We start from the raw sequence: 130,358 nt of genomic DNA on the forward strand, positions 1-130,358 counted from the left end.
CACAACACACCTTGCATCAAATTGTCTAATTTTTGTCATCAATCAAACACCATTCATTTATATATATATATATATATATATATATATATATATATATATATATATATATTTAAACGGGCTCCGGATCCGGGCGAGTTTTTGCAAAAACCAGGACCCGACCTAGACTTGCTTCGGATTTTTTTTTTAAACCCATTCCCGATCCTATAATTTATCGGGCCAGGTAAAACCTTAATCCCATTTCACACAACACAATCATTCAACTGCTTCTACTCACTTTCTCCTCTCCCATTCTCACTCGGTCTCTCCTTCTCACTCATCGCCAACCTCCGATCTGTCACCGCCAGCCTGATTAGCCTGAAACCCTTCACCGCCGACTATCACTTGCACCTCCAATTAGGTTTGTTTTCTCTCTCTCTCTCTCTCTCTCTCTCTCTCTCTCTCATTTCAATCTCTTGACTATGTTTTTTTTTTTAAAAATTAAATAGCTAAACCTAGTCTAAGGTGATGGTAGACCAGAATGCATATTCATGTTCAAAATTTGTTAAAATGTCTGGAAACAGAGTAGAGCGGATTTGAATATCATAATGCACTTGCTAATGCAGCCACAATGAGAAAATGTGGTTATAATTTAGTTACAATTTTTTTTTTTAAAGTTTCTATGCTAATGTTTTTAAGAATCTAATGACATTGAAATGATCAATATGTAGATAGGGTCAAAATGAAATCTTATAAAGTGTTATAAAATTATTATTATCAAGTAGTTTTGAATGGGTCGATATTGAGATGCCTAAGAAATCACCAGTAAGCTGCAAGTACTCCACCGATTGAAGCAACACCTGCGAAGAAAAAGTAGGTGATCGACAGAGGGCACCGGTGTGGTGCCGGCCAAAGACCCTCCGACGATTAAGTTAGAATCTTTAAACAACCCTAGAGTGCCAGAGTTGAGGTAATTGTGTGTACCTTTTGTCATGAGGGTTTTTGGGGTTTATATAGTGGTGTAGAGCCGAAATAAACGCCTTGGCGAGGAAGTACTTTCCTTTTAGAAGAGCAATTCGCGGATCTTTGCATATCGTATAGAGCTCTTTTCCTTATAGGGATCCTTTTGACTAAGACCAAACGTGTAGCGAAAGAACTTTCCTTATATTCACGTATGTAGAAGTCAAGATAGATTAAGAATGGAGGTTGGATTACCCCTTCAGCTTTTTTCTGCCTAGGTCGTCAACCAATGTGCACCTCCTATACCGCCGTCAGCTTAGGTACATCTCCAAAGATACCGTCAGCTAAGGACCTTCTCACCTTGGCCGTAAATCTTGATTTCGCTATCTTGATCCCTTTAGCTTAACGTCGTCACGTAAGGGGTGTGGCCTTGAATGTCAAAGAGGTGTCAATGACAGTAGTTGACGGATAGCGTATTTCCGTCAGCTTCTTAACGTGCATTCAGTATGTAATAAGTGAACTTCCGTCAGCTTCTTAATGTGCCGTCACCTTGTAATAACGTCACTATCAGCTGCCCCCCACTCCATTATCCCGTCAGCTATGGGTGACGGGTCATGGAGTTGGTGTTACCGAGGAAATGGTGTTTGCATGGTGATTTGTGCCATGTTCATTAAATGGTGGGACACATGTTATAAGCAGATTGGCTCCGTGTCTGGACGAGTGTGTCACTTCGTCTTTCGCGCCTCCTCTCTTCTATATATATCTCACTATTTACCTTTTTCCCACTTTTTTCGCCTTGTTTATCTTGAGAGAAAAAATTCGTCACTGCCAATTTTACCACACCGTCGATCGTGCAACTGTCACCTTCTTGAGACCGTCCTCCTACACGTAAGTTTTCTTTACTTTACCTTTTTACTTTTTCTAGTGACGCCCTTTAGTGAAGTCGTCTGCCTAGGATCTTAGAAAAACCCATCATTTGTAGGTAGTCAGATGTCTAGGGAGACGCCGAGTGATCAATCGTCAATCCGCGACGGAGCGGGTTACGACGAAGTTTTCCCATCAGGTCGTGAGCCCGCGGAGGGCCTATCCTGGTCGTCAGAAAGAGACTCGTCAACTCCTTCTGACGGTGAAGTAGAGAGTTCTAGAGGAAGTGAGGTGAGTGGTGATGAAGAAGGGGTAGACGATGAAGACCAGGGGTTTCGTGGAAAGCCAAGTATCAGTGACGGGGGTGAGAGTGACGGCGACGAGGAAGCCTTAGAGAGCACCTCGGGATCCGCTGGTGATGACCGTCCCTTCATCTTACCCTCAGAGTGGTCCGTCAACAATTTTCTCCCGACGATGTCGGAGAATGTCTTCAAAAGTTTGCGGTCCCGTTACCAAATACCAGACGACATTCCCATCCGTCTTCTTGAGGAGGGTGAGAAGTGTTACTCGGGACGAACCGCGGACGTCGGCATGTATGATGCCATGTTCGCGACGGGGCATACGCGCCGACGGCATTACATCGTCACCGGCTAACTTCCTCGGGATATCCGTCGGCCGGTGCCCCCAATGCTTGGCGAACCTTCATTGGTGCCGAGATCTTGTGGGGTCGTCTGAGTGGTGGGAACCGTCAACTGACCTTGGACGAGTTCTTTTGGTGTTATCGTCCTCAGCACATTTCCTCGTCAAAAGGAGTGTACCATTTTGCAGTGAGGGATAAGGAGTTGAAGTTAGTGTCAGATATGCCTGACTCCAATAGGAGGTGGAAGGGCAGATACTTCTTTGTAGAAGGAACAAATTGGGTATGTCGTCAAGAGGAGTGGAAGTCAATGCCCAATGGTTTTGATAACACATGGGCTTATGTTAGAGATTCAGGTTAATCTCGTCGACCCTTCCCACCTCGTCTACTTTTTTGCTATCCTAACCCGTCACTTTTCATTGCAGCTAACAATCGTCCACGTATTACCGAGGAGCAAGAGGAGTTCATTCGTCGAGTGACGGCCATTCCTTTGGACGAGAGGAAGTGTCGGGATCTAATCACGTTAGATACTCTTCACTTATATTGGAAGTCCCGAACCGACGGAGGAAGCTTGCAAATTGAACGCTTATTCCCGTCGTACGTGTCTTTCAGCTTCTTGTCTTTATCCTGACGACGTCTCTTTCTAACCCTAATTCTTCGCGAAATGGAGTCGGCTAAACAACGGGCCCGAGCCGCCGTCGCGGCCAAGAAGAAACAGAGAGAATGCCGGGGGCGAGTCAACCCCACCGTCGCCCCCTCAAGCCCGTCGGGAAGGTCGCGGCCAAGAGGAAACCCGACGGCAGGAAGACCGTCCGGGAAGAAGGTTGCCCCCACTCCCGGGGACAAGTCTTCTCGGAGGCCGTCACCTCCTAGGTTCGCTCACACGGGCAGTGCAAAGGTCCGATGACCTCGTCAGGGCCCATTGTCCAAGGATCCGTACGCCGTCTGCTGACCCACAAGGATTATGCTGTAGAGGTGACGGAATCCATTTTAAAGGATGAGGAGATGGATCCTTGTGCGGAGCAAACTACCGACGAGATAGGGGCGTCAACCCTTTTTGATCTCACTAGGGTATGTGTCTCTTTTTACTTTACTTTGGTGTTCGATCAGTCTTAATCACCCTGACGTTGTTCTATCTTTTTTAATGTAGGCTATGGTTCGCGTGAAGGCCTTGTCGAATAGGTGCTCTGCCAAGGAGGGGGTGATCACCCGTCTGAACGAGCGCGTCAAGTACCTAGCTGACGGTCGGCGCGATTTCAAGGAGGCGAACAAAATCTTGGGCACGAGTCGAAGGACTATAAGGAAAAGCTGACGGAGGAAACCCGTCGACGGGAGCTGGAGACGGAGGCCAAAGTGGTGGCAGAAAATGAGTTAAGGTCCATCCTAGTCCAAGTGGAAACGGCTAGGAATGACGCTGTGAAGGAGTTTAAAGATTCGTCAGCCTTCATAGACGCTTGTGCCGCCTACTATGGTGACGGGCTCGAGGACCTGCTCCTCGAAGCAAGTAAAATCTGTCTATCCTGACTTGGATTTGTCAAGGATTTCAATGGATGAGTCCATCCCGTCAACCCCTGCAGGCGACGCCGTTCCTGAAGAAGCTGACGACAACAGCCAGAGAGACAACAACGTCGTCCTAGCTCAGCCAGCTGCGGACCACTCCGTCACCCTGACTCCGGCAAATCCTCATAATGGCGACCCAAATGCCGCCAGCCCTTCTCTCTCTCGTGCCCAGCCTTTTGATGTCGAAGACGATGGAGGACACTGACGCTCCCCTATGAACTTAAAGTTTTCTCTTTTTTTTTTTCTTTTTCTTTTTTTTTTGAGAAGTGTAGACGGAATGGTAATACTTGACGCCCATTTTTCTGGGCCTTTGTACAGACATTGCCTACTTTAATTTTAATGTCATTTTATGCTTCAAGTATGTGTGTTTTTTATTGTAATTCAGAATTATGTTCGTGGTGAGCTTCGTCAGCTTAGGGGTGACGGGGTTTTTCTCTTTCAATTCAATTTTTGAACTGATGATGGCGTCAGCTTCTTTTTCATGAAAACTCAGGGTCGTTTTTTATCATTCCGTCGGGCCATGGGCGACGGCGTTGGACAACTTAAATTTATTCCCGTTAGTTTCCTAACACGACTTTTTCTTTCAAATAATCTAGCTTGATGTATCCATTTGGCAATACGCCCATTTTTCTACGAACAATGCCGTCAGCTAACTTTGAACATAACACCGTTATTAGGCCGTCACTTTGAACATAACGCCGTCACTTTGAACATGACACCGTCACCTTGTTGCATCATGGCAAGGTGACGAGCTCAAGAGGGAACATATCAGCATTTTATTGCCCTTGTACATCTTATGCGCTTGGTGGTAAGGCCTTCTAGTAATGAGGTCGTCCACCTTGTTGTCCTTAGATTGGGATCGTCCACTTTGTGGATTTTAGGTGTAAGATTGTCCACTTTGTGGACTTATTTATGACGCCGTCCACTTTGTGGACTTAGATGTAGATCGTCCACTTTGTGGACTTAGAGGCAGGCCGTCCACTTTGTGGACTTATAAGCAGGTCGTCCACTTTGTGGACTTGGATGTAGGCCGTCCACTTTGTGGACTTAGATGTAGGCCGTCCACTTTGTGGACTTATAAGCAGGTCGTCCACTTTGTGGACTTGGATGTAGGCCGTCCACTTTGTGGACTTAGATGTAGGCCGTCCACTTTGTGGACTTGGATGTAGGCCGTCCACTTTGTGGACTTAGATGTAGGCCGTCCACTTTGTGGACTTAGATGTAGGCCGTCCACTTTGTGGACTTAGATGTAGGCCGTCCACTTTGTGGACTTATAAGCAGGTCGTCCACTTTGTGGACTTGGATGTAGGCCGTCCACTTTGTGGACTTAGATGTAGGTCGTCCACTTTGTGGACTTATAAACAGGTCGTCCACTTTTTGGACTTGGATGTAGGCCGTCCACTTTGTGGACTTATAAGCAGGTCGTCCACTTTGTGGACTTAGATGTAGAGGACCTGTTGTTTTCTTCAAGACATAAAAAATTCACTAGTCGTTTCTGAATGAACCTCCTCTTATTATGATGAATGCATAAGTAAAATTTTGTTCAAAAATAGGAAAGATAAGTTTTCAGCCCTTTGGACTTAAAATATACTGTAGACAAGAATAAGCTAAGACAAATAATTAAGGATCATAAACTGGTAATGAGGAGTAACGTTCGCTTGCTATCTTCTACCGGTAGTACTTCTCGAGGTGCTCTGGGCGTTCCATGGGTGTCGCAGCCGCCCGTCAAGAGTCTCTAGGTGATAGGTGCCCTTTCTTCGCCATGATACGATCTTGTAGGGTCCTTCCCGCCGGGGCCGAGCTTTCCTTGTGTGGGATCTGCGGCCGCGCCCATTACTTTCCTTAAAACAAGATCTCCGACTTTGAAGTCTCTGCTTGACTCGGGAGTTGTAGTGCTTGCTTACGAGGTCCCGGTATCGCGCGAGTCTCTCGCTCGCCCACCGCCCTTACTTCGTCAATTAGATCCAATTGTAAACGAAACTCTTGATCATTTCTTCCCTCGTCGTGATTGGCCACCCTATAACTCGTGAGTCCTATCTCGCCGGAATGACCGCTTCACTTCCGTATGTCACCGGAAAGCGGGGTTTTCTCCCGTAGGGGGTTCACACCGTCATTCCGTATGCCCATAACACGCCGGGTAGCATCTCGGGCCATACGCCCTTTGCCCCTCGAGCCGAGTCTTGATGATTCGAAGCAAGGATCGGTTGGTGACTTCTACTTGTCCGTTTGCCCGAGGATGGGCCGGGGAGGAATAATGGTTCTTGATTCCTAACTCGAACGTGGCTCGGAAGGAGTCGTTGTCAAATTGTTTACCGTTGTCCGAGATTAAGACTCTTGGAATTCCATACCTGCAAACAATGTTTCTCCATACAAAACCCCTTATGTTCTTTTCGCAATTGTGGCTAGGGCTTCAAACTCTTCAACCCATTTGGTGAAGTAATCGATGCCGACGACGAGGAACGACCGCTTTGTCGCCATCGTGAATGGTCCCATGATGTCCAACCCCCATCGGGCGAATGGCCATGGCAGCGATGGGGTCAATTCTTCCGCCGGTTGCCGAATGATGTTGCCGAACCTTTGACACTTGTCGCAAGCTCTCACATAAACCCGGGGCGTCATTTTGCATTGTTGGCCAATAGTATCCGGCCCGAATCAACTTTTGTACCAATGACCGTGACCCCGAATGGTTGCCGCATATTCCCTCGTGTACTTCTCTCATAATATAGCTTGCTTCTTCTGGGTCCACGCATCTTAGGTATGGTCGAGAAAAGCCCCTTTTGTAGAGAACGTCCTTTATCAAGACAAACCGTGCGTACCGGACCTTCAAACCTTCCCGGGCAACTCCTTTTCATCGGGCAACGTGCCATCTTTTAGGTAGGAGATCAAGTGGCGTGGTCCAATTGTTTTCGGAACCAATTTCGTATGCGTACAACGTCAATTAGCGGTGAGGACCGAATGAAAGAAAGTACCTTGTCGACGGGGGTCATAGTTTCCGCATGCGGCTTTGGAAAGCCTGGCCGGCATGTTCGTTTTCTCCTCTTGGAATTTGGACTATTTTGGCTTCGCAGCCCGTCCATCCTCTTTTTTGCTTGCTCCCGCATTCCTTCATTCTTTCACCCTTGCACTCGTACTCGCCGTTTACTCCGTTCGTGACGACTTGGGAGTCGCAATGAACAACCACGTTCGTGGCCCCTACAACTTGAGCAAGGTCTAAACTGGCGATCGTGGCTTCATACTCGGCTTCATTGTTAGTTGTAGGAAAGTCGAGGCGAATCATGCATTTGAGCTCGTCGCCTTCCGAGAGTTAAGCACGACCCCTACCCCCGCCGGCCTTCTTGTTGGATGACCCGTCGTTGAAAATGCCCCGTTCGGGGATTCTTCTACTCTTCGCCTTCCGCGCCGGTGAACTCGCCGATGAAGTCGGCTACCGCTTGTCCCTTGATGGCGACGCGGGGGCGATATTGTATATCAAATTCACTTAGTTCTACTCGGACCATAAAGCCATTCGTCCGGCACCGAAGTGGCCGCCCATTGCGCGCCGCAAAGGTTTGTCGCTTAGAACGACTATTGTATGGGCTTGAAAATATGGCTTCGAGCTTACGGCCACCGTAACCAAAGCGAAGGCAAGTTTCTCCATGGGGGGATATCTCTCTTACGCACCGTGCAATGCCTTGCTCGCGTAGTACACGGGTCGTTGGACCTTATCGTCTTCTCTAATTAAGGCCGCGCCGACGGCCGCCGGGGAAACGGCCGATAGAGGAACGCTCTTCTCCCGGTTGCGAGGGCTTAGCAATGGCGGGGAAGAGAGGTAGGCCTTTAAATCTTCGAACGCTTGTTGACACCTCGGCAGTCCATTCAAAGGATTTTTTCAATGTTCGAAAAAGGTAGACATCTATCTGTCGACACAAATCTAAGTGCGGCGACCCTACCATCGAGGCTTTGTACTTCCTTGATATTTTTTAAGAGGCCATCCCTATAATGGCCTGAATCTTGTCCGGTTGGCTCGATCCCTCTTTGGGATACCATGTACCCCAAGAACTTTCCCGCCGTCACTCCAAAGGCACACTTGTTTGGGCTCGAGCTTCATGTCAGAGAGCGAAGAGTATCAAAAGTTTCCTTAAGATCATCTAGATGAGATTCTTACTCTTGGCTTTTGACTAGCATGTCGTTGACATACACTGACGTTCCTTCCAACTGGCCGTGCAAACATCTTGTTCATGAGCCTCGATAGGTTGCGCCGCTGCCGTTTTTCGAGCCGAAAGGCATGACCTTGTAGCAAAAAAGGCCTTGGCTTGTTACGAACGAAGTCTTCTCTTGATCAGCCTCATCCATTCGGATCTGGTTATACCCGGAGAATGCATCCATGAAGTTTAGCAACTGATGTTTGGCTGTAGAATCCACCAGGACGTCGACCTGCGGGAGGGGGTAGCTATCTTTGGGGCATGCTTTGTTTAAGTCCGTGAAGTCGACGCACATCCTCCATTTCCCGTTGTTCTTTTTTACCATTACGACGTTCGCCAACCAATCGGGGTAGTACACTTCCCTGATAAATCCCGCTTCTTGCAGTTTGCGGACTTCTTCTGCTATTGCTTGGTCTCTTTCTTGGGCAAAGGTTCTTTTCTTCTGTCGGACGGGCGGAAAAGATGGCGACACGTTCAACCTGTGCACCATGACCGACGGGTCGATTCCCGGCATGTCTTTGTGGCTCCATGCGAATACATCTTTGTTTTCTTTCAAGAAAGTTGCGAGTTTCGACGTACCGGGTCGGCCGGCCAGGGTTCCGACTCTTGTCGTTCGCTCCGGTGGGCTTCGTCGAGATGTACGTCTTCGAGCCTCTCGACGGCTCGTCGCCACCCGACGTTCTTCTATGTTCATGGCTTGAATGTGACTCGTCCATCTCCATCATGGCTACGTAACATTCTCGTGCGATACCGATTTCCTCTCAATTCTCCAATTCCATGATCGCAGGGAATTTTATCATCAAATGGTATGTCGAGGTTACAACTCTCCATGAGCCGAGGGTCAGACGTCCTATGATGGCATTGTAAGCCGACGAGCAATCGACTACTAGGAATGTTACGTTCCGGTGACCCGTTGTGGGTAGTCTCCAACGGTTACCGCTAAAGTGACAAAGTGCAAGTGGATGTACCCCTCGCCCCTCCAAAGCCAATGAGTGGGGCATTAACCGAGTTAGTCGCTCCCTTTCAATTCGCATCCGTTGGAAAGCGGATAGTAAAGGATGTCCGCCGAACTACCGTTGTCTACGAGAACTCGGTGTATGTTGTAGTCTCCCGCTCGTATGGTGACGACCAAAGCGTCGTCGCGGGGGTGGTGAAGGCGCTGGGCGTCTACTTCCGAGAATTCAATGGGGGGATTTCCAATCCGTGACCTTCCAAGCGCAGGACTTGCCGATTGGACGTTCTGGACCGTTCTGATGTATGTCTTTCGGGCTTTCTTGGAAGATCTGGCCCTTGTGGTGCCTCCTACAATCATCCTTATGTCTCCTACGGTTGCCCGGGGCGATCATTATCTCGCCGAGGGGCTTGATTTTGTGGCTGTCCGCCTCTCTTTGTTGACAAACCTCTCGTAACCTCCCTCGCCTAATGAGAGCTTCTATTTGCCGTTTTCAGTCGTAGCAATCGGCGGTGTCATGGCCGTGGTCTTGATGAAATCGGCAAGATTTCATCCCTTGGTCTCCCGTTGGGATCTCCCTTCACTTTCCAAGAAAGGCCAAAGTTTCCTCGTTTTTAATCCGCATCAACACCCGGTCGATGAGCGCATTCGGTGGGAGTTGAAGTTCGTGTACCTTCCTCAGTAGGCGGCTTGGGTCGTCGATCATCTCGTCCCTCTCGGTTCTCCCCTCTTTTTCGTCCATTATCGGGTTTCGTATCTTCCCGTCTCCTCCCTTTTTCCGGGTTTATGGTCGTCTCGGCCGCCAAGGCATCCTCCGCGTTCATATACTTCGTCGCCCTGTAGTATACGTCGGACATAGTCTTCGGGTCATTCTTGCATAGAGAGAACAAGAACTTACCCTCTTGTAGCCCGTTCGTGAATGCTACCACAAGAATCTTGTCGTCCGCGTCGTCTATCGAGAGGGATTCCTTGTTAAAGCGGGCTATATAGGACCTTAACGTCTCGTCTTCTCGCTGCTTAATGCCCAGTATACACGCAATAGACCTCTTGTGTCGATGACTTCCAATAAAGTGTGACATGAACTGTGCGCCCAGTTCCTTAAAGGTGCCGATAGAATTAGGCGTCAGCTTGGTGTACCAATCCCTCGCAGGCCCCTTCAAGGTGGTAAGAAAATCACTGCACATGATTTCATTCGGTACACCCTGAAGATGCATCAGGGTTCTAAAAGACTCCAGGTGGTCCAACGGCCTTTGGATCCGTCGTAATTTTCCACATGGGGCATGCGAAACTTGGAGGAACGGGGCATGAATTCACCAACGCCGTGAAAGGCGAATCCGTTCTATGAACTAGGTCGTCCGTATTGCCGGATACCCGTCCTCCGAGGGCGTTCATCATCACATCCATGCGTTCCCTCATCTCCTCGCATCTCGCCGTGATACGAGGTGGTAGGAGTCCGAGGCGATGGCGGGTTTGTCTCCGACGTTGCCCGGCCTTGTTGGTGCAAAGGAGCCTTCAGCTCGGCGCATTCCTCCCTTCCGGCTTGCTACTTCCCCGGTCCTCCCTCGGTGCACTTTGGTGTGCGGTCATCCGCCGTAGTTGCTCTTCTAAGTCGTGATTCGTTTAGTAAGGCGCTTGACGGCAGCGAGCGCCGTCCGGACTTGCCTTTCTAGCGCCGTAGCATGCGGTTCGTCGCCTTGGTTGTTGATTGTTGCCATCGATCGAGTGAGTACCATACAACTTTTTGTCTCAGAATAGAGCAAAGGCTGAATGTCTTCTTTCCCACAGACGGCGCCAATCGATGATGCCTAAGAAATCACCGGCAAGCCGCGAGTACTCCACCGATCAAGCAACACCTCGCGAAGAAAAAGTAGGTGATCGACGCAGGGCACCGGTGGTGCCGGCCAAAGACCCTCCAACGATCAAGTTAGAATCGTTAAACAACCCTAGAGTGCCGAGCCGAGGTAATTGTGCGTACCTTTTGTCAGCGAGGGTTTTTGGGGTTTATATAGTGGTGTAGGCGAAATAAACGCCTTGGCGAGGAAGTACTTTCCTTTTAGAAGAGCAATTCGCGGATCTTTGCATATCGTATAGAGCTCTTTTCCTTATAGGGATCCTTTTGACTAAGACCAAACGTGTAGCGAAAGAACTTTCCTTATATTCACGTATGTAGAAGTCAAGATAGATTAAGAATGGAGGTTGGATTACCCCTTCAGCTTTTTTCTGCCTAGGTCGTCAACCAATGTGCACCTCCTATACCGCCGTCAGCTTAGGTACATCTCCAAAGATACCGTCAGCTAAGGACCTTCTCACCTTGGCCGTAAATCTTGATTTCGCTATCTTGATCCCTTTAGCTTAACGTCGTCACGTAAGGGGTGTGGCCTTGAATGTCAAAGAGGTGTCAATGACAGTAGTTGACGGATAGCGTATTTCCGTCAGCTTCTTAACGTGCATTCAGTATGTAATAAGTGAACTTCCGTCAGCTTCTTAATGTGCCGTCACCTTGTAATAACGTCACTATCAGATACATTCTATAATTTGGTTTTGATAACATAGCTTTTAGTTTAGTTTGCTAAAGCAGCAACAAAGAAAATGTGGTTGGATTTAGTTTCATTTCTGGTTTTTGGTTTCTGCGTCTGTTGATGAATTTTTTGAGAATCTAATGAGTAATGACATTGAAATGCTCACTTGGATTTATTTGCATAAATGAAATGCTCGCTATAGAGGCAATGATGTGTGCTTAGAATTGGTTATGGAGTGAAATCAACGGTTAGTAATTGACTAATTTTTATTTATAAAATGAATTAAAATTGAATTTTTATATTTGCTAGTTATAATTTGATGGAGTTTGATTGTTGTAGGTTCTTCAACTATGTCAAGAGATTGTATATTTCAGTCAATTCTTGAAGATGGGGAGCCTAAAGAAGAGGATGGGAGTTGTGTCATAGCTGTGAAGAATTAGACTTTTTGTATTGATTTAGTAGCCTTTTCAGTTTCTTAAACTTGTTGGATTAATTTGTTGGTTTGTAATTATTCTAAACTTGTGAGATTTATTTTGTAACTTTTTAATTTCTTGGACTGGTTGGATTTATTTTATTTTTATATTTAGCAGGTGATTTTAGCTATGATTTATTGGATTATGATTAAATGGTTATCTTAGCTAGGTGATTTATTGATTTATAATCTTAGTTATAATTTATTGATTTATAATTAACAGACTATTTATTGATTTATGATATTAACTATGATTTATTGATTTATAAATTTGGGCTTGAATCTAGGCAAAAATAAATTTGGGCTTCAAATTTTTTTTTTTTCAGTTGGGCCACAATTTGGGCCCTTGACTGGGCCCAAATTTGGTTGGCCTAAACGAGGCCCGCGGGGCCGTGAGGCGGGTCTAGGTCCCGAAAAAATTCCAAGTATGAAAAGACCTGGTCCCGTTGCCATTCCTAGCCATCCCTATGCAAGCTATGATATAGGATGCCAATTCTGTAAAGGAATGGAGAATGTGAGGACCTAGTGCTGTTGTCGGGGGAGTTGAAGGGATAATAAAGATGAGAATAGAGGCATCACAGCGGTTGAAATGAGCGCAGAGGATAGATGCGATGGTCTGGTGTTAGCCATGGTGTGCAAAGAGTGGGAAGACTTGGCTCGGCGGCAAATCTTGAGTTTCAGCAACCAATATCCAAAAAATGTTAAGTTTACTTGACATCTTTTGTGTTGTAATGGGTCTTTCAAAATATCTTTACAAAATTGCAAGAATTTAAACTAAGTTTATTAGAGGTGATGATACTAACGTATGTATGAAATCAATGGTGCAATTTACAAATTGTATCTTGTCCTTGCTACATGCCAAACAGATCTGGTATAATTTACCACTGTTATCACAACTGAATCAAGGTTCCACATTCAACTTGACTAATAGTTTTACGGTCACCTGCATCATAGGCCCAGGATTCAACCAATTGTGCAATGTGTATAAAATGTTTGATAAAATGCTAATAAGAGCATGTGCTATGAAATTGGATATTGTGTGTTTGCCGTTTGACCAAATGTCAAAGTCACCCATTACTGGTCAAAAGCTTAACAATAAAGTACAATGTAGTCAAAGGCAAGCTGGGTGCTTGCACCTTAAAGGTTCTAAGGCGAGGCGCTAAGGCGCCTTTAATCCCTAAGTGAGCAAGGCGACTGCCTTAAGCTTGAAAAAGGTTCTAAGGAGTAAGGAGAGAGACTCAAGTTTTTTTTTTTTAAATTTTTTTTTTATTATAAAATTTTGTTGTGAAACTCATTTTTAGATTATTTATTTCAAAAGGCATGTTATAGAACTCATTGTTAGTTAAAATTAATTTACAATTTTTTTTGTAGCTAGTAATAATAATAATAATAATAATAATAATAATAATAATAATAATAATTTTTTTATAAATTACTATAATAAATATATATTGATAAGCACTAATATATATGTGGGTGGGAGGGGGGGGGGGGCTTTGCAAATTGCAGTGCCTTCACTTGTAGTGGGTCTAAGTGTGCGTATGAGGAGGGGTAAAAAATAAAAATTATTTCACTATTTAGGTCATTTTTGTTATTATTTATGGGTTTACTATACTTTTTTAGTACTATTCATAAACATTACTGTATTTTTTTACTTTTATTTATAATATTTTTTAACAATAATTTTTAAGTTTTTAGTAAAATAAGCTGTATCCTTAAGACAATTTGTGATGGGATAAACTCTGCCCTCTTTAAATATTGGTGAGGCAGCCCCGTAATAGAAAAAAAATCCATTGGATAAATTGGAGCAAGCTTTGTGAACCGAAGTGGAAAGGGGGAATGGGATTCAGGGATATACATGCATTCAATCTAGCAATGCTGGCCAAACAAGCATGGCGACTGCTCACAGAGACCCACTCACTGTTTTACCGAGTTTACAAGGCTCGCTACTTCCCGTCATGCACTTTTATGGTGGCCGAACTGGGAACAAACCCCTCCTTTGTATAGTGAAGCTTGCTTTAGGCCCACGAGGTGATCAGAGAGGATTCGATTTGGGAGGTGGGCAATGGGAGATCAATTGGGGTCAGTTCTCACAAGTGGCTACCCCGACCCCCACAGTTCTTGGTTGGAGTAAATACATGCTTGAAGGTACGAGACTTGGTTAGTGAAGAAACCAACCAGTGGAACCACAGCTTGTTGGCGGCCACGTTTACCCAGTCCACAGTGAAGGACATTTTGCGGTGTAAGAAGGGAGACTTGAACTCGAGGGATAGTTTGAAGTGGAAGGAAAGCAAAAATCGAGTCTTCTCAGTTCAAACAGCATATCAGGTGGCGCTCAGACTAAACAAACCTCCAACTGGGGAACACTCCTTAGACGCACACGACCAGCGCATGTGGAAGAAGTTATGGTCACTCAATATTCCCCCAAAGGTCCGCACCTTTATGTGGCGGACATGCTTGGACGTCCTCCCCACCAAAGCTAACCTTGCTCGACAAAAGGTGCGAATAGATGACAGATGCTCTATATGTTGCCAGCAGAGTGAAACTACGTGTCACATATTATGGGAATGCCCGTTAGCTCGTAACGTGTGAGCCTTAGTACGGGGAAAGCTTCAAAAGAGCAACTCAACGACTGTCAACTTCCTTATGCTGGCACGTCAAATGATGGAAAGGTTTGACAGAAAGGAGCTTGAAGGGTGGTCTATTACGGCGTGGTCTATATGGAATGAAAGGAACCATGTCCAGTCCAAGCAAGTGCAGACCCACCCCACTGATAAGCAAGCGTCTGAGTTATTAGAAGAGTACCAACGGTTAGCCAAGCCTCTCTCAGGTACAGCCTGAATTTTCGACGAGGTGCAATATCCTTCTTGCATGATCATCAGGGGTTGGTGTGGCTCAGAGAAGGGCGATATTGGCCTTAGTGGGGCTGTGCAAGCTTTGCATGGTTGGACGTGGACAATCTTTGCATGGTTTTACCAGGCGGGGGTTTAGTGGGAAACTAACGGGCAATTTTTGCTTTAGAAGGGATTGGTGATGTAATGTTTCCCTGCTTTTTCTTTGTGCTGAGTGTCAAGTTAGGCTGTGTAGACCTGAAATGTCTCAGGACTCTACTTACTCTTGTACCTTGTCATTGTTTTAATATAAATTCTAACTTTTCGGTCAAAAAAAAAAGAAAGGGAATTCCGGGATGAGCAAGAACTCCACATGCCTCTTTTATCAGACCATCCACGTGGTTAAAGGCCATTCACTTCTCTAGTTCCTTATCTGATGCACTTCGATGAAGTCAACATAAATCCTATCCGAATAAAAATGTGTGTGCGTGTGTGGGCTGCCTTTGCAAATTGCAGTGCCTTCACTTGCAGTGCGTCTAAAAGATAAGCAAGAATTTCAAGAATTTCACTTCAACACGCCTCTTTTATCAGACCATCCACGTGGTTGAAGACCATTCACTTCTTTAGTTCCTTATCTCTTAATCTGACCCTTCCTTTTCCTTTACACCTTATTAACTTACTTCTGAAACTAACCATGGCATACACTTTACTGATCATGGGATGTAAGACTTTTGAAAGTCTAGAGTAGCGTCTTTCCTAAAAGACTACCAATTACCAAAGTTGCAATGTCTTAGATGAACATGGCCTCCCTGTTCTGCATCCTCACACTTCCACACAAGTTGGTCTGAAAAGTAGTCATGGGATTTCTTAGCAAGAGAAGCTTGTTGTCTGTCTTTTGTTGCTTTTGTTTAAACTTAGGCGTTGCATTAGACACCATTACATCTTCTCAATTCATCAAAGATTCCGATTTCATAATCTCCCGTGGGAGTTCTTTCAGAATGGGATTCTTCAGCCCTGTAAATTCTACCAACCGCTACCTCGGCATATGGTACAATAAGATTTCGGTAGCCACTTATTTCAGTGTTGTTTGGGTAGCTAACAGGGACAAACCCCTTAAGGATTCTTCTGGAGTTCTTACTATATATGAGAATGGAAATCTTGTGGTACTAAATGGACAGGCAGAGATTCTGTGGTCATCAAATGTTTCAAACTCTGTACCAAATTCAAGTGCCACTTTGTTGGATTCCGGAAACCTTGTTTTGCAAGTTGACACAACAGAAGCAATAGTATGGGAGAGTTTTCAGCATCCTTGTGATACACTCTTGCCAAGGATGAAACTTACTACTAATTTAAGGACAAATCAGAAAGTACAACTTACATCATGGAAGAGCCCTTCTGATCCATCCACTGGAAGATTCTCGGCAGGCGTTAATCTACAAAACATTCCCCAAGGTTTCGTTTGGAAAGACGGTCATCCATATTGGCGGCCTGGTCCATGGAATGGTCAGTTCTTTACTGGAGCACAGAGCTGGGTTTTAGATTATCATAGTGGAGTTACTATAGTATATGATAAAGAAGAGACCGTTTATGCAACCTTCGCTAATGTGAACGTGCTAGATTTGTCAAAACATTTCTTGGATTCACAAGGAAATATAACGCAGATAGATTGGGATGATGAGAAGGAGGATTGGGAGGTTGTTGGGTTCGCTCCGGCAAATGAATGCGATGTTTATGGCACCTGTGGTGCATTTGGAAGCTGTTATGCGCCGAGTTCACCAATCTGCAGTTGTTTGAAAGGGTTTGAGCCAAAGATTGTTGAGGAATGGAATAGAGGTAATTGGATGAGTGGATGTGTGAGGAGGACACCATTGCAGCGTGAAAGGGTGAACAATAGAAGTGAAGGAGGAGGAAAAGCAGATGGGTTTTTGAAACTGGAGATGGTCAAAGTGCCAGACTTTGTAGAGGGGTCATATCGAACTAAAGATGATTGTCGAAAGCAGTGCTTGGAGAACTTTTCTTGTGTAGCTTATGCATATGATACTGGCATTGGTTGTATGTCATGGAGTGGAAACCTAATTGACTTGCAAAAATTCTCCACTGGTGGGTTGGATATATATTTTCGTTTGTCTTATTTGGAATTTGGTAAGTTCATTTTTTTTCTCTCCCAGTTTTGTTTACTCTTATGCTTATGATCATCCATTAGACTAGAGAGAAACTTTATTTTTTATTTCTTATGGTGATAAGTGTTGATCTTCACTGTTCCAACTCTTCTTTGACTTAACCACCCCCCTCCCCTCCGCCCCCGCCCCCGCCCCCGCCCCCTTTATTTATAAATATCCTTTTCTGAGTAACACGTTGGTCGGATGTTTAGGTATTATAAATTGAAAAAACATAAAATCCAACAAGTTTCACAGCATTTTTTTGTTAAATAGCATAATTTATGAAAATATTTAGGAGAAACATATTCAGTCAAACTTATTTAGTTTTGTAGTACTTTTTTAAAACTTGAATTTGGAACTTGTAAGTTTGAATTTATTCAATTATTTGTTGGCTTTATTCAGTATAAAATTTGCATGTAATTCAGCAATTAAATACCTTGTATTTAGGTGGGAATTATGTAAGAGTTGTGTGTGGGAGAGTGTGAAGAGTTCAAGTGTGTGTGCATTCAAAAGCATTCTCGCGATTGGATCTTGCGACTGGCTTGCGACTGGTGACTCACTAGAAATATCATACGTGTGAAGCATACAGGAAGCTGAAGGATCATGACAACTGGAGCACTACAGGACAAAAAATTACAGTTTGACCATTTCACAACTGAAACTCGCGACTAGTCCCAGTCGCAAGTCAATCGCCAAAACCCTTTGTTATGCAGAAAAATGCATTTTCACATTCCTTCTGTTGGAAAATTTAGACCCCGATTGATATAATTAACAAGTTTTAAATCCAAATTGTTAATTTAGATTTATTATGAATAAACCTAATTAAAACACACTAACATCAATATCATGTTAATATAATGCACAGCGGAAAAGTAAATAAGACAAGATATGATGACTTAGGAAAACCAATAAAAAAACTAGTTTTACAGTAAAAAATCTGGAGGGAAACCTTCCTGAAAAGTAATCTACTATAGTAAAGAGAAGTTTTAGATCTAGTACAAAACCTTTGTCTCTAGACTTTACAATCTCTGTAGATGAACTTACAGCAGAAACCTTCTACCGCTTCAGAACCTCTGAACTCTTCAATATATGAACACTATCCTTTTGCACGAATCCTAGAACGTGACTAACCAATGATGCACAGATCCCAGTACGTGACTAACTTCACCAATTTGAAGAAGATGTTGGCTGTAAAGTTATTCACTTAGTCAATAATGAAGATTAAGAAATACCTGATTACAAAACCCTAAGGCTCACTTTTTCATATGTTCTCTATATATTCTCTTATGTGACGACCTCTAAAATAAGCCTTATATATGTCTAGGATTATGAGAAAAGAAACCCTACACAAATATTTCAGCATAGGCCGAAAATCAGAACTGGAAATTCTAATTTTGTAAGTCTCAATAGATTCTTGATCTATCGAGATTCTGTTGACCTTCGTTCATTAAATCTCAATAGATATGTTTCTGTCGAAAATCTATTAAGAATCTGTCCAGCTTCTATCCATCTTTGATGAACAGCTTTTCTTTACTTGTTTCTTGGTCCAATCTCCATATTTTTTGAAATACTAAATCCATCATAGATCTACCCAATTACAAGTAAAGTGTATTCTGTTAAAGGATTAGCCAATATACATAACATATGTCTCTAACAAGTTTCACACATGTCCTAACAATCTCTCCCTTTGGCAATTCGTAACAAAACCACAACAAACAAATGAAGTATGAAAGAAGTCATAAATCGCTACACTCATAATCACTTGTTGAATACAATAATATCTCATCCTAACACAAAATCTTGAAAAATTTTGCAAGAAAAGAGTTCATGGCATGATAGATTTTGACAACCTGTATTTTTGAAGCACTTTAAACATAACTCATCTAGACATCTTAATGTGAAATAGAAATAAAATATTACATACATAAAGAAAAATGTGTATAAAGAGAGAAAATAAACAACACATGGAGAAATAGGTTAAGAAGACATATATCACCATACATATATATCAAATATAAGCACAAAATATGTAAAAATGGTCATAAGACTGGTGTACAAGAAGCTAAAAAAAACTCCTAAAATAACAATGAGGTAAACACTCCCCCTAACAAGATGAAACACAATTCCCCCTTACAGAGGCATGTATTTCCCCCCCCCCCCCTAACATGTAAAATCTTAAAAATAAACCACATATTCTCCCAATTTTTATCATGATTGACAAAGGGTACAAGAAACTATGAAGCTTCACCCGAGAAACATAAAGATGATTTAAGATGATCAAGGGGGCACAAGGAATCCATATAAATACATGAATGTAATGAAACAAGATACTATGGATGATAAAATAATAAAAAGATTCAAAACATGTGAAAACCAATATGCAAGAGGATCTTAACATATCGAGAAGCTATCGAGCTGCTTTTGAGCAGAAGCCAACTTCGGTCGATCGAGAAGCTGTCGAGGATGTATCAACCAGACAGAAAGTTTCTCGATGGATCGAAAAGCTATCAAGCAGCTATCGAGACAAAGTCTAGAAATCTCGATGGATCGAGATTGCATTAACTTTTGTCAAGACAAGGAGAAAGAGGGTCTTGATAGAAAGCAATTTGTCAAGAAGCTGGCGAGCTTGATAAAAATAGTTTTTCAAAGAGAGAAAGAAAACACAGATATGAATGCAATCAAGCAAGCAACTCAAACATAGATTCAATTAACATATTAAGCTCTCAAAACATCTCTCAACATAATTGCAAAGCATTCAAGATCCAAAGCGCGCGCGCACACACACACACTAAACAAGTCTAACCAATTTTGTACTCCTTGTGATGACCAAATCTCATTGTACCTGCACATGTATCAAAAGTTGCAAAGGATTTTGTGTGTTGTGTGTGAAAACATCGCAAGATTACATAAGTGTCTCATGTTATGACAATTTGAGATATGAGAAAATTAATTTAACTCACACACAATCATAACTGCTTGATGGGGACTATCACCTTCGAGGTACATCTTATAACTCTCACATCTCCTAGAAACACGCTTGCAACCATGTTTAAAAGCATTTTGATTCTTTTTCCTTTTGATTTTTCTTTGCATATTTTTTTTTCTTTTAAGTATATCATGCATGGGCATATAAGAGAGAGAGAAGAAATACCCAATTATGTTAAGTTTTAAACATCACAATTTTGCTATGCCGAAGCATACAAATGTTATTACATGATTGGCGGGTTTTAGTAGTGAGATGGTTATTTATGCATTTCTCTTAGGATTTTTTAGTCCTTCTCGTTAAAAAGAGTGATATGAGTGTTAAGTACAAGAGATTACTTAATTTTACTCATCATAAATACGAGCTACAAAGCTTACTTGCTTAATTGTGCATAGAGATGCTCATCTAAGTTACAAAAGATATAAAATTTAGAAAACTTTGTTTTAATGGCCATTCAAGGTACACAAGTGCCATTGTACACATTACACACACTGTTTTGTATTTTTCTGATTTTTTTTTTCTTTTTTTTTTTGAAAAACAAAACAAAATAAAAACTAAACAACCATAAAAAGAACAGATAAACAATATGAAATCATGAAAGAAAGATGCAAATGCATGATTTCAAAAACAAATAAGAAATCAAGTAAGAAAATCCTACTTTAGATAGAAAGAATCAAAGTAGAGGACCACAGAAAAGACAATTAAGTCTTAGGCTCCTTTCTCACCCACACAGCATGAATCTTTGGCTGTGAAGATGAAAAGGCACGTGTCCCAGTATATCTATTAAAGGATATAGAAGAATTAGATTTCTCCTGAAATTGAGTTAAAATGCTCAAAAATTTTAATAACTCTCCAAATAAAGGAGTAGTTTTGAGAGAAAACTTATGACCGTTTGGATACTTGCTTTTGATGATACAATTTAAAACAATTAGGACGAACGTGTACAAAAAAACACCACAATGGTGACAAACATGAGCAGTTTTAGGATTACAAGACTTCCTAGAGTGAGGTCTATCAAAGGATTTAGAATTAGACAAATCATTTATGGATTTCATATCTTTATCACCTTTCTTAGATTGGAACACAAAGACAGTTTTTGATCCATGAGCCGGGGAAGAGGAGGGGCCAAAGGAAACATCATATCCTAAGCCAGTCTTATCAGAACTATACTTTTTAGCACTCAACACCTCATCAAACTTTGCTCTAGACATCCTCTCCATTTGTGTTCTAGCTAAGCTCAACCTCGAGATTCTTGACCTTCTCTTCTAATGAGGTGTTCTCCACTATAAGAGTCTCAAATAACCTTGTAGTCTCATCTAGTTTGACTAACAGTTTAACTCTTTTAGTTTTTATCACATTAAGCTCTTTCTTACAAAGATGAGAAGCCTTTTCAAATTTTATAAATTCAGTGCATAACTTATCATAGGCTTCCTAAAGGGTCAACTTCTTGGGTACTTCATCATCAGAAGAATTTTTACTAGCACTCTCCACAATCACCTTATCAATTATGGCTGCAAAAGCCATAAAATGATCACATTCATCCACATACTCATCAAAAGAGTCATTCTTTGTATCACTCTAGGTAGCAACCAATCCTTTATCTTTTAACTTCTTGGTCTTTTCCTTCATAAGATAGTTTGGATACTCTATCCTTATTTGACCAAAACTTTTGCACTCATGGCATTGGATGAGGGGTTTCTCATTCTTACCCTTCCTAAAGGATTTAGATTTCCTAGGAGGTTTATCCTTATCCTTTTTCCTATATCGAAGAAGCTTGATAATCTCATTAGTTATGAAGGTTAGATCCTCATCGTCATCTTCATCTTCAGAGTCATCAGTCTCTTCTCTATACCCTTAAAAGCCAAGTTTTTACTCTTTCCACCTTTTCCCATTAAACCTAATCTCATTTCATAAGTTTGAAGGTTCCCTACAAGCTCAGTCAAAGGAATTTGATCAATGTCATTCACTTCTTCAACGGCAGTGATCTTGGCATGGAATCTTTCAAGTAAGGACCTAAGGATTTTACTAACAATTTTGGATTCTACTATAACGTCTCCAAGGTTAAAGGCAGAATTCACAATGTTCTTGAGTTTAGCATATACTCATCAAAGGTCTCATCTTCCTTCATCCTTATTTCTTCAAAACTACTAGTGAGTCTTTGAAACTTCACAGTCTTTACTGCCTTGGTACCTTCATAGGTGGTCTTAGGTATGGTTCATGTTTCCTTGACAATTTTTGCGGATGATATTTTCTTGAATTTCTCATTGATCACCTCACAAAACAAAGCATTCAAGGCCCTACTGTTGAAATTTGCCGCTTTGATTGTTACTTCATCCCAATCCACTGGCACTTCCTTTGGCTTAATCCAGCCAACTTCAACAGCTTGCCATACTTGTTCACCTAAAGCCTGCAAAAAAAAAATTTCATACGAACTTTTCAGTACGCATAATTAGTGTCATCAAATAAAGAAGGAATCAAAAGAGATTATTCACAATCCATGACAGTGGGGGGCAAGGATCACATTTAGGAAATTAATCCAATCAGAGTGTACCTACTCTAATACCACTTGTTGGGAAATTTAGACCCCGGTTGATATAATTAACAAGTTTTAAACCCAAGTTGTTAATTAGATTTATAATGAATAAACCTTGTTAAAACACACTAACATCTGGGAGGAAACCTTTCCAAAAAGCAATCCACTTTAGTAAAGAGAAGTTTTAGGTCTAGTACAAAATCTTTGTCCTTAGACCCTACAATCCTCATAAATGATTTATAGCAGAAACCTTCTACCACTTCAGAACCTTTAAACTCTTCAATATATGAACGTCACCTTTTTGCACGAATCCTAGTACGTGTCTATCCAATGAAGTACGGATCCTAGTATGTGAAGATCAAGAAGTACTTGGTTACAAAACCCTAAGGCGCAAAAGACGCAGTAACTTCTTACAGAAAGAATAAGGCACTCTGTCACTTTTTCATATGTTCTCTATATATTCTCTTATGTGACGGCCTCTAAAATAAGTCTTATATATGTTTAGAGTTGTGAGAAAAGAAAACCTACACAAATATTTTAGAATGGGCTGAAAATTAGATTTGGAATTTCTGATTTCATAAGTCTCGATAGATTCTCAATTTGTCGAGATTTTGTTGAGCTTCATTCATTAAATCTCAATAGATATGTTACTGTTGAGAATCTGTCTAGTTTCTATCCGACTTTAATGAACAGCTTTTCTTCATTTGTTTTTTGGTCTAATCTTCACGGCTTTAATACTTAGCTTGAACAACATGTTTTCTAAAGTACTAAACCAATCCTAGATCTACCCAATTACAAGTAAAGTGTTTTTTGTCAAATGATTAGCCAATATACATAACATATGTCTTTAACAAGTTTCCCATATGTCCTAACACATTCTCATACCCTACTATAAATACCCTTATACCCACGAAATGTTGAGAGTTTTCAGAGAGAATTTTGAGAGAGAAACCCTAGAGAGAAACAAGATTGACTTATCCACAATCTTACACCTTTGATTCTCAAATTCCTCTACTCTCATCCTCTCCATTGACATATCCTTGAAAGGTTTATTAGCCAAATCCTTATCTCACCATACCTATATTTGTGAGGAGGTTATTTGGTGTTTGGGAACCAGTTCAGAGATGACCAATTTATTTGGTTGATGCAATGAGCTTCTTACGGGATCCGGAAAGCTAAAGATGACACAGCTAGGCTTAACATTGTTAGAGCAAGAAACTTGGAGGGCTTAGGTACATTAGGTAGATTAGGTCTATTACTATTTATGTATCCCAACTTTATTCTTTAGTGGATCATTTCACCACTTGGAGGGCAGTGAATAGGTTTTTCGCCAAGTTCTTCGATTTCCTCTTCAATAACACGTGCCAGTGTTATCTTTGTGTTTGCATCTCTCTAACCCTTACTCTTGCCTTTTAATTGCTGCTGTGTTGTGATTAATTATGGTTTAGAGTTGTTTATTTATTTGGGTATTGCTTGTACTTATCATTCTGCACATCTATTGTTTGAGTATAAGCTTGTGTTGGTTTTTTTCAAATTGGGGGCCTAAACATTCCCTAGTGTTTTTCATACTAAGTGAACTTTAAATTGGTATCAGAACGGGTAACTTTGTTGGATTTCTATATCCTAAGTGTGATCCTAGACCCTTTGTAACTATAGATGAAGCTATGGAAAAGGCTATGTTGAATTGCGGTTCAAATGTTTGTGATAATGACTCTATGAGTTTCTTTCAAGATTGTTCTAACAATGAACTCCTAGAGTTATTAAAAACAAAGAAACATGCTAGAATGTTTTTTCATATGCTAAAGTATCTTGATCACAAAAACCATGTCTTACACAATAGTCTATGTGAGTCAAATTCATTGATTGAGAAGTATAAAAGAAGAAATAGAATATTTTGTGACATGGTTGATCATCTTAAAAAGAGAATTCAATCTAATAAAAGAATAGAGAGTGAAGATGATTTTCTTTTTAAAGGTCAAGAGTGCTTATCCCATGCTTACTTCGTTTGTGCACACCTCTTTGAAAGTGTTCAACTCTTGTTTATGGTATCTTGATAGTGGATGTTCTCGCCATATGACACGAGATAAATCACTGCTTAAGTCTCTCAAAGAGAAGGTTGGTGACTTTGTGACATTTGGGGATGGAAGTCATGCTCAAGTTCTTGGCAAATGGACTATGGAGATACCGGGGCTTCCTATTTTGAAAGATGTTCTATATGTCAAAGGGCTTAAGGTGAATCTCTCGAATATGTGATGAGGACTTTCTTTTTCAATTCTCAAAGAAAGGGTGTGTGATCATCAATGAAGTAGGGATTCAAGTTTTGGAGGGATATAGGACTACTGACAATTGCTATGGAGTAGTTCCTACACCAAATATCTCTTGTAGGAGTGCCCGAGTCGACGTGTTGGAACTTTGGCATCAAAGATTTGGCCATGCAAACTTCAAACGAGTGGCGAAAGTGTCCAAACTTGAAGCTGTTGTGTGGCTCCCAAAATTTGGAAAGGTGGAGAAGACCATTTGTGGTGCTTGTCAAATAGGGAAACAAACAAAGTCGAATCATCAAAAGGTGAATGTGATCTCGACACCACGTTGTCTAGAGCTTCTCCATGTCGATTTAATGGGGCCCATAAGAACTGAAAGTCTAGGAGGAAAACAGTATATTATGGTCATTGTCAATGATTTCTCAAGATACACTTGGGTGGAATTTCTTAGAGAAAAATCAGAAGCATGTGAGAAGATGGAGAATCTTTGCAAGAGGCTTCAAAACGAGAAGGGATGTACCAATTGTCAAGATAAGAAGTGATCGTGGCAAAGAGTTTGAGAATGCTAAATTTTGAGTATTTTTGCAAAAAGAATGGGATCAAGAAATAATTTTTAGCTTCTAAAACTCCTCAACAAAATGGGGTGGTGGAAAAAAGTACCAGGTGATTCAAGAAATGGCAAGAGTTATGTTGCTCAACAAAAAAATCCCTCAAAAATTTTGGGGAGAAGCCATGAAGACCTCGTGTCACATTGGCAATAGAATATTTTTCCAAGCGAGAACAAAAAAGACCGCATATGAAATTTGGAATGGGAAAAAGCCAAAGGTGAAATACTTCCTTGTTTTTGGGAGTAAATGTTACATTCTAAATGATCGGGAGAATCTTGAAAAATTTGATGCAATAAGTGATGAAGATGTCTTTCTTGGATACTCAACTAGTAGCCGAGCATATAGAGTCTTCAACAAGAGAACAAAGATGGTGATGGAGTCCATCAATGTGGTGATTGATGATGCCATAACAAAAGTAGCTATTGATGATAGTGGAGAAGGACCAAGCTCCAAAGAAACCACCATTGAAGTTGAACCCTAAGATGTTGAAATGGAAGAACGTTCACCGGAAAAAGATTCTAATCCCATGAATTCTAGAATGGCGATAAGATCAATGTCTAGATCATCAAGTCCTCTCACTCCTCCGGAAGTTCATCTTCCTATCTCCCGAAATGATGAAGTGTCCACCTCAAAGAAGCCATCTTCAAGAGTGGTTAAAAATCATCCGAAAAGTAACATTATTGTGTCTCTTGATGAATGTCTTCGTCTTAGGAAGGGAAGCACACTTTTTACAAACCATGTAACTTATAATTGCTACCTTGCTCAATTTGAGCCAAAAAGGGTAGAGGAAGCCCTTCAAGATGAGAATTAGGTGGATTCAATGCATGAAGAGTTGAATCAATTCGTGAGGAATGATGTATAGGAACTTGTTCCAAGACCCAATGACGCACATGTTATCGGCACCAAATGGATCTTCAAAAATAAGACCGATGAGGACAGTTAGATAATAAGAAATAAGTCTTAGCTGGTGGCTCAAGGTTACACTCAAGTAGAAGGAGTAGTGAGTAGACTTTGATGAATCCTTTGCTCCCATAGCCAGACTTGAGTCTATTTGTATTCTTTTGTCGATCGCATGTACAATGGATTTCAAACTCTACCAAATGGATGTGAAATGTGCCTTTCTCAATGGGTACCTTAATCAAGAAGTCTTTGTTGAACAATCCAAAGGCTTCCAAGATCCTCACTTCCCGGATCATGTTTTGAGATTGAAAAAGGCATTCTATGGCTGAAACAAGCACCTAGAGCATGGTACGATCAGCTCATGAATTACCTTTTGGATAGAGATTTAAGAAAGGATAAGCCGACCGAACCTTATTTGTAAAGAAGGATGAGAACAACCTTTTTGTAGCTCAAGTGTATGTTGATGACATAGGGTTTGGAGCCACCATAGACACCATTGCTATAGAGTATTCTGAAGAAATGAAGAAAGAATTTGAAATGAGTATGGTGGGGGAACTTACATATTTCTTGGGTCTTTAAGGGAAACAAAGGAAGGATGATATATTCATCTCTCAAGAAAAATATGCTCGAAATCTTGTCAAAAAATTTGGACTAGACTTCAAAAAGCATGCCTCCACTCCCATGAGCTCATCCACTAAGCTTAGTATTGATTCTTCCGAGGTAGAAGTGAATCCAACTTTATATAGGAGCATCATTGGAAGTCTTCTATATCTCACAGCAAGCAGGCCAGACATTGCATTTAGTGTGGGAGTTTGTGCTCGTTATCAAGCAACCCTGAAGGAATCTCACTTGACAGTTGTGAAGAGAATCATACATTATATTAATGGCACTCTTGAGTATGGTCTATGGTACTCAAAAGACTCCAATGATTGTCTAGCCGGTTATTCGGATGCGGATTGGGCGGGAAGTGTTGATGACCGAAAGAGCACTTCAGGCGGATGTTTCTATCATGGAAACAATCTTATATCATGGATAAGCAAGAAATAGAACTCGGTGTTTCTATCTACAGCTGAAGCCGAGTATATAGCTGCTGGAAGTTGTTGTACTCAACTTCTTTGGATGAAGAAACTTCTTTGTGACTATAAAATCGTTTGTCTTGAACTCATCCACACGGACAACCAAAAGGCTGACATCTTCACCAAACCTCTTGATGGTCTAAGGTTCGAATCGCTCCGTAAGAACATTAGTGGCAGTATCATTCCTTGAATCTCATGTGTGTTGTGTGTTTTACATATCTATCTTGATTTGGTCTCATTTGAGTAAAGCACACGCTACTTTGATGGTAACACTACTTTGATGGTAATATGTTCTCATGTTTTTACTATTTTCGCTAATTTTAAAGTTTTGAATGTTTGTTTCTTTTTGATCAATCTTTACTTACTTTGTGTCAAAAATTCAAAAACACATAAAGACTAGAAAATCCAAAAAAGTTTAATCGGCATTATTGTGTTTAGTCACACGCATGTTTAGCCTTATAGCTCTATACAAATGGCTTTGTGCATTTACGAACTTAGCTTGTTCTTTATGCACTCATATCATTATGGGAAAAATCTTGACATCTATGTGATTGTTGTAAATAGATCGTCAACCTTGTCATAAATGATAAGCCAATAGTTTTGTTGATCTTGAAACATGCATAGACTTGTATCTATATATCTTTCCACTCATTTATGTTTTTGCTCTATAGCTCAACAAATGTCAAATCTCGAAAAGAGATAATGAGTCGCAAAAACCATCGCACATACTAGTATTTGACTAGAAAAAAAGGAAAGCGACTTATATTAAAATGTAAGGTGCTCAAAAAGCCAAAGACTTGTTCATCATTTTGAAATATCAAAAATTTTAGACATCGATCTCAAAATGAGATGTATTGAACTGTAAGAAGCCAAATGAAAAGCTTCATAGTAATCTAATCAAGTTTATGTGGGAGGTCATATATGTTAATTTCTATAATTGAGATCGATTGCTTTACTTAGTGCTAATTGTGTATGTCTTGGTTGAATTGATCATTGAAGCTTCATGTTAGATTAAGGACTATCTCACATTTGGCACCAACCCACATCACACATGCCTATGATCAATGAATATTTTATTCATTTGTGTGATTGTACTTGATTAATATGTTGTACTTATTCAATCATATGTTGATCAAACACAAAAATATTTTTGAGTATTTTAGTTGTTTTTGGAAAGTATTTTTGTTTTGAAGATTTTCAAAAAATCCAAAAAATTTTACAACTCTATTTTGGCGACTCACTCGCGGATCATGCCAGTCGCGAGGCCCCAGTCACGAGCTTACTCAGAAACTTTTGCAACTCTCTAGCGAGTGAGTCCCCCAATCGTGAAAAACACTCAGAAAATTTTTCAAAATTTGTGGATTTTGGTCTATTTCGCGACTCATTTACGCGACTATGTCGTGAGTGTAAGCTCTAGTCACGAAAAGGACTTAGACAAAATTTTCAAAATTTTGTTCAAGGAATTTTGGCGACTCGTTTTCGTGACTTGCTCGCGGGTCATTTGAGTCACAAAAATCGCGTATTTTGCACAAATATGGTTAAATTTCAGACAATTTTCAAAAACTTTTCAGCTTCCCTCACATCACATGCATAGCCCTTTGTCTTCTCCGCCTCTCCCTTTCCCAAAACTGCCATTTTTTCTCACAAAATCTCAATTTTCCTCTTCAATCCTTCATCAATCTTCAAGAAAATGTATGAGTTTTTTCTTATTTTCACTGTATTTCAAGTTTTTAGCCCTAGTTTTCTTAGATTTTGTGTATATGTTAAGATGGTGAGATATGGTTGTTGAATATGGTTTTTGTTGATGTTTTGTTGAGTATGATATATGGGTTTTGTTCCTTTTGTTAGTATAATGTTTTTTATACATGTTTTCATGTGTGTTCTTCATTTTTATGCATTGTAATATGGTTTGTGTTGTGTTGTGCATACCATGTTCATGATAAAATGTCTTTTAGATTTTTTTTGTGTATTTTTGGTCTCCATTGAGTACAAAAATTGTGGGGATAATCATGTTTCTTTGATTTTGAAACATCGAATGATTATGTGTTTTCACACTTTGCCCTAATTTGCACACTTTTGCATATGATACGCGCACGCACACACACTTTGACATGTTGAGTGGATAATGCCAATGAATCTATCATTATGTGATGTTCAGCATCTTCACATATCCTCTTTTTTTTTTAATTACTCTTTAAATTCCAATTTTTAGGGTTTTAATTCAAAGTTTATGTTTTGGTACTAACTTGTTGCTAATCAAATGTGTAGCCATTTGTTTTTTTCATCTTGCTCTTTGTATTACATGATCTTTGCTTGAAGATGTCTCCCTTCAAGAAATTAGCTATTAAGGGAGGTAACAGTAAGGGAAAAGAACCGGTCATTGATCTCAGTAGCTTCTCCCCTAAGTCGAAGAAGTCTCGATCTTCGACTGGAGTCTATGACGTCACTCGTTTAAGATCATATGCCGCTTATCAAGCATATCTGAATCACTTCAAGGATGCCCCCATGCTACTTGAAAGGGTTGTTGAGAAAAGATCTCTTCTTGATACGAACATTTCAAGATGGTTCGTGATAGGCCAAGAATGTATTGACCCTTTGTGATAAATTAACCAATTAATTAGCCAAGTGAATTAATTAGGTTAATTGACATGCAATATGCGTAGTAGCACAAACAAATCACCAACTAAAATAAAAAATGAAAAATAAAGTTGACACGATGATTTGTTTACGAATGGGGAAAACCTCCAAGGCAAAAGCCCCACGGGGTGATTTTAAGGTCACCACTCCCAAAAATCCATTATTATCACAACAAACAGTTACAAGTAAAGGAATCCTAGTACCTTATACCAACCTACAGTTGAACTCTTACCCCAATACACAATTGGATTTGTTCTGTAGTGACAATCTCTCCTTTTAATGCACGGCTCCCAGCACGTGACTAATCAATTGATGCGCGGATCCCAGTACGCGGCTTACTCACCAACTTGAGAAAGATGTTGGCTACAAAGTTCTTTAGTTTTTCAACACGATAAAGATCACAAAGCGTCTTGGTCACAAAACTCAACAACGTACAAACGCAACAGTTTTTTCAAGAGAAATATGAACTAAAGCAAATTCTGTCACTGGTCACAACTTGCATGAACAAAACTTTGCCTCACATTTGCGCAACCTTTGATGGCCCTTAAAATAATCCTTATATATGTTTAGGGTTGTGAGAAAAGAAAGTCCAAACATGTATACACGGATTGGCATGAAATCAGATCTGAAAAAGTGATTTTCTTAAATCTCGATAGATAGGGTATCTATCAAGTATCGGGCAAAAGCTGCCTTTTAAGCCTCGATAGATACTATCTGTCGAACTAGCTGTCGAGTTTTAAAATTCAGCACTTCTTCACTTGTTTCTTAGACAGATTTGTATGGCTTTAACACTTGAAATTGAAACCTTATTCCTTGAAGTAGTAAACACATCTTAGATCTACCCAGTTATAAGTAAAGTGCGTTTTGTCAAAGGATTAGTCAATTCTATATTGACATATGTTCCTAACATGATTTACATATGTCCTAACAGTTCACCTCTAAAGATAGGAACTACCTTTTGTCCAATCTTAATGATGCTTATGAAGAGCTGGTGAAGGAATTTAATGCAAATGCCATCTTCGATGGGGATGAGCTGAGATGTTGGGTAAGGGGAAAGGACTTCATGGCCACACCTTCCTATCTTGCTATCATTCTGAACATCAACCAACCCGTGTTTGTCACACCACCGGTGTATGATGATTAGGATCCGGAACTTGACATGCTTTGAGATGCTCTTAGAGAAAACTTGGAGATCTCTCCCAACGAGAAATGAACTAGTGTGTCATCACTATCTCCTGAATTGAGGTTGCTCACTACTATAATGTTTCATAATCTCTATCCCCTCTCAAGCACCGGGTGCATGAATCTTGGACGAACTTTATTTCCTCGTGACTTGATCACTGATGAAGAAATTGATATATGTTCACATATCTTCCACATTTTGTGCAAGACTGCTGAGAGGACGGCCTCAAGGAACTGCCTTCCTTTTTGTTACCTCATTTCAAAGATTTCGAAACTCAAAGGAGTATACACATTGGACAATGAATACCCTCATCCTATGCAAAGTCCAATCAACATTCACACTCTCAATGCTATCATTAGCCACAACCGAAAGAATGTCAAGCAAGAAAGTCTTGCTCCTCAAGGTGGTACAAGCTCTAGCTCACACTCCAATGATGAGAAGTTGGACCATATATTGGCATCTATGCAAGAACTCAACACCAAAGTGTTTGGTCTCACATCTATCACGCACTCTTAGGACACCCGGTTTAATACAAAGTTCACCTCTCTCCAAACTCAATTGGATCAAATCCAAAGGAAGCTAGATGAAGAAGATAACTAGCTATTCCATGACAAAAAGGAGGAGATGGTTCACGTAAGGGGGAGAGAACATTGATAGGGGGAGAAAGAGCTAGATCAAAGGGGGAGAAATAAAATGAAGAGAGCAATAGAAGCAACCTACATTAAGCCTTTACATTTTCTAGTCTATTTACTTTTTAATGCTATTTCTAGTTTATGTTCATATTTCATAGATTATGTTGTGTTCTTGACAATGCTTTATTTTGTACCTTTGCCTATGTAGCTTAGTACTTTTAGTTAATGTTATGCATTTTCTTTAGTACTCCACTCTTATGCCCTTGTTGGATTTTGTATCCTTGATGCAACTACTTTAATAGTATTGCATCGGTTGAGTGTTGGACATGCAAATGATACTTTGTATTGAGTTTATTAGCTTGAATGTTCAGATGTTCATTCATTGTGTGAATATTCATTGTGGTCACTATTTATAGTGATTGTTCTTGTATGATCAAGCTATGCTTTATTGTTACATTCATACTTGCTTGATCGCATTGTGCTTGCTCCATATGTATTCCAAGATTTCTGCTTACAATGAACTTTTGTGATATTGTTTTTAGGAAAACTTGTCTGTATGGTTCAAAAGATTCTTAGAATCTAGAGTTAGGTGTGAGTGAGTTTTGGCAACTGTTTCCAACTCACATTTTAAGTCTAAAGTCTGTTTTAGGGTTTTGTCACGGAATAGTCAAAGGGGGAGATATTAAGATTGAATTTATTCAACCATTTGTTGGCTTTATTTCGTGCCAAATTTGCTTGTAATTCAGCAATTAGATACCTTGCATTTAAGTGGATATCATGTAAGGGTTGTGTATGAGATAGTGTGAAGAATTCAAGTGTATGTGCATTCAGAAGCATTCTCGCAAGTGGCTCGTGACTAGTGACTCACTAGAAATACCACACATATGAAATATGCAAGAAGCTGAAAGGTCATGACAGTTGGAGCACTACAGGACAAAAAGTATAGTTTGGCCAGACAGTTATTTCGTGACTAGTCCCAGTCGCGAGTCAGTCGCTAGAACCCCCTGTTATGCAGAAAAATGACTTTTTACATTCTTTCTCATATCCTACTATAAATACTTTTATACCCACAAAATGTTGAGAGTTTCTAGAGAGAATTTTGAGAGAAAAACCCTAGAGAAAAACAATATTGACTCATCCACAATCTTACACCTTTGATTCTTAAATTCCTCTACTTTCACCCTCTCTGTTGACATATCTTTGAGAGGTTCATTAGCCAAATCCTTATCTAACCATACCCATATCTATGAGGAGGTTATTTGGTGTTTGGGAAGCAGTTCAGAGATGACCAATTTATTTGGTTGATGCAATGGGCTTATTGCAAGATCCGGAAAGTTAAAGAAGACACAGTTAGACTTAACCTTGTTGAAGCAAGAAGCTTGGAAGGCTTAGGTGCATTGAGTAGATTAGGCTTGGAGGATCTATTACTATTCGTGTATCCCAACTTTATTCTTTAGTGGATCATTTCACCGCTTGGAAGGCAGTGGAGAGGTTTTTCGCCGAGTTCTTCGATTTCTCCTTCGATAACACATGTCAATGTTATCTTTGTGTTTGCATCTCTCTAACCCTTACTCTTGTCTTTTAATTGCTACTGTGTTGTGATTAATTATGATTTAGAGTTGTTTATTTATTTGGGTATTGCTTATACTTTTCATTCCGCACATCTATTGTTTGAGTATAAACTTGTGTTAGCTTTTTTGAAATTGAGGGTCTAAACATTCACTAGTGCTTTGCACACTAAGTGAGCTTTCAGAACTCAAGTTTGACAAACTTGAGTTCCAAGCAAAGATGAACCTAGGTAGAGGCCTAAGGGGGGCCATGGCCCTTCTGGGTCTAATTTTTTTTAAAATTTTATAGTTATTATATATTTTATTTTTGTAGTTGGACCCCCTTTCTAAAACCTTAGGCCCTCTTTCTCCGCAATAAGTCTAACAAGCCTCACCCAAATAGCAATTATTCAACCCAAAAATTTAAAAATAAAAATAAAAATAACAATAAAAACATTCTCAATGGTGATTGTATTTTAGCCAAAAAAAAAACTATTTTACCATTAAAGAACCAAAAAATCATTTGTTATTGAAGAAGTTAAATCTAAATTTTTTGCAACTATAGTAAATTGGTATAAATACTAGTTGACTGTAGCAAGTTATTAAAAATAAAATACAATATTTTATTAAATTATATCTCTTCCTTCAATTAAAAAAAAAATCTCAAATTCTCTCACTTACTTTATTATTTCAAGGAGTTGTTTATATTATTTTAAATGAAGTGATAAAAAAACAAAATATTTGATATTGGGTGTATTATAAAGTGAGATGGTAAAATAGAAAAAGTAGCTTTTTGAGGTGCTATAAGTTAAAAATTTTAGCATCACCACTGTGAATGCTCTAACTTCAAAAAAAAAATTCCTAGCCAGCCTAGTATTAAAAAAAAGACATTATTATTATTATTATTATTATTATTATTATTATTATTATATGTTTTTTTCTTTGTTGGTAAATGATTGCATCTTAATATATTTAGAAATAATGATTTTTTTGATACTTATTTGGAGTTTTTTTTTTTCTTTTCTTTATACTCTGGCCTCCGCTAGCTTAAAATCTTGGGTCTGTCCCCGGTTCCAAGTTGTTGGAGGCCTAGTATCAGAGCTAGGTCACGAGTTTCACTCCCTGCAGCATATGTGTAGGTGTTAGGGGTGGGACTGTTGGCAGAGGCCTAGTGGGCCAATTCCAACATCCTACTAGAAGCAGAGGCCAAGTTGGGCCAAATCTCAGTCAACCTGTTAGCGCTAGGCTGCCACCCTTTAAAGTAATAAATTTGCTCCCTTCCCGTCGGCTATGGCTTTTAGTGTAGTGGGTAAGCACTTCGTTCTAACACAAGTGAAACTGGAGTTTACCAAACTTGAATTCCAAGCATTATATGTTACTTAAGCTTGAAACTTGAGTTTGGTAAAATTAAATTTCACTTGGAACTTGAGTTTGACAAAATTGAGTTCCAAAAAAGTGTTACATAAATAAACAAATTTGGCTGGATGTGTTTCTACTATATTTTTCTAAAATTATGCTATTTGGAAAAATTAGCCCAAGTTTCACACATTAGATTAAACTAGTTGCAACTTCACGCATCAATTGCTTCAAGTATTGTGTTTTTTTTTTTAAAGACTTTTACAAGTTTTTTTTTTTATCTTTTTATCTTTATAAATATATCATTATATTATTTTTTGGTGTGTTTGATTAATATTTTCTTAAGGTGTTTCACATTCTTCTAACTTCTATTATAGTGCGTTATATTAGCCTAATATACAACTAAAATTTGTACTTTTTAAATTTATTATTCAAATTTGTCATCTCTTAAAGAATATGAAGATTATCACGATGATTAAAACCCATCACAAAATTGCAATGTTATCTTAACCAATATTAAAATGAAACCAAAGGAATAAAAAATAGACTTTATCATAATTTTTTACCCAAACAATTGGTAGACACATTCAAATTCATAGCTATGTAGATTGTATTTTGATATAAATTCAAATTCCTATTTCCAAAAAAAAAAAAAACTAAGTATTAACTCCAATCAAAATCCAACCAAAGCTATAAGAGGGAGAAAGAAGACTCATGGATGGAAAAATAAAATAAAATAAAATAAAAATAAAACCCATCAACCTAAATTAGAGCAACAAGAAAGAACAAAAATCCACCGAGAGAGAGAGTACTCACATTTTTTGTGTGAGAAAAATATAAATTCAATGGGAAAAATGATATCAAATTTATACAAAATAAGATGGAGCGAAGAAAATTCAAAATATAAGAAAAAAGAAATGATGAAAGAAGTGTAATGGTAAAGTAAAGAGTAGTAAGGAGATAAAGAAGCAAAATGGGAGAGGAAAAGTTGGAAGAAGCGTAATAATAGTTGTGGACTAACAAGGAGAAGAAAAGTTTTAGCTTTTGTTTTGTTTTTTAAATAATAGGGAGAAGAAAAGTTTAAAAAGAGAAAGAAGATGTTGAAAATAAGTGGATGATATGGCACAATGATAGTGTAGCAAAATTTATTGCATACATTAACATTTTTATATTTTTTTATATGATGTGACTTAACAGAAGCTTAGCATTAGCTTTAACTCTTAGATATTATATAGATTTATTTTCAAAAATTTGATAGAATTAGTTGAAACTTGTTTTGATACACAGAAAACGAGAGAAATTTGAAAGTAATCATCATGATTACAGTGATTATTGGAGCAATGGCCATTCCCAGCACCGCATACTTCTTATGGAGATGGACAACCAAAAAAAGAGGTAATATGCCCTATCATTAGCAACGGGAACTAGAAATTGCTAGATGCATAACTTACTATTAAAATTTGCCACAGCAAGGAAAAATAAAAGCAGGGAGAGTTTACCATCCAAAAACCTGAACAATGTTAAACTCCACGAGCTACCAACTTTTAGTTTGGAAGAATTGGCAACTGCAACAAACAACTTTCATGTAGCTAAAATGCTTGGCCGAGGTGGCTTTGGTACAGTCTATAAGGTAATGGTTGCTCTAGTAGCCTTCATTAGTTTTTCTTTAAATCCAATAGATAAGTACTTATATTCGTTGTTTCTTTTGCCAGGGAAAGTTGCATGATGGACAGGAAATAGCAGTGAAAAGACTGTCAAGATCCTCTAGACAAGGGCTTGAAGAATTTATGAATGAGGTGTTTGTGATCTCTAAGCTGCAACATCGAAATCTTGTAAGACTTCTTGGCTGCTGCATTGAGGGAGAAGAGAATATGTTGATCTATGAGTACATGTCAAACAAAAGTTTGGATGCAATTCTTTTTGGTTAGTACATTTAAATTCCCTTCCTTTTAGGCTCATCAATAGAATAACTCTAAAATCTAGAAATCTGGTTTCTATATACTCAATGTGTTGAACCCATGACCTCTATATACAAATTTACTCTTATCTCTTTGTTATTTCTTTTGGTCACTATTCATTTAGATCCACTCAACCAAAAACACCTTGATTGGAAAAAACGCTTCAACATTATTGAAGGAATTAGTAGAGGCCTGCTCTACCTTCATAGGGATTCTAGACTGAAGATTATTCATAGGGATCTAAAGGCGAGTAATATCTTGTTAGATGAAGAGCTAAATCCAAAAATATCAGACTTTGGAATTGCCAGAATTTTTAGAGGCAGTGAAAATCAAGCCAATACTAAAAGGGTCATCGGGACATAGTAAGAGCTTTGTTGAAATTAAATTTTTAAATAATAACACCACTATTTGTTCTCAAATGATGATGATGTGTTTCATTTTTCAAATGCAGCGGATATATGTCTCCTGAATATGCAATGCAAGGCATTTTCTCAGAGAAATTAGACGTTTTTAGTTTTGGTGTGTTATTACTTGAGATTGTTAGTGGGAGAAAAACCACTTGCTTTTATGATGATCAACAGTACTACTTGAGCCTTGTAGGATTTGTAAGTCTATCTGGCTCATTATCCTTTTTCTTTAAAGCTTAGCTAATCAATATGTTAAATTTTTGTCTTTCACACTTGTCATCTTTCAGGCATGGAAATTGTGGAACGATGACAACATAATGGCTTTGGTAGACCCAACAATATGGGATCCTTGCTTTCAAATGGAGATGTTGAGATGCATACATGTGGGACTGCTATGTGTGCAAGAATTAGCAAGAGACAGGCCAACAGTGTCGACTATAATTTCAATGCTTAATAGTGAGATTCTGGATCTGCCCACTCCAAAGCAACTTGCATTCACCGAAAGGCAGATTGCTTCAAATGATGAGCCTGCTCAACTGGGCCAGATAAAGTCCTCTAGTTGTAATATCACTATTACAACGGTTTATGCTAGATAGGAAGAAAGTGCTTGAGATAGCATTCCCTTTGTTTAGCATCTTTAAGCATGCAAACAGTACTCTCCTTTCAAAGTTCAGATATAACAAAGTTTGAATTCTACATATAACAATTCTATAGAATTTCAGAATTTCTTATAAGTGTTCAAATATTCTGCACAAAATTGAATATGATTTTAAAAATGGACAACAAAGACACAACAATGAAAGAGCACCGTTAAAAGGTCATAATTGAAGAGTTAAAACTTTCAAAAAATGTCATAATTGAAGAGTCGCAACTTTCAATACACTGTTAAAATTGTTACTAGCTTTAGAATCTTCACTTAAGGCACTTTTTTCTGCATAATTTAGCAAACTTTTGAAGCCTCAAACTGAGACACTTGACAAGAAAGAAATCCAATGTCAATACCAAAGAGGATGACTTACCTGGGCCCTGGTGTGACAGAAAGGACAGAGATGGATGCATTCGGACTTTTGGAGACTGAGACAGAAGCTGATCGTGGATTACTTGCATGTCTGGTTTACAAACTAAACGTGGTGTTGAAGAGAAAGCCTTGATGGTATTGCTGATTGAAGCACCCGAAGATGAAAGTGGCACACTTACTAAAGTTAGGTTAGTTTTTTTTTTATTAATTAACGTTTTTTTTTATAATTTAATTAGTAAATAATATATTAAATATTAAATTAAGGGCAAAATGATGTCAATTTTGGGGGATATCAAATGATAATGAAACTGTGGAGATAAAAGAATGCAAATTTTTAGATAATTAAAATGAAATATAGTGAAACTTAAAGGATGAATTTTGAAATTTGAGCTTTTTTTTGTTGTTAAAATATTATTTTGGCTTCTAAACTTTACCCAAAAAAAATTCATCTTTAAATTATTATTTTTTATCTCATACTTCGTAAAGAGTTTTTTCATAAATAATTTAGAGATAAAAAAGAAATTTTCTTTAATGGTTTAGAAATGAAAAACAAAATTTTGGTAAAATTTAAGAATGAAAAGTAAAATATTTTTAATAATTTATGGAAAAAAAAAATTTCAATTGTTTAGAAACCAACCACTAACTTTTTAAAGTTTAGAGATAAAAAAACAAATTTTTGCTAAAGTTAAGAAAACAAAATAATAATAATTTTTTTTTTTTTCAGTCACGATAGGGTAATAGGCAATGGCTAGGGTTTATGCTTAAACCCTAAACTAAAACCCCATATCCCTTCCTCTACAATTCTCAAAACCCCATTCCAATCCCACAAAATAAGAGAAAACCCAGATGCTTCTCAATCGCTCAGCTTCACTGCTTTACCTCCACAAGCTCTCACCTCCTCCTACTAAATTCTTTTCTCATTTCAAACACTCATACTCTCTTCTTCTCTCTAACCCTTCACCTTTGCCACCACCACCACCATTACTTCCTTCATGCCCTTCATTTTCTTTGCCCAGGGCCAGCTTCTTTTGCCTGAACCCACCTCGCCAAAGACAAGGTAGACCTTTTGCTACCGCCACTGCTGCTGCTGCTGCGGAAAGGCTTGTTAACATTTCCTTTTTTGTGTTTCATTTAAAAAGAGGAAAAAAAGCTGTCAAAAAAATTGTCAAAAGAGATAAAAAAAAATTTTGCCAAAAACTGAAAAAATGTCAAAAGTTGAAAAAGTTACACAAAAAATTACTCAAAATGTGTTGTTAACAGGCACCTTACAGTGTCTGTTAACACAACCCTAAAACAAAAGTCTGGAGGAGAGTGAGAAAAAATAATGAGAGCAGTAAACGGTACATTTGTGTTGCAGCCACCCTTACAGTAAATGGAAAGAAAACTGCTGGGGCAGTCTTGAAACAGATGTTTACAGATGCCAATTGGGTCAGTGGAAACTACCTCCATTGTCACAACCCCAGGCGCCCCATCTATTTCTGGTTGCCTCTATTTTCTCTAGTGATATTCTTTTCCCCTTGCTAGTAACACATAGTGAAATATTAGGTTTACTGCTGGCTCAATGGAAAATTTTCGGTATCACAATGTGCTGTGTGTGTGTGTGTGTGTGTGTGTGTGTATAAAAATTATAGTATGTATATTAACTATAGTGTGTACTATTTAGGTCTCTTCCTCTAAAGAGTAAGTGCATGGTGATGTAATGACTTATCTTAACAACAATTGCTAAATGCCAGTTCAGTCACTTACATTTAGCCCACTATAAGGCTGTTTACAACCATGCAAAAGAATTATATTATGGTGCCATAGCACATGAAATGATGAAATCATACACATGGTTGGAGATGTTTACTCCATGCACTATGTTCATATATGTATGCATATACGTCTTTTTCTATATTTCCATGGTGATCCTTTTGATTCACATTGTCAATGCCTAAATGCTATCGGTGGGCATGAGTTCAGTTATAAATTTTGGACCACTTCAGGCTCAGGGCCAGTGACAATTTAATCCCTTGCTTGGTACATTGAAGTAGTCTGTAGATGAGCATTATTAATTTTTCTGTGTAATAACTAATAACGAAATATTGGATAATAGAATTGAGAGGGATGGTCAGGTCATATATATGAAATTTGTGATACATACCCATCGCTCCTGAACTGTGTGGGTCAAAATTATGATATCTTCCACTTTAGCAGATCCTTAGCCAACTCATTGGCAATTTGGCAAATGATTTAACAATAGCTTGATTGCATTGCCAATCATTAGTGTAGAATTCAGGTGAGGCCTTGCATGTTTGTTGGGTGGAGCCCATAGGTGTGCAGCCATTATCATGTGCTTAGCTCATGGAAATTAGTGTCGATTAGGAACGGGAGGAGTCAGAAGGAGGGAATTTAACCTCAACTAATACTTCAGGTGGGAAAAAAAAATGCAACTCGAGTGATTTATGTTGCGATATATCTCCTTATGTTCCAGTTCTAGCCAAATTGCGTGACCTTTTTATCTAGTAATGACTTAGGGAACTCACGGTTTTCTTTTTATCTGGAGTTGACTCAACACACCCTGCATCAAATTGTCTCATTTTTATCATAATCAAACACTATTCATTTATAATATATACCACCACCAATGTTGGCACTTAAATTGGAGTGTGAGGTTGTAAAATAGCTAACCACCACCAATGGTGATGCTCTAAAGAAAAAGTAAACTAATTTAATAATTAGAGTAAAGAAGCATATAAATTTTGAGATATTAAAAATTAAATTAGTAGCAAGTAGCAATGTATCACAAAGATCAACCTACTCAAAATATATAACGAGTCAATGACAAAGTTTTCTTTATCACATCAATGAGTTAAAAATTAAAAATAGAGAGACAAACCACGTAGAAAGGGCAATAAAGTGACAACAAATATTAATTTTTCTCCAATATTCCACCATAAGCATGTTTTAAGGTTTTTTTTTTCGCTTTTGTTTATAATACTAAGACAGTGGGTATGCTAAAAGTCATGAAGAAAAAAGAAATGTATGGTGTAAGTTTAGGCAATTGTTGAGAGATTAATGAGATAACAGTAAAAATAAATAAATGTGATATTCTAGGTAACAGTAAAAAAACTTAACAAAAAGAGGTAAAAAAAACAAAACCTAAATTCAAAATTAAAGCGCTATATGGCAGAACATCATGCATTCTCGCATTATATATATATATATTGATATTGATCGGATACTTCCTAACTTTTGCCCCCAAAAAAAGGCACGAAGGAGGAGGAATGCGTCAAATTGTAGATTTATGGAGTTCAAAAAAATGATGAAGTGCAAGAGCATTTTCCACAGAGTTCAAAAAAATGAGCAGCATTCACATAAGTTAGCATTTAGGTAAGGAATTATCCATTCATTAAGAAAAGAAGGAAAAAGCTTTTGAGAAATGGACCTATTGACAATTTGACATAATGCAAAAATGTAAAAAGCACATTGAATACCTTCATGGTGAACCCTATAATCTATCAGACCATGGCAAAGCCACAGTAAGAGAGGATGTACCAGTGGACCACTGCTAGATCTTAGAAACAGAAAAACTACACCTTCACTTCCAATGTTAATCTTCTTCCCCTCACCATCCCCATCCCCATCCCCCCATCAATTGTGGAAGTCCCATTTTGTCCCTCTCCCTTTCACAATTCTCATACTACCACCCACTCTATTGGGACATAGAGCAACTTGCAGCTCGGAATCAGCAACCACATATTGATATGATCCCAATGAGTAACATCTTGCATCCAAACTACTACTGCTGGTCTCTCCCACTCCTCTCTCTACTACAGCTCCTACTCCATCATTTGAGATTCTAAATTTGCCAAGTCCCACAGAAAATACACTCTTTTCACTAATAATGGCATTTTCTACAGGCTTTTGACCAGAAAGAAACCCACTTGCCCCATTGCTTGAAAACCCATTTTCTTCCCTTGGGTCCTCAAAACAAAAAACTGAGTTTTCAATGGAAAGCCCAACAACCACAGGTGTGTAAAGGTTCCCTCTACAAAGAGGGCAAGTTGAATTAGATAGTAACCATGTGCCTATACAACCAATATGAAAAGCATGGCTAAACATTGGAAGCAACCTCAACTTGTCTTGTTCTGAAAACTCCCAAAGACAAACTGCACAATCAAATGGCTCTTTCAGACCCATTATCTCTTTATAGAGGAAAACTAGGAGAGCATCTGTGAAAGCTTGATCTAGGTCAGAATCAAGAAAGTTGAAAGGGTTGTTGCATTTGTCTCTTAAAAGCATCAGACTCAGAAATCTCTGGGTGTCTGTTTGATTCACTGATTGATGATGAAGATCTATGTTTTGTGAGAAATCTAATAGGCAAGTGAAGTAGATCAGATATAAAAAAGATGACAGCTAGAATAACTATGATAAAAAGAATTGCTGGGCTTATGTTACTTCCAGATAATGATGATGGGCTCGGTTGTTTCTGGTAATCAGGATTATACGGCAATGAAGGAGAAGAAGAAGGTGAAAGTAGATGAGCGAGAGCAGGGCTGGTGAGAAAACCATTTCTCAGTCTGACTTGAGATGGAACCAAAGACATTTTAGGATATTGACATACTAAATTCACCACCATTTTTTATCAACTGAATTGCAACAAACACTCAGTTATCAATGTGTTAAGTGTAACCCTCAAGACACAATTTTTCCTTGCTACCTTTGACAACAAAGAATCAAACCCCGACTCATGTAATGTGGCAAACAAGCAAATAGTCAATTGTATTTCTTGCACTCACAAGAAACCCAAATACAGTTTAATCAAATAATATGCAGAAAGAATCTAATTTTATTTTGACTCAGATTTGTAAACCAAACTGGTTAAAAGGAAAATATTTTATTGCTACCAGAAACTCCAGTTCTTATCTTTTGCATTGACAAGAATGAACATTGAAAAAGGAACAGCTTTTCATAGACAGTAACCATGTTTTGTAAAGGTTTCCTCTATAAAGGGGGCAAGTTAAATTAGACAGTAATCATGTGTCTATTGACTGTTTTATACAAAGAACTATAAAGGAAAACATTTTGACAATCAGTTGTTTCAAAACAGAGTCCAAACTAGCTTGTCTGAATTCCACACACAAAACAAGAAGGAAGTAATTCATGTACAGAGGTTAATTCAGAACCTCAATCACTTTTCCTTACTTTTTCTCTGCAACTCCCCAAAAATATGAGTTGTCAAAGCCTCTGCCTATCCCACTATGGGACTCTTCAATTTCTTCTTTTTGGTCCCCCTTCTTGTCCATATCTTCTACCATCTTCGCAACAAGTGAACAAAATTTTTCTAGGCGAGGCACATCCTCAACAATGGAACCACGTAGCTACAAATACAAAAAGAAAAACAAAGGGGAAATTTAAAAACAGTAATTTTTTACAGTTAAAAACTTATTTACTAATTAAAAAAATTAAAAGCTACTTACAACAGGAATTAGGCTATATTCTCCAAAATCTATCCTTTTCATCTTCAAGACCCTTTCCGGGCCTAAGACATTAAATTTTCTGTGAGTGGGAAGTTCATCAAACAAATACTTCTTGCGCTGCATTAAAAAAATTTAAAAAAACAAAACAAAACAAAACAGTTTCACAAGGTAAACAAATTAATTGGGAAAAGGAGAAAAGACACAAAATAACAACATAGAGGAAAACAACAAAATAACCTACCTCAGCAGATAAATAAGTCACATCATACTTTGTTAGTAAGACAAGCTTGCCCTAAATTAAAAATAAATAATAATAATAACAACAAAATCATAATAAAAACACATAATTTTAAAATTAAGAACAAAAAAAACCCACATCCACGTAGTCGATGGTGCGTTCGGATGCTTGGCAAAGAGCTTTCATACTACTACTACCAACTTGTAAACAAACTACTAATGCAACTCAAATAAGAGGAAATTAGGCGTAAATGCACTTTTGGTCCCTACATTTTGGGGTCATTTCTATTTTGGTCCCTACATTTTCATTTCACCACTTTTAGTCCCTAAATCAATTAACGCGTTCTATTTTGGTCATTACCGTTACTCACTTAACAGAAATTGCTGATGTGACAAACGGCGTCCACTGTTGGCACATTAAATGCTGACGTGGCCAATAAAATAATATTAAAAATGCCACGTCAACTTATAAATTAAAAAAAAAATATTTATTAATTTTAACTAATAAAAATTTAAAAACAGATGGTTTAAAAAAGAAATTAAATTAATTAAATTAAAAAAAAAATTCTTTATATTATGTTCTTCCCAAACATCAAACCCACAAAACTCAAATCATCCTTTTTCAGATCTAGGGGTAGAGGAAATCAAACCCTCCTCCATATAAACATCAAACCCACAGAACTCAAATCATCCTTTTTCAGATCTAGGGGTAGAGGAAAGGAATCGAGCTCGCGATCAGAGCCTTCTTCGGAGACGAAATCATCACAGGGCGGCGGAGGCCGTGGCGAATCGAAGTGCGAAATCCTATTGTGGAGCTGTTCTTGTTGCGAGTAAGGACTATGAGTTTGTCTAGGGCTTATCATAGCGGTTTGTGGAGGCTCGCGGGGCTTGGAGTCGACGATATCTACGTCTCCGGCTCCGGCTCCAGAACCGGCAGTTGTGGCAACGGCGGCAGCAAAGGAAGTGTAGTTGGGAGTAGTAATGACGGAGCATAAGCGGTGGTGCGGAAGAACGTAAACAGCGCCGTAGGAAGAGTGAGGTCCATCCTTCATTGTGAGGGTTTTATGGTTTTGAAGTGGAAGAGAATTGTGAAGGTGAAGAAGAAGAAAAGGTGAAGGAGAGGAAGAGAGCATGCTAGGTTGAGAACTGAGGAGAACAGCGTCGTTTGAAGTAGTAGTTTTTTGGTTGGTGATTCGGCTAGGTGATTGCGTTTGGTGATTCAGTTAGGCTTTTTCAAAACTGGGTTTGATGTTTGTATTTGGTGATTCAGTTCTTATTTATGTTCTTTGTGTTTTTTGAATCTTTGAACTTCTTTGTATTTTGTAAATCTGTGACCTTTGATTTTACTTTTTCCATGTTCACATGTTCTTGATTTTTTTAATTTTCTCGGTAACCAAACATATTATTTGAGGAAGAACATGAACATGTTCTTCATGACTGGGAAGAACATAATGTAAATTTGCTTTTTTAATTTAATTTCTATTTTAAACCATCTTTTTTTAATTTTTTTTATCAGTTAAAATTAATAAATATATTTTTTAATTTATAAGCTGACGTGGTATTTTTAATATTATTTTATTGGCCACGTCAGCATTTAATGTGCCAACAGTGTACACCGTTTGCCACATTAGCAATTTATGTTAAGTGAGTAACGGTAAGGACCAAAATGGAATGTGTTAATTGATTTAGGGACTAAAAGTGGTGAAATGAAACTGTAGGGACCAAAATAGAAATGACCCCAAAATGTAGGGACTAAAAGTGCATTTACGCCAAGAAATTAATTATATACATACTTTTATCACATCCTTCACCCATTTGGACTGACTTCTTAAATCAACCTAGATGACATGCAAAAAAAAAATTTAATATTACGGTTATGAACATTATGCAAATACCACAAGTTCTTAACATTACACAAGTAGAAACAAAAAGACCGCAGTATTATGAGGAAGAAAACTTACCATAGAATAGAACCCTGGAAACATCGGGAACGGCTCAATAGGCTTAATCAGACGAACGTCTATTTAGGAATAACCCACCTAATATGAACATCAGAATTGAGAGTGATGCTGAAACTGTTGTTAAATTTTTAACTAGTAAAGCTGGTTGCAATGATGTTAAGCTAATAGCGTTCAAGAGAAAATTTGTTGTTCCTTACAATTTAAAGGTTATATGGATAAATGGTAAACTCAACCGAATTGCACGTAGCCTTGCACAGTATGCATGTGAGCGTCAAAGGCTGGAGAGTCTTAATCATAGCACAGGGGCTGCATTTGTTGTAACAACAAAGAGGGAAAAAGCGTGGGATTATGAAAACAGTTTTCCAGCAGGTTTGATTGCCACTATATTAGAGGACTATGGGAGGAGAATGGTTAAGGTCAAATTTGAAAGTAACAACATTGTTGACCCTGTAAGTTGGCCAATGTTACTTGATGGTCCCTGCTCCAATGCAAAAACCGTTAACCGTTACGGTTCATCCAACTGTTAACGATTCTTGCATTGGAACAGGGGCATCAAGTAACATTAGTCAACTTACATAGTCAACAATGTTGTTACTTCCAAATTTGACCTTAATCATTCTCCTCCCATATTACTCTAATATAGTGGCAATCAAACCCGCTAGAAAACCGTTTTCATAATCCCACACTTCTTCCCTCTTTGTTGTTACAACAAATGCAGTCCACATGCTATGATTAAGACTCTCTAGCCTTTGACGCTCACATGCATATTGTGCAAGGCTATGTACAATTCCGTTGAGTTCTCCATTTATCCATATAACATTTAAATTGTAAAGAACAACAAATTTTCTCTTAAACTCTATTAGCTTAACATCATTGAAACCAGCTTCACCAGTTAAAAATTTAACAACAGTTTCAGCATCACTCTCAATTCTGAGGTGGTTAATATTAGGTGGGTTATTCCTAAAAAGATGTTTGGCCCAGGCAACAATGGCCTCACCTTCCAACAAAGAAGTTTTCTAAGCAAAATTTATTGCATTTTCTTGGCAAAACCCAGCACTAATAGGAAACTGGTTCTGGTCCCTAAGGATGAAACCCATTATAAGAAAAGTCGTAGGTGTGCGCCTTCTCATTGCCGCATCAACAGACAAGTTAAAATCTATTGTAAAGTCAGGTTCCCTAACCACCTCCTCCAAATAAATTGGATTACCCACACAATGAGTTTTCCCAAAGTTAATTTTCTAAAAGTGAGTCTACATACAAAACCCCATTTGTCAAAAGCTTCAAAATAATCAAACGCAAAAATATACAAAGCAATCAGAACACAATTCTCACAAAGCAATGGAAACAAGGACAAACCAAAGTTTTACATAATAAAGAATTTTACATTATATTTTTAAGTAGGATTTTGCTAATGTGTGCCCTAAGAGCACACAATAATTAATCATTTTTGGAAATATTTTCTCGAAAATTGACAACTTTTTCAATACCCGAGAAAATGTTTACAAAAATGGATAGCTTAATGTGTGCCCTAAGGGCACACATTAACCGGACCCTTTTTAAGTAATTCGCTAAACCACTTTTTCAGTTTTCTATAACTATTGAACGTTCTGTAAACCAAGCTACCATATCAGCATTTCAGAGGAGTGAATTCTGGAAATAGTGACAGTTCTGCTAATAGTACAAGAAAACAAGAACCTAGATCAACAAACATTAAAAGCAGCTTTATGGTATTAACAAAACCAGAAGGAAATATCACAACATGCAAATTCTTCATAACACTATTATAATAATCACAGCCCTCCTCAAAAGCATAGACTACCAATAGAGCCTAGTTTCCTATCTTTGTGAGATGTGATAGCCTTACAAATAACATGGAACCCTTTTCCTATTATACTCTCTCCAAGTATAAAAATGTAGCAGAAAAATTTTAACTAAAGCAGCACACTTGCATCTAGATCCCAAGTATATATACATGTGTGTGCGCATGTGCGAGAGTAAGTCGGCTAGAAACAAATAACATAAATTAGATTAAATCATCACTGGGCTAATTACGCTCAACAAGGAAAAAACAGACTCACAAATAAACACCATTGTGAAGAATAAACACTCCACTTCATATTAGATAGACGATATGTCATCATGAGTTTCATCTAAAATATAGGGAATACAGTCAGGCAGTCAGCTTGACATTGATGACACGTCAATTTTAAAGAAATTGCTAGACACCAAAAAATTGCCGATTATTTCACACTCAGTGCCTTTGTGGTGTTGCCCAGGAGATGGGAATACTTGTGAGATACTCGGTGCATTTTTTAATCAGTCCTCACTACCAGACAGATTTTTAAATCAACAAAAATAATAATTAAATTTCTATAAACTAAATACCCAATTAAATTTTCATATCTCATCACTCAAATCTCACCACTCAATATCTCAACTCCTATTCTTCAGTTATCGGAGTTGTTCTTCACTTCAAACTAGGGGTGTGCTCGGTTCGGTCGGTTTTTATGGGTAAGGCCAACCGAAACCGAATATTTCGGTTTGTGAAATTCTCAGCCGAAACCGACCGAAATGACTGGAAATCAATTGGTTTCGGTGGTATTTCGGTTTCAGTCGGTTTTGGTTTTCCAAAGAGAGGATTATTGAGATTTTCAAAACCCTAACTTTAATCACATATAACAAACAAAGTAATAGAGCAACAGAGAGAGATGTTGAACAAATTAGAACGATAGAGAAAGAACAGCTTCCTACAATAATTGTTAAACAATTTACACACAAATTCTAACATAAAATTGAAAATATTTTGAATAAGCAATAGAATCTAACAGACAAATTTACCGTTGCTACATCATAGCAGGAGCCACAGTATGTCTCATAATGCTTGAACCTGCCACCATGTCTCTACAATGATTTCTCAATCTGAGATTCTGAATTGAAGAAAGAACAGAGATATGCCTCTAGTCAGAGAGAAGAGAGAGGTATGGCCATGGTCCATGGGGCTTAGAGAAAGAAAAGAAAGAAGTATTGAGGCGGCTAAAGTGAAGTGAGAAAGGTAGAGACTTAAGAAAAGAAGAGAATGGGGGAAGGAAGCGGCTGAACTGAGAACTGAGATATTTATATCAGGTTTTAAAAAATTAAATATTAAATAACAAAAAAACCCACGCGAAGGCTCGAACCTGGTATCAATTAGGCAACACACAAGGCGAGTACAATATGTCTAATATATATATATATATATATATATATATATCGATTTGGTTCGGTTGGTTTTCCGGTTTAAACGCACACCCCTAAGGATGCAAGAATGAATAGATAGACATCCCTTCAATAATTTGGAAGAGATGAAGCTCCAAACTAAAAGAAATCAGTTAAGGAAAGTGATAGAGCTTATTTTGCTGAAAACTGAAAACACTGTAACAAATAATTAAAAAACGCAGATTGTAATTTTTTACTGTAGCTTAGCTTTTTGTATTTAAGGGTTGCGTTTTTTACTGTTCTCTTTTTTTTGTGCCTTCTCTCCTCACCCACCGTAGCTCAGCAAGCAAGACCCTGGTAGAGAATGCCTTTGGTGAGGGATAAGAATGATGGTGACGGGTCAGATTCCCAAGAAGGACGACGATACAAATCGATTAGGGAGGTGAGGAGTGGATCGGAGCTGCGCAAATGGTTCAGGGGAAGATCGATTTCGCCATCGACGATACAAGCAAAGATCTGCAACTCTCTCTCTCTCTCTCTCTCTCTATCTAAGAGCGCGACTGCAAAGCGCGTGGCGGCTCTCTCACGCATCGCCTTCAGCTGAAAATAAAAAAGCTGCAGAACTAGTAGAGCTTCTAGAAACCACTTTCTGTTCATCGGCTCCAAATTTCAGGTACACTTTCTTTCTTTTTCTTTTCTCCTCAACTTTCTAGGGTTCCAAACACGTCTTACCTGAGTCTACTCCTTTTGTTTGACTCCAATCGAGCTTGGATTTCTCAAATCCGTTCTTACATTAGGTTGAATTTCGATTCAATTTAACCTCTGTTTGGTTGCCGAGAAAATGCAGGGAAAACAATATTTCGGTTTCTCAATTTTAATTTTTTTCCTCTTCAATTTATTAACTGTGTCTAAGCGAGTTAGAAGTGAAAAAGAAAAAAAAAAGTCCATGTTTTTATGTTGATTTCTTAATTTCCCAAGCAATCAAACTGAGGATTATTGAAATCCTTGCACTTTCTGAATATTATTGTTATTATCCGAATTATTACCAAGAAATTATTATTATTGTTGTTGTGGTTGTTGTTATAATATAAATTTGGTTTGAATTGGTGTAGGAAGTGGAAATGGCTAATCGAAAGGAGGATGAGAAAAATGAACGAATTATACGCGGTCTACTCAAACTTACTGAGAATCGTTGATGTATCAATTGCAATAGTATGGTATGCTATCCAATTCCCTTCTCCCCCATTATATTAACTAATAACTGAGATAGTTTTAATTGCCAAAACATTACATTTCAGAGTTGCTTTGCTGTATTGCATTGTGAATTAATGGAATTGGACTGCACGCGATCATTGATTGTTTTTTTATTAGTTTCTATTTGGCTTTGTTTAAAATGATGTGAAGTAAGCCAGTAAATAACTTGCCATGAACTAGTGAGAAATTGATTAGTAGTGGATGTCATTAACTGCGGCGATCAATTCATTGAAATCTATACTTGGTTTTGTCTGTTTCTTGTTAATATCATTGCTTAGGATATGTAAGCTTGACACGTGTACAATAACCGTTTATAGGGAAATCAACCACTGAAAGCTTTTATCAAAAACCGCATCTTTCAAGCATTATACTCAGACTGAGATAAACCTTTAGGATACCTCTAGAGATGCAATCAGTAATTAGAAAGACCTTACTGAAATCAGGGTATATTATCTGGATATCTGAAGAAGGATAAAATTTGCTACAAGCTTTTAATGTTTTAAGGATTTACTTTTCTTTTCTTTTGTTGGGGTAACGGGAACTGTTTCGCTATATTTTTCATTGAAATGTGATGCGTCATCAAATGTGATGCGTTTTAATCCTCACTTGCTATGGTGAAAGGACAAAACACAATTGATTCCTTTACTTAAGTGGTTTCTGCTTCTCTTTCTTCCTGTTCCAGATCCTTCTATGGTACCTCCAAATGTTGGCACTTTCATTATGTAATGGGTTATAAAGACAAAATCTTAAATTTATAACCATGTTACCATGTTATGTTAATTATTTTGTATTCTTTTCATTTAATAGGAATCCTGTCTCAAGGAAACTATGCATTTAAGATTCTTCCAGTTTTAGAGAAAAAACTCTTCAAAATTTCTTGAACATTCTCTTGGTCTATTGTTTACTTCTGATTTTTGGTTAGAATTTTAATGTCTGTGTGGCTTGTAACATAAATTGTTTTGAATCGATATATCAATCATGGCTTTCACTTATCAAGAAAGAATTGATATGTTGATCATGACTTTGATTAATCTCTAGATCAAAAAGTTCTTGGAATTCAGGTTATTTTGAGCAGACACAAGATGAAGTTGTTGTTTTAGTGTTTTCTTTTAGGATTTACTTTACCTGGAATAAAATTGCATCCAACAGTCCAACCTCAAAATCATCCCACTGTGGTAGACTCTCTAAGATTGTTACTTGTTTATAGCAATTTTTAAGTTGGTGCTCACTTACATAAAAAGTATTGGCATTGTTACTAAGAAGTTCAAAGAGTGTTTACACTCAAATTTTTCCTAAATGGAAAAGTAGATATGGTTTGTTTTACAAGTTCTACTTTATCTTCTGCTAAGCAGGGACCTCAATATGTTTGCACAAATTTTTGGACGTTTGTTTGCACCACCTGCAGTGGAATACAGTATAAGTGTTGATGTTTCTTAAAATTTCCTTTTCTTTGTGTGTGTTTGTGTGTGTGTGTGTGAGAGAGAGAGAGAGAGGGCAAATAGTATTTCCTTTGATGTCATACCTACAATCTGTTGATTAGTGTAATTATTTTTCAGTCGGGAGTTTACACATCGAGTAAAATCAGTATCAATGGCCAAACTCACTTCACAAGAAGTTACTGCCCTTCAAGAAGGGGGGAATAAGGTAGACATGCATGGATTTTTTTTGGAGATCTGCCAAGTTTTCTTTCTCTTTGTCTTTTTATCTTCTCAATTTTTCATGTTGCTTATCCATTAAATTGTGAAGTCAAATCCTTTAACCTTTCCGTTTGTTTTTGCAACAATTTTCTTGTATTTAATTCATTTTCTTTTTTACTGGTTTCTTACAGTGGAAGCATCAATTAGCTGCAAGAGTAGCTGCATCCTTCGGAACTTGCATTGAAGTTAAGGTGTATGATGAGAAGTTAGCTCTATTGCAATCAAAACTTTGAAATCTTTCATTAAAAGTTGTACCACGTGATAGAAATATTGTGAGGAACATTTCTTAAATATGAATGTTAGCATCCATAGGCATTGCAAATTAGAATATATTTTTCCTTTTGTTGTATATGTGTATCTAAAACACTTTGCCAGCAATTTCATACTTCTGATTCTTATTCTTTTGTAAGACTATTTTTAATCTGCAAGTTCAACGTCGTTTACCGTTGTAATCTTAAAATTCATTGAGTTAAAGGTAGATACTGTTGTAATCAAGGTATATACAAATGCATAAATTAAGTTTGTGAGCCATTAGCTCTGATTACCAAAATCACCATAATTTGAAAATAGTATATATATTCACGAGGTAGTGAACCATCAGTTATGGTCTCCACAAAAAATTACCATAATGTGATATTTTCACGAACATATCGATGCTGTGATATTGTTACGAACCTCTCTCATCTCAGCTTCATCCAACATTGAGATCACATCTGCCATGGCATCGTAATGACCTCCCTCACTACGTCCATATGTGCCCCCTGTAGAGTTGGAATGTTCACCGTCGTTGTTTTCATGTGCTCTAACGAAATTGTGAAGAACCATTGTAGCAACAATGATGCGAGCTTGAGTGCGTAAGTGAAAGGGTGGCATACTTCTCAAAATTTTCCATTTATTCTTCCAAACTCCAAAAGTTCGTTCTATGACCGAACGAAGTGATGAATGGAGATAATTAAATTTCTCCTTTGGACGATGCAGTTGTTCACCTCGGTTAAATTCGGGGATGTGGTACCTCTCCCCTTTATATGGTGCAAGGAAGCCTTGCTTCATAGGGTACCCTGAATCAACAAGATAGTACTTCCCTGCAAAATTACACGTTAAGTGCATTAACATTTGAGATTACATATACATACTTTAATACGGTCAATTATTCTGCATATTTACAAACCTGGTGGAGGTTTTGGGAAGTTGACACTCTCATTATTGAGACAGCTTAAAAATATCCTTGTGTCATGCGCTGACCCTTCCCATCCAACACAAGCAAATGTGAATTTCATGTCAAAGTCACATGCGCACATGCAGTTTGTTGTGACGATCCCTTTCCTGCCTCTATACGGGTGTTGCTCATCAACAGGTACGACCACTTCGACGTGGACCCCATCAATCGCACCAATGCAACCCTAACCATTGCCACAAAAAAACAATGTGAAAAGGTATACGCGGTATGACAATAAAAATATAATTTGAATAAAATCAAGTTAAGATACGAAATTCACAAAGTACCTTGAAATGTGGCCAATATCGATCTGAATGCTGAATATGTTCTGGCACATTACGAAATGTACGATCAGCAGGCTTGATAATGTCTGGTGCCATAACGGTGGCTAACAATGTAACTACCGTGGCCACGTGTCGATGCACTGTCTCACCCGAATGCTGAAATCTATCCTGCACTACTCTGTTACCCAAGGCATGACCAAGTACCACCAATGTCATTGCCACAGACTCTTCCACGCAAACTCTTTTGGTACCGTTATATCCATACTGAGTGCGCAATGTATTACACAATTGTCGAAACACATGGCTTGACATTCTAAAAATATTGCGACATTTCTGCTCATTTCCATTTAATATATATTGTACCCATTCATACCCCGTTTGTATATTTGTATGCATTGGTACTTTGGTCATATAGGTCTCCACGTAAGCTACACATGCACACCCAACTATATATGCCGCGAGTACAATGTCGTCAGTCAGGTCGAAGTCTGAATCATTTACCAAATCCATCCTTCTTGAAGATTTAGGAATGCGTTATCTGACCAATACATACATATTCACCAATCAATTGGATATAAAGCAATGCCACAGTACAACGTGAATTAATACAATGATTTTTATGTTATTGGAAAAAAAAAAATCTTAAATCAATTGCATAAACTACACATAAAATTCATCACTAGTGAAAAGCTAAAAAATGGATTATTGTTGCCATAGTGGAGTTTCTTATTAGAAATTGCTACACGTAAACATGACATATGATTTGGATTTTTTTTTTTTTATAGCTTTTACCAAACTTTTACCAATATAAGCTTTTTTTTTTTTTTTTTAATTGATTTTTTTTTTATAGCTTTTAGAACCGTTGGCCACTTTTTATTTTATTTTATTTTTGTTATAGTTTTTACCAATATAAGCTTTTACCAAACTTTTACCAATATAGGTCTTTTATTTTTTTTTTATAGCTTTTCAAGTGGAGAGAACCGTTGGTTTTTTTTTAAAGCTTTTAAAGGGGAGAAAACCGTTGGCCACTCTTTTTTTTTTTTTTTGGTTATGGTAATTACCATAAGCTTTTACCAAAGTTGTACCGTTGTGACTTTTTTTATAGCTTTTTTTTTTTTCTTTTTTTTTTTTAGCATTTAAAGGGGAGAAAACCGTTGGCCACTTTTTTTTTTTTTTTTTAATAGTTTTTTTTATAGAAGCTCTTACCAAACTTTTACCAATATAAGCCTTTTTTATAGTTTTTTTTTTGTTAATGTTTTTGTTTATAGCTTTAACCAATATAAGCTTTTACCAAACTTTTTTTTTTAAAGAATCATATCAACAATGGCACATGAAAAATGTTATTCATTTTAAGGCCAATTTAATGATCACAACCTATCATGGAATACTCAAGGAGTTCATATATTACTTCCTAGCAGAATGTAAAAGATGAGTACATATCCAAATCAAGATGAAGACACTGACCAAGAGAGGCCAAAGTTTTTTAACAGTAATAAATTTTGAAGACATATTTGTGAACAAATAAAAAATAAAAATAAACAAAAAAGAGTGCAATAGGTAAATTTTTGAAAATCCGATTACTACACAACACCACATTGAAGCAACCCTATCGAGACAATCCCCTTTCGTTCAGAGAAAATGAAATTGAGGATTCCTTTGGAACTGCATCTCTAGCCACTTCAGCTGGATGTCCTTGTCATGAACAAGTGCTGTAAACATGCTCCTATTCACTGCTGTTTCCATGAAGAAGAGGGTGCTAAACATAAAAAGACGATCGCCCGATTGCACCCCAGGAAGACTCAACACCATGTCCAGAATTTCTTTAAACTCAGTAGTTGCTGTGTTTGTAACTGGTGGACGAGTACTTACAGTTCTACTTTCAACAATAACATTTGAGATACTCTTCAAAGAGTCGGACATCTCTTGCACAATCGAACGCTTTTTTTTTTTTTTGTTTCTTGCAAATTCCCCTAGCAATGTGGACACTACTGAGCTTGCCTTTCCCCTTATCTATTGCCGGTCCTGCCCTCGACAATGATGGGTCTTCAAGCTCCATTGGGTCAACATTCACAGGGGATTGACATTGGGGGTTAACAAACTCTTTGCTATCAACGGAGTCCCCGAACCCTTCGGTGCTTTCCTTTGGCATTGGACCACTAGTGCAAAATGCATGTTTTCCCGTTGCAACTGTGCCTCCATACATGATGTCCATGGAGTCAAGATTCGGCATTCCTTTTTTTCTAAAGGTTCCTGCTATGGGACATGCCTACATGTAGACAACCAGTAATTAGAACACAATATAGTTGTAGGCAATGGAAGTGAACTCAAGGACATGTGAAGTGAACTCACCGCAATCTTTCGGGTCCACCAGTCATCAGCAGCATCAAGCCGCCCAGTTCCAGCGTCAATACCCAACCCACTCTCATGCTCAAAACAGTCCTTATACTTCCTCCAAATTCTCCTCAGATGATCCCATTTATTTTTGAACTGCTGGTGAGTTACCACTTTTCCCATTTCTGCCAATTGCTTAAGAACTTCGTCAACCCCTTCCTTTCTCAAATATCCTCCCTTCCTCTTGCCCTCTAGGACTTGGACAGCACAGAAATCACAAAATGCTTTTACTTCATTCGGTTCTTTCCAATCTTGCCTCACATCATCACCACCATCATTTGATTTCCCCTTACCCATTTTTGCTACAAGCTTGGTCTATACTCATTGAGGCATTTCAACAAACAAGCCGTGTGCATGATATGCAATTGGTTACACATGCCCACATGAGAAATAAAAATTAAACTCACATAGCCACATACTATTGTCATGACAAACACAAAAAAATTGAACACATTCAACCACAGCAACCACGCACACACACGTTGCACACAAAAAAACCCACAAATTCAAGCCTCAAGCCTCATGGAAAATAACCACAGTATGAGAAGAGAGAGAGCAACTTACCCGTGAATGCAGATGGCCACAATGGTGGCAATGGTGTCCCAAGCAGCGAGAAGGTGTGCTGGAGCGAAGGAAGAACAGAGCTCCGGATCGGGTGGATTTCTTCCGTGTATTTACGTGATTCAGAGTAATGGGTTTCCTTTGGTTTAATGGATTATTGGTGGGTGGGTGGGTGGAGTTCATTGAAGAGGAAGAGGACAGATTATTGATGAAGAGCAATGAAGATCTGCCACGGTAGCTGGGAGAGAGAGGGGCTGTGCGAAATTAGCCGTTGGGAGAGAGGGGGCTGTGTGTTTGGTAAGATCAGTAATAAATTCGAAGAAGAGAAGAAAGAAATATCCCTGCTACTGACTCAAAACGTACAACAGTGAAGAAAAAAAAGCACAGAACAATGAAGAAAAAACAAAACAAGAAAAGGAAAAGGCCAACGCGTTAGAAACAATGACCAATGTGTTTTCTCTGCTTTTGGTGTCCATCTACAGTACACACAAGTACTGTGCACTTGCGTTAAAAAATATTTCAACTGAAGCTCTTGCATTTTCTGTCTTGTGCACTGTAGCCGTGGGACCCATGCTGTGCTGGACGCAAACGCCAAACGTAGGCCACCAGACGCTATCCAAACACTACCTAAGGAAAAGTGAAAGAACAAGAAGTCTAGTGTATGCACAGTGAGCCGTTGTAGTGCACGTGGAACTCTGACTTCGATGTTGACAATACATGTGGGACCCAAGTAAGTCAGCAAAATTGCGAAATTGCCCTCATAACTCAGTTTTGAGAATTTGAAAACACAATAATGAATAGCTTTGGCTTTTTTTGACTTTATCGTTTTGTCTTTTGTTAGGGTTGGTTTGGGATATGGATTTAAAAACTGAAAATTGTTGTTTAAAAATATTTATGGAAATACATGTGGGTAAAAAAATGTGTAAAAAAATGTGTAATGTTATTTAAAAAATAAAAATGGTTATTTGAAAACACAAACCAAACACCCTTAATGTTTTATATTTCACAGTGAACCGTTATAGTGCATGTGGAACTCTAACTTTGACGTAAACACAAACCAAACACCCTTAATGTTTTATATTTCACAGTGAACCGTTGTAGTGCATGTGGAACTCTAACTTTGATGTTCACAACACATACATGTAAGACCCAAGTATATCAGCAAAATTGCGAAATTGCCCTCATAACTCGGTTTTGAGAATCTGAAAACACAAAAATGAATAATTTTGGCTTTATTTGACTTTAGTGGTTTGTCCTTTTGTGTATTGTTAATATTTTATATTTCTTAACTTCACCCACCCACTGTCCATTTAGTGTGCGTTTAGGAGGGCTGAAACGTCCAGCATCTGTGTTTTAGTTCCTTCCCTTTTTTTTTTTCTTTCACTGGGACGCGCATTGTGTACTATTCGTTGGCCATAAATAGTAATTTTAGGCTAATAAACAGTAATTTTAAGCGTGAACAGAGTTTACATTAAAAAAATATTTTGCTACAGTGTTTTTCAGTTTTCAGTTTCAGCTACATCCAAACAGACCCTTACTAGCCTAACCTGTGACTGTGAGTGTATATAATTGTGTTTTTATTTTTTATTCTTTTTTTAGGAGTGTATGTAATTGTGTTGATCGGCTATACCAATGGGCGTGAACTATACCAATGGGTGTTAAAAGAAAGTGAACAAGACATTATAAAAGAAAAAAAAAAGTTATGTAACGATTTTAAAATATGAAAATTTATGAAAAAAATTATAAAATTTTATATATTTGTATTTTTTTATTATTGTTGTCTATATATGAATTTCTTTTTTTATTAAATTATGTAATTTATACTCATTAAAAACCACCTGAAAAAATTTATTGCCACTGCTGACAGAGACAATTTTTACTTATATGCAGTATGCACACTAATCGGAATTTATTTGTTGCTGCATCAAAGACTTTCAATCATTCGGGGTTTTTATGCTTTCCTTTCAATCATCAAAGATTCTTGATCTCTTATGAGTTCTCATCTGTAATAATAGTCAATATTAAATTTTTTTTCTTAGACGACACCTATGCAACAATAGACCACATCCTAATAAATGAAGCACAAAAAAAAAAATACAATGACAAAACACACACAACTTGTCAGCAACAATTCGAACTTTGATGCACTATTATGTGTGTAAGAGCATTCTCATTGGCAATTGCAAATGAAAAATGTAGAGGAAAAATACAATCAAGACACAAAAAGATGTTGGCAGTCGAACTTGTAAAACATCATAATAAATGAAGCCCATAGAACCCTTGTGTATAACTCCTAAAATATAAGTAGTATATCAATTATCTTAAATAACTTGGGTGCCAACCTTTCAGTAGCAATAGAATTCTTCCTTTTGCATTATTTTAAGCAATACCAAACCTAAGGATATATCTAACCCTTAGGGTTAGATGATTTTGTTGAACAATGCAAAATGAGACAGCCATGTTGAAATCAAAAGAAGAAAAGAAAAACATATGTTGTGTGATGGACGGTGGTGGAATAGATGAAGAATATAGAGTTGAGGGTTATACTTAGATAGATGGGTGGCTACTCACAAACGCCTAAGAGTTTGTGGGTTTGTACTTTGCACTTTTTTCTTTTTTTGATTGAACTTTTTCTATTTTTTATAAACTGTTGAACTGAATTTAGGGAGGTAAAATTTTGTAAATTTTCTATTATTGGTATTATACAAAAAAAAAAAAAAAAAACAATGACAACACACACAACTTGTCAACAACTCGAATATTTATGCACTATTATTTGTGTAAGATCATTCCCATTGGCAATTGCAAATGGGAAATGTAGGGGAAAAATACAATCAAGGCGCAAAAAGGTATTAGCAATCGGACTTGTAAAACATCCTAATAAATGAAGCTCATAGAACCCTTATGTATAACTCCTAAAATATAAGTAGTATATCAATTATCTTAAATAACCTGGGTGCCAAACTTTTAGTAGCAATAGAATTCTTCATTTTGCATCATTTTGAGCAATACCAAACTTAAGGATGTATCTAACCTTTTGGATTAGATGATTTTGTTGAACAATGAAAAAGGAGACAGCCATGTTGAAATCAAAAGAAGAAATGAAAAAGATATGCTGTGTGATGGACGATGGAGGAATAGATGAAGAATATAGACTTGAGGGTGATACTTAGATAGATGGGCGGCTACTCACAAACACCTAAGGGTTTGTGGGTTTGTACTTTGCACTTTTTTTTCTTTTTATTGAAATTTTTATATTTTTTGATAAACTGTTGCATTGAATTTAAGGAGGTAAAATTTTGTAAATTTTCTATTACTGGTATTATACACAAAAAACAAAAAAAAAACAAAAAAAAAAACAATGACAACACACACAACTTGTAAACAACAACTCAAATATTTATGCACTATTATGTGTGTAAGATCATTCCTATTGGCAATTGCAAATGGGAAATGGAGGGGAAAAATACAACCAAGGCACAAAAAGGTGTTGGCAATCAAACTTGTAAAACATCCTAATTAATGAAGTTCATAGAACCCTTGTGTATAACTCCTAAAATATAAGTAGTATATCAATTATCTTAAATAACCTGGGTTCTAACCTTTTAGTAGCAATAGAATTCTTCATTTTGCATCATTTTGAGCAATACCAAACCTAAGGATATATCTAACCTTTAAGATTAGATGATTTTGTTGAACAATGAAAAAAGAGACAGCCATGTTAAAATCAAAAGAAGAAAGAACAAAATATGTTGTATGATGGACATTGGTGAAATAGATGAAGAATACAGAGTTGAGGGTTATACTTAGATAGATGGGCGACTACTCACAAACGCCTAAGGGTTTGCGGGTTTGTACTTTGCACTTTTTTCTTTTTTTATGACACTTTTTATATTTTTTGATAAATTGTTGCACTAAATTTAGGGAGGGAAATTCTATAAATTTTCTATTACTGGTATTATACACAACAAAAAAATGACAACACACATAACTTGTCAACAACAACTCGAACTTTGATGCACTGGTGGCGAAAGCGTATACACAAAAAGAAGGTGTTGACTATGATGAAACTTTTTCGCCAGTAGCCATGCTTAAATCTATCAGAATTCTCTTATCCATTACTGCTCATTATGATTATGAGATTTGGCAAATGGATGTCAAGACTGATTTCTTAATGGCAATCTTAAGAAGAAATCTACATGATGCAACCGGAAGGTTTCATAGCAAAGAACCAAGAGCATATGGTGTGCAAGTTGAAAAGGTCCATTTATGGACTTGAGCAAGCATCTAGGTCATGAAACATTAGATTTGATCAAGCAATCAAGTCATTTGATTTTGAACAAAATCTTGATGAACCATGTGTGTACAAAAGACATCGAGATAAAGTAGTAATGTTCCTAGTGCTTTATGTTAATAATATTCTACTCATAGGAAATGATGTAGGGGGAATGTTATCGGTTAAAATTTGGTTGTCAAGCCAATTTGATATGAAGGACTTGAGCAAAGCTAACTATATTCTAGGGATCAAGTTTTGGCAAGATCGAAAGAATAGGATGTTAGGTTTGTCACAAGCTGGATATATAGATAAGGTTCTAGAACGGTTTAACATGCAAAACTCCAAGAAAATATTACTTATTTTTAGACATTGAGTTCCTCTATCTGATGACCAAAGGCCTAAGACTTTTGAGAAAGAAAACATGATGAGACAAGTTCCCTATGCTTTTGCAATGGGAAGTCGCATGTATGCTATGCTTTGTACTAGACTGGATATTTGTTATTCAGTTAGCATGATCAGTCGATATCAATCAAATTCAAGTCTTAAACATTGGCAAGCTGTAAAGCATATTCTCAAGTATCTAAGGAGAACGAGAGATTATATGCTTATTTACCGTTGTGAGGATTTGATTCCCATTGGCTATACGGATTCAAATTTTCAGCTAGATCTTGATTTTAGAAAGTTCACTTCAGGTTGTGTGTTCACCTTGGGAGGTGGAGCCATAAGTTGGAGGAGTGATAAACAATCTTATATTGTCGACTCCACCATGGAAACGGTAAAGGAAGTTGTTGCTGCTTGTGAAACGGCAAAGGAAACTGTTTGGTTCAAGAAATTTATTTCTGATCTTGGTGTTGTGAGAACTGACCAAGTTTTTATTACATTGTTCTGCGACAATACTGGAAAAAAGAAGGGGAGAGGACAGATTAAAGAAAGAGAAAGAAAGTTAAGGACAAAATTGTCTTTTGAGTCAAGGAGTAATAGACAATGGTCAAAATTGAAAATTAACACTGTTTTTCAAACAATATAATTAGTAGACACTGTTTTCAAACTATATTTTTTACTAATATCTTGAGTTTAAAAGAGTTAATTTTGGGCCTATAAATTGAGTATTTGAGACTCAATTTCCATGGTCTGATAATGTCTAATGTGACATTTTTTTCACGTGGTGACCACCTGAAAATTGAGTCTCTAAGACTCGATTTACAAGCCACCCAATTTAATTCCCAATTTTGGCTGAAAATGAAGATACAAAAAGACTTGTGGGCATGACCCCTCCATCCAAGCCAACTAGCCATAATAGACTAAGCCTAGAATTATTGAGTCCTGATCCTACCTACTCCAATAAATATGCCTGACAAAAGCAAACCTCAAACGTAGAAAAAGAGAGAAGTTTTAAGCATCTTAACCCTGTGACTCTGCAAACTAAGAAAAAATAAATTATGTACTTTGAAATTTTTTTCCTACCTACTCCTTTAAGAGCATACCTATCAACAATTCTAAAAAATTTAGCATTTACCATTTCAAAACCCAATTTTATAACATATAACACACCATTTTACAATAAAACTTATATCAAAACTTCTATTTTTTTACCATTTCATTTAAATTTTAAATTTTATTTTTTATTCATTTTTAATTCGGTCTCTCTCTCTCTCTCTCTCTCCCTCTCCCTCTGTCAAAACTCAAAAGTTGTCTCTCTCTCCCTCTGTAGAAGACTAGAACCTCTCCCTCTCTCTGATCTGCTCTCAAACGGGTGCTCCATGTCTCTGATCTGCTCTCAAGCCCATGCTCCATGGCTGACCACCAAGCTTTGTTGGCCTAAAACATTTCTCACCCTCTTCATCAGCCTAAAACACTTCTCACCCCTTTTGGGTATTTTGGAAATTGATTTTCTGTTATTTTGGAAGCTGTTTTTCTGTGTTCATTTTTTTTTTCTGGGTTTTTTGGAAGCTTACTTTCTAGGTATTTTGGAAATTGATTTTCTGGGAATTTTGGAAGCTGATTTTCTAGGTTTTGGAAGCTAGTTTCTGTGTTCGTTTTGTTTTACTGGGTATTTTAGAAGCTGATTTTTTGGGTATTTTGGAAATTGATTTTCTGGGTTTTGGAAGCTATTTTTCTTTGTTTGCTTGTTTTTTCTGGGTATTTTGGAAGTTGATTTTCTGGGTATTTGCTGTGAGGTTTTGGGTATTTTTTGTGCCGATTTTCTGGTTTTTGAGGTTGGGTTTTTGTTCAGTGTTAGAGATTTTTTTTCCCTATTCACGATTTCTTTCACTGTAATGTACAAAAGGAAGAGACACAAGTGTTAGAAGAGTTTACATTAAACTTGACCTCACCTCCCACTAACACCGTGGCCCAAGAAAACTCCTTAACACAAAACAATCAGAAAATTACCATTAAAGTGTTTTGTTTTGTTTGCGAGCACATACAAATCGATGCTTAAAGGGTCGGCTTATAAATCAAGTGTTAGAGACTTGATTTTCAGGTGAACACCATATGGAAAAAATGCCACATCAGACGTGATCACTGATCAGACATGAAAATTGAGTTTTTGAGAGTCGATTTATAAGCTCAAAATCAATTTTTTTAAACTTTAAATGTTATTAAAAACTATAATTCCGTAACAGTGTTTACTAATTATATTATTTGAAAATTCACGTTAATTTCCAACTTTGGCCAATAGACCATGGAGTAATAGAGAATGGCAAGGTTTTATGCTTAAACCCTAGACTAAACCCCATATCCCTTCCTCTACAATTATCAAAACCCCATTCCAATCCCACAAAATAAGAGAAAGCCCAGATGCTTCTCAATCGCTCAGCTTCACTGCTTTACCTCCACAAACTCTCACCTCCTCCTACTAAATTCTTTTCTCATTTCAAACGCTCATACTCTCTTCTTCTCTCTAACCCTTCGCCTTCACCTTCACCACCCCCACCATTACTTCCTTCATGCCCTTCATTTTCATTGCCCAGGGTCAGCTTCTTTTGCCTGAACCCACCTCGCCAAAGACAAGCTAGACCTTTTGCTACTGCCACCGCTGCTGCGGAAAGGAAGGGAACTGACACATTTTTCGCCGATGAAGACGTGTCGTGGGCTTCCCTCGGGGTGTCCGATAAGCTTTCTCGGGCTCTCTATAGTGCCGGCATCGATAGGCCCTCTCTGGTTCAGGTACCCACACACACTCACCCTGGCCTTGTTCACTCATTTGTTGAATTATAGCAGGAATGTCAATGTTTTGTTTTTGATTGTTTTCGGAGAAATGAAAGGTAAAGAGGGAAAAGCAACATATTTAGAATTGTGGGTTTTGTTTTTTGAGGGGGAAAGATGAAAACTTTGACCAATACGGTGTTTAATAAGCGAAAATTTCTATACTAGACTTTTTAAAGGCTTTGTTTTGGATCTTTCTTTGTAATTCTTAGGTTCCATTTGGTTTTCAGTAGTATAAATTGATTGATATAAATTTAACAACACGTGATGATGTAAGTTTTTGAGATTTTGCCAAAGAAAAACACTTGATATTATGAATATGAAATGACATTTTACACTTAGTCCTTTCAAATCCACACGTTGAGGAGCAGATTACGGGATTGCTGCTGGCTATAGAGGCCAGGAAAAAGGATAAAAAGCTTAAGGCAGTAGATGTTCAAATGAAGCACGGCAAGTTGGGGCAGAAAGGTCAGCGGGAGTTGAAAAATTTATTGACCTCTATGAATATCGAGGTTGGTTCAATGAAACTGAGGAATGTAAGTAAGGAGAGGGCTGTGGTGGTTCATCAATGAATTTGAAGTTTATTTCTTGGAATGTTAGAGGGCTGAATGATAGGGATAAAAGGCTTCAGGTTCGTAATATGGTCAGGAGATGGAAGCCAGATGTTATTTGTCTTCAAGAAACTAAAATGGAGTTGATAACTAGAGCTGTGATTCATAGTTTGTGGAGGGGTTAACATGTCGATTGGTCTTATCTCGGTTCTTGTGGAGCTTCTGGAGGGGTGCTACTAATGTGGGATACACGGGTTGTGAATAAAGAGGAGGAAGCTGTGGGGCGGTTTTCGGTTTCTTGTAGATTTACAAGTGTGTCAGATCAGTTTGTCTGGGCGTTTACTGACATTTATGGTCCTAATTCTGTGAGAGACAGAAAGTTCTTATGGGAAGAACTATTTGGTTTGAACAGTTGGTGGAATATTCCATGGTGTGTGGGTGGTGACTTTAATGTGATAAGGTTTCCTTCTGAGCGTTCTGGTTCAACCTCTTTTACTGCTGCTATGCAGGAGTTTTCCAATTTTATTTCTGAGCAAGGCCTCATTGATATTCCGCTTCAAGGGGAATCTTTCACTTGGTCTAATACTCGTGAAGTTGCTTCGAAGGCTAGGCTAGATAGATTTTTGTTTTCTGCAGATTGGGATGATAAGTTTCCATCTGTCTCTCAACAACGCTTGCCTAGGCTGTTATCTGATCACTTCCCGATTGTTCTTGAGGGTGGTTCCTTTCAGAGAGGTAGGAGACCGTTTAGATTTGAGAATATGTGGCTTAAAGATGAGGGTTTCGTGGAGAGGGTGCGATCTTGGTGGGAATTTTATAATGTCCTAGGAGCTCCGAGTTTTGTGTTGGCCAATAAATTGAAGCTTTTGAAAAATGATTTGAAGAAATGGAATGTGGAGGTTTTTGGAAATGTTAAAGATCGGGTGAGAAAATTGTGGCAAGAGCTTAGTGATTTAGAGATGATTGAGGATAGTCAAGCTTTAGTTGTGGAGGAAAGGCTGGAGTTGGAGAGAGTTCGAGGTGAATTAGAAAAAGTTACTTTGATGGAGGAAATTTGTTGGAGGCAGAAGTCTTGAGTCCTTTATATTAGAGAAGGAGACAGGAATACCAGATTCTTTCATTGTATAGCTATCTCTCACAGAAGATTTAATTCCATTGATAGGCTTATGGTGGATGGAGAATTGTCTTCAGATCAGGAGGCTATAGCAGGTTGTATTTCTCATTTTTATAGGTAGCTATATGCTGAAACTGTGGCTTATAGATCTGTATTAGATGATGTGGAGTTCTCTTGTATCTCGGAGGCTGATGCACTTTGGCTAGATAGGCCATTTGATGAGGAAGAGGTGTTTGGGGGTGATTAGTGATTTTAAGGGTGATAAGGCTCCTGGCCCGGATGGCTTTTCTATGGCGTTCTTTCAGTCTTGCTGGTGTATTTTGAAGGCTGAAATTATGGCAGTGGTTCAAAATTTTCATACTCAGGCTGTGTTTGAGAAGAGCCTTAATGCTTCTTTCCTTGCTCTTATTCCCAAAAAGGTGGATGTTGTGGAGATCAAGGATTTTCGGCCTATTAGCTTAGTTGGTGGGATTTATAAGATTATTTCTAAAGTGTTGGCCAATTGTCTCAGAAGGGTGGCACGTGGGCTTATATCAAATTCTCAGAATGCATTTGTGAAAGGTAGATAGATATTGGACTCTTTTTTTTAATGCTTCAAAATGTATTGATGGTAGATTGAAGTCAAGTGTTCCAGGAGTGTTGTGTAAGTTGGATGTGGAGAAGGCATATGACCATGTGAGTTGAGGTTTTTTAATGTATATGCTTCAGCGCTGTGGGTTTTCAGAGAAATGGAGAAAATGGATAATGTGTTGCATCTCTACTGTTAAATTCTCCATTCTGATCAATGGTAGTCCTTTTGATTTTTTTGGTAGTTCTAGGGGGATTCGGCAAGGGGACCCCTTGTCTCCGTTGCTATTTGATATTGTTATGGAGGGTTTGAGTCGTATGTTGGATGTGGCTGCTACTACTAATCAGTTCTCAGGCTTCTCTGTAGGTAATACGGCTGGTTACTCGGTGATGGTGTCTCATCTTTTGTTTACTGATGACACTCTTATTTTTTGTGATGCTGATCCTACGCAAATAGCTAGTTTGAGAGCAATCCTGGCTAGATTTGAGGAGGTCTCAGGTTTAAGGATTAATTTGGGGAAATCTGAGTTGGTTCCTATAGGGGTGGTCTACAATATGGATGTTTTGGTGGGGATGCTGGGTTGTAGGCAATCCTCTCTTCCATTGAGATATTTGGGGCTACCATTAGGAGCTAAATTTAAGGAGTTGTCAATTTGGAATCCTATTTTGGAGAAGATGGAAATGAGATTAGCAGGGTGGAAGAGGTTGTATCTATCTAAGGGGGGTAAGGTAACTCTTATTAAAAGTACTCTTTCTTCCTTACCTACATACTTCCTTTTCCTTCTGCCTTTACCTGGGAAGGTGGCAAATCGTATGGAGAAGTTACAACGAGACTTTCTGTGGAGTGGTATTAATGGTGACTCTAAATTACACTTGGTCAGTTGGGCTCAGGTTTGTAAGCCGCTGCAAGTTGGAGGGTTGGGTATTAGACGATTGAGGAGTTTTAATGCTGCCTTGTTAGGAAAATGGTTATGGAGGTATGGCATGGAGACCGATGCTCTATGGAGGAGGGTTATTGAGGTGAAATATGGGAATGATTGGGGTGGTTGGTGCACGAAAAAGGTGACCAGTGCTTATGGTGTTAGTTTGTGGAGACATATTAGGAGTGGTTGGATGAGTTTTTCTAAACTATTTCTATATGATGTGGGGGATGGTACTCGAGTGAAGTTTTGGAAGCATGTGTGGTGTGGAGATCGTACTTTCCAAGAGGCTTTTCCGGAGCTTTATTGTATTAGTAGAACAAAGGATTCTCAGTAGCGGAGGTTATGTGTTGGTCTGGTGGGAGGATTCATTGGAAGCCAGATTGGGAACAAGAATCCTTTGATCGGTTTATGGATATGGTCTACTCTTCGATGGTACGAGGATTGGGTCCGGATCGGTTGTGTTGGAAGCCAGAAAGGAGTAGAGGTTTTGAAGTTAGAGGATTCTATTTTTCTTTCTACCCTCCTACCATCTTATCCTTCCCTTGGAAGTTGATTTGGAAATCGAAGGTTCCTTCAAGGGTAGCTTTCTTTTCATGGTCTGCTTCTTTAGGTAAAATTTTAACAATAGATAACCTTCGCAAACGACGTGTGCTAGTTCTTGATTGGTGCTATATGTGTAAGAATTGTGGAGAGTCAGTGGATCATCTTCTTCTTCTTCATTGCCCCATTGCTTGTGAGTTGTGGTCGTTGGTGTTTTGCTTGTTTGGAATTCATTGGGTTATGCCTCAGAAGGTTATTGAGTTGTTTGAGTCTTGGCAGGGTAAGTTTGGAAGACATAGAAATATAAAACTGTGGAGAATTGTGCCTCATTGCTTGTTATGGTGTATTTGGCGCGAAAGGAATGCTAGATGCTTTGAGGGTTGTGAACGCTCTATATTAGAGATTAAGTCTTTTTTCTTACACACTCTCCTCGATTGGAGTGTGGTCTTTTGTCATTTTTCTTGTTCTTCCCTTCCTGTTTTACTTGATCGTTGTAATCTTGGTTATTGATTTATGCCCCTATAGTACATTCCCAATGTACTCAGGTTGGCTGTTTTTCATCTTTTAATAAAATTTTCGTTACTTATCATAAAAAAAAAATCCACACGTTGATAATGCTCAAATTCCTTCATAAATTTCATTAATAAAGAAAATCCTATCATTTCATACTTTATTCAAGTCATTTAATACGAAAGATTGAAATCCAAATCCTTGTGCATTTATTTTTTATGAGTTTAGTGAGGGTTGTTATTAAGATATTTCTATTTGAAATATAGGCTGCTTGTATACCAGCTATACTTTCGGGAAATGATGTGGTTGTGGCTGCAGAGACCGGTAGTGGTAAAACACATGGATATTTGATTCCCCTGATCAATAGGCTCTGCTCTGCACATGATGATTCTTTAAATACTGTTTCTGATCAAGAATCAATCCAATCCCAAAGGATTTTTCTTGTTCTTTGCCCAAATGTGCTGCTGTGTGAGCAAGTGGTGCGGATGGCAAATGGTCTTTGTGGCGATGATGGTAAACCGCTTCTTAGAGTTGCAGCTGTCTCTGGTGGGCAGGTACTTTCTTTGCAAATTATTCTTGTGATGGATATGGGCTACTAAGCCTTTACATAGTGTGTTAATTGAAGGGATTTGGTTCAATTTTCTTTGGGGGTTATGTCCGTAGACATTTTAAGATTTTTGATTCTCACAAATAAGAAACTTTGACTGCAGGGATGGCCAGTTCATAAGCCCGATATTCTCGTGTCAACACCAGCTGCTCTCCTTAATAATATTGACCCAGACAAACGCCGTTGTTTGGAGTTTATGCGTGGTGTAAAATATGTGGTGTGTTTTTTGTGTAACTAACTATGTGTAAATATGTTGGTTATCTCAATAATTCCAAATCTGATCTGGCTGCCCAGAATGGTATCATAGGAGAGATCACATAATTTATAAGTAACATATCTATTTGCTCTAACTTGCAGGTGTTAGATGAAGCAGATATGCTTCTTTGTGGGGGCTTCCAGAATAAAGTAATTCGTCTATTAAACATGCTCCGCTTTGATGAAAAGCTATTGTCTCGATCAAAAGAATCTGTATCTGAGTTGCCAGTGGAATTGGAGTCTGAACCTTCATCACACTTTACTTTAGATGATAAGGAGGACCTACAAACTGACATCATATCAGAAGGGGAGGAAAATTATGAGGATGTTCATGTTGATGACTTAGCAGAGGAAGTTGAAGCTGGGTCTAATAAAAGAAAAGACTGGAGGAGAGTGAGAAAAACTTATGAGCGCAGTAAACAGTACGTTTTTGTTGCTGCCACCCTTCCAGTAAATGGAAAGAAAACTGCTGGGCAAGTGTTGAAACAGATGTTTCCAAATGCCAATTGGGTCAGTGGAAACTACCTCCATTGTCACAACCCCAGGTGCCCCATCTATTTCTGGTTGCCTACTATTTTTTCTAGAGATATTCTTTTTCGCTTTGCTAGTCATCTGCTTTTGAAGCATTAGTGTGTGTTTTTAATTTTAAATTAATATATACTAGTAACACATGGTGACCTATAGCAAAAAGATTAGGTTTACTGGTGGCTTAATGGGAAAATTTTGGTATCACAATGCTATATATATATATATATATTAACTTTAGTATGTACTATGTAGGACTCTTCTTATAAAGAGTAAGTGTATGGTGATCTAATGACTTATCTTAACAATTGCTAAATGCCAGTTTGGTCACATACATTTAGCACACTATAAGACTGTTTACAACCATGCAAAAAAGTTATATTATGGTGCCATAGCATATGAAATGATGGAATCATACACATGGTTGGAGATGTTTGCTCCATGCACTATGTTCATATATGTATGCATATATGTCTACATCTATATTTCCATGGTGATCCTTTTGATTCACATTGTTGATGCCTAAATGCTATCAGTGGGCATGAATTTAGATTCTAAATTTTGGACCATTTCAGGCAGTAAATGACAATTTAATCCCTTGCTTGGTACATTGAAGTATTCTGTAGATGAGCATTATTAATTTTTCTGTGTGTAACTAATAAGGAAATATTGGATGATAGAATTGAGAGGAATAGGCAGGGCATATATATGAAATTTGTGATACATACCCATCTCTCCTGAACTGTGTGGGTCAAAATTATGACTTCTTCCACTTTAAGAGATCCTTAGCCAACTCATTGGAAAATGCTTTAACAATAACTTGATTGCATTGCCAATCATTAGTGTAGAATTTAGGTGAGGCCTTGCATGCTTGTTGGGTGGAGCCCCATAGGTGTGCAGCCATTATCATATGCTTATCTCATGGAAATTAGTGTCGATTAAGATTGGGAGGAGTCATGAGGAGGGAATTTACCCTCAAATAGTACTTCAGGTGGGAGAAAAAAAGAGAGAGATGCAACTCCAGTGATTAATGGTGAAATTTTTCCTTTTTTATTTTCCAGTTCTAGCCAAACAGCGTGGCCTTTTTTTCTAGTAAAGACTTAATGAACTCAAAAGTATATACATAATTGGTTAAAGCTGTAATGCTTTATAAAAAACCATGCTTTTATTTAATATGTATTCTTATGGGTGGGGTCTTGAATCTAGGGTCGACTCAACTGGGGTGGTGCAAAAAGTAGCCCTGCCTTGAAGAGGCTCTTCGTCATTTAAAAAAAAGAAAAAATTATGCTAAATAACCTCTTTGGTGTTATGATGCATGTGAAAATGCATGAGAGCTGGTGATTATTGACTCAATTCCATTTCAGATTGAAGCAGAGGTGGATTGAAGTTACAACTGAGACTCAGGTGGATGAACTCATAAATGCTGTGAAACAGGGTTTTAAATCTAAAGCTACTGAATGCCGAACTATGGTGTTTGCAAACACTGTTGAGGCTGCAGAAGCAGTGGCAAATATATTGTTGAAAGCTAACATTCACTGTTACCGTTACCACAAGGATGTCTCCTTGGAGGAACGTTCCCAGAGCTTGACTGATCTCAAAGAGAAAGGTGGTATTCTTGTGTGCACTGATGCTGCTGCACGTGGTGTTGACATACCAAATGTCTCACATGTTATTCAGGTGCATCTCTTTTTATGAAATCAGCTATTCCTCCATCATGTATCTGGTTCTCCTTTCTCAGGACAGAAAGCCCTGCTAATGCTAGTTTTTTTTTGATAAGTACTAATGCTAGGTTTCATAACAGTAAGTAAATGGGAGAATGCAAATGACAGACATCAAAAGAACTTTTAAATCATGAGAGTAAGCACTAAGCACTTAAGCAGCTATGAGTGTGTTTACTGATTCTGATACATTAGAGTGGAAATTGATAAGCACTAATTTTTTTAATGAGTGGTCACTAAACAACTAGGGTCACTTTACTAACTCCATGCCATTTGAGTAAATCTAAATAGGAAAACAAAATTATATTATTGTAAAATGTTGGAAAAAAAATTATGATGGACACAGATTTCCAGAACTAATACAAGAACTTAAAATTAGAAGTTTCTCAATGTCAGAGAATTTTTGAAAAAAAGGAGAAAGGGAAAATATTTTTACATTATATAAAAATGGTAAAAGACACTAAACTGTAGACTTCCTATAAATTCAAGCAAGGTCCAATATATATATATATATATATATATATATATATATATATATATATATATATATATATCACAATGAGTGCTTTGTTGTCAGAGCCAGTGGAAAATGAAAAACCTTGTTATTGGTAGTGAGATGATCATAGCCTTAGTATGGGACCCTACATATGGACACTCTAGATGAGCTTTCATTTTTCTCTTACATGCTCTTCTGTCATGTGACCTCTTGTACTATTATAACTGGCATGCTTCCTTCAAATTGTTTTTCTAATTTTGTGTTTGATCAACATTTTTTGGGGTGTATATGAATTGATAGAGGACTTAACTCTTGAAATTATCTATCTATTCCAGGCAGACTTTGCTACTTCTGCGGTAGATTTTTTGCATAGGGTTGGTCGCAGTGGTAGAGCTGGTCAGTTTGGACTTGTCACTAGTCTGTACTCTGAATCCAACCGGGATCTGGTTGCTGCAGTTCGTCAAGCAGAGGAACTTGGTCAGCCTGTGGTAATTCTTGAAACTTGAAATTTGATTCTCAAAGATGTGTTTTCTGTGAATAAGCAGATTTTATGCTACTTAGGCCCAGATTTTGAAGAAAAAACAATGATTCTGCAATTCTATTTCTTCCCCCTAAAGTAGTGTTGTTTAATGGGATGCTGGATACTTAGGAATGTACAATTTGGTGGAAGTTACAATTCTCATTGGTTTTTTTATCATACATGAATGCAAGTTTTAGTTTCCTACTGATGTATTGTAAATTTTCCATATGTGGTTTCCTATTATTTTGTTGCCAATATTTGCACCTTTATGAATGATGACTGGTTATTTTCTTATGTCTGCAGGAGACGGCATTTAGCAGGAAAAGAAGCTTCCGAAACAAGCTTAAGAAGAAAGGTAAGGTTTTCACTATGATTTGGCAAAAGTATCATATCCACATAAACATGGAGTGCATATCCTTAAACGTATTAAAGGATGCACTCTCACATCAAAATTTGTAGTAGAATAAAAAGTTGCATCTTATATTTGGGTATAGATAATCTGAAAAAATATATTTACTTGAGAAGTACAGTTTTGTTGTGATACTAAATTTGAGCTTATACTTATGGTTTGGCAGGTTTGAAAAAAGTCAGGGACTTGTCATTTGTTGAAGAGAGCGTGTTCTAGCATAAAATGATTAGATTGTGAGGAACTTGGTATGTAAGGAAGCATAACTTGTTTTTATTTATTCAAGCGAATCCTATCAATGTAAATGGTATTCTATTGATCTTTTTGAATTACATATGATCTGATTAATACGTAGGCCACAAAGTGATATCTCTGTCTCCAAAGTTGAATGTGTTCCTTTCTTTCTTGGGCCAAAAATGTTCACTTTTCAGCGCCCTAGAGTCAGTTTGCATTCTACATCTTCAAGCTACTCCCACTTAAAAATGTTCCTTTCAATTATGTCACTAAATGTACCCCATTTTACTGCCCCAGTCATTTACCTTAGGTTGCATTCTAATATCTTCAAGCAACCCGCTTTGTCTTTCCATAGTTACATGAGTAGATATGCATCTCCGGTTCATAGGCCTAGTAGAATCTAGAAGTTAAGGTCTAACTCAAACCCGTGCCCTAGGCCAGTTAAGTGATGATTTCTTTTGCACAGGTTGATAATTTAGTGGAAACTAATTCACTGTGTGGTACACTTGATTCTTGGAATACTTTGTGATTATGCTAAATGATTCTGTTGGACCTTCACCTAATCGATGTTGACTGATTGAGCAATTAGAGGGATTTGATTCTTATTTATAATGCTTGGTGTCTACTCCAAGCAAGCACAGGTACTGAAGCCTAGGTTCTCTTTCCTTCTTCTTCTTCTTCTTTTTTATTAAAAAAAATATATATATATATATATATATTTTTTTTTTTTGTAAAACCTACTAACATTGAACTTTGATGTTATCCAAGGAAGACATTCAAGATTCAAATCTCCTCCCCCATTATAACCATCAAATGAATAAAAAAAATGAAGTCGAGGAGATAATTGTTGGAAAAAGGTCAGTTGTAAAACATGTTGAGAATTACATCACAACTTTGAGGCCATCTGGGGTATGAGAAAAGTCTTAGTCTCATATCTGTGTTTAAAGTTTTTGAAGAACTAAATGTATTCACACAACTCAAAATCTGATGTGTCATTTTGGTATTTTTAATAGATGATGTGGCATTATTATTTTAAAGCATTTATTAGTAGATTAATGATTTAGAAGAATTTGAATTGTATTACAAAAATAAAAGTTCAAGATTTAAAGAACTCTATATGATGATGAAAGGTCAAGATTAAAAAACTCTATATCATGAGATATCAAGATTTGAAGAACTCTATAGGATGAAGTATCTTAAAATCTCTAAATGATCTTGATGCATTCAAATTTAGAAATATAAAAACTAACAAAAATAAAAGGAAATAAGAATTTTTATTTTTATTTTTATTTTTGGTTAAAACTTGTAAAAGGGCTCGACTTTAAAAATTTCAATGAAAAATGTATCAATATATAAAATTTAAATTCATGTTAGAAATTAAATAATATTTATTTATATCAATTAATTTATTCATGTCAAAACGAGTCAATTTGTTAATACAATAATGAAACAATAATGAATTAAGTCATTTTGAGTTAATTGGGATTACTCTTGTGATTTTTTGGACAGTTTTTAAACAATACAATGGTTACACTAACTTGGTGCCCATTTGGTTCCACTTTAAGGATTTCAAAACACCTTTATCGGCAGCTTGTAAGGATGATTATCCCCTTTGTTCTTCCTTCTTTTAGTAATGGTTTGCAGATTATAAAAATAAAATAAAATAAAAAGAGAGAGAGAGAGAGAGAGAGAGAGAGAGAGAGAGAGAAAGGATCCCAAAACACACGTTTTCCCGCCCAAAACTCAAAACGTGGGTTTGGTAAATTATTGCAAACACGCATTATCAAAATGTGCGTTTTCCAGTACAAAGGAATCTTGTGTTTTCATGTGGCAACACAAGAGCTATAGTTGCAAAACACAACAAATGCAAGATAAATATTACTGGTGGGCAGGTGCACCCATTTCCCAAATTGCCTACAGTTTTTTTCTTGAAAACCCAATTTTAACCCTTCTATTATAAAAACAAATTATGTACTGTGCAGCCCAGAACCAGATCTCAAACTCTAATTTGTAGGAGCTCTACTGTTGGGTTCCTCTCCTCTGTGTTGCTGCAGGTTTGATTCTTCCTCTTCTTCTTCTTCTCTCTATTTTTTTGATTTTTTTTTGATTTTGATATTTTGATTATATATTTTTTATGTCTTATATATCTAATCTAAGAAAAACCTTTTTTAAGGTAGAGTTTTTGATCAACAAGATACCAAACAATAACCACCAGGTACCAAAAACCACTTGTGATTGAGCATACTTTTAGTGTGTGAAAGAATAAATGGAGAATTATAAAAAACATACCATCTTTTCCATAGCTCTTCATAATTTTGTTAGACTAAATAATAGGATGATAGGGGCTTCAAAGGTACCAATCAAGATTTAATTCCTATGAGATAACATAATAGTGAAGCAGACAACATGAGATCTTTAACTGACATTGAGATGATGGTTCTTCGGGATTTCATTGCTAATTCTATTTGGGGATAATAATTAGAAGTTATCTTTTTTATAATATCATGGAGTACAATTTAAACTTGGATTATTAGTATGTATTTTATCATCTTTTTGCATTATCATTATGTGCTCCATGACGTTGAAATTTTTTGAGATTTAATTAATATTGATAAGAAGTTATTAATAGTATGAACAAATAATTATGACACTAAAAAAAACCTAACAAATAATTATTAAAATAATACCAATAATATATTTTATTATTATTATTATTATTAATAAGATGTTGATACTAAGTATGACATAAACTCTTTTTTTTTTTTTGCTAAATGTGAAATAAACTCTCTTATATATACACTTTTTAACAGTTTTTATTAGGCGCTCAACTTTTAAAAAAAGCCTAGTTTTATAACCGTGCTTTTTGAAATCACCAGTTAAAAAAAAGCATAGTATTAAAATTTAAAAAAAAAAAAAGTTGAACCAAACTAACTCAATGTAGAACAAAATCCACAATTGTAAGTAAAATCATGCAGAGTAGCCGTAGGCACAGTTGGGTGGGAGTGCAAGTCATATTGAATGGGCCGCAACGTCAATCTTTGGGGAGTGTTGAAAAACACTGCGTCTGCGTCTGCGTCTGCGTCTGCGTCTGTGTTTGTGTTTGTGTTTGTGTTTTGTTTTTTGTTTTTTTTTGAGAAGTGCATTTTAGCATCACTTTTCACGTTCCATTAAGGAAGTCATGAGCAGTGTTGCAAAACAATTATCATCATCACCTAACAGTAACACACATAACCTTGTTTCTTCCCTCTCATAGCTGATGGGTCGATAAATCAACACTGGAGGACTACTTTTTACTAGTTCTCATTTAAGCCTATTACTAATATCACTTTTATACTTACTAATAACAACTCACCATATTAGCAATTTGTAGAAAAAAAAAAGTTAGTAGATCTAGCATTTTCTTAAAAAATAATCTCTTTTCTTCTTCTCTAATATGAAAATATTGAAATTAAAAAAAGAAAAGAAAAAAGAAAGTAGATCTCCCATTTTCCTAACAAATTGAGATGAGGTGTATGTGCGTATTAATGGGCTCAGCTAATAGGGCCAACTGTGGGCTTTTCCAAAATAGTGAGATGGAAAAGGAGTATGAGATTTTTAACAAATTGGAATAAAGTGAATGTATGTATGTATTTATTAATGGGCTCGGCTAATAAGGCCAATTGTGGGCTTTGCCAAAATAGTGAGATAAGATACGAGATTTTGTTTGGGCTTTATGACGGTTTTTCTTGTGACCATTACGAAATAAGATAGAGGAAGTGTATTAAATACTAAACAGTGGGTTTACATTTAACATGAAAAACAATAACCGACTCCAATCCTTCCTCCCTAGGTTCTATCTTGAATCTTCTATATAATAATAATAATAATAATAATAATAATAATAATAATAAATTAGATATCTGGGATGATGCTACTTTTTTGTGTTATTCCCTCTTGATATCTGAAATTGTGCTACCAGCTGCGAGAATTTTTTGCATTGGTAATGGTATCTGTATTCCAACAATGATGATTACTCTTCCTTTCCAAAACACATATCTTAGATACTAACATTTACAATAATGTTGACCTCTCCAAAGGCCATTAAATTCTTGTCCATCAATGATATCGACCAAAATTCTACGCAGTTCAATCCTAAACTCAAGCCTATTTCAAAGAAGAACTACCCTCATCATATTTATTCCAATTTGAAATTTACATGTAACCAATAGTACAATGTTAAAACCAAAAAATTGATAATCTTTAAATTTCCTCCAATATTTCACATGAAAATTAATATAAAAAATGTCTTGATTTTTTTTTAAAAATAATTCAATACTGGGTGGAAAGTACCAAATAGTGTCAATTGAGCTACAAAACGATATTTTATATGCTTTGATCAGGTCCAAAGTAGGTTTTTTTTTTTTAAATTTAATTAAATTTAATTTTTTATGAGTGATGGAATTCATTATTAATGTATGTGGGCATGCAACATGCATCTATACTTTATAGGTGAGTTATTTAAAAAAAAAGAAAAAGAAACGAAAAGAAAGAATAGTTATGTGTTTGAACGAACTGACTTAGGTCCAGTGTATAGAGCATGCAATACGTTGAAATATAGTCACGTGATAAATATTTGACATGTGTCAGCATCTCAACGGGTCTAATGCCTTGTGCACTAGACCCAATCCATACTTATGTTTGAAAAGGAACTTAAAAGAGAAGAAGAAGAAGAAGCAAATAATGGTAAAAATGCATGATATCAAATTGAAATGAATGACATTTTTTAACAATAAACCTAAACCAAAAACTCTTAGTAAGGATAGTTTTAAACATACAAATAGATTAAAGTAACCTACAGTACAAAGAGAGTTCTCTTAGCATATAGTTGCTAAGATTATTTCAAGTACTTAATCAATAATTGGAGTACTTAACATTATATCTCAATGCATTTATTTGTTAAAACTTGAAAGTATCTCTGTACTTTCAAGTTTTCTTTTTAACTCTCAAAAAATAGAGTAATGTTATAGCCAAACAACAAAATATTTTACTACATTTTTACAAACTATTGGCTGATTTTTATAGTTCTTCATTTGGGCCCGCTAATAATAAAACTTCTTAACCTACCAATAACCACTTACTATATTAGCCGTTTATAAAAAAACTTTTTAAAATGGTTAGTAGATGTAACATTTTCTTAAGAATTAATCTCTTTGCTTATTCTTTAATCTGAAAATATTGAAATAGTCATATGCAGTTTATGTGAAATCACATGCCCTAGGTCTAGAAGTTTCTGAAGCTAAAATTAAAAAAAGGAAAAGAAAAAGAAAATAGTGGATCTCCCATTTTCCTAACAATTTGGGATGAAGTATATGTATGTATTAATGAGCTCGGCTAATATAGGGCCAATTATGCATTTTTCCAAAATAGTGAGATGAATAAGAGATTTGAGGTTCAATTCCCGCCTACACAAAAAACTAATTAGTATTTTGGTCTGATGACAAAGAGTTATTATCAGAAGCGGACGACATAGGTTGAAACTCTCTCAAAAAAAAAGAAAAAGATGAAGTGTATGTATGTATGTATTAATGTGCTCGTCTAATAGGGCCAACTATAGGCTTTGCCAAAATAGTGAGATGAGATACGAGATTTTGTTTGGGTTTTATTATAACGATAATTTTTCTTGTGATCCAATTATAATATGTGGTAACCATTACGAAATAGAATAGGAGGAAGTCTATTAAATAGTGGGTTTACTTTTAAAATGAAAAAATAACTGACTAAAAGGTACCGACTATAGTTCTCCTCCTAGGGCTAGGGCCCTATCTTGAGTCTTCTATAATAAAAAATGGTAAACTATATATTGGGATCTTGACTTTTACACTTAATTTCAATTTGGTTTTTGACATTTCAAATGTGTCAATTAGATCCTTAATCTTTGAAGTTGTGTCAAAATGGTCTCTGCTATTAAGTGATGGATGAAAAATGTTGATGTGGCTATCAATTTAAAAAAAATACTATTTTTCTACCACATGGACTGGCACCTGTGCTGCCATGTCAGATTACATTAATTTTTTTAAAAGTATTAGTCACATACAAACAAGGGGCTATTTTCAGAGGGTGTACTCTCTCTCAGTTGAAATCAAATTTACCATTGAGTTTGTTCATTTGTTTAACTCTGTTTCATTGTCTTCTTCATTGCTATGAAAAGCTATGGTAGTACTAAAAATTATGGACGTCCATCATAAACTTCACAAATCAGTTATATCTATCTATGCTTGTGCTTTGTTTTCACTTGTTGTCACCAAAAACCACTCTCCCACATCAAATTCTTGTCGACCCATTTGCACCAAAACTCACAATGACTGATCTTTACCTTCAAATCTCCCCAGCATTACAAATGGCCCCATTTCCCCCATTCACCAAGCAACCCTTTTTCCCACACAAAACCTTCGACCTCCTCATCATTTAATGGTATCAAAAGATGACTATTTTTTTTGGGGGAAGATAGTTGATTTTGTACAAAAGTTTTTAAAAGCAAAAGTTTTATAGCAATTGTAAAGATCACTGGTAGTTTTGTCGTTTTTAATTTAATATATGGATCCAAAAATGTAAAGTGTGGCCACATTCCCAAAAATATGCTATCTATCGGCTTTATTTATGAAGAGTTTGTTTGTATAAAAACAAGAATATAAAAAGAGTAGTACCTTAGAGCAATCGCATTGGTCAGTGCAAAATAGAAAAATTACAAATTTTACACATTTTTGTTCAAAAACTACGCACATCAATCTGTCTAAAACATTGTTTCTATGCAAAATTGCTATAGCAACCGTGCATATATTCACAATTACTAGCTTTCTATATGATTATTTAATATTTTTTCTCTCTCCTCTCCCTTGCCTTGTTAGACTCTCTCTCACCCATTCGTCAATGCCAAGAAGAAGAAGAAGAAGAAGCCGACCACCAACATTCATCCACCATCACAACTAACCCACTAGCACCACCACAACCAACCCATTAGAACATCAATTTAATCCAAACACAACGAACCCAAAATTAATGAAAATCATCACAAACCCAACTTAAAATCAACTCAAAATAAAACACAATAGAAAACCTATTTGGCAAAATACAAATCAACCCAAAACTCAAGTTTGCCGCTGCCATGAGAGAGAAAGTGTGAGTGTATTGAGCCATGAAGTCTTGGTAGAGAGATTTTTTTTTTTTCATATTTGAAGAGAGCACCAATTTGATAGAGAAAGAGAGGGGCAGAAAGAGAAAGATTTTTTATTTTTTTTAGAAATGAAAAAGAAGAAGAAGAAAGAAAGAAAGAAAGAAAGAATAGCAAAAGAAAAACAAAAAGAAAAAGAAAAAGAAGAAAGAAAGAAGATGCTGAAGAAGAAAAATCTTAGAAGAAGAAAGAAGGAGAAGAAAGAAGAAAGTAGAAAGAAGAAGGAGAAAAAGAAAGAGAGAGAGAGTGTTCAAAGAAGTGGTGTTTGGTAAGGTGGTAGGGCTGTGTATGGTAAGGGAAATAATTAAAAAAAAATGTGAAAAAGTATTATTTTAATATAAAAAGGGTGTATTATAAATAATCTGATGTGGGTATTTTTGCAAATTGATGGTGTAAAATAGAAAAAAATAGGTTTTTAATGTAAAATAGAAGGAAACTTTTACACTTACTGATGTTGTTGCTCTTATTTGAGAAGCAGAGAGAGAGAGAGAGAGAGAGCAAAACGTGAAGCTGGGTTGTGGTCCTGTTGACCTTGTGGTGTGGATTGTAACAGAGATCAATTTCTATTAGGGATTTTGATCCCAAATAGCCTCTCACGTACACGTGAGTCTTAACAGTTTTTTATAATGTAATATGTGGCAGTACAGGTGTTAGTCCATGCGGAAAGAAGATAATATTTATTTCAGTATTTTTCATCTATCACTTAAATGTAAGGACCATTTTGAGATTTCTTTTTTAAAAAAATACCAATTTTCAAACAATTTTGTTAGTTAACATCGTTTCCAAACTATTTAAGAATTAACATCTCGAGTCTTTTAGACTTGAGTTCACTGTAACAACTCGAGTATGAAAGACTCAATTTCTATGAAAATCGAGTCTCTAAGACTTGAGTTCCATGAAAGAAAACCAAGAAATCAAAAAACGTGTAAGTCTTCTTCTTCTTCTTCTTCTTGTGGTCTCCCTTTTCTCCCTCTAAAACAACAAAAACACAAAACACAAACACAAGCAATAGATCAAAGTAGAAACCACATGAAGCAAGAGATCAAAACAGAAACCATGAACCCAAGCGGTGAACCCACAAACCTAGCAGTAAACCCATGAACCCACGAACTTAGGCGGCGAACCCACAAACCCAAGCTCGGGTTGAACCCACGAACGTGTGATTCCTTAGGCGAAGGTTTCATTTTTCCTTTGTTTCTCTATTTTTCCTTTGTTTCCTTAGGTGAAGGTCCTCTGATTCCTTAGGCGAAGGTTTTGTTTTGTCTGTTTCTTTTTTTTTTTTTTTTTATATTTAGGCTAAGTTTTTAGCAAAATCAATCTTATGCTTAAGTTCTTGGCAAAATTGAGTCATTTAGGGGTTGTTTGGTTTTGGTTGTTTTCATCACTCATCACTGAGTTTTCATTACCCATAACTCAAAACTAGTGGGTCCCACAGCACAAACACTTGTTTGGATTTGTTCTGAGTTTTTGTTTTCATCACTCAATTCTCACTAAATTTAGTGATTAGTAATGGAAACTAGAAACAAGTTTTTGGTGTTTTTGAGTTATGGAAATAGAGTGATGGTGGCATTTTTGTAAATATATTCATATGGTGGGCCCCGTTGTTTGTGTCATGTCTTTTCCTTGCCAGCTCCAATGACTACTAACTGCTCTCTCCTCTACCAGACCATCTCTTTTCTTCCTTTTTTTTTTTCCCTCTTCTCTTCCCAAGCCACTCTCTTCTCTCCATACCCATCTGCCATTAACACAACCCATTACTCTCACAGTTCCGATCTGCCACTCCAGTTGAAGCTCAAGTCTTCCTTCTGCTCTGTCTCTGTCTCTGTCTTGGTAGTGGGTCTTGTGGTTCCGGGTTGTAGGTTGTCATCTCGGCAACATAGATGTGGTTTCGGGTTGGGTATCTATGGGTTTATGTTTGTATGTTTAAGAGACTTTGTATTTGTTGTTTTTGGGTTGTGGGTAAGAGGGAAAAAATCTGAATTTTGGAGTAGAAAATATGGACTATGGGTAAGAGAGAAAAAGAAGAAGAAGAAGAGATTTGGAAACTATGGGTAAGGCAAAATAATATGAGATTTGGAGTGGGGAAGACAAAAATATGCTCTGTGCAAATTTTTTTTTTTCATTGTAAGCTTCTTTTTATGTGTGTGTGTGTGTCTTTGTGGAGTAAAGAGTTGTTGCTTAGTTACTCTGCAGTTTTTATGTGGGTAACGGGTATTGTGCTTAGTTTCATTCTAATATGATTTGTACATTGTAATATAATATGTGTGTCCACTTACTTGCTTTCCATGGCTTTATATAGCCACCTAATGATCTTAGTTGGGCAATTAATTCCAAGCAAAAATATGCTATTTGTGTGACCTTTCGTGAACATTTTCCTGAGAAAGTTGTAGTGAAGAACTTGCTGTTCAGTTTTGGGGTAAGTGGAGTAAAGAAAGGTGGGTAGGGGTTCTGGTGCATTGGTAGTATATGTCAAGTGTAGGTCCTAATTTTTTGAGTTTTTGCAGTTGAAAACAGAATTGGGTTTAGGTGCCAAATCGGCTTTGGAGATATTTGAGGATTTTTGACTGACAAAATATGAGTTATAGAGTGATGAGTGATGATATTTGAGTGAGGAGTGATGAATGATTATTTTTTTACACCCAAACAAGCCCTTAGACTCGAGGTGTTAGTTTTCTAAATAATTTGTAAACGTTGTTAACTAATGAAATTGTTTAAAGATTGGTGTGAGTTTGCAAATTTTTCTACCATATTGACACAATTCTAAAAAATTAAGGACCAAATTAACACATTTAAAAGGGACAATTTTGAGACCAAATTAAAACATTTAAAAGGTAGAGGGCAAAATTGCAATTACACTAATTTTAAGTAGTTTATAAAAAAAAGAAAAGAAAAGAAAAGAAAGAAAAGATAAAAAGATTTCTATAACCGACTATGAAACCAACTTACCGACTTTCAATTCTATAAATTAATAGTAGCATTATTGTACTTCGTATTGTACTCGGTGTTTGTTGAAGATGGAGTTGATAGAGAATTTCGCCCAATGGATCGGCGACGGCGACAACGACGACGACGACGATTACTCCTTTGGAGAATCCAAAAGGTGTCGCTTAGATGGGGATATTTACAAGAAAGCCAACCGGTGAACTTCATCTCCACCGGCACCCAGAAAATCGATAACAATGGCGGCTCTGCTGGTCTAGGGTTTACTGAGGAGGAGGAGGAGGATTTTTTGCCAACGGCGTTTGGGAAGATGATTGAGGAGGGAGCCTTGAAGAGGATGAGAGAGAAGGAAAAGTCTAAGGGTAAGAGAGCTAGAGACGACGAAGGTGGTTTTGGCTTTGCAAGTGTTGGTGGTGAGTTTGAGAAGCGCACCAAAGGGATTGGTATGAAACTGTTGCAAAAAATGGGGTACAAAGGCGGTGGCCTTGGGAAGAATGCACAGGGGATTGTCACTCCGATCGAGCCCAAACTGCGCCCCAAGAACATGGATATGGGCTTTAACGATTTCAACGAGACAGAAGAGAAGAAGAAGAAGAAGAAGAAGGGTTTGTTGGGCAGTGACTGTGTGGGTGTAGAGAGAGTGAAAGAGAAGCGGTTGTGGTCGACGAAGAAGAAGAAGAAGAAGGTGGAGAAGTTTGTAACCAAGGCTGAGCAAGGGTCGGTGGTGGTTCAGATGGTGTATGATATGAGGGGACCTCAGGTTCGTTTGCTGACAAATTTGGAGAATTTGAAGAACGAAGTTCCAATGCCGGAGCTTCAGTACAATGTGAGGCTTGCTGTGGACTTGGTGGAGCTTGAAATCGACAAAATTCATAGGGATTTGAGGAATGAGGAGGCCACTGCCGAGCGCTTGAAAGAGGAGAAGGATAGATTGTCAGTCGTCTCTAAGAGGCAGAAGCGGCAGTTGTATAGTATGGTAGAGATATTGAATGTGTTGGATCAATTGGAGGAAGACAATTCCACAGGTGATTTGACATTGGATTCACTTGCCGAGCTATTCATCTAGTTGAAGAGTAGATTTGCTGAGGATTATAAGCTCTGTAACTTGTCTGCCATTGCCTGCTCATATGCTCTGCCTTTGTTTATTAGAGTTTTCCAGGGATGGGACCCTCTTCAAAATCCCTTTCACGGCTTTGAGATTGTGTCTCTGTGGAAGAGTCTACTTCTGAGTGATCAAGAGTTTACTGCTTCACCTTATTCTCAGTTGATATCCCAAGTTCTTTTACCAGCTGTTAGACTTTCTGTCATCAATACTTGGCAGGCTAGGGAACCTGAACCAATGCTAAGGTTTCTGGATTCTTGGAAAAAGTTGTTACCCCCTTCCGTCCTCCACTACATAATGGATTACATTGTCATGCCAAAATTAAATAGTGCAGTGGGCTGTTGGGAACCGTTACACGAAACTGTTCCAATACACCTTTGGGTGCACCCGTGGTTACAGTATTTGGGACACAAATTGGAAGGTATCTTCGAGACTATACGTTTCAAGTTGAGTCAAGTTCTTGTTGCTTGGCACCCAAGTGACGCGTCTGCCTATCCTATTTTGTCTCCTTGGAAGGCCATGTTTGATTCAGCGAGTTGGGAACACCTTATGAGCAGATTTATAGTTCCAAAGTTGCAGCTTATTCTGCAGGAGTTCCAACTAAACCCTGCAAATCAGAAGCTTGATGAGTTTCATTGGGTTATGAAGTGGGCCTCTGATATTCCAATTCATCTTATGGTTGATATGATGGTGAGGTTCTTTTTTTTCCAAGTGGCAAAAGGTTTTGTATAATTGGTTACGAACAAGCCCAAACTTTGAGGAGATAAAAAATTGGTATTTGGGATGGAAGGAACTTCTTCCGAAGGAGCTTCTTGCAAACGAAAGTATCCGGTATCAGCTGAATTGTGGTCTTGAGATGATGAACCAGGCTGTTGAAGGTTTGGAGGTGGTCCAACCTGGTTTCGAAGAGAAGATTGGCTATTTTAGGGTACCTGAGCAGAGGCAATTTGAGGCTCAACAGAAAGCAGTAACACAACAAGCTGCCATGAGTTTTAGCATGGATGATATGAGTATTAAGGAAGTTATTGAAGCCCATGCCCAACAACATGGCTTACTATTCAAGCCTAAACCAGGCCGGAGGCATGATGGTCACCAGATCTATGCCTTTGGTAATTTGAGTGTTATAATTGATGCTCTAAATCAAAAGGTGTATGGTCAAACTGAGGAAGGGTGGTCCCTTGTATCCCTTCCAAGACTTAGTGGACAAGCACCAGAGTTCTCTTTCATAGAGACGTTGAGCTCTGAGCTGAGATGGAGAAGTGTTTCTGATTTTTAGATTGTATTCATTAGGCATACATTCACAGGTTAGCTTGTGCTAATTGTTTCAGCTTGTCATGGCTGGGATTTTTGTTAGAAGAATAGATATCGAGAATTTAATTGTCATTGACATTAACATAGTTTTCCATTTTGATTTTCTCTTGTATCAACAATTTCTCAATATTTGAGCCACATATGAGAAACGTTTAATCTGCTTTTGCTTTATCAAAAAATTAAAATGATATTTATGTTAATCTTGCTTCAAACTAGTGGTTCCATCTATAGGATATGATGTTTAGAATAAGTTGGATAATAAACACAACCGGTGTGTTTTTTCCCCTTGAAGTAGTTAATTGTGTAATAAGATATATATGAATGGTATTGATATGCTGTCTCTCTTCTGGCCACTATTTTCCATGCTATCAGTGGACACAAGTTCAGATTATAAATTTTGGACCATTTCAGGGCAGCAAATGACAATTTAATGCCTTGCGTGGTAAATTGAAGTATTCTGTAGATGAACATTATTAATTCTTCTGTGTAATAAGGAAATGTTGGATAATAGAATTGAAAGGGATAGTCATGATATATATATATATATATATATATATATATATATATATATGTATGAAATTTGTGATACATACCAATTGAGATGCACTGTGTGAGTTAAAATTATGATTTCCTCCACTTTAAGAGATCCTTAGCCAACTCATTGGCAAATGCTTTAACAATAACTTGATTGCATTTCCAATCGTTCATGTAGAATTTCAGTTGAGGCCTTGCATGCTTGTGGGATGAAGCCCTATAGGTGTGCAGCCATTATCACGTGATTAGCTCATGGAAACTAGTGTGGATTAAGAATGGCAGGGCTTAGGAGGAGGGAATTAAACCTCAAATAATACTTAAGGTGGAAAAAACATGCAACTCCAGTGATTTACGGTGAGATATTTCTTCTTATTTTCCAGTTCTAGCCAAACAGTGTGGCCTTGTTATCAAGTAAAGACTTAGATAGGGAATTCAATGTTTTCTTTTTACCACACCGATCCTGAAACATTTAGCCTTGTGTTGAAAATTACTGAATCATTCCTTTATAGTTGATGACAGGATATGATTGTTTGCATTATGATGTGAACTCATGCACTCAATGTACATACATAATTGGTTAAAGATGTAATGCAAAACAAATAACATTCTTTGATTTAATCTGTATTCTTGCCTTGAAGAGGCTCCTCGTCATAACTAATTTTTTTAAAAAAGTATTCTTACTGTTCTGCAATTTAATTGCAAATAACCTCATTGATGTTATGATGCATGCGGTAATGCATGAGAGTTGGTGATTATTGATTTAATTCCATTTCATATTGAAGCAGAGGTGGATTGAAGTTACAACTGAGACTCAGGTGGATGAACTCAAAAATGCTGAAAATCAAGGTTTTATATCTAAAACTCTTGAATTCCAAACCATGGTGTTTGTGAACACTGTTGAGGCTGTGGAAGCAGTGACAAATATATTGTTGAAAGCTGGGATCCACTGTTACTGTTACCATAAGGATGTCTCCTTGGAGTGGTGAGTAAATAACTAGTCACTTTACTAACTCCATGCCATTAAAGTAAATCTATATAGGAAAACAAAATTATGTAATATAATGGACACACTAATCCAAAATTAAATAATATGATGGACAGATTTCTAAAACTAATACAAGAAAATAAAATTAGAAGTTTCTCAATGTCAGAAATTTTTTGAACCCCCCCCCCCCCCCCCCAAAAAAAAATGTTTGTATCACCATGAGTGCTTTGTAGCCAGAGGAAACTATGAAAAACCTTCTTAGTATTAGTGAGATTAGGCTTATTATGGGATCCCACAGTTGGAAACTCCAGATGATCTTTCGTTTTTCTCTGGCATGCTCTTCCGTAATGTGACCTCTTGTACTATTAAAAGTAGCATGCTTCCTTCAAGTTGTTTTTACAATTGTGTTTTCTATTTGTTCAACATTTTCTGCGGGGGTTTATGAACAGATAGAGGACTTAGAACTATTGAAATTTATCTATCTATTCCAGGCAGACTTTGCTACTTAGGCCCAGATTCATAGGGTTGGTCGCACTGCTAGTCTGCTAGAGTGGTCAGTTTGGACATGTCACTTGCCTGTATACTGAATCCAAATGGGATCTTGTTGCTGCAGTTCGTCAAGCAGAGGAACTTGGTCAGCGTATAGTAATTCTTGAAACTTGTAATGTGATACTCAAAGATGGGTTTCAGATGACTAGGCAAATTTTATGCTACTTAGGCCCGGATTTTAAACAACTAACAATGATCCAGCAATTCTATTTATTCCCCCTAAAGTAGTGGTGTTTAATGATTTTGGATACTTAGTAATGTACAACTTAGTCAAAATTACAATTCTCATTGATTTTTTTATCATACAAGAATGCAAGTCTTAGTTTGCTACTGATGGATTGCAAATTCCATATGTTGTGCTCCATCTATTTGTTGCCAATATTTGCACCTTCTTGAATGGTAAGTGGTTATTTTCTTATGTCTGCAGGAGGCAGCATTTAGCAGGAAAAGAAGCTTCCAAAACAAGCTTAAGAAGAGAGGTAACACTTTAACTTTGATCTGGGAAATTATCATATCTGCATAAACATGAAGTGTATATACTACAAATATATTAAGGATGCACTCACACATCAAATTTTGTAGTAGAATAAAATTTGCATTTTTTTTGGGTACAAATACTCTAAAATTTCCAAAAACTAGAGAAGTACTGTTGTTATGATACTAAATTTAAGCTTATACTTATGATTTAGCGGGTCTGCCCAAAGTCAGGGACGTGTCAATTGTTGAAGAGAATACGTTCTAGGATAAAATGACTAGATGTTGAGGAACTTGGTATGTAAAGAAACATGACCTGTCTTTATATATACAAAGGAATCCTAGCAATGTAACTGGTATAATATTTATCTCTTCCAATTTTATATATCTAGTTATTACACAGGTCACAAAGTGATCCCTCTCTCTAAATTTGAATGTGTTCCTTACTTTCTTGGTCCAAAAATGTTCACTTTATACAGTCCTTGGGTCCATTATTAGAGTTGCATTCTACATCTTCAGGCAGACTCCCATTTATAAATGTTCCCTCCACTCTTGTTATTAATGTTCCCATTTTACTTCCCCAGTCATTTTATCTTTGGTTGCATTTTAATATCTTCAAAGCAACCACCCATTAACTCTTATGTCAGTGATTAATGATGGAGGTCCTCTTGTCTTTCCATAGTTACATGAGTAGATATGTAAATGCATCTCCAGTTCGTTGGTCTAGTGGAATCTAGAAGTTATGATCTGACTCAAACCCCTTTCCATAGGCCTGTTAACTGTTAAGTGATGATTTCTTTTGCACAGGATGATAATTTAGTGAAAACTAATTTACTGTGTGGTACACTTGGTTCTTGGAATACTTTGTGGTTATGCTAATTGAATTTCACTTTTATAGGCGCTTGACCATAGATTAATAAAATTTTATTTTTAAATTCTCTTCCAATGTTTGGTGTCAAGTCCAAGTAAACCGAGGTACTGAAGCCTACATTTGTGTTTTTCACTGGTTGATGCCGACTGTAAGCAACTCAAATTGAGTACTCCTAGCCTAGGTCTAATCCCCCCCACCCCCTCAAACACATTATCTTTTGAGAGTTCAAATCATTGAATCACTTCGATCTTGAAAGCTCCCTACCTCTCTTTCTTGTGTGTTTTATTGTTTTAAGCTAAGTTTGGAAGATCAGTTTACTAAAGCGATTCTATAAATTTTATTCTGTAAAACCTACAAACATCGAAGCTGGATAGCTTAAATGAAAGTGAAGTCAGGAGATAATTGTTTAGAAAAGTAACATGTTGAGAATGACAGAGCATAGCTTTGAGGCCATTTTGGGTGTGAGAAAAGTAGAATTAGAAGTGATATATGAAAACCTCAAATAGATATTATTCTGTTATTTGCATCCATTCATAGCTTAGCAATACAAATTCTTCCACAGAGTTGCTATATTGAATGATATGGAAGGTCTTGTTTGCTCTCACTTCTATATTGTATTTACATATGCAAGATGGTATTAATATAAAACATGGGACATGTTTTGTTAATGGATGTATCTGCCTTCTTCACTCTCCAAAATCGAAAATGATGGGTGTGACATGCCTAGGCTAGGAAACACTTTAATTCATGTAAAACTACGAAAAAATTAGCTGTCATGTTATGAAACAACACACACTTTAATAACCATCCAATGACACACACATATGATAGTTTAATATAACACCCACACACAGTGTGTTATGAAACAACGCACAATGTCTCGGTAATGCAAAATACACAATTTATGATTTATTGAGTTGCCAAAGTGATAGATACTAAACATCACATTAAGAAATCTATTGATATAGTACTTTAGAAAATCTAAAAGATCTGAATCTCATATGATTATGAGCCACACTACACCGCATTTAGAGGGCGTTTGGATAGCACTTTTCTGCGTCCACGTCCAGTTTTTTTTTTTTTTTTTTTCAACGCATGTTTGTTACTGTTCATTGGCCATGAACAGTGATTTTAGGCCAATGAACAGTAACTTTTGGAATGAACAGTATTTTTTACTCTTTTAAAAATTATTTTGCTACAGTGTTTTCAGTTTTCAGTTTTCAGCAATAAGTTCTATCCAAACGGACCCTTAATATCAACCATTTGTGAATTTTTTAGGCTAGTCTTTTATTGAATATTTTTTCCCTCACACAAGTGGATTGAGGAATCAGGGGAGATTCTTTGAGGGTGTGTTTGTTTTGAGGTAAAATATAATGGATGAAAAACTTTAGAGAAAAAATAGTAGAAAAAATGAGTTTGTGTGTTGTTTGGTTGGGAAGGGGGAAAGAAAACTTTTATGTGGAGCCATGCATTTTTCACTCGGGCCTACACAAAATTTATCTCTCCAAAATGGAGTGAAAACCGGGTAGAAAGAGTTTAATGGTAAAATGAAAAAATTGTTCATGTGCAATGCACATGGGCAAAGTGCAATTGCCCTTTTTATTTTTTCTTATGGTTTCCTGGGCAACATTGCCTCCTCTTTTTTATTTTTTATTTTTTTAAATATTATTTTATATTTTGAATTCCTGGGCTTGGTGCTTTGTATTTTTTTTTTTTTGGTTTAACTAGAAATGTTATTTTTCCTAGAAATGATTTTTTTTTAATACATTTGAGCATGGGCGGAGCTGTTATTGGACTAGGGGGGGCAATGGCCCCCCCTAATTTTTTTTATAAAAATATTATTATATTAATAGGTACTAAGTTTAACAATTTTGTTCAATAAAATTACACTTTGCCTCCCTTAATAATGCCATTAATTCTTTTGAGAGTAATCTTATAGCCAAAAACGTTTTTACAATGTTTATACAAACTATTAAGGTAGCAAATTCTTATTAGTTCGTACACTTGCATAACTTTTTATATATCAATAACCACTTATCACATTAGCAATTTGTAAAAATTTTGTAGTTTTAGCATTTTTCACCTTTTAAAGGACATAAAAAATTAATAGATTAAATCTAAAACAAAATATAAAAACTCAAAAAAATTAGCTCAACAACAAAAATTACCAATATAATAAAACTAAAAAAATTAAGTCCAATCAATATATTTTACCTAGAACAAACTACTTGGCCATTTAAAAAATTTTTAACAAAAATCCTTAGTAGTAAAAAAATAGACTCAAGGGTCGGATCCACCGCACACAGCTAGCAGCAAAGTCGCCCCCCCTAACTCCAAGTCCTGGCTCCGTCCCTGCATTTGAGTGATTTTTTTTTGTTGCTTATCACATTTTTTGGGTTAATTAGACATTATTTTTTAACAAGGTATATAAATAAATTTATACAATTTTTTTTTTTTTTACACATTTTCACTTCCAACTAAACAAAACAGAAAGAAATTAAAATCCTTTTATCCTTTCACTTTTTTATCCTCCAACCTTTTTCTATTCTCCCACTTTTTCACTCCTCCCACCCATCACACCGAAGAAGGTGGAATTTGGACAAAATATGGGATGCCAGAATTGGGCCCTGTGGCTTCGACTTCGGATTAAGATCCCGTGCACGCGGTGCAATAGCACAAATCTCAGTCGTATAATTGATCCAAAGCTCATTATTTTGACACGTTACCCATTTTTCTAAGTACAAGAAATTTGTGGAGTTGCCATAACTGATATTGCTCAATCACTGGTTCAACAGGTGATTTCAATTCCTAAGCTAGAAACCAAAAACACAAAAAATAAAAGAAAATAGAATTAAATTTAGCAGCAATACATCAATCAACAAAATTGTGACACTGTTATTTACTTTTCTTCCTTTTCCAGCAACCGAATAGAGTTTATTTTAAAAAATTAATTAAAAAATGAGAGATAAAAGGGGAAACTACCTGTTGGTGGTCTCTGAAACAAGCCCAAGTCAGCCTCACCATGGCTCATCACAACCACCACTCACCACCACCTCCGATGGTGGCTTCTTCTAACCAAAATCTCTTTCTCTGTGTCTCAATCTCACTACCCTCCCTAGATCAAACCCAAAAGTATCAACTATTCTCTCTACACCCGATTCTCTCCAAACCCCAACCCTTGCTCTCTCTTGATTTGGGTATAAAAAGGGATCGTAGGCGTGAGTGTTCGTGGGTTTTGTTTCAGATGGTGAGTTGTTTTTTTTTTTTTTGTGCTAATGGGTCTGAGTTGGGTATGCTAGCAGCGGTGACCGACGAGGTTGAGGGAGACGGACAGAGCAAGTGTGGATGTTGAGAGAGTGGAGCGTTATGGCCTGTTTGGGAGTTTAGAGAGGGAGGAGAGTAGAGGGGAGTAGAGGGGAGGGGAGTAGTGGAGAGGAGAGTAGAGTAGAATGATTACCCTCCACCTTGTTTGGATGTTTTTATAATTAGTAAGGGGGAAGGGAGTAATTAGCCCTTCCCCTTGTTTTTAACATTGTAATTTTATAAATATAATAAGGGTAAATTAGGTAATTTACTTTATCAATAATTTTATGTGCTCTACTCTCCCTCCAAATCTCTCTAATTTGGGGGAATTAAAAATGAGGGGGTTGGAGGTAGTTGAAACCCCTTCAAACCCCTCCCCCTCCTACCTTAAAAAACTCTCAAACAAGGTAATTGAATTACTCCCCTTCCCTCTACTCTACTCCCCCTCCTTTTTTAAACATCCAAACAGGCCATTAGGGAAGAGAGAAAAACAAACCCAGTTGAAGTGGGAGAGAAAGAGAGAGGAGAGAGGAGAGAGGAGAGAGTAGCTGAATTGAAAAAGAGAGTGAGAAAAATTGAAAGCACATGGACTGCCAGGCTGGATGTATAACGTGTCAAAATAATGAGCTTTGGATCAATTATACGGTTCGGATTTGTGCTATTGCACCCCGTGCAATACCCTAGGTATTGGACGGGATCTCAATCCGGCTCACTCGATGTGTCGACCTCTAGTTTTCCAATTGTAGAATAGGATTCCAAGTTCCAACAGGCAACACGTGGTGGGCTTTTGCTGTTTCAGACATGATTGGTTGTTCAGCGTTGATAAATCCCTTTTTAGGTTGAGTGGTTAAGGCTTTTTAGATATGCCTTTAAATCTTTGATGATCGTGGACATGATTGGTTAATTTACTGGGCAAGCATGCCCATCTAGAAGAAATTAGGCCTTGTTAGGTAGCTGACTGCATACAATGGAAAATGGGTTCAGTCAACGGATTTGAAATTTCCCTAATCCATCTATTTATTGAAATTGTATTCACATTTAAGAGTGGGATTCCAGCACCAGGACAAAGCTGAAAACTATGTTTCAATTAAATTAATGTTAAACTCAGAAAAGTTACAATTGTTTTTCATTACTTGGTAAGATGGCATGGCCAGGAGAGAGTCTAACCACTCAATATTGGGTGGTACAATATTCTTATTAGAAGATGGGAAAGGAGAGGTAATAGAGAAAGAAACCCAAGGATTAATAAGTGGTGGGGTTACGGGGAGAAAGAAGATGTATTTAAAGATGAAATGATCAAAGATGGAAAGTGGAATTTAAACAAATATGTTTAGAGCATTCACATTGTGGTGTAAAAAATTTAACTAGCACCACAAAAAATTACTTTATCTAATTTATCTTTTCTTTTTACAAAACACCCAATATCAGTAATTTTATTTTAGTTTTCAACACAATAAAATAATACAAACAACATAATAAAATAACATATCTCCTACAATAAACAACATAACAACTGCCACGGCCACTTGAGTGTTCTTCTAAGATGGTAATTGCAATTTTTAATTGAATGGTTGTGGAGATGGTCATGTGTTTGTTATTATTATTTTTCAATATTAAAGGCAATTAGTTGTAAATTTAAGGCAATTAGTTTTTTTTTTTCATTAAAGGCAATTACTTCTTCTTGTCTTTTTCTTCTTCGTCAGCACATTTCCCTTTCATTTGTTTCCTCACTACAACTTCCAAGTTTGCAGTTTGCATCCTTAAAAAAAAAAAAAAAAAAGTTTCTTTCAGTTTATGCATGCAACAATAAAGACAGATGAGTCCTTTAGCAAACATTCACAACCCAACCACATCGTTAATACAAATTACAGAAAAGATCAATTTTTAAAACTCAAAATCCATCATATTTCTCAAAAACCAATTGAATTCAACACCCAAAAACCTCAAATTAGCACAAAAAAAAAAAATCTAACTCTCCATTAATCACAACTCAAAATCTAATCAAAACTCTCAAAATTTTCCCCAAATACTAGAGGCGAGATGGGTCGGCAAAAGGGGTGTGTATGCGAGATCGGCGGCTGGATAGGCAAGATTGGCGAGGTCTGATGGAAGGGATGAAGAGCAAATGGCTGTGGAGAGTGAGGAGAGAGGAGTAACAACAGAAATGGGAAAGGAGGAGAAAGAAAAAAAGAAAAAAGAAAAAAAAAGAAAATTCTAAATAGAGTGTGAACACAACATAATATATATCTGTGTATATATATATATATATATATATATATATTTTTTTTTTTTATTTTACCTTTGAGCTACAGTGCATAGCCACCTTTGGTTGTGCACTGTAGTTGAGAAGTTAAAATTTTTGGTTTTGGCTCCACCAATGGAGTCCCAATTTTGTAATTGGTGGTACTAAAACATAGCTATATAGTTTTTTAGCACCACTAATAATAATGCTCTTATAAGATGTGAAATGAAATGGCTAATTGTATTTAAAAAGTGGCTAAAGATGTACTTAGAGAATTTGAAGTATGAGGGTGGCCGACTAAGGAGGCTTGGTGATGGAATATGGAGGTTCAAACAACAATTAGATTAAAGTGGTGAAGAGGAAGTTTAAAAATGTTGTCCAAGAAGAGGCTAAATGTAAGGCTTATGATAAATTATATTGCAAGTTGAAGATAAAGAGGGAGAAAAGAATATTTATAAACTTGCTAAACAATGGAAATGAAAGCAAGAAACTTAAATGGTGTCCAGTGCATTGAAAATGAAGATCAAAGAGTGAAAGGGATGGAGAAGTTTTTCTTACAAACATTTTTATGAAAGCAATATGAAAGATTAGAGCGATTTGGGTAGCCCAATGGAGGATAGAAACTATAGATTTGTTTGAAGAATTAGGATAAATGATGTAAGAGATACAATTAAAGAGGATGAAAATGGGACAAGCTGGGGGACCAAATGAAATCCCCATTGAAGTTTGGAAGTGCCTAGGTGATGTAGGATGTATACTGGTTCACAAGCTTTTTCAATAAGATCTTAACTATTAACAAAAATTTATAGTAAGTGGTTGAGAAGTACTTTAATATCTATTTACATGAACAATAAAGATATTCAAAACTGTATGAATTACCATGAAATTAAACTTATGAGCCACACTATGAAACTTTAAGAAAGAGTGATTGAACATAGATTAAGGCATGAAACAACAATATCAAATAATCAATTTGGTTTTATGCTAGGATAATTTACTATGCTAGTTGTTTTCTTACTAATATTTATTGGAAAAATATAAAGAGGTCTATAAAGAAGCTCATATCAAGAAAGAAGTTCATCTAAATTATATTAAGGGTCTATTTGGATACCGCTTATTGCTAAAAACTGAAAACACTGTAACAATATAATTTTTAAATGTGTGAATAGTGTCGTGAGATCCATTTTTAATGAAAGTTACTGAAAAAAAGAGGTTTGTGGATCCCGTAAACAGTACACGGGACCTACACACAAAACGCTGGACGCACAAACGTTGGACGCTTGCCGCTATCCAAACGTTCACTAAAATGATTAAAGAAATGTATTATGGAGCTGTAACTAATATGAGATCTAGTGGAGATATTACAATTGACTTTCTTATCAAGGATCATCATTATGTCTATATCTTTTTGCAAGAGTAATGGATGAGCTCAATTTAAAAGAAAGTACTTTGGTGTATGCTTTTTACTGATAATATAGTTTTAGTAGATGAATTTAAAAGTGGAGTTAATGCTAGGTTAGAAATTTGGAGAAATACTCTAGATTCTAAAGGCTTTTGATTATATAGGACTAGAATAGAGTACATGAAATGAAAATTTGGTAAATGTTGAAACAAAGATGAAAGGGCCATGTTACTGAATAATCAAGAGATACATAAGAATGATAGCTTTGAATATCTTAGATTAATAATTCATAAAGATTGAAAGATCAAAGAGAATGTGAATCATAGAACAAGAGTAGGGTGGATGAAGTGGAGAATCGTATCAAGAATATTGCATGATCATAGAATACCTATCAAGTGAAAGGTAAAATTTTATAAAATTGCTATAAGACCAACTATGCTCTGTGGTCCTAAATGTTTGGTTGTTGAGAAGCAAAAAACTCATAAAATGAGTATAGTTGAAATTAGAATGCTAAGATAAATAAATGGAAATACATGAAAATATAGAACTCAAGATGAGTAAAGCACCTTGAAGATATGGGTGACCCTTATTAATGAAAAGACGAAGGAGAATCGGTTAAAATGATTTGGTCACATTCAGAGGAGAATGGTTAATACATCAGTAAGAAAAAAGATAAAGGAAGACTAAAGATAACATTAACATAAGTGGTTAAAAGGATATGCCTAATTAATAAAGTAACAAAGACAATGACTTCAAATAGAATAGAATAGAGGGAAAAAATACATATGATTGATTCTAACTAAATTGCTGAGGATTTATAGTTGACCTCAAAAAATTTGGGGCTAAAGTTATGTTGTTGTTGAGATAACAAGTTGTAATTGGTACAATATAACTCTTACATGGACCAATCATTGATACCATTTTTATTATACATATCATTTCAACAATTTTTTATAAAATTTTCTTTGTCACTAGTTATGGAAAGGTGGGTTAAAGAACGTTATTTTACTTATATCAGACAAAATATACAATTTTCAAGTTTTAACTAGGGGTGTGTAATCAATCCGCGGATCTGCCAAAATTGACCAAACCCAACTTGCCGAGTTGGGTCAGTTTTTAGGGGTTGGTGGATTGGGTTTGGTTGCCAATTTTTTTTACAATGGGTTGGGTTTGGTGCGGGTCAACAAATTCAAAAATACGCCTAACCTAACCCGACCTACCTATATTTAATATTATTTACTCTTTTGGTTTGGTGACTATCAAAAAATTTATAATATTATAAATCTGCTTTTATTTGTGTTGGTTTGATGCATTGATAAAATAGTTTGTGTTAATTTGGTACTTTGATCAAGTTTGATTAGTGAATTTGTTATTTGTGTTGGTAATCTTATGAATTTTCTATTCTAAATTTCTAATACACTTCTTTTGAAAATATTTTTATTTAAAAATCAACCCATGGGTCCAACTCGATCCATGAGTAGGGCTAGGTTGGATTGTGTTTTTTACACTGCGGCCGTGGTGGATTAGATTAAAAAATGATAAAGTTTAGCTACAAAATTGGTTGTAACCTTAGGCTACAACCTTACTTAATATCTTTTTATTGAAGGTGAATTTTGACAAATCTACCATTGGATTACATGTTTTTATTATATCTTCTAACCTTGCAAAATTTCTAAAAAATTAAAAATCAATAGCTATATTATCAATAAATTGTTTAATTACAAGTTTTTGTAGTTTAAAATTAATCATAAAATATAAGCTATAGATCATATAGTAAATAATATCCGATTGGCACAAAATTTGACATGTGCATTAAGAGTGTAAAGAACATGCAATATAACGGTTAGATTGTCAAAATATATAGTAATGTTTATTTTATTAAGTAAGGTTGTAACCAATTTTGTAGCTAAATTTTGCCCTTTAAAAAAACCCCTCAACGTGACTTAACCCAACTCATGTACACTTTAGTTTTAACTTTAAAATGTCAATTTATCTTTTTCATTTTGTATTTTTTTATTTACAAACGAGAGTGATTAAACTTCTTCAAGTATCTAACTATTCTCTTGAGTGTATGCAATCTCCCCATCCCACGTACATCAGGTTATTAGAAATTCTATGGAGGAGGCCCCAAGATGCTAGTAAGAAGTTTCAAACTTAGGATTTCATAGATATGAATTTACCTTTGCTTCCAAGTTAACAACTCTGATTCTTAAAAAATAAAAATAAATAATAATAATAATAATTATGCACAACTGTACATTTAAACGGCTAATCTTTTAAACAAAATATGTCGGTAAAAATAAACTCATTCTGTCATTCACACACTTTTTAAGTTCTGAATGTAAACTCATATCCCTTTATTGGTGCTGATTGATAACTCCTGGAAAGATATAGGTTGCGGCCCCCTGTTGTGTATCACGTTCTACGCTTCTTGTCTCATTAGCTGTCACTAACTACCGGAAAATTTGACCATGGTTTATTGTTTCAAATGACTTTTTAAGTCTTTCTTTGAGTGATTAGTGACAATAAATAACATGATGACCCGGGGAACAAAATTAGTGGCTGGGCTGGATGCTTTCAGAAATAGAAAAGTGAACCATTTATGCAAAAATGAAAATATTAAAGCACATGTACGAGGAAAAAAGAGTGGCATTGGTAATTCATCATAAGCTAAAACTAACAGTAAGGACTTTATAAAAGAATTCCCATTTAAATACATTCCAATAGAACGAATCCGCATGGCCATTCACACAAACATGTTGTAAAATGGCAAAAGCTTAAATTACTAAGATTGATTGTGAAAATATTTTAGACTTAAGAAAGATCTCTGAACAAACAATAGGAATGAAGAAAATTAATCCAGAAGAAAATAAATACAAAACACCAAGAATTATATGGTTTGGCAATAGTCTACATCTATGGGCGACAATGAACAAATTTCATTATAACAAATTTGGGATAATACAAATTGGTGTAAAGGTACTCTCTCAAACCCAAATTCCAAATACACCAATACAAACCGAAGAATCAAAGGTTTACAAATACCAAATACGAATATCAAATACCAATATGAATTGCGCACAAACCAAAGAGAGAGCTACAAATTAAATCCAAAAGTTGCAGCACACCAAGAGAGAGTAAATCACCAAACCGTAGAACCAAAACCAAGTGGCAATAAATCTCAAATATGTCGCATAGCATTATATATAGGAGACTTGAGTCGGCTAGCATATCCAAAATCAAGAAGGACTAGACTTCTTTTCCATGCACAAAAGAAGAATCACTCCTATTCTAAATAAAACTCAAAATCAAGTGGTAGACAAGACTTTTAATAGAGCTTGATAACTTCAAACAACAGTAACCCAAAAGTAATAAAATTCCTTTATTATCCAAATCGAACAAGGAGTCGAACTCCTAATTCAAGCCATATTCTACAAAACATTAATAATTTATCTTATACATTCAACATATATATTAGTTTTCTCATAGTATGTGAACCTTACATACTATGAGAATTCTCATATTGTGAAAGATAATACATTTATCAAATGCATGTGATACATTCTCCTCACGTATTCTAACACACTGATAGAAAAGTTCATGGCCTATCCTTGTACCAAATGCTGAACAAATTCATCGATACGCTTGTCAGAGCTCCCTCCTTCACTGACTGCTTTCTTAGCCAACTCCCTCCATTTACTAGCATTCTTCCTAATCTGCTGGCTTCTCTTTCCCTCCATCAGTTCCTTCAAACACATTACAAGTTCTTCTTTTCTCACAACTCCCTTATCATCCTCCTTGGCTCTTAGCCCCACGCCCCAAATCTCCTCCACAAACTTTGCATCGGTCAATTGGTCAGCCCACTTTGGCACTCCCACCATAGGTACGCCAAGGCTCAACCCTTCAAGTGTTGAGTTCCACCCACAATGTGTTACAAAGCAACCAATGGCTTGGTTTTCCAGCATTTCTAGTTGGTTGCACCATGTCACAATCAAACCATTTTCTTTTGTTGAGTCCACAAACCCATCAGGCAATTTATCTTGCTCAGATTCTTTTACAACCCACAGGAAATGCAAGCCACTCTCCTTCAAGCCCCATGCAATTTCTTCCATTTGTTCTAATGTCAAGGAGACCATGCTTCCAAAAGAGACATACACTACTGACTTAGGTGGCTTTGTTTCTAGCCATTTGATGCAATCCTCAATAAGAGGTTCCCATAGACTTGCTCCATATCCTTTGTCATCTTCAATCCGACCATCCAAGTAAGCCGCTGGGACCATTGGTCCGATCAACTTTGCTGGCCAGAGCTTTGATATGCTTCTCGCTTCCTACTCAAACATAAAACACGAAATATTTTTGTTTTAGTAACAGTCTGTTTGGATAGAACTTATTTTCCTAAAACTGAAAATTGAAAATATTGTAGCAAAATAATTTTTAAATGTGTGAATAGTGCTGTGGGATCTATTTTTAATGAAAAAGTTGCTGAAAAGTAAAATGTGTGGGACCCATGAACAGTGCATTTGTGCACTGTTCATGGCTGAAAAGTTAATACATGCGGCTGGATTTAAAAAAAAAAAACAGAAGCAAAAACGCAGACATGGATGCAGGAACGCGGATCCAAACGCCCTCTAAGTATATAATAAGAAAGGTGGTCATTTTATGGTACACATTTTTTTTTGGTTGGTAAATATAAAATATAAATTAAATAAGACAATATTCAATAGTAACTTCTGTACATTTAAAAAAAAAAGTATATACCGTAGAATTCTCTTGAATGCTACGAAATTCTTTCGTGCTGCTTCTATGCTAATGATGAGAAGATTGAGTACAATGAATTGATGATAAAATATCTATAAGTTAACATGATAATTAGATGATAATGGTGATGTTGGTCACATACCTCGGCTTCTAATTCTTCGAAAGTGTTACTAAATATCCAATCAGCCATGTCCAAGTTGGAAAATTGACTTAATTTCATTGCCAAGTATGCTGGATAACTTTCTGGCAACTTAAGAAAACTCGGTAGGTCAGGGAAGTTCAATGGAGGTAGGCCAGGAATGAGGAGTGGTGTAGTTTCAAGCTTCAATGGGAACGAAAGTTTACCATGGTGTATGAGACAGAATATGTGGGATACAGTGGCTGAATTGGTAAAGAATGGTGCTCCATAAATGCCATGTTGCTTAGCAACATCAAGAGCCCACGGAAAAAATGAATCATACACAACACAACTCACAGGAGAATCAGAGTCTTGAAACTTTTGGATGAGTTCAGATAGAGTTCTTGAGCCATTGGCCTTGAATGACTTAAGGAACAAGTCCACGTTTTTTGCTTGAGCAAAGCCACTCTCATCAAACCCATCGGAGATGGGCTCAACACCAACTTTTGCTGTACAAATGGACTTGAGAGTATAACGAGTTGTAGCTATTGTGGCCTTTACCCCTTTTGAGGCTAAACGTTTTGCAAATTGGAGGAGAGGGTTAATGTGACCCTGGCTTGGATATGGGAGCACCACAACGTGACCTCTGTACTCTCTTTCCTCCATCTCTTTATGTTATTGTTGTTTCTCCTCAACTATCCTTATTTATAGGCTAGAGAAAGTGAGAAACCTGTTTTACAGTAAATTTTATCCTAAAAAACCAGGACCTCAAACTTTTGGCAAACTGTGGATGGTGGAAAAAATGTGATAGATTCATATAAAAGTATAAATGTTGAGATTTACCACATAAGATAATTGTGGTAAATGTTGAGATCATAGAACAACTCATTTTTCCCAATAATAATTAGCTAGAATCTTATTTATACTTTTGTTTTTTTTTTTTTTTTTAATAAAGGATCTCTTAGGTCAATTGTTTATATATAAATCATTTTCTTCTCAAAAAAAATATAAATCATTTTAACAAAATTTTGATACCACTTTTATAGGAAAAAAAAAAAAACTATCAAAATAATTAATTGTTTTTGTTCTTTTCCCATAAAAAGCTCCTTAAAATAGTTTCTAAACCAATACCTTTAGGATATCTGTTAATATTTCATTTTTTGATAAATAATTTGATTTTTTTATGTGAATAATTTAATATCTAGGAGAGGAGGATTTGAATCTTATCTATGCTTCTTACCATATATCAAAACCGAAGTTTTGGACTTTTATTGAAATTTATTTATGTGAATGCTGCCATTGTGCCACATAAGACATGGAAATTATTGTGTAAGGGCATTAATTGTTTTTCCTTACTATTTACTTGCTCATTTTGCATTTACATTAATTAATTTTCCTTTTTTCCTCTTGCTTTATTATTTGGAAATTAGTGTGGAAGGGCATTGATTATTGGGAAGGGCATTGATTATTTCGCATCTATTTTTAGAAACATTTTATTGAGAGAATGATAAAATAATAAATGCTATTGACAATTTTTTATATTTCCTATAATAATAGTGTCAAAACTTTCCTAAAATGTCTTTTCATGAGAAGACTTGCCTGTGAGGACCCGAGGATCCAAAGAGCTGAAGAACCGGAGACGTACTGAAAGGTATAATGAGTAGAGGATGATAAAAATAATCCACCCGAAGATGAAGTGGGATGGCCGGGCAAAGGATGAAAGAGGAATTGATAATATATGGGGCATATTGCAAACATCCGGGTGGGGTTGGATAACTAGGAGCATTGCATTGAATGTTTAGTATCAACCATTCTGGCCGCATTGAATAGGGGGTACCAGTTTTGTCCACTGCATTAATGTAGAAATGACCGAACGGTACCAAGCACAGAGATAAACCTTTTCTCCATTACCGACTACAAAGGAATGGACAGATGTCAAATAGAAGGGGTGAGTAGATGGAAAGGTATAGGACTGAGATAATAAGGGCAAAGGGTATAAATAAGAAAGAGGGACAGAAGAAAAGGGAGACTTTTGTTGTTGTTACCCTCTCTACAAATTCATTGTATTTGGATCTCTAATCATACAACGTATTGTGGTGGTTAATTTGTTATACGATCTTTGGTCTTTACACCGCCAATTTCGATTATTGGAGGCAGAGACCTACTTCCGACTGTCATTGACGTTGAGTTGGCCAATTTCAGGTTGGCCCAGAAGGTTTGGGCAAGTGGATCAATTTGCACGTTCGGTTGGACACCCTACACCTAGACACTTAAAAAAAAGGAGAATAATGATTATTACACACTTGTTTTTAACTTAAATAAACCATATATTAAACAATAAAATTAATATTTGAAAAAAAAATAAGACCCACAACTGTTGTAGCGGCCATTGAATGAAGTGAAGGAGGTAGGAAGTAAGGATAGCATAAAAGGGGGAGAGGAATGAAGAAATAAGAAGCAAATTAAAAATAAAAAAAATTTAAGGGGAGTTTGTAGTAGATATGGATTAGAGGGAATTTCAAATTGGCATAGTTTAATTGATTTTCATACATGGGTGGGTTATATTTTGTGAAATTGTTATGATAAAAAGATGACAATAGTGTATGTGGTTTCTTTTTCCCTTTTTTATTTTAAGCAAATGTTGGAAGCAACTTATAGTTTTTATTTATTAAAAATTGATAAATATCTTTAAAAAAATTGTATTAAAAATTATGTTTATCCAAAAATTGATTTGAATGGATTAAAATTGCCACGTAGGTGGGCCATAATTTCCACAATTCTTTCTTTTTGGCGGTTTTCTTTTTTTTTTATAAAATGAAAATCTTTATTGAAGAAGAAGAAGATTAAGAAGTAATTACACAATATTAATTAAATAATTTTTATTTAATTTATTAATTTATATTTTTAAAAACCATTCTTGCTTTTTTAAATTGAAATTAATTTTTCAAACATTATAACACATATGAGAATTTTAAAATAACTAATAAAGAACACAAGCATCAGTAGGAACATCCACTTGTTCTAATTAAAAATTGTGGGTTTTGAATTTTTTGAAACTGATTTGGATTTCATTTATTTATATTTGAAGTCATAGTTATAAACAAGTGTGTGTATGGTGTGTGTTAGTGTATACACACACACACACAAAACTGAGAGAAAATTCAATTAGATTTTAATCAAATTCTCAATTTTGAGCTAAGTGTCCTATTTAATTTTTAATTTTATGCCAAATGAATTATTGAGTGTAAAGAAGAGTCCAAATCCAATTAGATTCTACATTGGATTTCAATTGGAATCTAATTTTACACCATGTGTTAATCCAAATTTTTTATTTTTGTGGTAAGTAAATTATTAGGTGCAAAAATTGAAGAGTCTAAAATCAATTAAATTCTAAATCATATATATATATATATATATATAGAGAGAGAGAGATTGAGAAATCATTACATATTTTTAGAAATGTATAGTTTTAAAAAAGTGTAAATTAATACAATGTATAATTTTAATTGTACCCGTGCATATGCATGAGGCTACACACTAGTGTGTGTGTGTCTATATATATATATAGCCAAAAATTGAGGGAATATCTAATTAGATTTTAAATTGAATTTTAATTTTTGTCTAATTTTTTACCACGTGTCTTATCTAATTTTTTATTTTAGACGAGTTAATATTGTGCAAAAGACGAAGAGTCTAATTAATATAATTAAACCATTAAAAACCCAATAAAAAAAGAAGAAGAAAGAGTAAACTCATGTGTTATCCAAAAAAAAAAAAAAAGAAAAGAAGTAAAACTCATATATATATATATATATATATATATATACACACACACACACACATACTAGCCTCATTACACGCGCTGAGACTTTTTTTTTAGTGGTCTTATTTTGTAGAAAAAAAAACTGTATATAATTATTTTTTATATATATATAATTTTTATTTTAAAAAACTAATTTATAAATAAATAAATCAATTTAAAAATTAATAGGAAAGTGGTCCCATTTTTAGGTAATGTTTTAGTGGGAGTTAGAGTTGCATTCTTACCGGATTGTCCTTTAGTTTTGTCACTACTTAAATATAGGAGTGTAAGGACATTTTTGAACTAAAAATTGAGAAATCCAAATAGGGGAAACCCCTTAAATAATAGTATAAATATGGCTTAAAAATGTGTAACTTTTACATTATGTATAATTTGAAGAAAAATGTTATATTCACAATATTTTCACAATAAATCATATATGGTAGGTTATTATTGGTTGCAATAGGTTGACAAAATTTTTTTTAATTTCTAAATTCAAATTAGAACTAATAACAACTTATAATTTATGATTTTTTTAAAAAGAACCACTTATAATTTATTGCGAAAGTATTGTTAACACTTCTCATCATTTTTAACCCATATATATATAATTGTACCGTGCATATAACTCTAGTTTGTAATAAATATTACACATTAAAAATATACTTAGGTTTGTTTGGGATCCACTTATTTTGCTGAAACTGAAATTTTTTGCTAAAAGTACGGTAGATAAAGATACAAGTTTGCTAAAATAGTACAATAGGACCTATGAATAGTATCAAAAAGTGTAGTGAGACCTATAAATTTAAGCAAAAATAAGTTAAATAGTAAAATAAGTTGGCAAAAATAATTTTTACGAAATACACACTTAGGGTGTGTATGGATACTGCTTATTTTGCTAAAACTGAAAAATTATTGCTGAAAGTACTGTAGATAAAGGTAAAAGTTAGTTGAAATAGTACAGTGGGGCCATGAATAGTAGCAAAAATAAGTAAAATAGTGAAATAATTTTCATTTTTCATTCTAACCCAAGCACACACTTAGAGGGCGTTTGGATTCAACGTCCAGCGTCCACGTCCATGTTTTGGACTTTTATTTTTTTTTATTTTTTTTGTTTCTGCTGCAGAGGGGGACATGTGTGCAGTGCGCGCACTGTGCGGCACTGTGCGCGTACTGTACGCGCACTGTTCATGTATTTTTTTATCAATTTTTTATTAAAAATGGGTCCCACATCACTATTCACACATTTAAAAATTATTTTGCTACAGTGTTTTCAGTTTTCAGCAATAAGTTCTATCCAAACAGACCCTTAGGGTGTGTTTGGATATCGCTTAATTGCTAAAAACTGAAAAATTATTGCTAAAAATACTGTTACAAAATAATTTTTAAAGATATAAATAGTGCTGTGAGATCTCAATTTACCTAAAAATCTGTGTTTTACTGCTTTTGTGCGTCGAACAATACCGTGAGACCCACTAAAAAATCTGTGTTTTTTTTTTGTTGTTGTTGTTGATAAGGCTTAACCGACTTATCTAAACTTTACGTATTTTATATATTATAGCGTACAGTATAAGCTTAGTGTTTATGTTTGAGTTGAGTTTGTTGATGGAGACGGGAGATGTTGAAATTTGGCAAGGGTAAGAGAGCGAGAGAGGACGATGAAGCTGGTGGTGGTTTTGGTGGGTTTGAGAAGCACACCAAAGGGATTGGCATGAAGTTGTTGCGGAAAATGGGGTACAAAGGCGGTGGACTTGGCAAGAATGCGCAAGGCATTCGCACTCCGATCGAGCCCAAACTTCGCCCCAATAACATGGGTATGGTATGGGGTTCAACGATTTCAACGAGACAGAAGAGGAGAATGAGAAGAAGAAGAAGGGTTTGTTGGGCAGTGACTGTGAGGGTGTAGAGAGAGTGAAGGAGAAGCAGCGGTTGTGGTGGTCGTCGATGACGACGACGAAGAAGAAGGAGGTGGAGGAGGAGGAGAAGGGGTCGTCGGTGGTGGTTCAGATGGTGTTTGATATGAGAGGACCGGTGGTTCGGTTGGTGACAAATTTGGAGAATTTGAAGAACGAAGTTCCAATGCCGGAGCTTCCGTACAATGTGAGGCTTGTTGTGGACTTGATGGAGCTTGAAATCGACAAAATTGATAGGGATTTGAGGAGCGAGGAAGCTAGATTGGAGAGGTTGAAGGAGGAGAAGGAGAGGTTGGTAGTTGTGGCTGAGAGGCAGAGGAAGCAGTTGTATAGTATGGGAGAGATATTGATTGTGCTCGATCAGTTGGGGGAGGAAGAGGATTCGACATTGGACTCGCTCACAGTCGCGGACAATTCGTTGAGTTGAGGAGTGTATTTCCTGAGGACTTCAAGTTGTATAACCTGTCTTGCATTGCCTGCTCATATGCTCTGCCTTTGTTTATTAGAGAGTTTCAGGTATGGGATCTTCTTTAGAGGTTGTGTCATTGTGGAAGGATTTACTTGAGAGTGATCAAGAGTTTACTGCTTCCCCTTATTCCCAGTTGATATCCCAAGTGAGAGTTTCTGTCATCAATACTTGGCAGGCTAGGGAACCTGAGCCAATGCTACGGCTTTTGGATTTCTGGGAAAATTTGTTACCTCCTTCAGTCCTCAATTACATATTTGATAATATTGTGATGCCGAAGTTGAATAGTGCAGTGGGCTGTTGGGAACCGTTACGCGAAACTGTTCCAATCCACATGTGCGTGCATCCGTGGTTACAATATTTGGGGCATAAATTGAAAGGTATTTTCGAGACTGTACGCGTTAAGTTGAGTCAAGTTCTTGTTGCTTGGCACCCAAGTGATGCGTCTGCTTATACTCTATTGGCACCTTGGAACTTATGGTTAGATCTATAGTTCCAAAGTTGCAGCTTATACTGCAGGAGTTTGAAATAAACCCAACAAACCAGAAGCTTGATGAGTTTTATTGGGTTATGAAGTGGGCTTCTGATATATCAATTCATCTTATGGTTGATATGACGGAGAGGTTCTTTTTTGCCAAGTGGCTACAGTTCTTGTATCATTGGTTACAAGCTAGCCCAAACTTTGAGGAGATAACAAGATGGTATTTGGGTTGGAAGGAACTTCTTCCGAAGGAGCTTCTTGCAAATCAAAATATCCGGTATCAGCTTAGTCGTGGTATTGAGATGATGTACCAGGCTGTTGAAGGTTTGGACGTGGTCCAACCTGGGTTGGAAGAGAACATTGTCTATTTTAGGGTACCTGAGCAAAGGCAATTTGAGGCTCAACAAAAAGCAGAAACACAACAAGCTAGTTTTAGCATGGATTATATGAGTGTTAAGGAAGTAATTGAAGCCCATGCCCAAGAACACGGTTTACTATTCAAGCCTAAACCATGCCGGAGGCATGATGGTCACCAGATCTATGCCTTTGGTAATTTGAGTGTGATAATTGATGCTCTAAATCAAAAGGTGTATGCTCAAACTGTGGAAGGGTGGTCCCTTGTATCCTTTCAAGACTTAGTGGACAAGCACCATAGTTCTATTTCGTAAAGATGTTGAGCTCTGTGCTGAGATGGAGGAGTGTTTCTGATTTTTAGATTGTATTCATTAGGCATACATTCACAGGTTAGCTTGTGCTAATTGTTTCAGCTTGTCATGGCTGGGATTTTTGTTAGAAGAATAGATATCGAGAATTTAATTGTCATTGACATTAACATAGTTTTCCATTTTGATTTTCTCTTGTATCAACATTTTCTCAATATTTGAGCCACATATGAGAAACGTTTAATCTGCTTTTGCTTTATAAAAAAATTAAAATGATATTTATGTTAATCGTGTTTCAAACTAGTGGTTCCACCTAGTATATGATGTTTAGAAAAAGTTTAACACAATGAGTGTTTTTTTTCCCCTATGGTTCCAACCCCTTGAAGTAGTTAATACTTAATTGTGTAATAAGATAGATATGAATGGTATTGATATGCTGTTTCTCTTCTGGCCACTATTTTCTTTGAAATGAATATTGGCACTTTTATTTCCTTACATAATTTGGTTGTCATTAGTCATTTCCTGTGAGTTTGTTGTATTTCTTTGCTATTGTTTCAAACAGCAAGCAGCCTTCTATAAATTGTCAACATTTTGTAGAGGGCAACCCCTGGATTATGTATTAAAGCAGGAAAAAAGCACAAGTAAGTTTGTTATGCGCATTAAGTGTCCAGAATATAGAGGATGGTGAAGTTTCAACAAATGGCTGAAGTGCTACCCAGCATTAACAGAAGAAGAATATGAAGCTGGAAGCATTTATATTATAGTTATCTAGGTAAGAGGAAAATTAACATAGAAGTGAAAAATAATATTAAATTAATGAAAAGCTGGTGATAATACTGATACTAATAATAAAAATAAATATCAAAGATGAAAAAATCTTGTAAAACCCCTGACTAATCCTTGTTATACCTTTTCCCCTTGGAGAGATTCCCTTCATGTTCTTTTTTTCGCCTATTGGATTGTTGTGGTTGCTTATTTCTTTACGGAGAGATGAAAAAGATAGTGATTGGAAAAGAGGATTTCAATCCTAAGAATCTTGAAGCAATTGTCACAAACTACCTATACAGAAAGAACTTGCCTAAGGAAGATGTTATAAAAGGTTATCTTCTGTTATTCTGTCTGAAGTTGCAGACACCAATATATTTACTAAATGTTCCTACCATCTCTAGATGATATCCTTAACGGCTGTCTTTATCATGAACTTGTAACAGAAAGTCAAATACAATTAGCTTTAATTGATTTCTTGATGGGCTTGTTGAGTTTGCTTCAACTGTGTCAATTTTGTCATCTCTTAAATAAAGTTCAAGCAGTGAAATTATATGCATGCTGGCTTCAAAGCACCCTTTTGTCACAGGGGAACCTTTCACATGTTCTAATGAGCCTCCCCCAGAGACCCCCTTGTGTGGTAAGTTGATCTCTTTATGAACTTTGTACATTGGTTCATGAAAGTGTAACCTGAGTGTATATGATTGTAAATGAATGTAAACACTAAACAGCTATTTTTAGTGCCCTTCCACTCATGAAGAGTACTTTTCAAGACTCTAGTCTCAGATTTTTTATGTGATTTCTCTTGATATCCTTCTGCACGTTCTTTTTGAATTAGTAATCCTTTTAAGCTTTGCACAATATTACCTTTGTTGAGTTTTGGTATATTTTGTTCTGTTATTTTAATAATAAAACTATAAAAGCAATGGTGAATTTGATGTTTGGTCTTACCATGAAGCATTAAGAGGTTTGGTGCCTTTGGCTGGAAAGAAATGCTAGAAAATTTGAGTGTGTGAATGGACTATTTTAGACATGAAATTGCAGTTTTTCAGAACCTTGTTTGAATGGATGACAGCGTCAATCTTTTATTTTTTAAACTTATTAGCTTTTATTGGTCAGTGTAATGTTAGAGCTTAGTTGTGATGTGCATCTGTGTTCTCTGTACTTGGTGCAGTCCATTATATTCTAATAAAATTGATTATTTGTCAAAAAATGAGGCATTAAGAGGTTCCAATGGGGTGGTTTTTCCATGGAAAAGTGTATGGCGTACTAAGGCTTCAAAAAACATGGCTTTCTTTGTGTGGATTGCAGCATGAGGAAAAATTCCTACATTACAATTCTTTAAGGAAAGGAATTATACTGGTTTAAGTGGAGCTGCATCTACAAATGCAGTGGTGATTAGTGCACTATGCTATTGCCCCAGTATCTTTGATGTTTGGGGAACTCAGGGGAAGTCATGGATGTAGTTTTTGGGTGGAAGAACTGGTTTGGAAAAAATGGCAGCCCCCTTGCTTAGAATATAGCTAATCTATGTTTTATGTGGGCAATATGGAGAGCGAGAGGAGCAACCACACTTTAAATGGTGCAGAGAATTTAGTTATTGAGAAGAAATCTTCATTCTTGTCATCTTTGTTTGAGTGGTCTTGTAACCTTCAAACTAGTAATTTGTATTTAGTGTTAGATTTCATTGATTCTCTTTGTTTTAGATTGTAATTTTTCCTCTGTAATTCTTTGGGAGAGTCTTTTGCATGCATCCTAAGTACTTAAAACTGTTCCTCTTTTTGATAGAGGTTATTACTTCTTTTTTTTTTTCTTTTCTTATTACTAGTTTATGTCAAGTGATTTACCTGAAAGAGATAAAGAAGATTATGAAACACTGCCAAGTAAAAACTTAAGTTCTGACTTTTGTATCATTATTTCTATTGTAGTTTACAGTTTGTTAATATGCTTTTGAGTTGCTTTCTTACTCCCATACATCTGACTTTTAAGAGGACCCTCAAATCCTTTTTATATGTTTTAATTTTAAATTTAGTTAAATAATAAATGTATATATTAGTGGCATATATTTTGACTTTTTAATTTAAAGATCCATTTGTAGGTGGGGTGGAATCAATTAAGAGAGAGTTTTCTAAGATGGTTTACTCATGAAGAAGCAAAGACTGATGATTCCCTCCCCTTATGGCCAAAACTCATTGATCTGATCATTGCATAAGTGAGAAATAGTAATTTGATGAAAATTGGAGTATGCTTTTCTTTTCTTTTATTTTTTTCATCATTTCATAGAAGAAATATATTCAACAATAAGGTCTTTTTGTCAGGACTGGTCTTACTTGTTATGATGTATCGATCTTAGGAGTCCTTTAGCCATTTATCAGCATTAGGAGTATGCTTTTCTTCTTTCTTCCTTTCTTCTTCTTCTTCGTCGTCTTTTTTTTTTTTTTTTTTTTTTTTTTTTTTGTGGTCATTTCATCAAAGAAATATATTCAATACTAACATCTTTTTGGTAGGACTGGTCCCCCATGTTATGATGTATCGGGATTAGGAGTCCTTTTGGCATCAATTTTATTTACTCTCCTTTTAGGGTTAGGGTTTGTAGATATTTAGGAATTTTGTTGAAGTTGAATGGGATTTAAGAACTCACAATTGTAATTGTACTTGCTGGAAATTTATAAACTTTACAATGATTTTTTTTTTTTGGGATGTATAATCAGAACTTGACAGCTGGCTTTGAGTTTTTTAAACCCTAGAAGTTGTGGTGCTTTCATTCACTATGAGTGATTCCTAGGAACCTACAAGTATGATCTAGTAGTTATTTTATGCTTTTCTTTGTTATGCTTTTGATTTCCAGTGCAATATTCTGAAACTCTACAAACACTAACCCTAATTTCCTAAACCTAGAATCTTCCCTTTGACATTCAACATCAACTAGTTAATATGTTTTAGTGTATTATGAATTATTAATACATTTTTAATGGGCAAATGGTACTTATCTGTTTTTGTTAATAATAACTAATACTCATCTCATCAAAAAAAAAAAATCTCTTTTTTAAAACCAAACTCCTTTCAGATTATTAAGGTTTTATACTTTTATTAGAATTTACTATTTGACTTATGAAGTTCCCTGACTTCCCTCACTTCTATATGGTAATATTAATATGCATATCCAGTTGGATATTTCATACACTTTGTACATGTTTTGATTCATATAGCAGTTACTGTACATATAACAAGTATTTCTCTTGTCCATGTGTTTATATATTCATCTGTGTGTCTATTTAGCCTGTTGCTCAAAATATCAAGGTTGACCATCACCTGGGTGGAGGGCATCGGTTTGCTGCTGGCCTCTCTCCTAATTTAAGCCTCCCGTTCCTTCAATTATTCCACCATTTTGATTGCTGGAGGTTGTTCGTTTCTAAATGTTATGTCTCATACAGCATTACTGCATTATATCAATATTTATAGTAACTTTAGTATGTAGTTAAGAGTAAGTATCTGGAGATCTAATGACTAAAATACAATTGCTAAATGACAGTGTGGTAATTTACTTTAGCCCACTATATAACTATATGACTGTCTACAACCATGCAAAAGAATTATATTATTGTGCCATAGCACATGAAATGATGAAATCATACACATGTTTGGAGATGTTTGCTTCATGCACTATGTTCATATATGTACGCATATACGTCTACATCTATATTTCCATGATGATCCTTTTGATTCACATTGTCGATGCCTAAATGCTATCTGTGGGCATGAGTTCAGATTGTAAATTTTGGACCATTTCAGTGCAGTAAATTACAATTTAATACCTTTCTTGGTAAATTGAAGTATTCTGTAGATGAGCATTATTAATTCTTCTGTGTTATAAGGTAATGTTGGATGATAGAATTGAAAGGGATATGAAATTTATGATACACACCAATCTCTCATGCACTGTGTGGGTTAAATTATGATTTCCTCCACTTTAAGATATCCTTAGCCAACTCATTGGCAAATGCTTTAAAAATAGCTTGATTGCATTGCCAATTGTTCATGAAGAATTTCAGGTAAGAGTCGTGAGAATTACCAATTGAGATGAAAATTACTGAATCATTCCATTATAGTTGATGACAGGATATGATTGTTTGCATTATGATGTGAACTCATGCACTCAATGTATATATATAATTGGTTAAAGATGTAATGCTATACAAATAATATTCTTTGATTTAATATGTATTCTTTCCTTGAAGAGGATCCTCGTCATAAGTAATTTTTATTTTGAAAAGTATTCTTACTATTCTGCAATTTAACTGCAAAATGACCTCTTTGATGTTATGATGCATGTGGTAATGCATGAGAGTTGGTGATTATTGATTCAACTCCATTTCATATTGAAGCAGAACTGGATTGAAGTTTCAACTGAGACTCAAGTGGATGAACTCACAAATGCTGAAAATCAAGGTTTTAAATCTAAAACTCATGAATTTCAAACCATGGTGTTGGCGAACACTGTTGAGGCTGTGGAAGCAGTGGCAAATATATTGTTAAAAGTTGGGATTCACTGTTACTGTTACCATAAGGATGTCTCCTTGTAGTGGTGAGTAAACAACTAGTCACTTTACTAACTCCATGCCATCAGAGTAAATCTAAACTGTAAAACAAAATTATATAACATAATGGACAGACTTATCCAAAATTAAATAATATGGTGGACAGATTTCTAAAAATAATGCAAGAAAATAAAATTAGAAGTTTCTCAATGTCAAAAAATTTTTGAATGCCGCCCCCCCCCCCTCCCCCAAAAAATGTATATATCACCATGAGCTCTTTGTAGCCAGAGGAAACTTTGAAAAACATTCTTAGTATTAGTGAGATTAGGCTTAGCATGGGATCCTACAGTTGGAAACTCCAGATGATCTTTTGTTTTTTTATTGCATGCTCTGCCGTCATGTGACCTCTTGTACTATTAAAAGTTGCAAGCTTCCTTCAAATTGTTTTTACAATTTTGTTTTCTATTTGTTAAACATTTTCTGTGGGGGTTTATGAATAGATAGAGGACTTGGAACTATTGAAATTTATCTATCTATTCCAGGCAGACTTTTCATAGGGTTGGTTGCACTGCTAGAGTGGTCAGTTTGGACTTGTCACTAGCCTGTACACTGAATCCAAACGGGATCTTGTTGCTGCAGTTCGTCAAGCAGAGGAACTTGGTCAGCCTGTAGTAATTCTTGAAACTTGTAATTTTGATACTCGAAGATGTGTTTCAGATGAATAGGCAGATTTTATGCTACTTAGGCTCAGATTTTAAACAACTGACAATGATCCAGCAATTCTATTTATTCCCCCTAAAGTAGTGGTGTTTAATGTGATGTTGGATACTTAGTAATGTACAACTTAGTCAAAATTACAATTCTCATTGATTTTTTTATCATACATGAATGCAAGTCTTAGTTTGCTACTGATGGATTGCAAATTCCATGTGTGGTTCCCTATCTATTTGTTGCCAATATTTGCACCTTCTTGAGTGGTGACTTGTTATTTTCTTATGACTGCAGGAGGCAGCATTTAGCAGGAAAAGAAGCTTCAAAAACAAGCTTAAGAAGAGAGGTAACACTGTAACTTTGATTTGGGAAAATTATCATATCTGCATAAACATGAAGTGTATATACTGCAAATATATTAAAGGATGCACTCACACATCAAATTTTGAAGTAGAATAAAATTTTCATTTTTTATTTGGGTACAAATACTCTGAAATTTCCAATAACTAGAGAAGTACAGTTTTGTTATGATACTAAATTTTAGCTTATACTTATGATTTAGCGGGTCTGGCCAAAGTCAGAGACATGTCAATTGTTGAAGAGAATGTGTTCTAGGATAAAATGACTAGATTATGTGGAACTTGGTATGTAAAGAAACATAACTTGTCTTTATACATACAAAGGAATCCTAGCAATGTAAATGGTATAATATTTATCTCTTTGAATTATATATATCTAATTAATAAACAGGTCACAAAGTGATATCTCTCTCTCTAAATTTGAATGTGTTCCTTACTTTCTTGGTCCAAAAATGTTCACTTTATAAAAGTCCTTGGGTCAATAATTAGAGTTGCGTTCTACATCTTTAGGCAGACTCCCATTTAAAAATGTTCCTTTCACTCTTGCTACTAAATGTTCCCGTTTTACTTCCCAAGACCTTATGTCAGTAATTAATGATGGAGGACCTCTTGTCTTTCCGTATTTACATGAGTTTATACGTAGATATGTATCTCCAGTTAGTGGGTCTAGTAGAATCTAGAGGTTGAGATCTAAGACAAACGTATTCCACAGGCCTGTTAACTGTAGTGATGATTTCTTTTGCACAGGCTGATAATTTAGTGGAAACTAATTTACTGTGTGGTACTTGCACTTTGTGGTTATGCTAATTGATTTTGTCGGACCTGGTTGATGCTGAATCGCTGATTGATTGAGCAATCAAACTATCAGGGAGATTTAATTTCATATTTAATGTAATTTTATTATGAGTTATTTCCTTTCCATGTATGGTGTAATTTGGAACCTTACTTAAAGGGCCCTAGAATTTCATTTTTATGGTGGCTTGACCATGGATTAATAAATTTTTATTTATAAATTTTCTTGCAATGCTTGGTGTCTACTCCAAGCAAACCAAGATACTAAAGCCTGGATTACATTTTTTTTTTCTTTCGCCGGTTGATGCCAACTGTAAGTAACTCTAATTCAGTACTCTTAGGTTTAATCAACCACCCCCACCCCCCCCCCTCTCTCAAACACATTCCCTTTTGAGAGTTCATTGTGTTGCATCTCTTTGATCTTGAAAGCTCCCCACCTCTCCTTCTTGTATGTTTTAAGGTAAGTTTGGAAGATCAGTTTACTAAAGCAATTCTATAAAATTTTATTTCTGTAAATCCTAAAATCATAAAAGTTGGATAGCTTGAATGAAAATGAAATCGGGATAATTGTTGGGAAAGTGCAGTTGTGAAACATGCTGAGAATTACAGAACACAGCTTTGAGGCCATTTGGGGTGTGAGAAAGAGAGATTTCTTTCCCATAGTTGTTGCACATTATGGCCTTTCTTATTTAGTTATTTCCATTCATTCATAGCTTAGCAATACAAATTCTTCCAAAAAGTTGTTTTATTGTATGAGATTGAGGGTCTTGTTGGCTGTCACTCCCTATATTGTTTTTACATATGCAATATGGTATCAGTATAAAACATGGGACATGTTTTGTTCATGGACGCATCTGCCTTCTTTCACGCTCCAAACTCAAAACACTTCAATTTATGTAATACTACGACAAAATTAGCTGTCATGTTATGAAACAACACACACTTTAATAACCATCACATGACACACACATGATAGTTTAATAACACTCACACACGTGTGTTATGAAACAACACAATATCTCGGTAATGCAAAAGACACCAAAAAAAAATTACGATTCATTGAGGTGCCAAAGTGATTGATACATAAGTAACGTCATATTGAGGGGGAATGTGCAGATTAGCAGTGGTTAGGGCATGAATATAGTAAGTTAGGCATTGGTTAAAACAATAAAGAAAAATAACAACTCGAGTTTTTGAAACTCGAGATCCACATTAAAACTCGAGTCTCCAAGACTCGCTTTGCGAGTTTGTGCTGGAGGAGGTGGACAGAAAATGCCACATAGATCTCGAGTCTCTGAGACTCGAGTTCTATGAAGCAAAACCGTTCTGCACTTGAGCAACAATAGAACTGAAGACGACGAAGAACAGGCCTGAAGAAGAACCAACGATCTGACGACGAAGAGGAAGAACAAGCGACGAAGAACAGAGGAGACAGACAACGAAGAATAGAGGAGACAGACAACGAAGAACAAATCTGAGATGCGTTGTCTCCGCCGATGGGTTTGCCGATGGGTTTGCTGATGGGTTTGCCGATGAGTTTGCCGATGTGGGTTTGCCGATGGGTTTTCTGATGTCTGCGCTTGTCTCCACCGATGGGTTTGCCGATCTGGTTTCTGATTTCTCCGCTTGTCTCAGGTTGGGGTTTGTAAGTTTAGGTGGGAAATTGTTCTGGAGATGGGAGGGGACAAGCGAGTTTCAGAAACTGATGAAAATGATGATAAATCGAGTTTTTGAAACTCGATTTCAACCTGAGGCAAATCGAGTTTCAGAAACTCGATTTCAACGTGGTTCCACGTGGATTTTTCTTCCACATCAGCTACCACCACTTACAAATTGAGACTTAAAAACTCGAGTTTTATCTAGGAACTCGAGTTTTAGACACTCGAAATGCTAGTTTTCAACATTGTTTTAAAACGTGGCAACTAACTAAATTTTTTAATATTTAATGTTATTTAAAAAAAAAATTCGTCATATTGATATCAGCGAGACCATACCACACCACATCACATTATGGCTTGTTTGGATTGAGAGGGAGGGAGAGAGATTAGAGTAGTGCTGGCTAGAAATTAGGCTAATTTCTGACCAACTCTACTCTACTTCCCCTCAATCCAAACAAGTCATTAATTTATGCTAATTTGAACTTTTAATATCAACATTTGTGAATTTTTTTAGGCTAGTCTTATTGAATGTTTTTTTCCTCACACAAGTGGATTGAGGAATCACATGAAATTTCTTAAAAGTGGAAGAGGGACAAAATATGGGATGCCAGATTTGGGCTCTGTGGCTTTCGGCACTCGATGTGTCAACCACTCAACCTCCAGGATTCCAAAGGACAACACGTGGTAGACTTTAATTTGCTGTTTGCCACTGGTCAGTGGATCCTTTTTTAGGTTGAGTGGTCAAGGCTGTTTAGCTAGCTAGGTATGTCTTTGATGGTTTGTGGACATGATTGATTTATTTACTGGGCAGGTATGCCCATCTAGAAGAAATATTAGGCCATAATAGGTATCTGACTGCATATAATGGAGAATAGATTCAATCAACAGATATCCCTTGGCCTCCCTATGTCTGTCGATTGAATTGTATTCGTATCTAAGAATGGGATTCCAGCACCAGGACAATGCTGAAAACCATGTTTAAATTGATGTTAGACTCAAAAAATTTCACGTGATTCCTCAATAAGCGGTGGGAATTTAAGGAGAATAAAGACGATGTATTTTTTTTTTTTTTGAGAACGAAAGAAGATGTATTTATGACGGAAAGTGGAATTTAAACAAACATGTTGATAATGAGTGAAATGAAATGGCTAAATGTATTAATTAAAAGAGTGGCTAATGGGAGAAAATGGGCATTTGCCCATTTCGCCAAAACTTTTTAGTAAAATGCTCCATATCTAAAACTAATTAGAGAAATGTTCCTGTTTTGAAATTCGATTTTCTAAAAATCGAGTTTCAATTTAAAACTCGATTTTTTGACAATCGAGTTATAACAAACTGAAAAATAAAATAAATTTTTTTTTTTGAACTTGAGTTCATGGAACTCGAGTTCCATGTAAAGTACTTGAGTTCCATGAACTCGAGTACCATGTGAAGTACTCGAGTTCCTTGAAAAAATTCAAGTGGACCTCAAGTTCCATGAACACGAGTACTTCCAAAAAAAAAAAAAAATTCACATTTGGAAAGCGATTTTTAGAAAATCGAGTTTCAAAACAGGAGTATTTCCCTAATTAGTTTCAAACATGAGGCATTTTGCTGGAAAATTTGTGAAAAAGGGGTAAAAGCTCATTTTGGCCATGGCTAAAGATGTACCTTGGAGAATTTGAAGATGAAGAGGGAGAAAAAATTTGAACAGGTTGTCATTTTTGATAAATTATATCGCAAGTTGAAGATGAAGAGGGAGAAAAGAATATTTCTAAACTTGCTAAACAATGGAAATGAAAACAAGAGACTTAAATGGTGTTTGGTGCATTAAAAATGAAGATCAAAGAGTGAAAGAGATGGAAAAGTTTTTTTACAAACATTTTTATGACAGCAACGTGAAAGATTGGAGTGATTTGGGTGGAGGATAGAAATTGTAGATTTGTTTGAAGAATTAGGATGACTGATGTAAGGGATGCAAAAAGCTGGGAGACCAAATGAAATCTCCATTGAAGTTTGGAAGTGCCTAGGTGATGCAAAATGAATATTGGTTCACAAGCTATTTCAATAAGATCTTAACTATTAATAAAAACTAGTCATAGACTCACGCGATGCGTGGGAATATATAAATATTATGTAATGAGGTGTAATGTATAAAAAGTAACAATTATTTTTGTGTTTGATTAATTTATTTTTAAGGTAAACTATATTCTTCTAACTTATGTTGTAGTGTGTTATATTTTCCTAATATAAAACTAAACTATATAAATTTCAAATTTATTATTCAAATTTATCATCTCAGCAATTATCATAATAATAAAAACTTATTACAAAATTACAATATTATTTAAACAAAATTAAAATGAAACCAAAGAAAAAAAAAAGATAGAATTTATATTAATTTATTATTCAAACAATTGGTAGGTATATTCAAATTCATAGCCATGTAAATTGTGTTTTAATATAAATTCAAATTCCCATTTTCCAAAAAACTAAATATTTACCCAAACCAAAATTCAAGCAAACTTATAAAAGGGAGAGGGAAGACTTAGTTATGAGAAATTAAAAAAACACAATACCAAAACACATATTTATTGTAAGGAAAAAAAAAACCATAAACCATAATCACAATTATAAGAAAGAACACAAATCTACTAAGACAGAGAGAGAGAGTTTGAGTGTGTGTGTGTAAAAACAAAGATATTATATGAATTGAATTTATACTCCACACTCTCAACGTTGGGAGTTATTTTCATATATATATATATATATATATATATATAATCACATCAGTTACATAGGATAAGGTGTTTGAATACCAAATGATACATTTGAAATACAAATTGTAGATGAGATAGAAAAACATATGAGAAATGAAAGTGCTCGGGCTTATCTTGAACAGTTCTTATCTATTGCAATATTTGAGTTAACGGTAAAGTAGAGAGTAGTGGGGAGAAAAAGAGGCAAAGAGGGAGGGAAAATGTTAGAGAAAGTATAACAATAAATGTGGACTAATAAGGAGAAGAAGAGTTTTTTTTTTTTTTTTTTTTTTAAATAAAGAGAATAAAAGTTATAAAAAAAAAAAAGATAGAAAAAAAGTGGATGATGTGACCGCTGATATGGCTCAATAAAAGCGTAGCAACAATAAATATTATGCTTCAATTTATATATATATATATATATATATATATATATATATATATAGATGTCTAGCAAGTGGTGGAGAAGTACTTTAATATCTATCTACAAGAACAAAAGAGATACTCAAAATTGTATAAATTACCAAGAAATTAAACTTATGAGCCACACTATGAAACTTTATGAGAAAGTGAGTGAACATAGATTAAGATATGAAACCACAATATCAAATAATCAATTTGCTTATGCAAGGATAATCTACTATGCTAGTTGTTTTCTTACTTACATTTATTGGAAAAATATAAAGAGGCTTGTAAAGATCTTGATATGATTTTTATTGACCCAGAGAAAGCATATGATAACAACCCTAAAGAGGTTCTGTTATGGGCTTTGAAAAAGAAAGAAGTCCATCTAAATTATAATAAATTGATTAAAGAAATGCGTGATGGAGTTGTAACTAATATGAGAACTAGTGGAGACATTACAAGTGAGTTTCCTATAATAATACATTCGCATTAAGGATCATCATTATGTCTATATTTTTTTGCAAGAGTAATGATGAGCTCACTAAATCAATTTAAGAGAAAGTAACTTAGTGTATGCTTTTTACAGATAATATAGTTTTAGTAGATGAATTTTAAAGTAGAGTTAATGCTAAGTTAGAAATTTGGAGAGATACTCTAGAATCTAAAGGCTTTTTGACTATGTAGGACTAGAACAAAGTACTTGAAATGAAAGTTTGGTAATGTCAAAACAAAGATGAAAAGGCCATGAGATTGAATTATCAAGAGATACATAAGAATGATAGCTTTCGATATCCTAGATTAATAATTCATAAAGATGGAGAGATAAAAGAGAATGTGAATCATAGAATAAAAATAAGGTGGATGAAGTAGAGAATTGTATTAAGAGTATTGCGTAATCATAGAATACCTATTGAGTAAAATGTAAAAATTTATAAAATTGCTATAAGACCAACTATGCTCTATGGTTTGTTAGGCTGTTAAGAAGCAACATATTAATAAAATGAGTATAGTTGAAATGAGAATGTTAAAATAAATAAATGGAAATGCATGAAAATGTAGAACTCAAAATGAGTAAAACACCTTAGAGATATGGGTGACCCTTGTTGATGAAAAGACAAGAAAGAATTAGTTGAGATGATTTGGTCATGTTTAGAAGAGAATGTTAATGCATCAATAAGAAAAATATGTCGGTAAAAAAAAAAGTACGACTGTACATTTAAACAGCTAATCTTTTAAAATAAATATGTCGGTAAAATAAACTCATCCACACACCTTCTAAGTTCTGAATGTAAACTTATATCCCTTTATTGTTGCTGATTGATAACTTTTGGAAATAGAGAGGTTGCCGGCCCTTGTTGTGTATCACGTTCTACACTTATAGTCGCAATAGCCGCCCCTAACTTCCGGAAAATTGGACCATGGTTTATTATTGTTTCAAATGACTTTTTAAGTGACTTTCTTTGAGTGATCATCAATGTTAGCTGATCCAGGGAACTAAATTAGCATCTGGGATGGATATGCTTTCAGAAAAAGAAAAGAAAACCTTTTATATATGCAAAAATGAAAATATTAAAGCATGTACGGGGAAAAAAGAATATCATTGGTAATTCTTCATCAGCTAAAACAGTGACTATATGAAAGAATTCCCATTTAAATACATTCCAATAAAACGAATCTAACAAAACAATGACAGGACAGGGAAAACAAGTCACACATTGACCTAAAACAAATTCACATGACCATTCACACAAACACTAATAATTTATTTTATGCACTCCACGTACATGTGAATCTTATAGTTATATTAGATTCTCATATTATGAGAGACAATACATTTATCGAATGTATGAGATATATTCTCCTCACTTACACACAATACAACACAATTGCATAATTGCTAGGAAGGTCAATCTAAACTACACCAAATGGTAACTATTAGAAAAGTTCATTGCCTATCCTTCTGTACCAAATGCTGAACAAATTCATTGATATTCTTGTCAGAGCTCCCTCCTTCACTGACTGCTTTCTTAGCCAATTCCCTCCATTTACTAGCATTCTTCTTAATCTGCTGGCTCCTCTCTCCTTCCATCACTTCCTTCAAACACATTACAAGCTCTTCTTTTCTCACAACTCCCTTATCGTCCTCCTTGGCTCTTAGCCCCACACCCCAAATTTCCTCCACAAACTTTGCATCTGTCAATTGGTCTTCCCACTTTGGCACTCCCACCATAGGTACCCCAAGGCTCAGCCCTTCAAGTGTTGAGTTCCACCCACAGTGTGTTACAAAGCAACCAATGGCTTGGTTTTCCAGCATTTCTAGTTGGTTGCACCATGTCACAATCGAACACTTTTCTTTTGTTGAGTCCACAAACCCATCAGGCAATTTATCTTGCTCAGATTCTTTTACAACCCACAGGAAATGCAAGCCACTCTCCTTCAAGCCCCATGCAATTTCTTCCATTTCTTCTAATGTCAAGGAGACCATGCTTCCAAAAGAGACATACACTACTGACTTAGGTGGCTTTGTTTCTAGCCATTTGATGTAATCATCACTAAGAGGCTCCCATAGACTTGATCCATATCCTTTGTCATCTTCAATCCGACCATCCAAGTAAGCCGCTGGGACCATTGGTCCGATCAACTTTGCTGGCCAGAGCTTTGATATGCTTCTCGCTTCCTACTCAAACATAAAACACGAAATATTTTTGTTTTAGTAAGCATATAATAAAAAATAAAAAAAAAGGGTCATTTTATGTTACACAAATTTTTTTTTGGGTAGGTAAATACTTACCTAATACCGCTAATATTATAAAATATATATTAAATAAGACAATATCCAATATTAACTTGTTAGAACCCCTTTTTCTTTGTCTTGTGTGTTTGTTTCTAAGAAAACAAAAGAACTTGCGTACAAATAAAAAAAGAAGTATATACTCTATAATTCTATTCTTTCATGCTGCTTCTATGCTATTGAGAAGAATGACTACGTTAACTTGATGGTAAAATATCAATAAGTTAACATGATAATTGATAATGGTGATGTTGGTCACATACCTCGGCTTCTAATTCTTCGAAAGTGTTACTAAATATCCAATCAGCCATGTCCAAGTTGGAAAACTGACTTAATTTCATTGCCAAGTACGCTGGATAACTTTCTGGCAACTTAAGAAAACTTGGTAGGTCAGGGAAGTTCAATGGAGGTAGGCCAGGAATGAGTAGTGGTGTAGTTTCAAGCTTCAATGGCAACGAAAGTTTGCCATGGTGTATGAGACAGAATATGTGGGTTACAGTGGCTGAATTGGTAAAGAATGGTGCTCCATAAATGCCATGTTGCTTAGCAACATCAAGAGCCCATGGCAAAAATGAATCATACACAACACAACTCACAGGAGAACCAGAGTCTTGAAACTTTTGGATGAGTTCAGATAGAGTTCTTGAGCCATTGGCCTTGAATGACTTCAGGAAGAAGTCCACGTTTTTTGCTTGTGCAAAGCCATTCTCATCAAACCCATCGGAGATGGGCTCAACACCAACGTTTGCTGTACAAATGGACTTGAGAGTATAACGGGTTGTAGCTATCGTGGCCTTGACCCCTTTTGAGGCTAAGCGTTTTGCAAATTGGAGGAGAGGGTTAATGTGACCCTGGCTTGGATATGGGAGCACCACAACGTGACCTCTATACTCTGTTTCCTCCATTTCTTTATGTTATTGTTGTTTCTCCTCAACGATCCTTATTTATAGGCTAGAGAAACTTGTTTTACAGTTAATTTTATCCTAAAAAACTAGGACCACAAACTTTTGGCAAACTATGGGTGGCGGAAAAAATGTGAAGGATTCATGTAAAAGTGTAATTACAATTAATTTACCACATAAGATGATTGTGGTAAATATTGAAATCATAGAATAACTCATTTTATCCAATAATTAATTAATTATCATTTTATTTATACTTTTTTTTATAAAGGAAATGCTAACAGATACCTTTACAGCGATGGTTAATAATTTATTTAAAGAAAGTTTTTATAGAAAAAGAAAAAAAGTAATTAATATTTTGACAGTTTTTCCATTTTTCATAAAAGTTGTGTCAAAATTATTTCAAAATGGATTGTTAACTATTGCCCTAAGGTAACTCATTAACATGATCCTTTTAATAAAAAGGTTTTGTTAATGGGTGCACTTAAGACAATTGTTAATAAATCATTTTAAGAAAGTTTTCACATTACTTTTATGAGAAATATAAAAAAAAAAAATTTGTCAAAATAATTAATTGTTTTTTTTTTCTTTTCCCATAAAAAATTTCTTAAAATAGTTTCTAAAAATCAATACCTTGAGGGCATCCATTAACATTTTCCTCTTTTATAAATAATTTGATTTTCTTTTGTTCATATGAATGCTGTCACTGTGCCACATGGAAATTACTTGCTCATTTTGCATTCACATTAATTAATTTTCCTTTTTTCCTCTTGCCTAATTATTTGGAAATTTATTGTGGAAGGGCATTAATTATTGGGAAATGTTAACCAATGCTCTTAGCATTAATTATTTGGTTTAGCAACTATTTTTAGAAACATTTTATTTGGAAAATGATAAAGTAATAAATACTTTTGACAACTCTCTCTCTCTATATATTTTTTTTGAGAAACAACTCTCTATTTTTTTTTTGAGAAATAACTCTCTATATTTTGTATGCTATGAAAATGGTGTAAAGAATTTCCTATTATAGTTTATTAACAATTGTTTTTAAGGGCATCTGTTAACATGACCCTTAATTATTTTTCTTTACTATTTACTTTTTCATTCAGCATTCACATTAATTTTATTTTTCCTTATTCTCAAAAAAGATTATTTTTGCTCTGTTCCTCCTTACGAGTTATGATGCTCTATTTTTTCGAAATGGAAAAAATTAACAAATGCCCTAGGAGCATTAGTTTTGCAATTATTTTTAGAAACTTTTTATGGGAAAATAAAAAAAGTAATTATTTTTTTCACAAATTTTTATATTTTTCATGAAAGTGGTATTAAAACTTTTCTAAAATTGTCTATTAACAAATGCTCTAAGTGGTATTAAAATTTTGAGTCATGCTAATGAGTACCCTTAGGGCAATAGTTAATAATTCATTTTGGAATGTTTTGACACATAAAGATAATTAATGTGAATATTGAATGAGCTTCTAATAAATAAGGATAAACTGTATAAGAGTCCTTGTATTGCTTTACTTGCTGAGCGAGTGATCTCATCAAAGCCCTAACGATACACGTGGTATTACTCATTGTCGTCACGCGAGTCATGACATGGGGTTGATGAGTCCATATTAAAGACCCTATTTTTTTATTAAAAAAGAAGAAGAAGATAAACTGCCCGTGCCCTTCCAAACAAAAGGTATATAAAGATGGAAAAAGAAATGATAATTAATGTGAATGAGCTTCCATATAAGGAAAAACTGTTAATGCATTTTCAAATAAAAGAACACCTAATGAGAAAAATAAAGAAAAATAATTAATGTGAATGTTGAATGAGCAAGTAAATAGTATGGAAAAACAATTAATGCCCTTCCACACAAGTAAAAATATTATTAAAAAAAATCTATTTTAAAAAAAATTAGCTAACGACTTTTCAAAATACCTTAATGTAATTCTCTATCCTATACTCTATTTTATTAAAGTATTATTTATTTATTTATATTATTTTTCTCACTTTTCAAAACATTAACTTTTCTTTATTTCAATTACCTAAACACAAAAAAAGAATAAATTAAGTATTTGGGAGGAATGAACATTGTTTTCTTAAATATAGAGAAACACTTAAGCAAAAGGGTGTTAGAAGATTATAGGTATGATTTTAAAAACTTGATCGGACAGGCCTATTAAATTTGTGCGTGCCCAAGTTATGGGTATTAGGCTCACAATCTATTTATATCGTGGGCTTAAGATTTCCAACTATGGGTGGTTCTGTGCTTGGTGACCCTAATAATCTCCAGTTTTAGCAATCCCTCCTCTCACAAAGTTGCTTTCCTTTCTCTCTTAGTTTTATCACTCTTTTCTCTCAGTTCTCTCTCCGTACTTTTTCGACCCCTGTACTTCTCATCCTAGTCTCTTATTTATAATGTAAGGTCAGTGGGAATGTCATGATTAAACCTGATTATTAGTGGAGATGGGGGTCCAATTCCATCGTTTCGAAGTGGATGTTTGTTGGGAGTGGTAGTAGTGGCATTGGAACTAGTTCCCACCTCTTGTAGGCTATTCAATGGCGATATTCCCCAAGGCCGTACTGGATAGCCAAGACGTGCACTCCCAAGCAATCACATTCCCATATGAGACGCAGTTGACCGAGATCACAGGCCCAATGTGCCTTGGGCCAAGCATCGCGACACGATGCTCAAGCCCACGACTTTGTGGGCCTGGGGCCTTACCTCGTACAAGGGGTTGGGCCAGGGACCATTCCATAGGGCCGAGGTCAAAGGCCCAAAGGGCTCGGGGATCCCGTACCATACAAAATTGAAACTAGCCCTAGTTTTTTCTAATAAAAATTGTAAAATCTAAAAGCTCAATCGTAAAAACTGAAGTCAAAACTTTTAAAAAAAAATTACCAGTCTAGTTCATGGTTTTTAAACCCGGACCGGACTAGCAGATCCGATCGGGTTAACCGTGAACCGATCATGAAACCGGTTTTTTATATGCAAGAACCGGACTTTTAATAGATCTGAGGGAACCATGTGAATCGAGGTTCAACTCGAAAAACTGGCCGAACCGTGGACCGGTTCAACTGAGTCAATTGATTGTGTTTAATTTGAAAAAAAATCTGATAAAGGAGTTATTAGGTGTTGAACCTAAGACCTCCCCCCTTTTTAAGCATTATGGTTAACAATGTGACCAACATACCAAGTAAGCTCCTTGTGAGCTGTGGAGGGACGAACCTCTCCCCTAGAAGGTATTGTCCGCTTTAGGAATGGGCACAGAGCCAATGCCACCCTCACGGATTTGTTCTGTCCCACATCGGGGAGAGACGTCTCTCACCCGCAGCATATAAGCATGAGCTCACATGTGGGGTGTACCACTCATGTGATCTGTATAAATTTTAAAAAGTAAGAGGATAAAAAATATTTTAATTTTTCTTATTTGTGTTTGGTTGAGTGATGGAATAATAGAGGGATGAAATTTTTTAAATTATTTGGTTGAGAAAAAAAAATGGAAAGATAGAAAATGTGATTTGTATAAATTCATTATCATGCCCTTATTAAATAAAAAAAAGTAAATCAGATGAACAAAAAAAAAAAATCCAACAGATAAGTATTAGAAAAAGACAAAAATCAAATTAAAGAAGAAATACGAATAAAACCAAAGAAAAAGAAAATGAGAAAAAAAAAAAAAAAAAAGGAAAATGACCAAACCATGTGTACATTTCACATGGGTATTTTGGTTTTCATTGGCATGGGAAAATAATTTCATGTTTTTTTTTTTTTTTAAATTTCTTCCCAATTTGGGTAGAAAGCATTTTGGTAGACACAGGTACTACCAGTTTTTCCTCTTTTCATCTCTCCAATCAAACATCTTCAAAAATCATATTCTTTCTATTTTTCTCTTCTCAATTTTCCATCCTTCTAAAATCCACCAAATCAAATGGACCCTTAAATTAAACTCAACTCAAACCCACTCCCGCTTTTCCTCTCAAGCTGTTCTAGGACTTACTATTAGGATTCTGGGATGTTCACGTAGCACCTTTCTATGTTAGACTCAAAGCTGAACATGACAAGCTATTTGAGGTTGACATTGACATACAGTAACAGGATCTAGACCATTCAAGAAAACAAAAAATTATGTCCCACATATCTGTGGGATCCATTTGCTACGATAGAGATGGTATATACACCAGAAATAGAGTATACAATCTCTTAGAAAACATTAGTAAGACTAACGAACATTCAAGAAATGACTAGTAAACACAAGTTATTGCACCCAAAATTGTGACTTGTGTGCATCAGGTAGTGTGTAAGAGATCATATTTCAGTCGGTAGATATGCAAGGTGTACATACATATCTAGAGTTTTTGTGTGAGGGACTGTTTTATAGTCATAAGCCAAATTATATTTCTTTCTCTTTCATTACGTAGAACAGAAAAATTCATCCAAAAAACAAAAGTAGAACAGAAATCTGTCATTAAAAAGTGATTTAATTAGTGCAAGTCGGCGGGGATCCTATGGGTCAATGATTAACATTTGCTGTTTGCAACATTAGGACATGGTTTGTACTTTGTAGTGACCATTTTTAAGGTTGATTATCCCAGAGTTCTAATTCGACTTTAATTGCAGGTTCTAAATTCTAAGGGTTTTTTTTTTTTTTTTTAGAGAAGATAAATTCTAAGGTTGATTATCCCAGAGTTCTAAGTCAACTTTAATTGCAGGTTCCAAATTCTAATCCTGGGTGTCGTCGACTTGTAGTAAAGTCTTGAACCTTTTTTATTATAAAATTTTGGGTAATAGTAATGAGTACTCTCAGAGTATTTGTTAATAAATAATTTTAAAAAATATTTAATTTATTTTTATGAAAAATATAAAAAATTATCAAAATATTTTTTTTATTTTTCTTTGCATAAAATGTTTTTAAAAATAACTTTTAAACGGATGTTTTTAACTTTTTTATTTTCATTTTTTAGGAGAGCATTTATTTATTCTAATAAATTTTTTTTTATCCTTCGCATAATCTAGATCTTTGAAGTAAAAAAGTATTTTGTATCAAATAATATCGAATCAGTGATATTAAAATTTAATAAATAAGGAATATATTTACAAAAATAACTACCCTACTAACAATTGGAAGACATATATTAGTGAATAGTTATTTTTGTACACATATTTTTCGTTATTAAATTTTAATATAGACAAAGTTTAGCTACAAAATCGGTTGTAGCCTTAGGTTACAAACCCACTCAATATTTTTTTATTGGAGGTGAATTTTGACAAATCAACCATTGGATTACATCTTCTTCTTATATCTTCCATGTTTGTAAGTTTTTATAATTTAAAATCATGTATAAAATATAAGTTTATAGATTATATAGTAAATAATATCCGATTGACACAAAATTTAACATGTGTATTAAGAACGTAAAAAACATGCAATTCAACGGTTAAATTTTCAAAATATACAATAATATTTATTTTATTGAGAGTTTGTAGCCTAAGGTTACAACTAATTTTGTAGATAAATTTTGTCCTTTTAATATAGTATCATTTGATTTAGAATAATTTTTCAAATGATAAATTCATTCGGTCTTTTTTTTTTTTTCTTCATTTTTGAGATAAGGTGTGGCCCTCAAGCCTGCCGTTTTATGAGTTTATCACCCAAAAATACAATATAATGAACAGAAACAAAAGCAAATGATAAAACAAAACAAGAGTAGTAAGAGATAAGGTTTAGCCTTGATCACGTATTTCGATGTCGTCGTCAAGGTTGGGTGAAGGAAGTGGAACACTATACTTTTGATTTTGCTCGTTATTAAATTTTAATATTGTATCATTTGATTTAGAATAATTTTTCAAATGATAAATTCATTCGGTCTTTTTTTTTTCTTCTTCATTTTTAAGATAAGGTGTGGCCCTCTAGCCAACCGTTTTATGATTTTATCACCCAAAAATACAATATAAAAAACAAAAACAAAAACAAGAGCAAAAGCAAATGATAAAACAAAACAAGAGTAGTGAGAGATAAGGTTTAGCCTTGATCACGTATTTCAATGTCGACGCCAAGGTTGGGTGAAGGAAGTGGAACACTATAATTTTGATTTTGCTCGGCTGTAAAGAATTTTCTTTCTTTCTATGATCTTCTACTTTTCTATTACTTTTTTATTTTATTAAATAAAGGAGGAAAATTTAAATTCGAATTCTCTTATGAAGAAAAATAAGACAATATCACTAAACTTTTAAGACTTTTGGCATAACCATAAAAAACACTACTTTGGATTTTAACATTTGAAGATTTATCTAGCCTTAAAATTCATTTCGCTATAAACAATACAAAACTTCTTTTATTTTAAGCTTAAAGTTTAATCTAGCCTTAAAATTCATTTCACTATAAACAATAATAAGCGTTTTTTTTTTGGGGGGGGGGGGCTTTGGTTTGTGACGTTATTGGAGGCACGAAAAAAAGTTTTTTAATTTAATTTTTTATGTGTAGCATTTACATAGCCCACAAGTTCTATAAATTTTTGTGGTATATATTTTTATATTGTTTTTAACATTATTATTTTACTATAAATTATTATTCTTTCCGATATTAATAATTTTTGTAAAACTATCTCATTTTCTTAAGTTTAGTAGCAATCTTAAAATGAGTGAAAAAATTATCTCTTAATTTTTCTT

The 130,358-nt window shown here is 35.9% G+C and overlaps 5 protein-coding genes, 1 long non-coding RNA gene and 3 pseudogenes across 8 annotated transcripts; 4 read left to right on the forward strand and 5 right to left on the reverse strand.

Moving 5' to 3' along the window:
- The first annotated feature begins 15,568 nt into the window (after nucleotides 1-15,568).
- On the forward strand, nucleotides 15,569-37,921 carry LOC142626670 (G-type lectin S-receptor-like serine/threonine-protein kinase SD1-13). Of its 3 annotated transcripts, none has more exons than XM_075800380.1 (7): nucleotides 15,569-17,094; nucleotides 36,154-36,222; nucleotides 36,297-36,457; nucleotides 36,540-36,750; nucleotides 36,910-37,147; nucleotides 37,237-37,390; nucleotides 37,480-37,882. In XM_075800380.1, the coding sequence occupies exons 1-7, from the start codon at nucleotides 15,810-15,812 to the stop codon at nucleotides 37,786-37,788; spliced, it is 2,427 nt and encodes an 808-aa protein (XP_075656495.1). In that variant the 5' UTR covers nucleotides 15,569-15,809; the 3' UTR covers nucleotides 37,789-37,882. The 3 variants fall into 3 exon arrangements, with proteins under 3 accessions (XP_075656495.1, XP_075656494.1, XP_075656496.1); XM_075800379.1 differs by having other exon boundaries at nucleotides 15,570-17,094; nucleotides 36,115-36,222; nucleotides 37,480-37,921; XM_075800381.1 differs by having other exon boundaries at nucleotides 15,570-17,094; nucleotides 36,115-36,222; nucleotides 37,051-37,147.
- A 3,779-nt stretch (nucleotides 37,922-41,700) lies between these two features.
- On the reverse strand, nucleotides 41,701-42,798 carry LOC142629105 (RING-H2 finger protein ATL46-like; annotated as a pseudogene).
- Nucleotides 42,799-43,179: 381 nt separating this feature from the next.
- Nucleotides 43,180-48,961, reverse strand: LOC142626799 (uncharacterized). The gene is made up of 3 exons (XR_012842665.1): nucleotides 48,709-48,961; nucleotides 43,673-43,789; nucleotides 43,180-43,573 (listed from the first exon to the last, which is right to left on the reverse strand). It is a non-coding gene; the product is annotated as an uncharacterized LOC142626799 (long non-coding RNA).
- A 6,168-nt stretch (nucleotides 48,962-55,129) lies between these two features.
- Nucleotides 55,130-56,224, reverse strand: LOC142627005 (uncharacterized). Its single transcript, XM_075800779.1, has 2 exons — nucleotides 55,866-56,224; nucleotides 55,130-55,782 (listed from the first exon to the last, which is right to left on the reverse strand). The coding sequence occupies exons 1-2, from the start codon at nucleotides 56,202-56,204 to the stop codon at nucleotides 55,396-55,398; spliced, it is 726 nt and encodes a 241-aa protein (XP_075656894.1). The 5' UTR covers nucleotides 56,205-56,224; the 3' UTR covers nucleotides 55,130-55,395.
- A 7,159-nt stretch (nucleotides 56,225-63,383) lies between these two features.
- On the forward strand, nucleotides 63,384-73,066 carry LOC142629781 (DEAD-box ATP-dependent RNA helicase 22). The gene is made up of 8 exons (XM_075803817.1): nucleotides 63,384-63,912; nucleotides 68,423-68,710; nucleotides 68,867-68,980; nucleotides 69,121-69,563; nucleotides 70,908-71,220; nucleotides 72,093-72,245; nucleotides 72,581-72,632; nucleotides 72,853-73,066. Exons 1-8 carry the CDS (start codon nucleotides 63,544-63,546, stop codon nucleotides 72,900-72,902), a joined length of 1,782 nt encoding a protein of 593 aa, XP_075659932.1. The 5' UTR covers nucleotides 63,384-63,543; the 3' UTR covers nucleotides 72,903-73,066.
- Nucleotides 73,067-83,138: 10,072 nt separating this feature from the next.
- LOC142627586 (septin and tuftelin-interacting protein 1 homolog 1-like) lies at nucleotides 83,139-85,651 on the forward strand (annotated as a pseudogene).
- Nucleotides 85,652-99,201: 13,550 nt separating this feature from the next.
- Nucleotides 99,202-101,379, reverse strand: LOC142629915 (UDP-glycosyltransferase 74B1-like). The gene is made up of 2 exons (XM_075803964.1): nucleotides 100,738-101,379; nucleotides 99,202-100,165 (listed from the first exon to the last, which is right to left on the reverse strand). The coding sequence occupies exons 1-2, from the start codon at nucleotides 101,377-101,379 to the stop codon at nucleotides 99,443-99,445; spliced, it is 1,365 nt and encodes a 454-aa protein (XP_075660079.1). The 3' UTR covers nucleotides 99,202-99,442.
- Nucleotides 101,380-106,112: 4,733 nt separating this feature from the next.
- LOC142627556 (septin and tuftelin-interacting protein 1 homolog 1-like) lies at nucleotides 106,113-108,298 on the forward strand (annotated as a pseudogene).
- A 13,292-nt stretch (nucleotides 108,299-121,590) lies between these two features.
- Nucleotides 121,591-123,707, reverse strand: LOC142627400 (UDP-glycosyltransferase 74B1-like). Its single transcript, XM_075801253.1, has 2 exons — nucleotides 123,058-123,707; nucleotides 121,591-122,680 (listed from the first exon to the last, which is right to left on the reverse strand). Exons 1-2 carry the CDS (start codon nucleotides 123,697-123,699, stop codon nucleotides 121,949-121,951), a joined length of 1,374 nt encoding a protein of 457 aa, XP_075657368.1. The 5' UTR covers nucleotides 123,700-123,707; the 3' UTR covers nucleotides 121,591-121,948.
- Between the last annotated feature and the right edge of the window lie 6,651 nt (nucleotides 123,708-130,358).

This window comes from Castanea sativa, chromosome 3 (genome assembly GCF_040712315.1).
Source record: "Castanea sativa cultivar Marrone di Chiusa Pesio chromosome 3, ASM4071231v1".
NCBI classification, from domain to species: Eukaryota; Viridiplantae; Streptophyta; class Magnoliopsida; order Fagales; family Fagaceae; genus Castanea; species Castanea sativa.

Excerpts from the sequence above, each read along its gene's own strand:
- LOC142626670 (XM_075800379.1), top strand. The coding sequence starts at position 15,810 with ATGGGATTTCTTAGCAAGAGAAGCTTGTTGTCTGTCTTTTGTTGCTTT. Across the intron at positions 36,458-36,539 it reads GCTTTGGTACAGTCTATAAG|GGAAAGTTGCATGATGGACA; the intron begins GTAATGGTTGCT and ends TTCTTTTGCCAG. Across the intron at positions 36,751-36,909 it reads TTTGGATGCAATTCTTTTTG|ATCCACTCAACCAAAAACAC; the intron begins GTTAGTACATTT and ends CTATTCATTTAG.
- LOC142627005 (XM_075800779.1), bottom strand. The coding sequence starts at position 56,204 with ATGGGTAAGGGGAAATCAAATGATGGTGGTGATGATGTGAGGCAAGAT. Across the intron at positions 55,783-55,865 it reads GGTGGACCCGAAAGATTGCG|GCATGTCCCATAGCAGGAAC; the intron begins GTGAGTTCACTT and ends GTCTACATGTAG.
- LOC142629781 (XM_075803817.1), top strand. The coding sequence starts at position 63,544 with ATGCTTCTCAATCGCTCAGCTTCACTGCTTTACCTCCACAAACTCTCA. Across the intron at positions 63,913-68,422 it reads ATAGGCCCTCTCTGGTTCAG|GCTGCTTGTATACCAGCTAT; the intron begins GTACCCACACAC and ends TTTGAAATATAG. Across the intron at positions 71,221-72,092 it reads ATGTCTCACATGTTATTCAG|GCAGACTTTGCTACTTCTGC; the intron begins GTGCATCTCTTT and ends TATCTATTCCAG.
- LOC142629915 (XM_075803964.1), bottom strand. The coding sequence starts at position 101,379 with ATGGAGGAAAGAGAGTACAGAGGTCACGTTGTGGTGCTCCCATATCCA. Across the intron at positions 100,166-100,737 it reads TCGAAGAATTAGAAGCCGAG|GAAGCGAGAAGCATATCAAA; the intron begins GTATGTGACCAA and ends ATGTTTGAGTAG.
- LOC142627400 (XM_075801253.1), bottom strand. The coding sequence starts at position 123,699 with ATGGAGGAAACAGAGTATAGAGGTCACGTTGTGGTGCTCCCATATCCA. Across the intron at positions 122,681-123,057 it reads TCGAAGAATTAGAAGCCGAG|GAAGCGAGAAGCATATCAAA; the intron begins GTATGTGACCAA and ends ATGTTTGAGTAG.